At 51.4% G+C, this 142,444-nt stretch overlaps 1 protein-coding gene across 7 annotated transcripts; it reads left to right on the top strand.

Moving 5' to 3' along the window:
- The first annotated feature begins 37,118 nt into the window (after positions 1 to 37,118).
- On the top strand, positions 37,119 to 135,526 carry HIVEP3 (HIVEP zinc finger 3). Of its 7 annotated transcripts, none has more exons than XM_036448511.2 (10): positions 37,120 to 37,827; positions 68,370 to 68,563; positions 96,824 to 102,465; positions 105,894 to 106,039; positions 120,188 to 120,363; positions 125,735 to 125,821; positions 131,170 to 132,065; positions 132,316 to 132,481; positions 133,977 to 134,076; positions 134,529 to 134,839. In XM_036448511.2, exons 3-10 carry the CDS (start codon positions 97,363 to 97,365, stop codon positions 134,698 to 134,700), a joined length of 6,846 nt encoding a protein of 2,281 aa, XP_036304404.1. In that variant the 5' UTR covers positions 37,120 to 37,827; positions 68,370 to 68,563; positions 96,824 to 97,362; the 3' UTR covers positions 134,701 to 134,839. The 7 variants fall into 7 exon arrangements, with proteins under 7 accessions (XP_036304409.1, XP_036304408.1, XP_036304404.1 ...); XM_036448510.2 differs by having other exon boundaries at positions 134,526 to 134,839; XM_036448512.2 differs by lacking the exon at positions 133,977 to 134,076 and having other exon boundaries at positions 134,529 to 134,669.
- The last annotated feature ends 6,918 nt before the right edge of the window (positions 135,527 to 142,444 follow it).

Genomic DNA, 142,444 nt, shown 5'->3' with positions numbered 1-142,444 from the left:
ACAAGTCATACCCTTATAGAGAAATCCAAAGCCCACCTGAGGGGGAGTGGTGGGAACAACACTTAGCCTAGGATGAGCTGGCCCATAGGATAAGCTCCATCACAGAGAGCTGCTGTTGACCTTGACAAGTTAAGTATCACAATTGCTATGGACAAGAGGTTTTACCTCCCGATGATGTTTAACCCACACATCATTCCTCCAAGGTAATCGTGAGTTTCCCCTCACAACATAAGGAGGCAGGTATTGGGGCGGTAAGTACACAGCTAGTGAGTGACAGAGCAACAGATGGAAGACTTGAATGTATCTGACCCCTTTGCTAGCAGGAAGGGCTTTGGATCCTGGAATCACCAACCCCTTTCCTCTTGGACTTGGCTGTGACCCACGAACTGAGGATGCTATGTTCCTTGGGGCCAGAGCTCCACGACTCTTCTGGCTTGCTCATCCATTTTTGAGGCACAGCTATTGACCTCTTTCCCCAGAACATTTCATTCATTCATCCATCTAACAACTGCTTTTTAAGGATCATCCATGTACCAGGGCTTGTTTTAGGTTCAGGGAATGCATCATGAAAAATAATAATTACAACTAACGCTGACTGTATACCAGATACTATTCTAGACACTGTACACGGATTAGCTCATTTAATCCTCACAACAACCTACAGATAGCTAGTATAAGCCTTTCTTATAGCTGAAGAAAAGCAAGGCGCAGAGAGGTTATTAATTCAATGTACCTCATCTACTGAATGTCGGAGCCAGGATTTGAACCCAGGCAGTCTGCAATTGGCATCCACATGTCCACCTGCCTCTACCCTATTGGGGCTTCCATAGTTTCCTGCCCTCATGGAACTTATGGTCTTTCTTTTCCAACAGGCATGTGAAAACAGTACCAACAGTAATTTAACTTAGTTTTATTTGCTGGGAAGCAAACTGAGCAGGGAGTATCAATGATCCTAGATCATTTGTGAAAAATTTGTTGTTAGTAAGCCAGTGGGAAGGAGTCAAGGTCATAAACCTTGGTGCACTTTCCAATGGACTTGACTGCTGTGTGCCTTATGGCAAGTCTGGCCACCTCTCCATTTTTTAATTTATAAAGTGGATTGTCACTACCTATTCCACCTGCCTCCAAACATTTCTGTGAAGATTAATGATGTGGCAGATGCTTACAAGATTCCACAATAGAAGAAAAAAAAAAAAAAAAAAAAGCACTGGGAAAGGATTTGCTATTGGACCAAAGTGAAAATTTGATCAGTTTGGTGAATGAAAGTTCTGTAGATTGGTTCCCTGGGTAATAAATAACTCGCTTCAGGAAATTCATTGGGCTATTTTACAGTCTGATCAGGGCTCTATTCTTGGCCATGTCCCATGCTTCTATCCCTTGAGTTATTTTGCATCTGATTTTGTGTGAGCCTCCAAGACTGTCTTAGCAAACATGTATTAATGCCTGTTTGGAGACAGGCCTTATGATAGACTATGTAGGGAGACTGAGATGAATTTGGAGTGTTTTCTGCCCTTAGGGACTCAGAGGCTAAGAGGAGAAGTAATAATAATATTGTAATTAATAATAACAACAGCAATTACCATCAATTATTGAACATGTACCATATGCCTGACACTGTGTGGAGTTTTTATATACAATACTTTGTATAATCATTACAACAATTCCATGAGTAGCTAAAACCACTGTCCCATTTTACATTTGAGGAAACAGATTCATATGGGTTTAGTAACTTAATGTAAGTTCATACAACTCTGAAGTTATAGAGATGGGAATGAACCTGAGAAAGAAGATGTAAGTAAATACAAATAACTCCATTGTAAGGTAGAAACTACTGTGTATTCTACCAGAGGAATAAGGACAGGCTTCTTGGAGTTCAGAAAGAGAAGGGAAGGAAGCAGGATGACAGCAGTGATGGTAGTGGTGATGGTGATGGGCTGCTTTTGATAGTAACAATGATGGTGTAGGTGTTCTTGGTGGTGCTGATGTAACAATAATGGTATTTATGATGATGTGATGGTGGTGATAATGTTAAAATGGTGATGATGTTGATGTAACAATAATGGTACTTATTATGGTGGTGGTGATGATGATGATGCTCATAGTGCTGCTGCTGCTGTGAATAACAGTGATGATTACGATGATGGTGCTGGTGCTGCTGCTATTGATAATAACAATAAGACTATTTATGATGGTGGTGGTGGTTGTGATAATGGCAAGGATGGTGATGAGATGATGGCACTAGTCCTCTGGTGCCCATTTGTTGAGGCTCTGACATGAGTGCTTTGCACTGTCTTATTTCGTCCTCTTAGCAACTTTCCAATGTCAGGAACCTTACCTCCCCTTTATTCATTAGGACCTTAAGTTGGAAAAAGACCAAGTGACCTGCCCAAAGGCCCACATCAGTCTGAGCTGGGCTTGACCTTAAGCACGTCTCATTGTAGAACTACCGTTCTTCCAGTGTACCCTGTGGGCCTTGGGTTGGGCCTTTCAGAGGTGTGCCACAAATACCTACTGAATGAGATTGAATGAGTGGGTCCCTTAGGGCCAAAGCCTTAAGCCCAGAGACATAAATAACATGATTCAGATGACTATGTGTAACCATTATTTAAACATATGTGGTGGCACTTTGACCAGTTTGGCTCAGTGGATAGAGTGTCGGCCTGTGGACTGAAGGGTCCCAGGTTTGATTCCTGTCAAGGGCATGTACCTTGGTTGTGGGCACATCCCCAGTAGGGTGTGTGCAGGAGGCAGCTGATCGATGTTCCTCTCTCATCAATGTTTCTAACCCTCTCCCTTCCTCTCTGTAAAAAAATCAATAAATTATATATTTTTAAAAGAATGCCACTTATTTAAATATATGGCTCTGTGATTACTAAAATACAAGTTAATTATAAAGCATTATGTTCATTGTGGCTTTTGTGTTGTTTATTTTCCCAATGAAAAGATACTAAGTGTATAGTTACCGTCAGGAGGAGTTTTGAGAAATATTTTCACACAAAAAGGAGTTCTTATGCCGAAAATGGTGGGCAGCATCATGCCATCCTACACAGCCTATAGAAAATGCTTTTCCTGCTGTCTGGCACAGAGATCATTCAGAGGAGGGAGGAAACTACCAGGCTAGGTATTGAGAGCTGTGGCTTTGTCTTGGCTCTACAAGTGACTTTATTACTAGACCTGTGCTCTCCTTCTCAGTGACTTTATCTCTGTCAGACCTGACAGTAGCATCTAGTTGTTTTCCCAAATGGCTATTGAATGCTTGCAAAAATGAATAGATCAATGATGAATGAATGAATTCTGGTGAACGGTGATCAAGGAGCACCAAGGAGTGCTTGAAAGTGACCCTTCTGAGCCTGAGAGAATGAGAGAAGAACTAAATGTAGGAGATTCCGCAGGGGCTTTCAGCTCTGAGTGGGCTGATGAGGCTATGGTTGCACCGCTGCGGAGCCTGACCTTGGCCCTGTGATGACCGTGTTGTAGAAGAAGCGGTACTGGGGCTTGGCTGTAAGGCCACTCTCGCCAAGGCTATGCTCATCATTTTGGGGAGCATTTTTTAAACTCAAGTGAAGGTTGACAGATGGTGGTAGTATAATCCTCACTTTCTCTACTTCCCACAGGTCTCTCTCCAACGCAGACCTCCAAGCGCTTAGAAATCCCTGACACATCTGACCATGAGACCACGGCTGGCTTTTGGCAGGTAAGCTCCTACCATCTTTCCCTCGCACCAGGACACAGAGCAATTTCGGCACAGCCCAAAGGTTACTGAGCCGTGTTTATGGCCAGGAGGTAGGTGGGACTGACTTCATCCTCAGCAGGAGAATGGGTCCCCACACTTTCCGGAGACTTCAGAGAAAACCTGAATGTCCCGGTTGGCATTTCTGCAAATGCAGCACATGGCGATGGCACCTGTCCTGGAATGGAAGCCAGGGAATTGGGTCTGAACCTGGTCTGCCTTTACTGCCAGGGAAGATTTCAAGCAAGAACCCCCCTTTCCGTGTTTCTGTTTCCCTGAATGAACAGTGAGGGAGTGGCACTCAGTGAACTGGGAAGGCCTCAGCCAGCTGTCGCTGCTCTGGTCAAGGTCATGAGTTAGGGGACGGGTAGTGGGAAAAGAAACAGTCTCCCACTTCCTTAGGACTCATCTGTTTGATAGCTCCATGGACCTCTCATCCATGGGGAGCCTGAGCTGGGCTACGTATATGCCGTGAGCACACAGGCATGCATTCAGGGGCCTGTGTTCCTTCCAGCAAACTCTGTTCAAATTCAAACTCAGACATGGACAGTCACAGCTCCACACTTGCCTTCTCATGGTTGGGCAGCACACGGGAACTATGGGCTGCCAGTGCCCACGGGAAGGGCAAAGACTGCCTGCACACTGACAGGTGGGTAGGCCCACAGGAGAATGCAGGGTGATGATTGTGCTGGGTGAGGGGGAATGCAGGTGGGAGAACAGCCTAACTCAACAACGAGGTCCTCATTTATAAGCTCACATGGAGATCTGCAGGGCAGTTTGGGAGAGCTGCCTGGGAAGTGAGGCCTCGAGGGTGTGCAGGGGCCCTTTGTCCAGCAGTTGGATCTGTCTAGCAGACCGGAGGCTGCCCCACCACTGTGACACTCTCAGTCCTGAACAAGACTCAGGTGACACATGCCCGGAACTCCACACCCTGTCCCAAGCCTGCCTCCAGGCTTCTGCCTGAGTCTAGCCAGCTCAGTGCCTGCCCACCAGCCCACCAGCCCACCAGGCCTGGCCTCTATGGGAGGAAAAGGGCCACCCAGACTGCCTCAAGGTTGTTCGAGGTTGGATTGTGATTGCCCAGGAAGCTCCTAGTCACATAACATTGTGTGGCTAGCTCAGTTGCAAAGCATGCTGGGAACCTGGGGGGGATAGGGAAGAGGAGGGGCTAAAAGCATTTGAAAGAACTGAAAGGATCCTCTGTGGCCTAACCCGGTCTCTCAGCATCCTAACTCCCTCCAAGCCCAGCTCTCCACTACCTACACCCCTGCCTCCAGCCCCCTGAGGGCCCCTGAATGGAACCTCATTTCCCCCTCCTTGGTTTTGCCCACGCTCTTCTGTGGCCCCTCCACTGCCCTCCTCCAGACCAGTGGGCTCTTCTAGACCTGAAATCTCCATTCTCTGGGAGCCTCGCTGACCATCCAGCTGGCCTCAGGACAGAGCCTGCCCATGCACATCCCTCTCTCACCACTTACACCTCCCTGCGTTTACTCATGGGTTTCCATCTCTTAAAGGCAGAGGCAGCATTTTGACCATTTCCAGAGTGGGCCGTGGGAGTCCCCGGGAGTGGAATGCTATGTGGGGAAACTGAGGCAGGGCCCGGTCATCTAGACATACTTGTTGCCTGCTGTGTTCTAACCTCTGTGCTGGGCACTGAGGCACAAAGATGAGTGAAGCAGAGGAACTGGTCTGAGCCTCTGGATCTTCGTCTCTCAAATACCTGCCTCCTCAGATGGCTCCAGATCAAATGCCAGAGCACCTGTGAAAAGCCAGCTCAGTGCCCATCTCATCGTTGGCACTTGCATCCCACGCTCATCTGTCAATTTACATGCCTGCAGTGGGCAGTGGGAGCCTAGAAAGGCCTGTGAGTATTCTGGTTCAAAAGGCGGCGTGAGAAGTTGGTATATCTGCCTTAGCAGGAAGGAGGGCCAATTGACTTGACTTTCCTTTAAAGAGTTCATTCAGCAGAGCATTCTTGAAACCCATCTGTCCCAGACATGGTGGACAGTGGGGGCTGACAGTGGGGGCTGATGGTCCCTTCTGGAGCAGGGACACATAAACAAATGTGAAAGAGTCGCAGCAGAAGCACATACAAGATGTGAGAAGTGGAGAAGAGAGGGAGCACAAACTTTGTGGGGGCTGTGATTTGGAGGAGGGGTGTGTGAACTGCAACAGGAACGCCTGTGGGGGTTGTCAGAACATGAGGTCTGCGGGAAGGGAGAGGGGCATCTAGGCAGAGGGGCCGGCATGTGCAGAGGTGCAGCGTGGGGAGCATCCTGGTGTGATAGGGGAGGGGTGCGGGTGTTGAAAGCGCTCCCCATCCCAGAGGAGCGTTCAGGGAAGCCTAGCACCAGCGGCCTTGCCTGCGCGGACCAGGCTTAGCAGGAGCACCATGAGCTCTGTGATGAGGCCAGATGTGCAGTCCTGAGGGCCCGGGCAGCCAGCAGCTTCTAAGACTCTTCTTGGCTGGAGTTCAGGGTGCATGGCACCTGCAAACTCTGAAGTTGCCCTGGAGATGTGACTGCTGCGTTCACGCTGGGGCCTGGGATAGAGATGGCTAAAACTTGGTCCCTAGCCCAAGAACAGAGAGGGAGGTGGACAGGTCCTCTAATTCCCATACTCCGTAGCCACTGGTGCTTTACTGTGAAATCAAACAACGTGGTATGGGTCCGAAAAGGAGGGGGCAGCCTGAGGACAAGGGGCATCATAAGGAGGAAATCTGAGCCAGATGGTAATAAGAAGAATGACTATGATAGCTAATGATCATTCTGGACTTACACGTGCTCGCATTTAGATGGACTTCACTCTGCTTGCACAACTCGATGAAGCAGGTGCTGTTAACATCCTGCTTTAAAGATGAGGAGAACGGATGCACAGAGAGGCTGAGTAATTGTCCTAAGCACACACAGCAGGGAAGTGGCTTGGCCAGGTTGAACCCAGGCACTCTGGCCTCAGAGTTCATGTTTGAATAACCCAGGTAGCCAAGCACTGTGCCCTCTCTAAGAACTAGAGGCACGATGGGGTTGGGACTACATCCGTCTGGCTCTGGCACGTAGTAGGTACTCGTTAAAATGTGTTTGCTAACGAGAATGCACAGATGCATGGATAAATTGGGGCTGAAGGATGAATTGAGGCAGAAAATGGGGGGAGGGATAGACACTGCAGACAGAGGTTCAGCGGGAGCAAAGGCTTCTGGTCTGAGCAGCTGGGGTTGCCCCGAGGCATTGCCAGGCCTGGAGCCTAGTAAAGCTGGAGGGGACCAGATAGGGAGAGTTTCAATGTCAGCCTCTCTCGCCAACCCTCCCTGTCCCTGAGGCCTGGCCCTGCCTGCTTCTCCTGCAAGTCTTACCCGCCCATCCTGTCCAAATCAGTCTTGCTTGTAAGGGGTGGCCTTTTGGATGTTGGAGACTTCAGGGAGCGGGTGTGTTTCAAAGGTGCTTCCTTCCTTCAAGCTCAATGGGTGGAAAACTAGGCTTGAGACTGAGCTCTGTGACTTAGCTTCCTAGCAGGGCGCCCTCGGGCGAGTCAGCGCACTTTTCTGTATCTCAGTTTCCATCTCCATAGTGAGAATATAAACAGCTACTGAATGAAAGGGCACACAGTTTGGAGGAACTCCAGTAAGGACCAGGCTCAAGGAACAGTAATTTCTGGGCATATTGCTTTGCTGCTGGGGCCTCTTCCCACAGAATGGGGAGATGGAGAATGCTGATCTTCAACGCCAGCCAGCCTTGCCATTCTAGAACTCAAAGCTGCCACCACCAGCGGACTAGATAAATAAATATATCTGCACATACATATATAGACAATCTATGTCCATGAGCATATGCAATTTAATCATTTTAACAAATTTGAAATATATATTATATAAATATATTATTTACAACATTTTTAAATCATGTTTTCTGTATGATTACAAAAGTAATACATACTTATTGAGAAAGTTTTGGAAAGTCCAGGAAAAGAATTCACCCACTATTTCCACATTCAAAACCGAGCTATCCTCTTGGATATTCAGTGAAATCCCCTCCCACCCCTTTTCAACATTATACACAGATTTAAAAAAAAAAACCAAAAAGCATATATGCTGCCTTCTATTTTTTAACTCAGGCTGAGCTATGGAGCCAGGTCCCTGGGCAGGGCCGCCGTCCCTGTGCCCGAGAGGAACCGGAGGCAGCTGCTGCCACAGCTGTTGTGTGCCTGCTCCTCGTCCCTGCCCAGGCGGCTGGCTGCAGGCATCTGACCTTCGGATGTTCTGTGTCTCTGGCGGGTGCACATTCTCCACTAATTTTAGCTTAGCCGCCCCGGCCTGCTGGCCACGGAGCCCACGTATAATGGACGCCTTATGTAGACAGCTGCCAGCGGTGCAGGAAGAAGTGTCCCACCTTAAAATGTTCCTCGTCGCCCGCCAGTCCTCCGCTCCCCGAAACAAGCCAGCTCCCTGTTCCTTCTCCCACCAGGAAAGGGCTGTTGTTGATGTTCATGGCCCAGCAGGCTGGACCGGCGGGCAGGTGGCCCACCAAACACATGGGCAATTGCTTCTCTGGATGGGGCCGTGTTTTTACAGGACGGGCTCGGATTTGAGCTGGAACAGCTGAGAGAGGCTTCCTGAGAAATTGCTGGGTCGTGCGTTTCAGGTGAAATGGCCCCAGCTATGTACATAGAGCCTTCTGGAACCTCACCTTAACGCTTTACCTTTGTCCAATGTGTAGACATACGTTACAATGTCCTTGGACATCCCATTTTGCCCTGTTGACAGCTCTGTGTATGAGGTGACGGTTGCTCCCGCCTTACAAGCAAGGGGACCGAGGTTGAGAGGGAGAAGCAGTTGCTCAGGGTTGTCCAGAAGTCAGGGGCAGGGGCTTGAACATGAACACCGTCTCTCTCACTCCCCGTCCAGGTCAGCAGGTCCGTCTCCCTCTGCTCTGTGTTTCCTTGTTTGGTGCTGTTTTTCCAAAATGGAGATAATTCCATTTTCACTTTAAAAATCAATGTATTGAAAGTAAATATGCCTCGCTAATCTGTTTCTAAACCTCAAATCTGATCGTGGGCGACTCTTGTTTCAAAATGCAGGATGTCTCCTTTTGCCCACAGGGAAGTCCTCATGCTTTAATCTAACATCCAACCTCCACAGCTTGCTACCTGCTAGACAAAGCATGTCAAACTCAAAGGCAAACATAGGCCAAATACATGAGGCATGTGGCCATGAGTCTGACATGCTTGTGCTAGATGAACACCCCCCAAAAAATAAACAAACAAACAAAAACTAACACACACACACAGCCCCAGTCTAGACTCCCCAACACTTCGGTAGGGCTGGGAAATTTCCCTATGATCTTCTTCCTGACCAGATTAGAGTGTCACAAGGCAGGAGACCTGGGGGCAGCTCATCCCCATGTCCTTGGGGCCTGCAGTGATCCAGACACCGTGTCAAGGTCGGTAAATAAACTGATCCTCAACCCACGGCTCTTCATAAGAAATGGGAGCTTTAATCCAGGTTTAGAAATAAGCTGAGGCCTGCCCAGCAGCTGCCCGCCCAATAAGGAAGTGGCTGCTTGGCTGGACTCCCAAAAGGGGCCTGCAGGGCCAAGTCAAGAAACTCTGACCCTGGACAGGCCGGAGGAGGAAAAGGGAAGAAGGTCCCCAGATCTGTGCTGGAGACCAGCCCCTCCCCAATGGTACCTCTTCCCGCTCTGCCATCCCTCCCTCCCCAGTCCCATGATGACAATGCGACCTGTGTAACAAGCCCCCAGCCTGGACAGCTGCTCTTTGACCCAGGTCTGATGTTCTCCAGGAACGATCTGAAAGCATCCTATGCTGCTCTGGAGGGAGAACAGCTCTCCAAGAACTACTTTGGCTTCGTGAGGGCAGGCACTCCTCTCTGGGCCACAGCCCCTCAGCCTCCCAGACTCTGCTGCTCTGGGTGTTACTGGGGGAGAAGCGAGGCTTTTAGGGTCCCACAGCCTCAGTAAGAAACTGCGTCTCTTTGAGTCTCCGTTTCTTCATTGGCAAAACAGGACTAGTGATACCTATCTTTCAAGACGATTGTATCTTAAGGGAAAGTGCTTCTCTAAAAGTGGCAGGCAAACAGCGAGTGCCTGAATTCCTTCCTCTGAAGGGCTCTCAAGGCCTCAAGAGCCTCCCTGAGAAATGCGGGGATGTCTCCCGAGGGTGGCCGGGCTCTATGAAGAGGTTCTTTGGCACGTTGCACATGCGCGTTAGCCTAGCTCATGCACATTCATCTAGCTCCATGGTTGGCAAACTGCAGCTCGTGAGCCACATGCGGCTCTTTGGCCCCTTGAGTGTGGCTCTTCCACAAAATACCATGGCCTGGGCGAGTCTATTTTGAAGAAATGGCATTAGAAGAAGTTTAAGTTTAAAATATTTGGCTCTCAAAAGAAATTTCAATCGTTGTACTGTTGATATTTGGCTCTGTTAACGAATGAGTTTGCCGACCACTGGGCTAGCTCATGCCCATTCGTCTAGCAGTGACTCTGTGGATCAGAGTTTCTTGACTTGGTCCAGTAGGTGCCCTCATTCTGACATGTCTTAGGGGGTTAGCCAAGAGCAAAAGGGAGGAGAAATAAAACTCTTCTTACTGTCTAATGAAAGCCTGTGGAAACGTAGATTTTATAACAGAGTCAGTTCACTTCCTGTACAGCTTCTGAGGAGGGAAAAAAAACTTTTGTCCATTTGCTCATTCATTTATGCATTCACCCTACAAATATCTCCATGGCCCCGACCACCTACCGGATGTGGCAAGAGACACACAAACAGGCCCTGCAGGGACCTGCCTCTAAAGGGCCCCCCCATTCCACCAATAATTGTAATTCAGGGTCCAAAAGTAAGAAGGGGCATGGGCAAGGCAAGGTGTTGGGGAGGGAGTGATCTTTTCCTGCAGGGTTTGTTGGAAAAGGCTCCATAAAGAAGGCAGCGCCAACGTGAGCCAGTCATAGAGCAGAGCAGGAAAAGGCTCTCAATGTCAAAGAAATAGAAGCATAACGTATCCAAGAATAAGCTTAAGAGGGTATTGCGAACTGATCTATTAATTAAATGAAATCGCAACAAATTTTTCATAAAATAATTATAAAACACACCTTGAAAAAGAAACGGGGATGAATAGCCTAGAAAAACTCCGTGTTGGTGAAGGCATAAGCCCGTAGCCCAATGGACTTGAACAGAGCACCCAACTGGATGGGAGCGTGGCTGTGGTGAAGGCTGCCAAGGCCTTTTTCTGGAGGACCCTGGAGGGCTGAGCTGTCTGGCCAGGAGCCACTGTGACCGCGGGATCGGGAGGCAGAGCCGACAGGGCTGCAGGACCGACATTAGCTGGGGTGTAGTTTCTGTGGCTTCTGAAAACCCCCACCCCAGTGGGAAAGACTAAGAAAGGTCCCATTCAGCTCCTCTTGGCATTTCCAAGGAAAAGGATGGGGTTTGGATTGGCTGGGCCGGGGACATCTCTTCTAAAATAGCCTCATGCATATTCAACTGCTCCCTGAAATAGCCGGATGGCTATTTTAAGCAGCTTCTACTCTGATGCCCACACATAATGGCATCTACCTTAAGCGTGTAAACCAGCAAGAGGCAAAGAAAGGCGACGGGAGGACAATGTGAGGAAGCCTTTGATGGATTCCTGCCACTCCTCCCCCTCCCCTTGGTGTGCTTTCCTCTCAGGGACTCTCTTGCATGAAATTGAAAGTCCTGGTTACTATGACAACTCACTGGAGGAGTTTTCCCATCCAATGACCTCACCTACCCGGATCTCGGGAAGCACAGCTACACCAGAGCAGCCAGAACTTGATACAGGATAACGTGTCTATAACGTAAGTCAGTCGGCTAGGCTGCACCCAGGGGCGTTCCTTGGGGCCCATTTCCTCCTGGTTTACACCCAATTCTAACAGGTTAGAAGTGGGGGGGGTGGGAAGGCAGTGAGCGGTGGGACCCTAACAGCCGGGGATTGAGGTTACAACAGACAATCCAGCTGTCAGGATAAAGAGAGAGCAGCTCTACAAAGGGAACGTTTATCAACAATTAAGAACTAAAACATCTGTATGTATCCTGCCATGCTGTCTGCTGGGGAAATAAAGATAAATAGACACAGGTCAGAAAATGACATGTAAGTGAACAACCATGAGGGTATTTATCTAAGCTCTAGCTTTATTCCCCCCAAAAAAAGAGTAAAAAAAAAAAAAAAGAAGAAGAAGAAGAAGTTGGGCCCTAGCTGGTTTGGCTCAATGGATAGAACATTAGCTTGCAGACTGAAGGGTCTCAGATTCTATTCTGACCAAGGGCACATGATGCCCAGGTTGTGGGCTCGATCCCAGTAGGGGGTGTGCAGGAGGCAACTGATCAATGATTCTCATCACTGGTGTTTCTATCTCTCTCTCTCTCTCCCTTCCTCTCTGAAATCAATAAAAATATATTTTAAAAGAAGAAGTTGGAAAGGGAATGTAGTGTGTGCCACGTTGAGGCAAGGATGCAGGAATCAAAGAGGAAGGGAATAGGTCTGTCTGAGGAGGTGGGGAGGTGTTACTGGTGGTGGCCTCTGTTGCAGGTGGCAGACGTGGCACATGCATAGGAGTGGAGGTGGGAAACAGCAGGTCCCTTTGGGAAACTGCCGGGGTTGGGGGAGAGAAGGTGGAGCTGGAGCGCGATGTCCAGAAGGAGGCAGAATGAAGAGAGAAGAGGCTGAGAGGCCTCAGAGCCACGGCTCTAGGGCCTCAGAGGCTCCTCAATCAGGAGACCTCTCTGGGGCTATTTTGAGGTTTGCTTGTTGTTGTTGTTTGTTTTGTTTGTTTGTTTTTTTTATTGCAAAGGCAGGAATTTATTGAAGAACAAGTACAGTCTCCCACAGGGAGAGGGGAAAAGAGTCCCTTATTTTGAGTTTTGGTAGAGATCCCTACCCACCCATCACACCTAAAGGTCTCCCTGTGTTAGAATATAGGACAGTAATCGGGGAAAACTGAGATTAGTCAAAAGCTTCACAGTGAGAGGGTGATTCTAAGAATGAGTTGAAAATGCATCTCAGCTTCTTAGTAGATGTATCAGAAAAATAAAGTGACAAGGAGACTGGAAGCTTGAAGGACTGATGGGAGCCCTGGGCTTCCGCTGGCTCAGCTAGATGTCATGAAAAACAGACCGGTTACTTTTATGTGCCTAAGTTTACATTCACACCACTGCCCAGCAGTCACCCAGAGAAGGTTCTGCTTTGTTTAGCTCAGGGCACCCAGAGAAAGGCAGGAGAGTGTGTGAGATCATTTATTTTATGTTTTAAAATATGTTTTTATTGATTTCAGAGAGGAAGGGAGAGGGAGAGAGATAGAAACATCAATGATGAGAGAGAATCATTGATTGGCTGCCTCCTGCATGCCCCCTACGGGGGATCAAGCTCGCAACCTGCGTATGTGCCCTTGACTGGAATCAAACCTGTGACCCTTCAGTCCACAGGCCGATGCTCTATCCACTGAGCCAAACCAGCTAAGGCCATAATACCTTTTAGAAAGATGGTCACTCAGAGAAATTGGACTAGATAAAGCTTAAGGAGCTGAGCTCCACCTCTCTGCAGGACATGTGTCAAACAAGACCTAACCATATCTTCCTCCTTAGTCTTAATGGCTTCTTTCAAAGTGTCATCAAGAATCCTGGTGCCTAGCCCAGCTGGTGTGGTTCAATGGCTGAACACTGATCTATGAACCAGAAGGTTACTGTTCGATTGCAGGTCAGAGCACATGCCTGGGTTGTGGGCTTGATCCACAGTGTAGGGCATGCAAGAGGCAGCCAATCAATGATTCTCTCTCATTATTGAGGTTTCTCTCTCTCCCTCTCTGAAATAAATGAAAATATATTTAAAAAAAAAAAAAAAAAGAATCCTGGTGTCCAGAGGAGGCTGCATCTGTCTGTCCTGCTCATCCCTTGCCATTCCTCCATCTGCATGCGACTTCATTATTCTTTGTATATTTCTTCATTCATTCATTGATTCATTCATTCATTCAGTTGGAGCTACAGAAGGGGAAATCATTAGCATAGATGACCATTCTTCACTGAGTTTTCAGGGATCTGTAAAACCCCTGAAGTTACAAGAGAGGGAGTGCATATCCCGTGTTCCTTTTCTGAAGAGATAGCACATAGCTTACAGCAGATTCTCAAGGGGCAGGTGACCCAAAAAAGGTTAAGAAGTGCTGATAAGGATGGGAATTGTTTTATTTTAGAGCAGATGATTTCACCTTTTGGTAGACAAGCAGAGTGAGGGAATGCAAAAGGAAATTCCCAGTTCTGCATGGAGCTGCCTCAGGTGATGCAGTAGCACCGGGGACTGTTAGTGTCGCCAGCATCACTGTGCAACTTGCACGTATATATGTGTGTATATGTGTATACATGTGTGTGCACTGAAGCTGAGCCAGGACCAGAGGTCTTCTGACCATCAAGAGAGGGCAATATCTCCACCCTAAGACTCTTGTGTTTCTCTCTCTTCCCAACCAGGCTCCACAAGGCGCCCTTCCAGCCTGTACTTGGCAGAAAGAGAGGAGCCCCCACCCCAGCTGGGAGAGACTGAGAGAGTTGGAAGGAATATTAGCCAGGAGAAAGCATGTGAGGTACAATTGTAGAGGTCTGGGTACTGAATAGGCTTGGAAGGAAAGGGGTAGCTGAAGTTTACTGATCAGTTATGAAAGCCAGGTTGTGTCAGCCCATGTCCAGAAAGCTGCCAGGGGATCCTGTCTCTGAGTAAAAGCCAGAGGTCTTATAAGTGCCTTCACAGCCCTCATGATGTGGCCACAGATGACTTCTTACACCCCATATCCTCTATCACTTTGGCCTCAGGGCCTTTGAACGTGCTGTTTCTTCTGCTGGAAAAACATACATAGTTCACTTCCACTTCCTCCAGGTCTCTACTTGAATGTCCCCTTCTTGGTGACACCTTCTCTGGTCCCTATTTAAAATGGCTAAACATCCTCCTCCACCCTCCCCATTCCCTGCCTTGCTTCTCTTAATAGCACTCACCACTATCTAATACGCCATTGTCTGTGCATTGTTCCCACTGCCTGGAACAGGGCCTGGCCAATGGCAGACGCTAAGTTCGTCGCTGTGGAATGAATAGATTCTGACCATGCTCTGAGGTAGTCGTTTTAACATGCTATCATCTCACGCTGATCCTGTAGTAACTCTGCAGGGCGGGTGTTACTCTCCCTTTTCACAGATGAAAACCAGAGCCTCATAGCAGCTGGAACCACTTCCTGTGTTCTTGGGGCTCAGAAACTCCTGCTCTCTGTTCCCCACCCCCACTGCGGGAAGGCTTTGACGCTGCCTTCCCAGGGCTCCTTGGGCCAGACGAGAGGCTGGGTTTACACATGGTCCAGTCAGCAGTTAGAAGTCACAGCAAACTCCCACGATCCAGCTGTGTCTAGGTCAGATGGCGTCTGCAGTGCCCTGGAAGTGGCCTGTCACATGCACTCATCAGGAGAAAAGAAGACAATTTTATGGGGCTTCTGATGGATTCCTACTCCTGATCACCACCCCATATTGTATCTTGATCAGCTCACTTTTCTGGAAGAGATTATACCAATGAGGACTTTGCTCTTTGAAAAGATGGCCCAGAACCCAGAAGTGAGTAAAGAGTGCATCAAGGTAGCCATGTCAGGCAACTTCCATGTACGTGAGCCAGTTCCCTCGGTTGTAATGGGCTCCTCGGTGCCTATGTCCTTCACTGTTATGCACAATTCTGACACGAGCCCTGTGACAGGAGTGGGGTGGAAAGGCTATGAGATGGATGTGGGCTGCATAGACAAAGAACCAGACCTCAGATCCACCCAGGTGCCCTTGCTGGTTGTTGAGAATTACAGATGATGACACAGAATGTGTTTTTACAGAACTCACTGTCCAGCAAGAGATACTTAACTGTTTAATGGAAAAACAGTTCAGTTCCAGTGTCTTTATTCAAACCCTCACCTTGTTCCAATAAGGATCCAGGTAGAAACAGGAAATATGATAGAGTCATATGCTGTAGTGAGGGGCTAATTCATGGTTACAAGGGAGGGAATGGTCTCTTCTCCCTGAGAGTCGGGGGCTCTCGAGGAGGCACTGCAGGAGCTGGGCGTGGGGAGGCAGCCTGGCTAGCTCGGGGACTCCACAGGAGGCCCATGACTGCCCATCCGTGGTGCTTGCTGTGAGCCAGTCAGGCCCCTTAAGGAACTTCTAGTCAATATGGAGCCAAGACTAACATGTCTGCAGCCCCCCTCCTTGTCCCAAAGGCTGTGCTCAGCCATTGGAAAGCCCCTGCTAAAGGGGCCGGTGGCATTTCCTGTGGTGGCTGAGGCAGCCGCTTCTACAGGCCTAGATCTCCTGGATCCCTGGCTGCAGGCTGCACCTGGCCTTTAGGCCGCGCCGAGCAGCCCAGGGCTCCACCTCGCACATCATCTCAGTGGTTCCACCGAGCAGAAGGCCGACGGGGCCAGTGTCGAGTGTATGGATAAGACCACAGCGGCTCAGAGACTCCAAGTCTCACTCCCAGGAAGTGGTAGAGCCAGGATAGGAATCGGGGAGAAGGGACAGAGACCCTGCCACAAAGCGTGCAGCTGGCAGGGCAAGCACCAGCATAGGCCCACCCAAGGTGCTGTTGGAGAACACGTGGAATCAGATCGAAGCAGGTTCACATCCTCTCTCCACCAGTTGTGAGCTGTGTGCCCTCACCTCCCCGAGTTTCAGGTGTCTCACCAGTGTAATGAGAATATCATGACTTCTTCTCAGGCTTATGGTGAGAATTAAAGGAGATAATGCATGTATGTCTACCTAGCAAAGTCCTCAAAGACCAGAGCCAGCGTGTATGGCTTAGTTTGTGGCTGGCTTTACAGGTATTATGTCATCTAATCCTCCAACCAACCCAGAAAGTAGGTAGTATCCCCTCCTTTTACAGTAATCTACAAGGAAACCGAGTTAACCAGGGCACCCCTGGCCGGCAGATGATGGAACTGAGCACTGGCTGCCAAGCCGCAGTCACTAACTATGAGGCTGTAATTACACCTCATCTCATTTCACTTATAAACCTTTGGCCCCCATAGGCCCGGCCACTTGCCAAGGCCCTGGAGGTGACCCCCTGACCCCCGCAGGGGGGAAGCACCATGGGATTGTGCAGCAGAGAGTCCCTGGAGACCCCGGGGAGGCCAAGTGAGCTCGACCCTGGAGGAAACAGTCCGCAGCTGTGGCCTTGGAAAGGAAGGGCTGCAAGGTCACGGGCACCAGACAGAGCCTCGGGCTGAGGTGGGTGGTGGCTTTGAACTAACCAAGTGGTGACCTGGAATCCAGCGGGCTGGGCTTTCCTTTCCCACTTCCTTCCTGTGCCGACTGTCTCTCTGAGTCACCTCCAGGAAGTCGGGGCAGTGAGGTGGAGAGTGAGGAGCGCTGGGTCCTCCCTCGTTCTTGCTCTGCCTCGCTGTGTGACCCTCAGGCAACCACTTCCCCTCGCCGGGCCAGTTTCCACATCTGCCACACCAGAGCCTGACTAAATCGCCAGAGTCAGGCCACGGGGTCTTTCAGAGGTCAGTGCCTCCTGGGAGAGAGGCTGGAACACAGGGCTGGTCCGCTGGTAACCAGTGAGACCTTGCATGCTCCAGAGAAGCAGCCCTGTGCTCCCACACAATCTGCGGGGCTATTCTGTGGGTCCCATCAGGTAGGGGGGTGGGGGTCATGGGGGCAGGAGAGGCCAGACCCTCTAGTGCTGGAATGGAGATGGCCACAGGCAGCTGCCTCCTCCTGCCTCCCTGTCCTAAGCCTCTTCTAACCCTGCTCCATCCTCTGCGGCCTCCTGTGGTTGAATTTTTACTAAGTCGTGGGCCCTGAAGGGGGTCTGAGTAGATGCCCCAGGCTTCTCTGTGCAGGTACAATCTCGTGGGAAAATGCAGAAACAACATCTACCTTCTCTCTCAGCTCCCAGCAGGGTCCATGGAATCACCCTTTCATTCATTCAGACCCAAAAGGAGCTGCTTTGGCCATACAAGGTTCCAGTTCTGTTTATAAGACTTATCCCAGGAATGCCGCATTCTGAAGTCCACGTGAACTCATTTCTGCAAGATCAATTCTTAGTGTATCGCAGCTCCAGCTCCAAGATGCAAAGATGCCTGTGACTAAGAGGAGTGCCTGTGAGTTGAGAAGAGCTTGTTCCAGGGTGTGGGGGATTATGGATAGATGACAGAGTGGGGTTATGGCGTCATCCGTGCTTCCTGCCACTCTGGAGGTGGTGGGAGCACAAAGGAGGCGATTAGAAGGCTTTGGGCTCCACATAAAAGGTTCTTTGCCTACAGGCTGGAGTCCAGCTGGGTCAGTGTGGCTCTCGAACCCCTCCTGATGTGGCCTCGCTCCCTGGGCCAACCTCAGAGCGCAGGTTCCCCTGTGCTTGAGGCTCTAGCTTCACCACTTGGCTTGCGCAGTTCCCCATCTAGTTGTATCGTTTCGTGTTTCTGTATCTCTGCACATTTCTCTTTAACTGCACCACCACTTCCTCTCCTCGCCCTTCTCCAACTTGGTCCTCCTCAGAAACTCTCATCAAGACCCAGTTTGGATGTCACTTCTCCCAAGGTCTTTCCTGACACTTCCTATCTCCCTTGGTGGCACCTCTGTAGATGTTTTAGCTACTTCCTTCACCCCACTTCACAGCTCTTTAGGCCCATGTCTGCCCAGCTCCTTAAGCACCAGGACTGTGTCTTATTGGCATTTGTGTCCCAGGCTGGTGGGTTCATCTCTGAGGAATGAGTACCCCAGAACCTGTTGCCAAGATCCAGAGACAGTGTGATGCCAGGGAGAGGCCTGGGAGCAGGGGGTTAGGGGGGCGGGGGAGCACTCGGCTCTGCCACCAACAAGTGGTGCATCCTTCAGGGCGACCTTGGGATTCCCCTCCGGAAAGTGGACTGATTCCTCAGGTCCGTCTAGAGCTGACATTCTGGGACGTCCGTGAGGCTGCTTTTGCAGAGTGCCCAGGTCACCAACCGAAGGGCATTCCGTGGGATCCCTTCTTTCACTCACTGACCTTCCACTCAGTGCCTGGCCAATTTAGGTGCTGGGGGCACGGGAAGGTATCAGACTGGGTCCCTTCCCTAGAGGAGTCATAGTCTAGTTAGCACACCCACAGCAGCACAGTGAGCACACAGTGCTGTGGGCGCCAGGAGAAGCCAGCCTTAAGGCGGCCCATGGTGGTGGCCAGAGAGGACTTCCTGGTAGGGCTGAGCCTGGAAGACCTGGGGCCACATACTTTACAGTGAGTGCAAGGTGTGTGAGCCCCTGGGTGTGGCCAATGGCATGGACAGAGATGGGGCCTCGCTGCTGCAGTGTGCTGGGGTATATTCATCTGGGTGCCTGTGTGTGTGTGTGTGTGTGTGTGTGTGTGTGTGTGTGTGTATGAGAGAGACCGCAGAGGGGCTTGAGTGGTAGGAAGGCCTAGGCTGGCCCTTGGGAAAGGCTTTCCAATGAAAGGCCTGGCCAGTGGGGGCTGGGCTCCCTGGATTATGTAATAGCTGGGGAAATGTCCTCTGGGGGAGCATTTGAGGGAGGCCGGATGTGTCTAAGCAGGGCTCCACCATTCCCAGAGGTGAGCTGAGAGTGGATTGGCAAATGGACCAGATCCACAGATAGAAAGAACATGAACGCTGGGCAGGCAGCCCACATTAGGAGGAGCAGACACATCAGTCGCAATGTTGTGGCAATTAGATGTGCACGCAGGCAGACACTGGTCTCTCTCCTGCCTCCTCCCTCCTTCAGGTAGCACCAGGCAGCTGGAGCACCTGCCCATCCAGTTAGGATAGTCCCTGGGGATGGCTGAATGGGTGGGGACAGGCCAGCTCTGCACAGAGCTGGCCCAGGGGACGTTCTGGGTGGACTGTGACCATGAAAGAATGCGGTACAAAGATGTGTTGTCTCCTGTGGCTCATAACCTGGTCCCAAGGTCAGGGGCAGGAGGCCTGAAACCATGTGAGCGCAGGCCATGCACTTTCATATCGCTTGCCGGGGAGAGAGCATGTCACGTTTTCGTTCAACTGTGTGTCGCTCCTGAGCCCCCACGGAACAGCTCTCAAAGCCCATTGATAAAACACACAGATCAGTCTCAGCCTGGGGATGAGAGGGCTTTAGAGTAAGAAGGATTTGGAGCTCCATTTTTCTCATCTGTAAAGTAGGGGTTCTGTTAGTACCACCTCCTAGGATTGTTGTTGTGAGGATTAAATATCTGCAAAATGTTTAGCCTGGAGCTTGGCACATGGTAAACGTTCAATAATTGGTAGCTGTGATTATCTGCATAGAAGGCAAGCTTCCACAAGGGGTGTCCTTTTTGACTTACACTCCATACACCCTTGGAAAAGATTTGGGGTGTCTCCAGGGGGTAAGTAAGTGGCAAGAGAATTGGGTGGCACAAAGCAGTTTCTGGGCAGAAGGGTGGGTGGTGCTGAGGTAGAAAAGCTGACCCTTCCCCCCAGGCTAGGACTGAGACAGCCCTGTGGTCAGTTTAGGAAGGAGCAGGGTAGAACATGGCCTTGGGTCTATAGGCAGAGTCAGACCAAACTGTACTCTGGGGTGAGACATGGAACTTGTAAATTACATGCCTGGGGGTAGCCTCGTGCCCCAAATCCCTCCCACTGTTTGGGCACTCTGAGTGACACCCTCTGGGGTGGAAATTTGGGGAAAGAGAATGAGAGTGTATGGCCAAAGCCACAGGGACTCCTTTGTCAACACTGAGGGGAACTGGCAAGGGCCAGGGGCATGGGTCTCAGCAGCTCAGCCGGAGAGGACGGCCTGCTCCCCTCAGAGAAATGCCATTGTCCCAGCTGTGGCTGCGTTCCCTTGTGTGTGCTCTGAGTGTAACAGCTAGTGTCTCTTGGAAGGGGACACAGCAGTCCTGGTCCGTCTCCCTTCATAACAGGTTTGAGGCATGGTGGCCATGACCATGAAGCCCAGGGCCCCGCCCACAGAGGAAATGGCTGTGAGGTCAGGCAGATACCAGACTCAGCAAAATGGCTGGGTCTGAAGGTCTGATGAGGGCATCAGGGCTGGCCTCAGGTCAGACCCACAGAGCAATGCCCTGCCCTGAAGGGCACTAGAACAAGACCGTGGCAGGTGAGGAGAGGCAAGCCCAGGGCACCCACAAGACATGTGGCTTATGGTGAGAAAATTAATTCAAGCCCTCGATGGAACTGGGTTTCCCACATCCTCCCAGGCCTGGGCAGGATGAGCTCAGTGATGGGTGGGGCTGCACCTTCAGCTGCTGAGCCCTGGGGCTGAGTGGAGCTGGGGAGGAGGGGTGGCACTCCTGGTTTGCACAGTGGCAGTAGAGCCAGAGTTGGACATCGCTACCAGCCCCCTTCCCAAATGCATGCAGCTTAGCTCTGGGCCACTCAGAGAGGGTGGGAGAGAGCAGCAGCTCCCAGTGCAGGCAGAGACAAAAGAGAGTTCCAGCACCAGCTGGGGAGATAAGCTCTGTCCCTTCAACCTTCAACAGCAGCCATGGCACTGTGGAGTGAGTCTGGGGCTTGCGTTCCAACCAGTGAGTCCAAGTCCAGGCTCTACTTCACTTCGCTCTGTGACCTCGGCCTTTGGCGGCTTTAACTCACCCATAAAATGGGTTGAGATTCCAGAAGGTCACCCTGTGGTAACTCTAGGACCCACCAGAATTAGATGTATGTCAAAGGAGTTAAGGAGTGGCTTTAGGAAAAGGAAAAAAGAAAAAAGAAAAAAAAAAAAAGGAGAAATATTCACCCAACCTCAAGGTGTCTCCACAACAAGGTTCTTTAACCTTCTAAATGCCCAGTCATGATGCGCTCCACTACCCAGGATCCTTGCGGACTACCCTAGTAGAGCATCCTCTCCGTGGGCCATGGCTACCATACTGCAAGCACCTAACTCCATGCCTGGAAACATCACTCCCCCATTCTTGTTGCTTACCTGTCTTTATTGCCAGACCCTGATCCCAGGAACCTATCCCTGCCTGAAGATCTGGCCATGTCAGTGCAGAGTATGGAGCAGACCCTAAGATGAGCTGGCTCAGAGCATGCCTGCTGCCTCTCTTCTGTCACCTTCTCTTTGAGGTTAGGGATGGCCTCTTGGCTGGAGGGTTGTCCTGCTCTGAGCAGAGCCTTGGCAAGTCTAGGCTCCTGGCCTCAAGGGGTGGGGCAATAGTCACAGTCACCATAACCAGGAGGCCTAGCCCCATGGGCTGGGGGTTGGGCAGGAGACAGTGGTCTTGCAGTCTGCACAGCCCTGTTGTGGCTCCGAGGAAGAGGTGAGTGGGTGGAGAGGAGCAGAGCAGGAGGCCACCCTGGGAAGAGGAAATGGATGAGGCCACATCTCTAGGCCCACAGGAATTCCAAGCCCTGGCCTAGAGCAGCTCAGCTAATTACAATTTCCCCCAAGTCGGTGGGAATGAGGCTCCTAGGAGAGCACAGCCTCAGCCAGGACTGCCTAAGGAGGGCAAGGTTGAGCTGAGGAGTGGGGCGTGCCTGGTAGCCAGCTGCCTTGTATGTTGTCACAATCAGGCCCCATGGGGGGCCAGTGGCCCGGCCTCCCTTTGGACGGGAAGGTCCCAGTCCCAGCGGCCCAGGAGTGCAGCAGACACAGAGGCCTGCCGGGAACAGGCTGTGGGGATGACAGGGAGTAAACAACAGAGGAGAATGGCCCTGTAAACCACACTCAGTGGAAATCTTCCTCACAGCCACATCGCAAAGAGCAGCCAAAATATTGATCCTGAGCAGCAGTCTGCAGAATTGCTCTTTGGAAGATGACACAGACTGTCCAATTTCCCAGACAGCATGGCACAGAGGGGCACACCCTGCCCTCACCCCAGTAAAGCCAGCGATCCATTAGATGGGGGTTGGGAGTCAAGTTCAGCCTTTGTGGAGTCCTGGCCCCTCCTTTCAACATTGTCCAGAGGAGACTAGAAGCAGCTTAGACTTATCTGGAGACTGGAAACAGGATTGTTGCCTTCGTGACCCATCAGCATTCAGCTAGAGCTGCCATCCCTGGGGACACATCTGCTGCCCAGCCTGTGGGGAAGTTGACCCATCAGCCAAACTGCAGAGTGGGCATCCAGTGGCCAATATTGGGTGTTAACTGGACATTGAACTCTAGCCGGGAAGTTCTCACACGTTCCTCTTCATTTTACCTGGGGCCAACACTAATCCTTAGAAACATGATGCAGAGAATTATTCTAGAAAGGACTTCTAGATTTGATAGGCTCAGCTAATGTTTATTAAGGCCCTCTTCACCAGGAACACTGCCAAGCTCTTTTGTTGGTGTTGTCTCATCATTCCTCATGCCAGCCTTTGAGGTAGGCATCACTCCCTCATTTTATAGAGGAAGATAAGCCCAGAGAAGTTTAGAAACCAACTCAACATCACACAGCCAGTGTGTGGCAGAGCCAACATGAGAGCCCTGGTGTTTAACACCTTCTTCTAGTGTTCCTTATCTTCCATCACACCATTGCATTTCCCTGTTGTTGTGTGTGCTGGTCATGAGGATTAAGATAGTAGGACACATGTGGCACATGGTAGAATGGTATGGGGCTCTCCATGCACACTCATGTTCATTGCTACTGTCCTTCATTATTTAGTGCTTTGGGTTGACTTTGGACCTGAGGGTATTAGGCAGCATTCTTTCAAATACGATTCAAATATGATTTCATATTGGATCCTATCTGGCTTAGGAAAAGAGAGAGTGGGGAAGGGGAAGACAGAGATTGAGTTTTGTCTTGTGGTCTCATTTCACTGGGATGGATGAGTGAGTGAACAGCAGGCATGGCTAGATCCAGGAAGTGACACAATGTCAACAGGTCATCAGACTTCTATTTGCCTCACACTTGTCATCGTTACTCTTTTTTGTTTTGACCTCAGTTTCATATGTTGCATTTGGGCTTCCCTTTCCACAGCAGGACAGATGCATTTGCCGTAGGGAATGGAGAAGAGCCATAGGCCCCTGGTGGCTCCTGGCCTTCACCATCTCAGCTAGTGACTCCAGATAGCAAAGCCTTTTCCTCCCAGTTGTTATTGTGAGAAGTCTCTCAGGGAGATACTCTGATGGAGCCCTGCTTGGATCACATGACTACACCTGGCCCAGTGGACTGTAGTATTTGACCAAATGGGTAGCCTGCCCACTGACATGGACGGGGTGGTGGGACCCAGCCAGGATCACAGTTGAGGGAAGACAGCTGCCTGAGTCACTCTTACCAGAAGAAAGGGAAGAGAGAATACTGGACAGACAAAAGCAATGCTGCCCATTACCCTAGGATGGGAAGAATGAGGTGAGTCAGTGATGTGGTATAAAAATGTAAGCCATTCCATATTGGCACATCCGTTCAATCTTATAGATTAGGAAACTGAGACTCAGACGCATTATGCGACCTTGTCATGCCCTCACGATGAAGTTCTGAGACTCCCAAGGCTGGAGTCTGAGTCCCCTATTTCCTCCACCTCACCCACTCAGGGAGGAACGTGAGGTCCCAGAGACCTTTTCTGACACCTTCAGTCTCACTCTGAGCCTCTCAGAGAGGGAAAACCAGTGGACCAGCAGCCATGGCGGCAAGTTCTGGGGATTCAGTGGCGAGCAAAGCTTACATAGCACCCTGGTCATGGAGCCGGTATTTCAGTGAGAGAGCTAGTCACCAGACCAGAATTTACACACAATGAAAGAAGTTATCAGTGTTGAGCCTTGAGCTCTAAATACAAAGTATATGATGCTGAGAAAGTATACAGGTACACCCAGGGTATACGGAGAGTATATAGAGGTCCCACCGGGGGTCAGGGAGAGCTTTTTTGAGGAGGTGAGGTGAAAGGTGAAATTCAAGTTTGGAGGGAAGTTAAGTGGGTAACGAAGAGCATTCAGGGCAAAGGACGCTACTCATACCAGAATTGCCAGAATTCTGTGTGCTTGGAAGTTGGATACAGAGAATGGAACCACTGGTATGGAGGAAAAGAGGCCGTTGTGCTTTTCCAATGAGTGTGGGTTAAAGATGAGCCATTTTCTTTCATCTGGGAGTGTCTGATGGGAATCTCCAAGGCAGTAATCAGTGTTGTCGCCATGTATTTGACCATGAGAAAGGCTGTTGAAAGTGACTTGGTCTGATCTCTATATGAGGACACTATCTGGAGGCCTGGAATAAGACTGGACACAGGACACTCTGTTAATGGGCCATTACTAGAAGTCCATCAGTGATCGGATCTGCTTTCAGGTGAAGTCCTGGGTACAGACAGGAGGAAGCTCCAGAGCTGGTTTCACCCTCTGTCCCTACCCCCGTGCCTTTTTACCTTTTCTCCCTGGTTCCTGCCTGGAGAATTCCATGTCCTTGGAATATCTCACGCTCAAAATCAGCACCCTGAGAGCTCTGGACAGGGGCTGAGCATGCACGCCATGGAACAGGGCAGTGTCTCCAGGATAAAGACACCAGTGTGAAAGCCTTCACTTGTGTCCTCAAAACAATGGACTAGTGAGGGATAGGAAAGAGAGAAGGGGAGGGAATGCCTGCTTCCCCTCCACCTATTGATTTAATTTAATGATCACTTAACAAATATCAGACGTTGGACTAGACATAGGGAACCTGGCTATGCAGGAAAGCCTCAGTGCTAGCCCTCCTGGTGCTGGGCTGGGTGTATTTCTGTGTGGCATTAACTCTCCTGAAGACTTGCTTCTGACTGACTGTGACCACCTTTGGGGAGGGTTGGCTCCAGCCAGCGGGTTTAGGAGAAGTGCACTGGCCTGGTGAGGAGGGTCCCGGGTTAGAAAAGCAGCTTCAGGCTCTTGAGAAAGTGACTGAGGCTCTCTGCACCCGTGTTGCCTTCTCAGGAAGTCAAGTCCACCTTCCGCATAGGCTGGGCTGAGTGTTCAGGGAGGTACCTCATTTCTGGCACCTAAAAGACACCTTCCCACCAGGACTTCGCCATGCATTTTTTTGGTCTAAGTTTTCCCACGTTGAGCATCATATGCCCTCTCCCCTGGCTCAGCGATATGTGCAATTCAGACACACAACCAAATCTGACATTTTTTTTTTTTGTATTTAGGGAGCCCTCAGAAACAGCCTGCCAGATAAGCCTTCAGCTTTGAGGAGCTAACAGTTGCTTTTTAATGCTCACGGTTAAACTGCACAAAGGCTCGTTTTCAGTGTGCTTCCAGCAGGGTGGGAGAGTAGGAGAGGCCCTGGGTGTGTTGACAAGGAAATCCAGGCTGTGGTCTGGTTCCCGGCCTGCTAGCTGAGCAGGGCTCCCAGCCCACGTGTGCCTCAGTTTCCCCCTCCTGTGAAGGTGGGGGTGGTAACTCTTTCCTCCCAGGTTGCTAGGAGCGTTGAGTGAGGTATTATACATGGACGTTCCTGCACCTGAAAGCGTCTGGCCTCCCCTTGAAGCTCTGAAGACGCAGACACTCTTAGGAAATGAGCATTCCCACCGACTTCTCCCACCTGCGACCACACATCTGGCCTCTGGGAGCCCCCAGCTGTTTGGCTCCAACTGTCCTGTGGTTAGAGCAGCTGGCTGGCTGTTCTGGGAAGTCTCTTTCTCAGGCTGGGTCCCCAGGGAGGGAGCTGAGCCCCATTTGGTGGGGAGAAGTCAGGGGGTGGAGTAGGGTGGGAGGGCCAGCCCTGGAGAAGTCGGGTGAATGCTGTGTTTTCAAATAACTCCATGCTCACAAAGATTAAACTGTGGTCTGGCCATACATATTCCGTGTGTGTGTGTGTGTGTGTGTGTGTGTGTGTGTGTGTGTTCCCGGTACACTTCCTTTTAATTTTTATAACCATACGTAACGTCAGGGACATTTAATCCATATGGTTCTGATTCCTTAACACTGAAATCATCCAAATGTTGTTTTGGAGGATCTATTTGCAAATCTCTTTACATAAGCTTTTAACTCCTTCTTTCTCAAGAGCATCAAGGTAGGGTCTCCGGGAGAGGCGTCCTCATCTTCCAGTGTCTCCCCACGCGACTGGCCAGGGCTCTTGACGCCCTGTGCTCTGGGCAGGAGCTGCCCAGGCCCCGGACTCAGGGTGGGGGACTGGTGGGAGAGGAAGAGAGACACACTGGGGTCCATAACCCAGCTTCGTCCCATCCTGACTGTGTGACCAGCCTCTAGTTCACCTCATCCAACCCTTTTCTCTCCCCTGTAAAAGGGGATACCAAGTGTCTTCCGGGGTTGTTAGAGGAATTAAACAAGGAGATGAAGCCTGTAGCCCAGAGAACAGCTTGCCTGCTGAGAACGGAGCCTTCCTATGAGCCAGAGGGCAGCGCTGAGAGGTGGGAAGTGACAAAATACAAGGTCATTCTTGGGGAATCTGGAGACAGCGGCACCAGGTGGAAAATCCAAGTGCAGGGAAGCAAAGGGGACTCTGCCCGTGGGACGCGGGATTGAGGCGAGGACAGAGCAGGGACCACAGTGGCCAGGGGGTTGGAGGTGAAGGCCTGCTGTCAGGAGATGCATGGTCCCACCCGCGGGTGAAACTCTGTCTGTGGTGTCCACCCCATGTGTGCAAGGAGGTTGGGGAGGCCCAATAGGACCAGACAGGGCATGGAGGGGGGTACAGGAAGGCAGCCCTCCCGATTCCAGGGGCCGCTTGCACATCAGAAGCCACCCCGCTCCCCTGACCCTTCACAGGCTTTCCCACTGGCAGGCACAGCCCAGCCCAACTCCTCGAGTCAGAGCCCAGTGAAACAATCTAGCTCCATAACAGATATATAGCTTTCTATCTAGATGGAGCGATAGCTCTCTATCTCTCTCCTCTCTCTCTATCTCTCTCTCTCGCTATATCTCACTCCTTCGATCTCGCTCTCTCTCTCTCTCTCTCTCTCTCTCTCTCTCTCTCTCTCTCTCTCTCTCTCTCTCTCTCTCTCTCTCTCTCTCCATCTCTCTCCATCTCTCTTAATTCCCATGCCTCCTCCCTCTCTTCTCAGCCCATTCTCAAACAGTTAATGCTCCTTGAAGCTTTTGTTCTTCACCGGTTTCCCCCTTTCCCTTGTCAGGGTGATCTTTTCTTGCCTTCTCCATTAACAAACACCTTCCCACTCTGCAAAGTCCAACCCAGAAGTCACCTCCTCCGAGAATCTGAGAAGCCTTTCTGGGGAGATTTGTCAACTTCCTGTGTGCTTCCTCGTCTTGGTCTTACTGGACTGTACTGATCTGGGATGACATCTTCAGGATTGCTGGGAGCCCGGGTGTGGGGGTGGAAAGAGGTAGACTTCCCATTGAGGCAGAACACTGTGCGCCCCCCCTCCCCCCTTCCTCCTTACACACACACACACACACACACTTTCTGGAAAGGCAGAATGAAATTTAAGGAAGGCCCCGAGGGACTCCATGGCTGTAAATGTGAGACCGGGGGGGTGGGGGGGAGGCACAGGTGTCCTGTGTGGCACAGCTCCGGGGCCTCCCCATGACAGGCTCTCTCCTGGCCAGCTCTGATCTGGACATCACCGGCGTCTGTGCCCAGAGAACAGGATTTGTTTCCCTGGCGATTCCAGACGGAGCGAATCCCAGACAGAGCTGCATCTCTGGGACGGAAGAGCAGATGCTCAATCTAAAATTAGTCTGCTGACTGTGACTTCATCCAGGCTGCGGGAACTGATCTGCTTCTTGCATCTGTCACTGTGTAGTGGAGGAGCCCTGCCTCCCTGCGAGGCTGCATGGCAATAGCCAGCCAGCGGGTCCAGCACCCCACCATCCACCTGCTGTGCTGCCAGCTCTCTGCCTGGTCCACTCCTCACAAATGCTCAGAGAGCCTCGCCCACCACCCCCCCTCAGGAGTGGAATCTACCTGACTTGGGCATTGAAGGCTTCCCTGGGTGGTTAAATGACCCATCCAGCACTGTCCCCACCTGTAAGGGTCCAAGGTCTGGGGTACAATTCTAGATTCAGGATTCAAGAAGATGGCCTATAGAATGACGCAGGTAGGAGCTAGAGGGTGCCTGGCCGAGCTGAGGAGAATGGTAGTCAAGGAAAATATTTCCCCACCTCTTTTTTTGTCTGCTGCTCCCTCCTCCATTCAGGCTTTTCCTAACTCTCCCACTGCCTGCTTCAGTGGCATTCTGCTCTTTGGGAAGAGTGGTACCCATTGGAGGCCTCCTGTTGGGGCCAAGGTTCCAGCCATAGCCTTCATTTATTTCTCCTAAAACTACATTTCTCACTGTAGCCTAGCAGGCCCCACGTAATGGAGCTGACACACTCTCATCTGTGGGCCTTTGCATTGGCTCTTCTCTGAATGTCAAGATCTTTCTCAAACACCTACTTTACTCAGTTCTTCCCCTGCTTCAAGTCATTGCTCAAGTGCCACTTTCTCAATGAGGCTGGCTCCAGCTACCTTATTTAAATTCATAACCCACCTCCCAGCCCCGCATCCCTTATCTTACTCTCTTCTGCCTTGTACTTTCTAGCATATATATGTCCTTCTAACATGTTATATAATTCACTTATTTGTTGTTTCTCATTTATTCTTTGTCTCTTCCCTCCAGAATGCAAGCTCCCACAAGGGCAGGGCAGTTTGCCCATTTTGTTCACTGGTGTCCTTACTCTAAGTCCCCAGAATGGGGCCTGGACTGGAGCAGGTGCTCGCTGACGGTTTGTTAGAGAATGTCTTTGTGCAGGGGAGGCAGAGGCACCTGGATCCAGGGAAGCACCCTTTCTTGGCCTTTCCAGAAGAGGGTGCCTGCTGTTGGGGCCACGTCTAGGTCCTCTTTGAGCCTCCATGTGTCCATCTGGTAACTGGTGCCAATGGTCCCTGTCCTGCCTCTCGTAGAGCCTTGGAGCTAACATGAGGGCACATGTGTGATTGTGCACCAAACCGTAAAGGGCTATCCAAATAGGTGTGAGGTATTGTTTGTTTAGGCAGCATCACTGAGCACCTACTGGGTGCTAGGCTCCATGCTGAGTGCTAGGGGTCCGTCGGCAAAGAGCCTCTCCCCAGCTGAGTGGGGCTGATGCTAGATGTGAGGAGGTAGGAAATTCCCACTCATTTTGTAGAGTTGTTGGACAAATGGGATTCTGAATAAGGAATGTGGGCTCCTCCTGAGATCTGGGGAATTCATACCTTAGCCCTCTGTATTAGTCAGGATTCCCCAGAAAAATAGAACCAAAAGGATGGATGGATAGATAGATAGATAGATAGATAGATAGATATGGATGATAGATAGAAGGATCTATATGTATATGTGTGTGTGTGTGTGTGTGTGTGTGTATAGTGTGTGTGTGTGTGTGTGTGTGTGTGTGCATGCATATGTACAGAAAAGAGAAAGAGAGAGGGAGACTCATTTTCTTATCACAAGGAAATGGCTCACGTGATCCTGGAGGCTGAGAAGCCCCTAGATCTACAGCTGGCAGGCTCAGGCCCAGGGGAGTCGGAGGTGCAGTTCTGCTCTAAGTCCAGCTGCTGCGACCAGGAGCGCTGATGGTCCAAGTTCCAGGCTGACAGCCAGCTTGAGATTCGGAAGGAGCTGATGTTTCTGTCCGAGTGCAAAGGCTGGAAACAAACCGGTGCCCCAGCCTAGCAGTGGGCTGAGCTCCTCTTGCTCTGCCTGGTTGTTGGCTCAGGTCCTCAGGAGCTGGGGAGGCCACCACAGTAGGGAGGGCATTCTGCCCTACGAGGTCTACTGATTTGAACACTGATCTGGTCCAGAAGCGCCCTCTCAGACACCCTCAGAATAGTGTCTGACGAAATACCCAGGCACCCTGTGACCCAGTCAATATGACACATAAAATTAGTCATCAGACCCTCCTCCCCACCGAACTGCTATTGATCCTCAAAGCCCAGACCCAGCCACCAAATCCGTGTGCCCGCATTTCCCACTCCAGGTCCCTGGCTCTTCCAGTCCGCTACCCTTAGGGACATTGCCTCTGCTCCCCACCTCCTCTGACCCAGCCCTTTCTAAGTGGTACCCACTAGTTGCCCCAGGTAGCTCGCTGGGATTTTCATCCAATCAGAGTCAGGGGGAACTGAGGGGAGAGTGAAGACCGGCGGGGGGTAGGGGGTGGGGGGGAGACTGAGGGCTGGTTTTCAGGGTGACTGTGTTAAGTGAGAAAGGCTGCATGGGAGGGACCCTGAGCAGGGTGGAGCCAGACCATTTCTAGATTTTCTTGTTAGATTGAGGCTCCAAAGGATAGCCTTCAAACCATGCCCCACTCTTTCCCATATCCATCCCCTTTTCAGTATCTTCTGCTCCATTCATTTCTTTTATTCGCCGTTATCATAGTTATTTCCCAAGTGTGCAGGGCCTCCCCAGAACCAGACTGTCAGGTGCACAGGCCTCAAGATGCCTCATTGGTCTAGCTTCCAGACTCCTTCCCTTGCCCATCCCTGGCCTCTTGCCACAGGGATGGTAGCAATTACTGTTGGATAAAAGTCACACAAGGGGGAAAGGTTTAAAGGTCATCCCAGAATCTCCCTCTCCTTCTTGCTGCTCCCCAAACTCCTTTTTATCATACCTATAACTGTTTCCCTTGTCTTAATGTTTATGGGCTATGATTGAATTCTCATTCCTCGCTTCCCGCATTCTGAGTTATTGTCAAGGACCACGTCTTATGCATCAGAGTCGCCCACAAGAGCTTGAGTGGAGTTGGAGGGCTTTCTTGATTGAGCATCTACTGTGCATGCCAGCTTTTGTTCGTGATACTTAAATGCATTTTCTCCTTTAATTTTATTAACTCTCACTTAATCTTCACAATCCTTCGCTGAGATGTGTTATCCTCCCCATTTTACAGCTGTAAAAACTGAGGCTCAGAGAAGTTAGGCAGCTAATAAGAGTCAGAGCCGGGACTTGCACCCACACTGTGTCAGTACAAGCCTTGGAAGTTGACGCTGTCTGCCGCACCTCCCATTGGCAAGCACAAAGCCATGTGCAGAGTAAATATTTGTTGCTATTGATGATCTTGCAAGCCGGTCCCTTGGCTTGGAGGAAACCTGTTCTCACAGCTGCCAGGGCTTGATTAAGCTTCTGATTTCCTAGAACCAAGGGCCCCACCCTCCCCGCCTGGGGCCCCCTGGACTCTGTGGGAGTCCCCAGAAATTCTGGCAAAAAGCCAGAATGAGGCAGACGCAGGGCTCAGGCTGAGCCAAAGCCTCAGACTAAAGTGTAGGAATAGAGAATGCTTTTGCCATTTGGGGGAAACTAGTCACCGGACTTGAGGCTGACTGGCCTCTTTTTAAAAAAATTTTTTATTTTGCCGAAACCGGTTTGGCTCAATGGATGGAGCATCGGCTTGGGGACTGAAAGGTCCTGGGTTCGATTCTGGTCGGGGGCACGTACCTTGGTTGCAGGCATATCCCCAGTAGGGGGTGTGCAAGAGGCAGTTGATCGATGACTCTCTCTCATCGATGTTTCTAACTCTCTATCTCTCTCCCTTTCTCTCTGTACAAAATCAATAAAATATATTTAAAAAAATAAAAAATAAATAAAAAATAAATTTATTTTTATTTTTATTGATTATGGTATCACATAATTGTCCTCATCCCCCCAATCCCATCCCAAACCCCTCCCTACATATGCCTGCACACCACCACCCCCCCCCATTGTCCATGGCCACTGGCCAGGCCCATATGCATGCACACAAGTCCTTTGGTTGATCTCTTCCCCTTTACCCCCACCCTCCCCTACTTTCCCTCTGAGGTTTGTTCGCTGCTTCTCTTTCTCTAGGTCTGTTTTTGTTCATCAGTCTATGTTGTTCATCATTTCCTCTAGATGTGTGAGATCATGTGACCTAAGAAATACCCTTGTAAGAACCTAAACTGAGATAAGCCATAATGGTTATGCTGAGAGGCAAATGAATCAGTCTGTAGTGAGTTCCTTTCTGGGCCAACAGTTCTTTTGAGTCCCAATTTCAATGTCAAACAGTTCCTTATGTGTACATGTCAGCCATGCTATTTCAGATCTGGTTGGTGGACAAACGGTGGTGATGCAGGCCCAACCTTCTCTGGTTTGGTCCTGGGCATCCTTCAGCAACACGTAGCTGCTGTCTGCTGGTATGGCGAGGTGTCGTCAGCATTTTCCATCTCTGAATTGTTTCTCTTCTGTCTTCATGGCTGGAGCTGACTGGCCTCTTGAAGTTGTTTACTGCACAGAATGGCCCAAGAGGCAGAAGCCTCTTTACCATGCTCTGAATACCTGTGAAGTCCCAGCACTGAGGATGGCCTGGTTGTGTGTAGAGCTACAGGATCTAAAGGGGCAACAGATATATGACTAAAATGACTACACACATTTGGGACACAAGCCAGGACAGTCTGCACCAGGGGCTGGAGGTCCATGAAGAAGAAGGAGACCAGGGAGGCCTTCCTAAGGGAAGTAGCCTCGGAGCTGACATGGAAAGCTGAATGGAAGCCAGCCAAGCAGATAGGAGTCAAGGGAACAGAACAGGGAACTGCATGTGCAAAAATGCACGTGGCAGGCTCAGAAACAGTGAGGTATTCTGTATGGTGGGAACATAGGGTGGGTAGGGCATGTGCAGAAAGAGGGAGGCTCTGTGACAAGACTCTAATGGACAGGGCAGTTTAGTTGGGCAAGGAGTAAGTTAAATTTGTCTTGTAGAGTTCTACCTTTTTAGACTAGAGGGGAATGTGAACATGGGGACCAAGGAGAAAGCTTGTAACTGGCTTCAGTCTTGGGATGATGGGTGCTGCCATTAATGAAGACAAACAGTATGGGAAGAGCGGGATTCTGGGTCATAATAGGGAGCAACATAACAATAGTTGTTGAGTACCTGCTCGATGCTGGACACTCTATCAAAAGCTCTATGGCAGTATCTTGTCAAATCCTCATAGAAGCCCTTTGAGGTAAAGAAGTCAAGGTCAGTGACATCATGGAGTATGCCCAAGGTCACACAGTGAGTGTGAGGCTGGGATCTGAGCCCAGGTCCATGGGGCTCCTAGACACATACTGTTACCCACAGCATCAGGCTGAAATGAGTTAAAGGTTAAGTGAGGAAGTCAGGAAGCTGAGGAACACAGTCCTCAACCCGGGGAGAGAGGTTGGGGCTGAGTTTACTAGGACTTCCACCCAGAGGTAAGTTCCATTCACTGCAAGAATCCCAGGTCTCTGTCCCAGGAGCGAAATGGCTGCCTCTGTGAGAAGTGAGGACTCAAGGTGCATGTGTGCAACGGATGTATTGCGAGAGTACCCACCATACACACACACACACACACACACACACACACACACACACACATACACACGTACACATACACACATGCACAACTGCATACACACAAATAGTAAAATGGCGCAATGCATCTGAGTCCAGGAAATCATAGCCACAGGAGCCTGGGAGACAGGGTGGAGGTGGGCTGCTGCTGAGTAAGCACAAGATTTACACAAGTAACCTGGAGTGCCTACAGGGTGGGTTGTTAAGCCCCCTCCTGAAAGCACTCCCAAGAACGCTGTGGCAGTCCCCAGTTCCTTCAGAATGCCAGTACGTTCCAAAACTAGATCTGTAATTTGGTTGTTAGGAGCTAGGAACAAATTTTTAGAATGATAACCTCTTAGATGATAGATCAGATGCCAGCCCTGCCCTCTGCTCTAATCTTTATTAGGCTATGCCATCTCCACTGTGGGATGTTGGCTTTAGAGCAAAACCAAGCCGTGTGTGTGTGTGTGTGTGTGTGTGTGTGTGTGTGTGTAGCACTTCCATGGAAACAAGCATTTAGCAATTACCCAATTAGCCTGGGACACCTGGGCCACAGGTCTCCCTGAATTGGAGTGGCAGAAGTAGAATGGATCTTATCTCCCATCTGTGTACGTGCCCTGCGCCCTGCCCCGTGCCTGGTTAAGAGCAGTGTAGCATTCAGCTATTGATAGTTGCGCTGGGATGGTCTATTTACCTACCAGTCTCCATCCGTGGATGGAGTTCCCAAAGCACAGGTTTGTGTGCTGCATGTTCCCAGAACAGGGAAGGGGCCTGATTCATGAATGAGGAATGAAGGAATGTAGGAAGGCCCCCAGGGCTAAGCTCTGGGAATTTCTCAAGACCTGGCCCAGTTATATGCAGAGGATGGGCAGATAGGAAGAAACTGGCACCTGGCACCACCTGCTTTCTAACCTGGGGCCCATCCAGCTACTGGGTGGAAAAGGTGTCCTGAGCCCAGGGTGGGGGGGATGGCTCATGAAGCAGAATCTGGCTCATACTGTTTGTCTTGAAGTAGAGCTGACTGCTTCCATGCTGCGTCTCTGAGCTCTGAGACTTTCTGGCATAATGTATGTGCTTGATAAATTTCACTTTATTTCATCCCTTCCACCTGGCTATGCCAGCTCTGGACTGTGTGTTTGGAAGTTGGAATAGGGATGTGCCAGACTGCCAGGATGAGAATGCACATGACTTTGCTCAAAGACTAGGGAGACAATCCCAAGCCACAGAAAGTTGGGATAAAGGAATAGTCCAAGGAAAGAGCGTCAGCAGGGCAGCCACCCAGGGAGTACGCCTTGACCCAGGTTCTTACACTTTCACTAAATCCTGTCTGTTGGAAATGCCACTGTCCACCCCAACCCCTAGCCGGGCTTTGGGAACCTCAGCCCCAGCTCTGCGTTGGTCCATTCTGTCCCTCCTGGGATTAGTATGTCTTCCTGCCCTGCAGGATCATTCATTCACTTACCAACATTTCTGAGCAGATCAGTCCTGGCAGAGAGAAGAACCAAGAAAGTTCCTTGAAACGCCCAATCTGAGGGATGGGAGGTCTCTCCCAGCTGATTGCAGTTTGGGCTAATAGATCCATCTCTAGAGGCAGGAACCACCGCGCTGACCGCGATGCTTCTGGCAGCACAAGAAGGTGACTAAATCCACTGGGAAGTTCCATGACCACCTCGCAAAGCCCGGGGAGGAAACTCATCCTGAGCTGTCATCTGAACCTTTGTACAAATGACAAAAAGTCACCCCTCGGGGCATAGGAATTGTGACTCACCCACTTTCTCCCGCCCAGAGCTGCTCCCAGCCAGGCACAGTAAGTGGAGCAGTAGGGGGCAGGGCAGGAGTGGAATGAGGGGCAAGAACCTGTCCCAAGTTTCACCCTGTCCCGCAAATCAAGGGAAGGGCCTGTATGAAGGGCAGGCCTCATTTGGGGTATGAAGGACAGCAGGAGTAGAGAGGGCATTTCAAACCGAGGGAAAGTCTGTGCAGAGATCCCCACGAAGTAAAAGCTGGCGCAAGCTGTGTTGGGGGTCAAAGGGACTGGGTAGAAGGCACAGAGGGCTGAGCAGCAAGAGATGAAGCTGTCAGGGGGACCTTGCATGCCAGATGAGGGAGTGTGGCCCTTCTCCTCGGGGCTTTGTCAGAAAGAGGGTGACCCAATCGGATCTGAGATTGGGCTCTAGGAGCTGATGGGAGATGGGGGAGAGTGGGGTGGTGGTGACCAACAGAACTGGAGGATTGGCAACTGGGCAGAATGAGCAACTGGGCACATGAACCTGCAGCTCCCATCCAGCCACACCTCCCTTATTCCTTGCAATCTCAGGAGCTATGGCTTCCTCCCCCAGCACCTGGGAGTGCGGTGCCCCTTTGGAACTTGAGATTCCTTCCATCAAAGCTGTGAGGGCGTAGTTTGCTTTCACCTGGTTTTGGAAGGAGTGGGAGGCTCTGCTGGAAGCTGTTGTATGGGGAAGGCCCAGAAATCTCCAGGGTACCAGCCCTGGGCCCTGGGCCCTGGGGCCTCGGCTCAGAGGGAACCCAATTCCTGAGCCATGTAGGGCCATGAATTTGAATCCATCACTTTGGAGCCAGAGGAAACCTGGGGTCTCCAAGGAGCCTTCTTGGAAGCCCTGGTCAGCATAGGGGTCAGTCACCCTGTGGGTCTGGGCACTCAGGTTGGAGTAGCATCTGGGCACTCAGGTTGCCTAAGTCTAGGCCTGCCTTTGGCCCTAGGCCCCATAATCTCTGAGGCTGTTCCAGGCAGGCAGGCGCCGGGTCTGGATTCAGGGTCAGCCCTGGTTCTGCAGAGTTGACCTCAGACCAATCACCTGACATGCCTGAGCATGTCAAACTCACAACCCACGGGCTGCATGCCTTGCTTATTTGACCTGTGCTAGCCTTTGAGTTTGACACGCTTGATGTGCAGAATCTTTAAAATACAGCTCCTTATGGGGTCTGGAGGCCTTGGAGGGCCATTCCTTTCTCTGAAGAGGCAGGCAGATGGGGGGCCTGAGTGGGGGCTGGGCAAAGCATGTGGCTCTGGTCCCAAGACCTGGGATCCAGCTGCTTCTGGTAAGGGCCATTTGGGAAGCCCCAGGCTGCACCCCACCCCCCACCCCGCCCCCAGGCTGGAGCCTACGGAGGCCCTGGTCAGGCCGCCCCGCCCAGGCAGGGCTCATGAAGGCAAATTCCCGCCTTGGGAGGTGCGGGCTTCCCGAAGGAGCAGAACTGGCACCCCAGAGCCAGGCGGGGAGCGCGCACTTTGGGGATGAGGATGGATGCCTGCCGGGCAGGGTGCGACCCAAGCGGGTCCCCCAGAGGCAGGGCCCCCGGCGGCAGCAGCCACCAGGGCTTCCCTGACTGGCCTCCCCGAGGGCCGGGGAGGAAATGACAGCGCGGGAGCCAGGGCGGGCGCGCAGGGCGGGGCGGCGCCCGGAGTGACAGGGCCTGTCAAGGCGGAGGCCGCCGCGCAGAACCTCCCAGCTTCCCGGCCAGAGCGGGGATTCCCCAGACGCGGACCCTTCCCGGCTGCTGCCCGCCGCGCCCTGGCCCCTCGTGACCTCCCAGCGCGGCGCCCCCGGCGTGGCCGACGGCGAGGCGGGAGGGCAGAGGCCGAGCCAGAGGAGAGGCTCCGGGGGCGCGCGGGCGCGGGGACCCCGGGCCGGGCGACAGGAAACTCTGGGGTGTGAATGGAAAGAAGTGGGTGGTCCGGCCCCTGCGACTTCCCCTGACATCACTGCCCAAATAAGGAGCTTCCCAGCGGCTGCGGGGCGGCCCGGAGCCGCACGGCCACCGGCGCCAGCCCGCCAGCCCGCCCCGCGCCCACCCCGCGCCGCGTGGGCCGCCCGCGAGCGCTCGGGGCACCGCCGGGCGGAGCCGAGCCGGGCGGAGCCAAGCGGGGAGCGGGCGCGGGCGAGACGCGCAGAGGCTGGGCGCACAGCCCAGCGCAGCCCAGCGGAGCCCAGCGCAGCCCAGCCCGGAGCGCGGAGCCCGACCGCCCGCAGGTAAGCGGGGAGCCTGACAGTCCGGGAGCCGGGCACCGCCGAGCGGGCGGGCGGGCAGCCCCGGCCGGGGTGGCAGCGGAGGGATCTGCGGGAGCCAGGCGGGAGGGAACTGGCTGGCTAGAGGCGCGTGTGCGGGCACGGAGGTTCGCACCCCTGTGACCTACGGGACTCCTCCGTGGCCTGGGGTTGCCTGGTGCACGCGCTCTCCGCCTGCGTTTCCCCAGCGCTACTCGTGTCGCTGTCCTGGGTTGACACGAGCGTTCCCGGTGGTTCACACTTGTCTTGCACGCTCACGCCTGGCACAGCCTCACTCGCCATGGGTGTGCATGGCCTCTGGTGCCTGCAGTAGACCCTCCCCAGCATGCCGCTCAGGCCCCGCACTCTCAGAAGCGGTGGGTGGGGGAAGCACACGGTGGGTCGGAACTGCTGAATGGCTTTGGCAGCCCTGACCGTGCTTCCCCCTGGAGGCAGTGGCAGTTTCAGACTGTCAGGGCCAGCAACCTCAGGCTCCTTGGGCTTCTTGGAAGGGAGTTACACTAGCATTGCTCTGGATCCACGTCCCTCCTCTCCCACAGAATGGCACCTGGCACTGGGAGGGGGAGGGGGGCGGCTGTACCTGGCTGCTGGCTGCCATGGCTGGGAGGGTGTGGTGACTGGCAGAGAGCTACTCCCAGCCTTACAGCCTGGGTGTTACCAGAGTGGCTGTTACTCCATGGGCATTTCTCCGGGCACCCTCCCCTTCTCCTATCCAGTGCAGGGGGCCTGGCTCCCCCCCCCCCCCGGGGGAGGGGGGCGGCTGGAGTGCGAGTGCAGGTGTTGTCAGCCTCGGCATCTTTCAGGGGCTCTCCGCACAGCGGCTAGGATTGCTTGTATCTATAAAATACTTGGTGTCTTCACTGATGATTTAATCAAGGCCACGGGAAACTGATAAAACCAAGTTATGCGCTCATCACTTAGTGGCTCTGGGCAGATCCCTTCATTTCTTCAGGCTGCGTTTTGTCCTCTGAATGTGGGGATGAGGCTCTTCCAAGGAACGTTGTCAGGGAGACTTGCGATCCTATAAGTGAAACTGTTTTTGTAAACACAAAGCCCTGAGCACATGCCAGTTCCTGTGGTTGAGGAGCTCCTGGGCTGGTATTTTCCATGGCTCTGCTCTGTGACTTTGGGAGGCTGAACACCATTTCTGTCCAGTCATCTGCAAGAGAGGGGCCTTAATGCGTCCTGTATGCCTGCGAGCAGAGTCCCCGGAGTGAGTTCTGTGGAACATTCGTTCTGAGAGCTGTGCCTCTCGTTAAGGTCTCCCTAAGTCTAGCAAATTCTGCAAGCTCACTATTGCGATCGATGTTGGCAAAGGCTCTGAGAAGTACTGCAATCAAAGGACACATTGGACTCTGTCAAACCCAACATTTCCCTGGTTAACTCTGCGCCCTTGTCAAGTTACACACACTTGCTCTCCCAGGAAACAGTGCTCCAGGGGCTACCAAGGATAGGGTGTTGTAGGGTTGCGATCAAACTTTGAGAGCTGTGTTGTAATTGCCTTCTTTAATGAAGAGCAAACAGAAGCCTCGAGAAGTGGAGTAGCCCACGTGACCCAAGGCCACCCAGTCGTTAGTAGTAAAACAGGGACCAGCACCCAGTCATCCACGGCTCTCACCACAGCCAGTTGTATCCAGAGGTTGAGAATTCTCTTCTAGGAACCAACCAGTGTTGCTGCTTTATGTGGACACTCTGCAGAATGAAGTTGACGAACGTAAGAATTTACGATAGATGATTTCTTATTGAATGAATGAAATAAGCATTTAGAGAATGCGTGAATTAATTGAATGAATGAAACGCCACTTGTGGGGACTTCAGCTTGTCAAGGTCAACCAGATGTAGAATCTGTAGTGAAAAGTAATAGTACTAGAGTCATCACAGACACATACATGCACAGGTGGACTCCTATATGCTCACGCATCCACCTCTTCACGCAAACCCCTCTCTCCCTACTCTCTCACACATGCCCACACAGTCGATCCTGTGTACTCATTCACACACATGCTCCTACGTATGCACTCACACTCGCTCACCTGCTCCTATACACATCCACATCTCTCCTGTTCACGCCCTCTCACACACACATCTCTCCTGTCATGCTCTAGGCTGCAGCCAGGAGACACTCCTGGCAAAGGGCATGTCCCCTTATCCCCAGGTCCACAGGGCTTGTGCCTGGGATCAGCTCCGGAGATGAGTAGTGAGCATGTGAGAAACCCTTGCATTTCCTCAGGGTTTCCCCATTTCTCCCATTACGTGCCATACTTACCCCCTGTCTTTTTCGGTCAGCTATTGTTTGGTCACACATGATGCTACAGCTCTGGCTTCTACTGTTTGTTTGAATCAACCATCGGAGCTCTGTCAGGGCAAGGCCTTGGTCTCATTTGCTTGTTTGGAATCCCCAGTGCCTAACAGAGTGCCTGGTACAGAGGAGGTTCAATAAGCATTGAGTGAGTGAGTGACTGCTGGTGTCTAGGATGGCTGTGACCCTGAAGATGTTTGCGGCGTATCTGCTGAGTCCTGGGCTCCTTTCTGGGAATTCTAGAAATGAAAGCTATTTAATCCTCTGTTCGTGGAGCTTGCATTCCAATGGGAAGAGAGGGCATGAATCACAATGGACAAGATAATGCTAGTGTCACCAGCTCTGAAGAAACTCAAGCAAGGCAGCGTGGACGTTAGAGAGGAATATGGGAGCTGAGCATGGGGCCTAGGGACTCCTCTCTGAGGAGATGGTATTTATCCTGAAGTCCGAATAATGAAAAAGTGCTAAAATTTGGCGAAAGATTATTCCAGCAAAAGAACAACAGGTACGAAAGGCCCTGGGCTGAGGGCACATGGAGAGGCAGACTTGCAGTTCACTGCTGATTCCCTTGCCAGTGCCCTTTGGGCGATGGGGGGAAGGCCCACACAATTGCTGATGTCTGATCTGGGACCTAATTATCTTTGCGGTTCAATCACTAAAGCCAAACTCAGTGCCTCTGGGCTTGGGGAGTGGGGCTGCTGTTGCTATCTCAGAAGGCTGCCCTCCCTATCTTGTCTCCCCCCTCCCCCACTCCTCCCCCCACTGCTGCCCCCTCTAAACAAGGAAAGGGTTGGACTCCTCAGGCCCCTCCCGGTTCCACCACCCAGAATTGGATGCTCTGATTGCAGGCGTTTGCGACAATTCAGGTGGTCCATCTGGAGGGGTCGTGAATTAGTTGTGCTGCTTCCATTATTAATAACCATGATGTCATGCATCTGTGCAGTTCCTGGTCGGCTGCAGAGCACTTTCTCCTATTATCCAGTTCACTCTGTGGACTCATCTGCCAAGTGGGGGAGGGGGAGGGAAGAGGGGGATGGTGGAGGTGGAGAGAGCTCAGACACTGCCACACGTGGCTGCAGGCTCACCCGGGCTGCCTCTCCCGAATTCCTACTTCCTCTGCCGCAAAGCAGGGTTCCAGAGACCCTGTCCCCTGGGGCTGTGAGGTGAAGACCTGCACATCAGGGGCCTGGCATGTCCAGGCACTTAGTGGCTATTGGTTCACATTTGACAGGTGAGAAACTCAGAGCTAGGAAGAACATGGCTTTTACTTTTCTCTTTTCTTTTCTTTCTTTTCTTTTCTTTTCTTTTCTTTTCTTTTCTTTCCTTTCCTTTCCTTTCCTTTCCTTTCCTTTCCTTTCCTTTCCTTTCCTTTCCTTTCCTTTCCTTTCCTCTTCTCTTCTCTTCTTTTCTTTTCTTTTCTTTTCTTTTCTTTTCTTTTCTTTTCTTTTCTTTTCTTTTCTTTTCTTTTCTTTTCTTTTCTCTCTTCTTTCCTCTCCTCTCTTCTCCTCTCCTCTCCTTTCCTTTCCTTTTCCTTTTTTTGTTTTGGTCCACTTTTGAATCTTCAGTGTTCCCAGCCCTGGGCTTGTGGGTACATAGTAGGCCTTGAATAACTATTTTGTTGAATTGACTTGCCTTAAGGTTGCAGTTAGTAAAGGGCAGATCTAAGACTCAAACCCAAGACATTGTGCTCCCAAGTCTTTTTCATAAACAGCGTACTATTTGGGAATAATTGTCATGGTTAATAAAGACAGAGCTTCAGACCTCATTTGTAGATGAACAGAGTTATTGTTGTTTTGTTGGGAATCCCAGAATTATAAGGTCTTGGGTTCTGATGCATGGTATTCTTTACAAACCAATGAATGAATTTCTTAAGAAACATTTTGGAACCTTCTAGAAGAGGGTGTAGATGTGAGAAAATGGCCTCCTGAGATTTGAAAGCAGTGATTCTTAACCAAGGGGCGTCCTTTCCTGTCACCTGAGGGCTTTTAACGGAAGAGTTATAAGTTCCACCCCAACTGTCTGATTCAGAGCCTCCGGGGATGGCATCTGGGCGTGTGGAAACACACCTGGTGCTAGAAGGTCAGCTGGGGAGGAGAAGCCAGCCAGCTGGATGCCCAGGAATTCTGGCAGGCCCTCCATCTGCCTCCAGTTTCCATGCAGCCTTAGCTGTGCTACCCGCCTTGCCCCAGGCTCACACCAGCCACATGGTAGGAACACAAGTTATGGAGCCCCACAGACCTGAGTTTGCACCTCCTGCTTCCTAGCATGTGCCTGGGACCACATTTCTTTACCTCTCCTCAGCCTCAACTTTCTTGCCTGGACTATGGGAACACTCACGCTTACCTACAGGATGGCTCTATGGATTACAGGTGGCTGTATCTATGTCAGATAGCTTATGAAATATCTGTGCCTTGCACATAGCAGGTGAACAGTAAACAACAGATTCCACTGTTATTGTGAAAAATGAATGATAGTAAAAACTACTGCAGCATTTGTGAGTTGGCTACTACACATAAAAGTGAACCAGTTTCCTCTAAACGCCAGACTTTTAAGAAGAGGAAACACTCTTGTTGTAAATGCTCATCCTTGGGCCAGAGAATAACAGCTCTGCCATCTTCCCACATCTCTTCATTACATTGCTCTGGCTCTCCTGGAGGGCAGAGGGCCGAATAGGGACCAGAGCCAACACCACTTTCCAAACCTCAGACAGACACGGGGGCTCAGAGAGGGGAGTGTGAGGTGTGGAGGACAGGTTTGTGTTCACCTACACCAGCCTGGCCTCCCATTCTGAAGGCCAATGTACAGTATAGGACAGTTACAGGGGGAACAGCCGGCTTGTGGGAGTCCCAGGAGATTGCACGTCTAACCTACTCTGTCATTCATTCATTATTCACCAGCAGTGGATTAAGTCCCTCCCTGGGCTCAGCTCTGGGTCAAGCTCAGAGTCTAGCAGATCCAGCCACTCGGGAGCTACGTGGTCATGGACAAGCTGCATTTCCTCTCCAGGTCTCAGTTTTCTCACCTCCAGCGTGGATCGTTGTGGCTACTTCCGCAGAGGAATATTTTGTGGTTTTAAGGACCCACTCATCTCTGGGTGCTGCCTAGGGGTGAGGGTTTCTCTGCCAGAGGGGTCAGGCAGAGAACAGGGGCTTTGGAGCCCAAAGGAGCTCCACTCGGCTGCTGGCTCTGCCACAGACCTGCTGTGTGATTTGCTGCATCTCTTAACTTCTCTGTTTCCTTTTCCTCACTTCGATAATGTGGTTATGACACCTCCATTGCAGGGCCCTGTGAGTGTGAGGTGAGATGATAGAGAAGACCTGGCTCTCAACGAATGTGACCCCCATTTCCTTTCTGCTGGCCTCGTGGCCCTTCTGTCCAGTGTGCTGCTGCTTTTGGAGCAAAGTTTCTCAAGCACCTGGAATGGGCCAGAAGGGCAGACAGCCAGATTGGCGCTCAAAGGAGTAAGCACAGGCCCTGGCTGAAGGTGGGCCTGGGGAAGTGGCAGTCAGGACCAGGGTGCGGGGCCAGGAGCCCCGGGTTCTGTCCTGGGCCTGCCAGCAGGTCACTGCATGCATTCGCCAGTTCCCTCCCTCTCTGAATCTGTGTCCTCACTGAGGCCAGTGTGCAGGGTTCCTGGCTTTCTTCCTGCCCTGAGAAGCCTACAGGCCTTTGATGTGCAAGTGCTGAGTGGCCCCGCTGGGGGAGAGGGCCAGCTGGGCGTGGAGATTTCTCCAGCTTCTCCCAGCCCAGGAATTGACTGTGGGGAGAGGCCAGCAGACAGACGGGACAAGGCAGAGACTGTGGTTTCCAATTGGCAGAGACGCTCATTGGAGAAGAGGCAGGTGAAGGGATACTAATGGCAGGAAATTAAATTAAAAGAAGGGCATTTTTCCTGTCATTCATTTTTCTTCAAGAAGACCAGAAGGCCCTTGCAGTTTGGCTCAGTGGATAGAACGTCAGCCTGCAGACTGAAAGGTTCCAGGTTTGATTCCGGACAAGGACACGTACCTGGTTGCAGGCTCTCCTTCCTGGCCTGGGCCCTGTCAGGGTCTGTGCAGGAGGAAATCAATCGATGTGATTCTCTCGCATCGATGTTTCTCTCTGTCTTTCCCTCTTCCTTCCACTCTCCCTAAAAACCAACAGAAAAATATCCTCAGGTGAGGATTTAAAAAAAGAAGACCAGATAGTTCAAAGCCACGTGTTTCTCAAATGGCTCCCCTCTTGTTTGAATGTAACAGTACGTTTGACTATGAAGGGTTTGTTTTTAGGTCATTGGAATGGAGGCAAGAGGTTGTGGAGTAAAACTCAGGGTCCAGTCATTCGTTTCCCGGATATCTGTGGAACACTCACCAAATGCCAGGCACTGTTCCTGGCAAAGGGATACAGCAGTGACCTAAACAGACAGCAGTCAGTCCTCTCCTGGAGCTTGTACGCTAGTGGGGGGGAGGGGCCGGGGAGCAGAGGACATGCTGTGAACAAAGGAGCGGGTGTATGTGTGACATGTTAGGTGAGGCAAGTGCCATGGGAGAGGCTGAAGGCGGGTAAGAAGTTGGAGGATGCTGGGAGGGGTTCAGGGGGCTCTGTGTGTAGGATGGTTGGAGAAAGTGAGGAAGTGACTGCTTGAGCAGAGACATGAAGGAAGTATAGAACTGAGACTAATTAAAGCAGACATTTCTTCCTCTGTGGGGTCCATGGGGGTCTATGGGAAGGTCTCCTTTGAAACTGAAATGGACAGCTCACCAGACAGCTCAGACCCTGGTTTAGATACAGAAAAAGATCCTAATTCATGATTGTGGTTACCACTACATGAATAACAATGAGAGCAAGCTCCAAAGGGCTCTCAGTGGATTTGGTTTTAAGCCTTCAAAATGCCTGTCCGTGCAGACTGTCTTATTTAGCCCTCTAACAAGGTAGATGGTGTCATCTCCATGTCACAGGTGTGGAATTTGAGAATCTGGTACATGGAATGGCAGCCCAGAACTGCATCCCAAGGGAGGAGCAGAGGAGACACTCAAACCCGGACTCAGCTGCCATCAGCTGCTGGGTTTCTCCTCACCGGGTAGCCAGGCACTCTGCATGCCACGTTGCAGCAGCCAAGGAAACGATTTACTTACTGAGAACAAAAATAAATTCATAGACTATGGAGATATGATGTTGAAATGCAATATGGGACTCTGGATTAGATCTTGGATAAGAAAAAAGTATCAGTGGGAAAACCAGTGAAATGCTAATAAAGTCTGTAGTTTAGTTAATGGGACATACCAGCTTCCATTTCTTAGTTTTGACAAAGTGATGTAAGATGTTAACACTAAAGGAAGCTGGGTGAAGGGTATCTGAGAACTCTTACTTATCTTTGCAACTCTCCTGTCAATATAAGATTATTTCAAAGTGAAAAGTTTATTTTAAAATAAACGAATAAATCCACATACACTCAGACTAGCTGGCCTCCTCAGGATTATTTGGGAAAGCCATAAAGGGTCATGAAGTGATGGAATCCCTGCTGCTCCTAGCCATCCCAAGCTGGCACCTGTGTGAGAAGGAGCAAAATTAGCCCCAAAGTGAGTTTCCATAGAACCTATGCTTTTGCTATTCCATATGATGGAAGTTTATTAACTCATTTCACTTGGTGCCCTGGCAGACAGATGTTCGGAATTAAGCTTTATCGGTAGAGCCACATCATGTGGCGAATGAATTATAGTGACTAATGTCTGTGAAGGAATGGTACGAGGTGGTGAGAATAGAATAAGAGAACTGGGAAGGCATTAACAGTAATCTGGTTTTCTTTTATGGTAGAAAATATTGAGAACCAGGAAGGGGTATTTCCTGAAATGAAGGAAATAGGCCAAGGTCAAGGGATTGCAGTATTTGATCCCTCCATGCAGTGATTCCCATTCACAAAACAAAAGAGCTAGCTTAGGTAAGCCTCCGGGGGCCCTCTGCTGGAAACCCCTGGACCCAGAGCAAGAGATTGGCCCAGGTTCACCAGGAAGAAAGCTGCTGAGAGACACAGCTGAGCCTGTGTAGGTGACCTGGCCTCCTAATGGTTTCTAAGGACTTAGCATATGGGCATTGGGTGTCCCCTTGAAATATGGGAGAGACAAAGATGCTCAAGTGGGCAAGAAACCACTATCATGGTCTATTAGAAACTTTTAATTTTTAGTGTAGGATAGCCACTCCAAGATGGGCTCTTTATTTTTAGCAGGTTCTGTTCTTGCTAGTATTTCTCAGGGTGTGTTCCATAGAACACAAGTACACAGGGTGGAAAAATGTGTTATTATAGAGAGAAAATAGAAGTGCTACCACCAAGTAAATGTGAGAAAGTTTAAAAGGCCCTAATACTGTAGGACTTCTAAGTCTTTAATATATGAAAGTCCATTGGAAGACTCCAAAAAGTGTGTGTGTGTGTGTGTGTGTGTGTGTGTGTAGATATGGATCTTGTGTGCCACTTCTGATCTTGATTAGAGAATATATACACATATATAAATGAAAGAATATATACATGCTAACAATATATATGATTCACATATATGGGCATGTATGTATATAAAAAGTATAGCTGGAATGGAAATCTATATAAAATCATTTGGGGAAACACTAAAGCTACCTGAGGTCAAAGCTGAAACAAACAAAATGAATGCTAAATTGTGACTCTAAAATTTATTCCTGCAAGTCCGTTTCAGCATGTCAGTTTCTCACATATTTCCTATTGTGTTCACTTAATTTCTTTTTTCTCAGAAGAGAAATGTCAAATGGCATGCAAATGATCCGTCCCCCACCCCCTGCGCTGTGCTCATGGGAGACAGGAGTATTAGCAAGCTCATGTGACAGCTCAGTGGTGGGTCTCCAACCCAGAAACCCACATGTGACATTGGTGTTTTCAGAGCTAAAAAAGAACCTCATTGAAAAATACCACTTAAGGCCAACGTTCTGCTTTGTCAAGTGTGGCTTCACATGAGGTCTCTCCCAGCACTTCCATCTGCAAGGTGTGCTCATCACCCTGAAAGGTGAGCATCTTTCCTGGTCTGGGTGCATGGTCAGGGCACATGCTCAGTTAGGTGAGAACACACTTTGATTTGGTGACAATTTCTAAATAGGCTGACCTTTGCCCCAGTCCCTGGTCCTGGCCTGTTCCCACCCCGCATTGTCCCTGGGGAGAGTCCTGTAAATCGCCTGCCTGCCCTTGGAATCCCTTCACAGACTGGGTCACCTCAACCTCCATCAAACCCTGCTCCTCGCTCCTGGAGGCATGTCCCCAAGCATGTGGCTGTCCCATCTAAGGTGCTGGGTCCATTCCGTTTTACGATTGCCAGTCAGAGACTGAGCTTTGGTTCCCGTATCTGGCACATGAGAACAATGTGTTCATGAAGACTCCACAAATAAAGAGGAAGAAACAGGAAGAGGGGAAACTTAAGAGGGATTTTCTTTCTCTTTGGGTTAGCTGGGGGGGGGGCGGGGGGGTAGGCAGGAAGCTTCACAAACATCTCGTTTGAGGATGACATGGTTGGCTCAGTTAGGCCCTCAGATTCTGGCCTGTCATCTGACCTGTGTGACCTCAGGCAAGCTATTTGAAGTCTTCAAGTCTCCCTTTCCGCAGCTGTGAATATGGGCTGATGCCACCCTCTCAGGGTTTTGATTCAGTGCCATGAAGTGTGTGGGGAGCCTACCACTGTGCCTGGTGCTTCGTATTAGTTATTATTATGAGATACTAAAGCCTAACACAACAGCCAGGTTTTGGTTTTGGTTTTTAAGTGTGCAAAATATGTGAACAGGTAGTTCACAGAAGTGGAAAGGCCCATAATCCTATGACCAATGCTCTTGCTACTAAGAAGCAAAGGATTGTAAGTTAAAATGCTTATAGATGGCAAGAACGTAAAAACGATGGAGAAGATCTGGTGCGGGTGAGGGCCCAGAGGCCCAGTTGGAATCAATGGAAATTACAAGCGCACATGCCTCCTTTGAGCCAGCAATCCCCCAGCTCTGGAAAAACACACGTACACAAAACTAAGTACGTAAAAGGGTGTTCCCTTGCAAAAGGGTGTTCCCTTGCAGCATTGTTTGCAGCAGAGAGAAATTAGAAATGACCTCAATGTCCAACCGTGGCAGGGCTTAAATAGCGCGCAGTACCTGTCTGCCATGGAGTACTTACTGCGCAGCCATTTAAAAAGAAAGAGGTGAATCAGCAGGTCCTGGCCTGGGAGGGCCTTTGTAACTTATTCTCAACTGGAAAAGGGTCTGCGTGTGATATGTTTTATACAGTCCCGTTTTTATGCAGAGCAAGACACAATGACATATGTGTGTGCACATGCAGATATGTTTCCGTGTTCACGGCAACCGAACTGTTAGCGTCGGCTTCCTCTGGGCGAGAAGGGGGTTTGTCCACTTTTCACTTTAATACCTCCGTATTCAAAAAAATGTATTTTTTAAACAAAGGAAACAAAAAAGAAAGCCCAGACAATGAAAAGTAAAGACTAAGCTCTACAGTGCAGGGTTATTGGGAAGATTAAATGAGATAATGTTTGACAAACACCTAACCCAGTGCCTGGTGCCTAGTAAGCGCCCAAGAAATGCTTTCATCCTCTTCTTCCTCTCTCCTTAGACTCTGACGCCCCCGCCCCCACCCCCGCCCCCTTCCATGTCCACCTCAGTGTTCCTCCTCACCCCCACTCCCCAATTTCAGTCAACATGCCTTGGTGCTTACAGCCCTGCCAGCACACCAACTGCTTGCCCGGTCTGGAGAAGCCCCCCTGCCTCCTTTCCCTGCACTTCACTGGGTCCTTTCTTCTTGATGCCCCTTTATTTATTTTATTTTTTAATACATTTTTATTGATTTCAGAGAGGAAGGGAGAGGGAGAGAGAGAGAGAGAGAAACATCAATGTTGAATCATTCATAGGCTGCCTCCTGCACGCCCCCTACTGGGGATGGAGCCCGCAACCCTGGGCATGTGCCCTGACTGGGAATTGAACCAAGACCTCCTGGTTCATAGCTTGTCACTCAACCCCTGAGCCACACCAGCCGGGTGGTGCCCCTTTATATGGCTGCTGTCTGTCGCTGGTTGCTGTCAGCCGTGCCTCCTGTCTCCCCAAGGAGCCTCTAGCCACCTCTCAGCGTGGGGCTGGCTTTTTCACCAGCACATTCCCAGGGTGAATCGCATCCTTTGGGTCGGGTCTGCTCGCTGATTTGTTTCTCTTCCGCTTCGGCTCAGGGCCCCGCTTTCCCACCCTCGGGCGTGTGGGCTCTCCGGGCACCCCCTCCCACCCGCCTCCACCTGGCCCTGATGAATTCCATCATGTCTGCTTAAAATCATTTTACTTCCAATTTGCTAATTTAATTCTAGTCTTACAGAATTTTGGCAACCCTGCCAAATGGGGTGCCAGATGCAGATTTAATGAGCATATTTTCAGCTCTTTCTTTCCTGTCTGCATGAAGACGCTGAAGAGAACAGGATCTGGAACTCATTTCTAGGGAGCCCCCTGAACATCCCTCTCTACGCTTGATCTTGAGTCACTGGGCACGACCTCCGGCAGGTCTCTAAGTGACTAGCGGGAAGAGCTCAGGCGCTGCTCCTCGGGGGAGGAAGCTGTGATTGCATCACCCTCCCAGTCCTAGAAGCCCCAACCCAATTCCCATCACTTGGACTTCACAGGAAATGTATTTGGAGAAAATTACTTATTTCCTCTGGCCTGTGTCTTCCCGAGCCACGTGCAACTCAACAGATGTTCAGGGATTCGTCTGTTTAACAAACACACATTGAGCACTTTCTAGAGTGATTTCTTAAAGTGTGGTCCATTGACTGCCTGCCACGGAATTATGGTGAGGGGTGGGACCTCTGGGAGAATGCGGATTCTTGGACCCTGCCCCTTGGCGGGACAGGGCGGAGCCTGGGATTCCACCGCCCCGGGAACGCCTGTGCCTGCAGAATTTCTATGGGTTCCCTCATGTCAGGTGCATGCCAACTCCTTCCGGAGACATTTTTATCTCAAAGAGTAAGACTCAGAGTCAGTCAGGTGGGTGGCTCGAGGCTCGGAGTGGGAGTGGTGAATCAAAGCCAGTACTTTGCTGGAGGCTTTTGATTTTAAGTGAAGGGCTCTTTCCATCTCTGCCGCAGCAGCTCAGGGTGAGCACTGCTCTCCGTGCTCACCGCCCACCCTCATGACTGGCTCGCAGACGTCTGCTCCTCGCGCCCACACGGGCCCACTCTGCGGGCGAGGGAGCGGAGACTGGTGTTTGCCCCGCCAGGCCGGCCCAGAGGCCGCTCTGAGGAAGCAGCAGCAGCCAGGACCCACACCACACTGATTCCAAACCCTGTGCCAGGCAGCGCAGAGGGCGGAGTGGAGAATAAATGGAAGTTCCCTGGAGCAGCAGGGGAACAAGTGGAGTTCTCTGGCTCCAGCCCCTGCGGGTGGGGCACATCTGCATTTGAGCCTTGGGGTTGTTATCGGTCTAGTGCACGTGTGTCAAACACAAGGCCCGCGGGCCAAATTCGTCCCGCCAGGCCTTGCAATGTGGCCCGCACCGCGCTGTCATCACTGCACTCCGCTGCGTTTCCATCACAATGACAGTTTATGACTGTTCAGTAAATCATTCGGCCCGCGATTTAGGCTGGATTTTAGATTTTGGCCCCTTCTCTGATTGAGTTCGACACCCCTAGTCTAGTGATTCCCAAACTTTTTAAATGGCAGAGTATCCCCCAACCCTCACTTTTCAGCCCAAATAAAATCTTCCACTGAATTGTGACATGTACAAAGAGACAAAAATGGAGACACCTTGCCCTAACTGATTTGGCTCAGTGGATAGAGATCCACCTGCAGACCAATGGGTCCCAGGTTCGATTCTGGTCAAGGGCACGTACCTGGGTTGCAGGCTCTGCCCTGGCCTGGGCCCTGGTCGGGGTTCATGAAGAAAGCAACCAATCAATGTGCTTCTTTCACATCGATGTTTCTCTCTGTCTTTCCTTCTCTCTTCCACTCTCCCTAGAAATCAATGGAAAAATATCCTCGGGTGAGGATTTAAAAAAAAAAAAAAAGTGGAGACATCTAGCATGCCTCAGTGCTTTCTAGAAGGCACTTTGGAAACATGTCATTTAGCAAAGATCATCCTTCCATGTACCTCCCTCTCTCCAGCCCCCCAACATGACACAGTGGCTATAGCCTCAGCTTTGGAGTCTGGCATATGGGGTGCAGTCTGGGTTCGACCACTTTCTGGCTGTGTGACCTTGAGCAAGATGTTTGCCTTCTCCGAGTCCCAGTTTTTGCTCTGTAAATGGGGATGGTTACGTTGAGGTGAGGGTTAAATAATGATGTGAAATATTCAGCACTAATGATGTGAAATATTCAGCACGGTGCCCAGCGAGTAGAAGGTGCGGTACCTCTTGTTGTCCTTTGACAGGATAGGATATAACACGTGAGAAACTGTGGCAGAGATTTCCCAGGCCCTAAAGACGCCATGCCATCCGAGTGCGTGGTATGGACTGTGAGGCCCAGACATTTGCTGGTCTATACCTTTCAGCAAACGTTTGAGCCCCTACACGGGGCAAGACCTAGTTCTGTGAGGAAAACTCCCCGGGGGGTGAGGGGGCTTAGGGAAGGGGCAGGGTTTGGACCGAGCTTCCCTGGTGGGACTCCCAGAGCAGGAGCACAGATCAGGCTGGGAGGGCTCCAGTGGGGAAAAGGCAGGGCGGGGACAGCAGCTGGGCTCCGGAGAGTGGGCCCTGGCCACCTCCCTCTGTGGGCTCAGCTGACACAGGGCAGGGCCAGTCACATCCCGGAGGCCCGAGGAGGGGATGAGTGAGGACATTACGGCTTCCGGCCTAAGGGGGTGCCCTGTGGATCCCCGTGCTTGGTGGCAAGAGGTCAAAGAGGAAAGGATTAGGACACTGGAAGAGCCTGCAGCTCACGGTGGTGAGGCTAAGGGGAGAGGAGACTCCCAGCTCACCATCACGGAGGGTGGGAAGCAAGGGTGCCCAGCCCAGCCTGGCAGTCAGACCCCTGGGGGCAAACCCATGCACCTGTGTTCTCCCACCCGGAGCCAAGCTGCATCAGCGAGCCCTGGGAGGCCGCCCGAGCCTCCAGTGCCCACAGCGCGTGGTGGCGGGGATTGTGTGTGCGAGAGCAAGTGGGGCACCGAGGAAGCGACGTTTTCCATCTCAGCGGGGTTATTTCTGGCTCTGCTCCTGCAGTCACTGTGGAAACTGCACGTGCCCGGTGCAGTGTGGAAACATGACGAGTTTTCCAAGGGAGGGGTACAGTAAGCGGGCAGCCAGGAAGCTGCCAGCAGGGGGTGAGTGTGTCTGCCTGCCTCTCTCCCCACCTGCACCCACACCACCCACCACCCCGTCTCCTCTCTCTCTGCCTTTGTCCTGAAGCTGTCTGTGGGGGAGATGTGTTCCTTGCTGCATGATACACAGAATAGTGGCCTCCAAAAGATGTCCCCACGGTTTTTCCCTAGAACCTGAGAATACATTACTGTGCATGGCCAAGGAATTGAGGTGGCAGGTGGAATTATGGTTGCTCATCAGCTGACTGTAGCATAGAGAGACCACCCTGGATTACCATAGCCCAGCACTGGCACAAGGGCCGCTGGACTTGGAAGGGGACTCGGTGTCGGTGGCGCAGAGTGAGGATGGCTCCCCCCTGGCTGGCTTTGAAGGTGGAGGAAGGGGCCATGCCCCAAGGGATGCGGGCAGCCGCTGGAAGCTGGAGAAGGCGAGGAAACAGGCTCTACCTAGAGTAGGGGTGTCGAACTCAATCAGAGAAGGGGCCAAAATCTAAAATCCAGCCTAAATCGCGGGCCGAATGGTTTACTGAACAGTCATAAACTGTCATTGTGATGGAAACGCAGTGGAGTGCAGTGATGACAGCGCGGTGCGGGCCACATTGCAAGGCCTGGCGGGACGGATTTGGCCCGCGGGCCTTGTGTTTGACACATGTGACCTAGAGCTTCCAGAAGAAGCGGGGCCCGCCGCCACCTTGAGACCCATTTCAGACTTCGTGCATTTGTGTTGTTCTGAGCCACTAAGCTGGATGGGAATGTGGTATGGCAGCAGCAGGCAGTACGCTAATGGGGAGAGGTCCTCGGAGAGCAGAGTTGCAGGCGTGCTCCTTATTTTCCTGAGATCTGGGCACAGCCCCCCTCCCTCGCCCCCCAGCCAGCTCCCTGGCTGCGGGGGAGGGTGGCCTCCCCTCAGTAAGCACCCCGTTCTGCAGAGCCCTGAGCAGGTTCTCCTTGCAGATGCCATCTTCTCAGCCTGGAATGCTGCCCCCATCTCCCTCCGTAAGCCCTTTGGAGATACCGGTCCGCTGCCCATCCACCCTAAGTAAGAGCTTTTTCCCCTGAGACACTGTGCCCCTCCTGAGGCATTGGTGGCTCTGAGGACCCTGTATTGTCTGAGTTTTAACCACCAGCATGCTGCTGCCCCTCCCCTGCCCATCCACCCAGCAGCTCCCTGAGAAGAAGAATAGGACCACACAGCAGGCATTGCCAGAATCTCCATGAGGAATGAGTGACTTCTGCCAGTTGGAACTAGTTGTGCCCCAGGCATATGGGAGCTGAAAGGCCTGGACTTGTGCAGGGGGCCCAGGGTGGCTGTGGCACCTGGTAACTCTGACCTTGGGCAGGTCACTTGGCTCCTCCCTCACATACAGGCCGGAGATAAAGAGGTTGATGTGAAAGCCCACTGAGCATACTGCTGTCCAGGCTGAGCGTCACTCTCAGTGTCACTCTTCTCTCCAGAGACGCAGTTAGGAATAACAACACCTCTCCTCCTGTGACTGTCACCCCCCTGCCAGGGAGTCCTTCTCCCCTTGCCTCACTGCCTCTGCCCATGTGCCTAGACCTGGGCGAAACCTAGAGGAAACGTGGACAGCCAGGCTCAGGACATGGGTGAGGTGAAGGAGGTGCCCAGGCTGCAAAATGTAAGGAGGACCTCCCCCTCAGCATCATGCAGACATGATGCAGGAAATCTAACCCCGCGCTCCTCTATACAGATAAGGAAACTGGGGCCTAGAGTGTGGAGGTGCCTTGACTCAGGGAGCTAGGGGTGAGCTGGGACCAGAACCCAGCTCTCTCACCTTCAGCCCTGGGGCTGGCCCACTTCCCTCCCAACTAAATGCACGAGTGAGAGGCTGAATGAGTTTATTTCTCCAAAACATGGTTATGATGCTGTTAGCGGCTGGGCTACAGCTTGGTTACAAGACAGAAGGGCCTGGTCCTCTGCTGAGAATTCATAGAGAGAGAGACTAAGGGATGAGGTACTAGTTCTTTAACTGCAGTGGCGACAGATGCGATGCAGGGCATGGTCAGAAGTCGTGGGCTGCAGATGGTGGTTCAGGTTGTACACTGCACGGGTGCCTGTGGAGGTCCTACTGTGGGGCCTCCGGTTAAGAGTTTACAGTAGAACCTGGAAGACAGGACCAGTTCTCAAAGTAACAACACAAGACCACAGGTAAATAGCTGGGGAGAGCCAGGGTGGAGAGGCCCAGAACTACAGCCATAGCTCCTCTCCTAGTGCTCTGGGACCTCCCTGCTCTCCCTCCAGATCAGACATAGTCAGTCCTTATGGGGAGTCTCAGAGGAGGGGCCCTGAGGTCCGAATGGCCTGGGAGACCAGGAGTGAGGCATGGCCCTGTCTCAGGAGGCAGAGCTTCTGTTATCCAGACAAGGAGGCCTGGGCAGCAGAAGGGCTGGAGCCTTCAGAAATAAGGAAGCTTGTCTGCCTGCACAGAGCCCAGCTCATGGCATTGCCTCTCTCTGGAATGTTGGGCCTGGGAGGAACCTGGCTTCTAGGAACCAGGCATCTCCCTCCCACCAGTGCACCATGTGGTTCTGTGCCTCCTACCTGTCTGGGTGCTTCCCTGTGCGTGAAGGAAGCACGTGGAAGGGCTCAGGGAGATGTGGTGCTGTTGTTTGACGAGCGTGTCCTGCCTGCCGGGTGAGGCCAGCTCCTGGGAGCTGGGGTGTGACCTCAGAGGGCCAGCGCCACCCTCCCACACACTAGCTGCGGACTTGAACAAGCCACTCACCTCCCTGAGTCTCACTTTGTCAAAAATGAAATGAGCCTAGCCAGTTTGGCTCAGTGGATAGAGCGTCAGCCTGTGGATTGAAGGGACCCAGGTTCGATTCTGGTCAGGGGCATGTACCTTGGTTGCAGGCACATCCCAAGGAGGAGTGTGCAGGAAGCAGCTGATCGATGTTTCTCTCTCTTCAATGTTTCTCTCTATCCCTCTTCCTTCCTTTCTGTAAAAAATCAATAATATATATATATATATATATATTTAAAATGAGAATGAGAAAGGCTCAGTGTTAAAATCGACAGAAAGAAATGGGTGTGCAAGGGTGTTTTGAGTTCTTGGCTAATAGGATGTAAAAATTGCCACCAAATGAAGGCATTCCTTCAAGGATTGAAAGAGCATCTAATAAATTTCCAGAGCTAGAGATCCATGCTGGCTTTCTGAAGGAGCTGACAAAGACACATGGTTCTCTGTGTTTACTTTTCTTTAATTGGGAAGAATTATTCTGGCTGGTAAGTAAATCAACTCCTCAGCAGGGAGTTTGAACAGAAGGAGTCCCTAGAGATGGGCATATTCTGGTCTTCGGTTTGACAGAAAGGGGAACTGAGGCCTGTAAGGGAACATGATTTATTCTCAGTCACATGACCAGAGCTGGGTCAGACCCCACGTCCTGCCCACCTCCTGCCATCCCACATCCTGCCTGCCCCATAGTTCTGGGAGGTTAGCTATTTAAAGGACAGTAGGCAGAGACAGCCTGGTAAAAGAAGCAGGAGTGTAGCCCCGGCAACGGTAAAAAGATAGGAAGGTGGACACGGTTTGGGCCAGGAGTGGGCAGAGTGCCCAGGAGGGTGGCAACGGCATGAAATGCCCTCCTCTTGGAAATGCCCCAAATCCTTGGCCAATCTCCTGATTCCCGGGCCACTTAGCATCAGGCTGTTCAGGGTCCTGGGACTGCAGCTCAGAGAGAGAACGCAGTTCCCCTGGGAAAACCCTTTGGTCTGGGCGGACTGGGGACCTGCCAGTTTGGCACATTCACCTGTTGCTTGTCCTGGAAAGTGAGTTCCTGAGAGTGGTGATGTCAGGGACCACACCCTGGCAGGCAGGCCCGTGGTGGTATGCTTATTCACTGTTGTTCATCACTCATTCCACATGCCAGGCGCTGTGCTAATAGGCACTGGAGGTACACAGACAGTACATGTTGTTCTTGCCCTGAAGCGCTCCGATCTGCAGGGAGGATGGACACGAGGAGGCTCCTGTCATAGTGCAGTGTGGTCGGCGTTCCAGCAAGGCTCTGGGTGGAGGGTCTGGGAGGAAGGAGTGTGATCCAGGTCCCTGAGTGACGGAGAAGCGCGGGGGGGGGGGGGGGGGGGCGCTGAGTTGGGTGAGGCTGGAAGGTCACGTGGTCACATGAGCAGAGACTAAGGAGTCTGGGTTTCTGATGGCAGTCAGCGAGCATGGGAATTGGCGAAGTACAGCACGCTAAGTGCTGCAGAAATACCACTCTGTGCAGCATGGAGAGAGGACCCCAAGACATGGAAGGGAGAGGGAATTAGTCTTGAGAGACACTGACAGAGCCAATTCACTGAGAACTTGGTGCCAAAAGAAACGTGGGGCTGAGGAGAAGGGAGGTCAGCGATGGCTTTGGACTTCTCAGGGTTCCTGGGATGACTTTCAGGGCCCTGTGCTGAGATGCAGAGTCTTCCCCTCTGCTGTGGGCTGCTCATCTGGGATTCAGTCGTGGATGGGACTGTGAGCCCATCGGCTGACACCCCGGCCTGCTGGTTCCACAAGAAGAACCAATCAGAGGGTATGGACGCTGTTGGGCTGTTGATTCATCTTCACCGACACACCTACAGATATTTTCCCCTGTCACCCAGGGCTAGTGAATCGAGAGAACTCAGTGTTTACTCACTTATTGTCGTCAACTATGTTCGAGGCCCTGTGAGTGATGCAGAGATGAATCACACACATCCGTGTCCTGTCCTCAAAGACCGTGTGGTTTGCCTGTGATGCCAACAAGCACCCGTGTGTGTGATATTCCACACACGGGGGAAGAGCAGGTAGATGCCACAATAAAGAGACCAAATGCTGTAAAGTAAAGGAGAGATCATTTCTGGCCTGAGAACACAGGGCCCGGAGGGCTTTGTGGAGGAGGTGGCCGGTGAGCTGGCTCATGTGGCGGATGTGGTTGGATTTGGCCACAGGGACGTGGAGACAAGCTTTCCAGGCAGCACCAAAACGCTGAGCAGGGGCGTCGGACACACGCGGGCTTTGTAGGGGAGCACTGCCATCGGAAGCAGCCTGGCATATTGGTGAAGGACATCCCAAGTGTGAGAGGACTTTCCAGGAAGAACCACTGAAGGATCTGGGACAGGGAGGGCCATGGTGGGAGCTGAGTGCCAGGACAGGTTATCTGGCCTTATGGAGAGAGTGAGCACAGACTCTGTATGTACTGGTCCAGAGAAGGGGTGGACCACGGAGGTCTTGGCAAAGGTGATAGAAAGAGAGGATTCCATCCATGTTGATCAACATTTACAGAGGCTTTAGGCCAGGCCCTGTTCCAAGCACTTTGTATGATTAAACTGATTGAGCGCCTCCCACTCCATCCAGGCCGATGCTACTGTAATTCTCACTTTACAAATCAGTTCACTGAGGCCCAGAGATATAAGGGGAGCCACCTGCCCCTGGTTACACAGCTAAGAAGTGGAACAGTCAAAATTCGAACCCGGAAGCCCCTGCTCTTAAATCCCATTTAAAACAGGTGGCTCCTAACGGGACTGGGCGGTTGAAAGGTGGCCCTGGTCGGTTGGGTCACTCCTCCCACCTGTGGGACAACCCAGAAGGTAGGACTGCCCGCCTGAGGCTGGCCAAGGTGCTCCTCACCCCTGCACACCGTGAGGGGCCCCACAGGGCCCGTTTTGGTTCACTGGTTCCAAACAGCCTACGTTTAGGTGGTGACAATGTAAATAACTGATGCAATGGAAACTTCCTATGGAAAAAGGTACCCGCTCGACAGCCACAAAGTCCAAAAAAAGGAACAGCAGAGCAGACCCGGAGGGCTCGGCAGCGAGGAGTTTCCTCTGGCACAGCCCTTTCTGTCTCCCTGAGGCTGAGCTGGCTGGGGGAAGGGCGGCACTGGCCATGAGTGGGGCAGGTGGGAATCCAGACCAGAAGCCACCCCTGGGCCACCAGCCTCCCCTGTGAGCTAAGGAAGCAGCCATGTTGGGGCCGAAAGCAATTCTCCCTCCAAACACACACCCGGTTTCACAGTCTCCTCAGAAGGATGGATCCCTGTGTCCATCCCCAAGGTGGGCCGTGGTGGAGGTTCGGCAGTCCTGGGGTACCCAGGTCTCGACCCACTTTCATTAGTGTCCTCCCTGTGAATCAGTTGTGACAGTCTTGTTATGGGTCTGGAATCTTCTTATTCTAGAAGACAAAATCATTGAACATAGAAGTAAAGCTAAAAGGTCAGAAGTAGCCAAAAGAGGGAGAAAGTCATTGTTTTGGAAAGTTGGCTCTATTATTAATTCTTGCACTGACCCGGGGTATGTATTGGACTGCTGCAAGAATTAAATAACAGAGTCAACTTTTGTTTCCATTTCAGGGATGAGAAACAGAGACTTGAAGGGTTAAAGGACTTAGCTGAGCCGAAACCGGTTTGGCTCAATGGTAGAGTGTTGGTCTGCGGACTGAAAGGTCCCAGGTTCGATTCCGGTCAAGGACACGTACATTGGTTGCGGGCAGATATGCAAGAGGCAGCTGGTCGATGTTTCTCTCTCATCGACGTTTCTAACTCTCTCTCCCTCTCCCTTCCTCTCTGTAAAAAATCAATAAAATGTATTTTAAAAAATAAATGAAGGACTTAGCTGAGGCCACACAGCAGCAGAAACTAATAGTTTTGTCTAACGCCAAGGCCTGGGCTGTCCTGCTCAGCAACGCTGTCCGTATCTGTCCTCTAAGCCTGCATGGTCTCAGCTGTCAGATGGTGAGGGGTCTGCTCACCTGCCCATCCCAGCAGTGTGACCATGAGATGACATAGGGTCAGCCCTGGCGAATGGTAGGCAGCAGCAAATGTTGATTTCCTTCCTTAGGCCTGCCTCTCCCTACAAACTGGGGAGATGTTATGAGCCCTCCTGGGGGGAAGTAGCACACGTTTGGGGCTTCTAGGGAGAAAGGGCCATAACCAGGGATTTTCTGACCCATCTTTCCTTCTAGATCTGTAGCTCCCTGAGGTGGGAGCCAGGTCTACTTTGCCTTTGCACCCAGGGGTCTAGCCTGGGGCAGGGAGTGTCTTGTTCAAGGAGGCAGCTGGGCCTCAGGTGTGTTGCCAGAAAGACTTCCGGTGAGAGAGGGCCGCCGTGAGGCGTGGCCTGGTATAGCAGGAAACCACTCCTTCAGCCCTGTCTGAGCCCCAGCAGTTCTCAGCACCTCAACCTCTCACACAATCCCTGAGGTTTGGCCTGCACCTCCTCTTCCTGCTGCTCTTCATTCTCTAGACTCCTGGGCTGGTGCCCTCCTCACGTCGTTCAGTGCCTCTCGTGCCTTCCCTGCAGGGCCTGAAAACCAGGACTGTTTTCTGTCCAATCCCAGTACAGAGTGGATGGACTGGATATTTCTGCCTCTCACTAAATGGAACCCATTACCCTGCACTTGAAGTTCCTCTTTCTCAATTCTCAATACAAATGGAAATGCGTCACCAGCCTCTGTTTTAAAAACTCTGCTTTTCCTGGAAAACATTTCCCGGGTATTCGCAGAGCATGTCCTGTCCACAGCGAGGCTCTGAGCTCTGTTGTCTTCTTCTCGCTCTGCTCACTTGCCTCGTTAGAACACCCTACTGCATGGGAGGGACATGGCCAGGAACCAGGAAAGATCCAGAGGCAGCTTCCAGGCTGCCCAGAGTCTGTGCAGCATTCTCAGCCCTAAGTGCAGGCATTTGATGCGAACACAAGCTCCCCAGGAAAGTGAGGCCCTGAGCCTGAACCCTGGGGAAAGGAGGCAGGAAAACTCTTAGGGCCAACCTCAAAACAGGAGTCAGACAGAGGAGAGACAGTCAGAGAGAGCGTGACTTGGAAGGTCTCCCATCCTAACTGAAGAAGGCGTGGGCATGTACTGAGTGCCTCCGGTATGCTGGGTCCACGCAGGCTCTCTCACACACTTCGTCTCCTCCAGTCCACACGACAGACCCAGGGAGGGGTGGAATGCTTCACTTTCTACGCATGAGGAGAGAGAAGCTCAGAGAGGTGAAGTAATGGAGCTGAGGCCACACAGCTATGAGTGGTTGAAACCGGCATCTGAACCCAAGTCCTCTGATGTCAGGGCTGACTCTGTGCTGTCCATGCTGCTTCCCTGGTGCAGGGTCCAGGAGGGATGCCAGTAATCCTCTGCACGACCCCTCCCACTGCTGGGTAGCCCAGCGTGACCCACGGAGATTACTCCATGTGATTCTGCCATATGTGTTTAGTGTCTCGGGTTGTTGTTTTTGTTTGTGTGTGTTTTTATTGATCCATAGGCCACAATAGCAGGAATAAAAATTAAAATAGAAAGACTCACCCCACAATTTCCTCCCCTAAGCAGATCGGATTCAGCTTCTCCATGTGCTGGTCCATCTGCAGATGTCCCATTCACAGCCGAGGGGCAGGCTACTGTCAGGAGAGCAGCCAGGGCCTTGGAGCCGGCCTCACCCACCTTCTCTCCATCAAGGTGTGAGACCCACCAGCCTCCTAGGCAGCCCTGGGAATGTGCTGTGACCCGGGGAGGCGAGCCCCTGAGGGCATCTGGGTTTTTCTTTAAGCCCTCATCAGCTGAACTTCCCCTGCAGTGATGACAGCCTAGTGCCCAGCAGGATGTGGGGCCCTGACCCGAGGCCAGCAGAGGACATGCTGGGATGCTTTGGTTTCACGGGGAGCTTGGGGGTGGGGGGGGAGGAGGGCGGGAAGGAACGGGCCTCCCTGTTGTGGTTTTGGGTGGGGCCGGCAGAGGAGCTGGCCCTGGTGCTTCCTGCTCTGGGGGGGGGGGGGGGGCAACTTGGAGATGGGCCCCTCTAGCCCTAGTTCAGCTGTTTTCAAAACATAAGACATTTTTATATTGTTTTTTTTATATATAATAAAAGTAATGCATGCATATTGTAAAAGAGGCAATAGCAAACAGCACTACAGAAACATGTAAGAAGAAAAGGCAGGCTCCAAACCCCACCCACTCCGCAGCCCTGCCCCTGGGCGAGCTGACAGCTTGGTGTTTATCCTCCGGGTCCTTGGTAGCACTCACAGCTGCACAGAGATGTGTGTGTGCCTGTGGTGTTGCTTTCCCCTTTCTTCACACGGTCCCATTGAGAGAAGCTGTGTACAACCGCGAAACGTGCTGGCTCTGGAGTCAGACCCACGTCCGCCACCTGTCAGGTCTCTTAGCGGAATCCGGTGTGGGAAATGGGGCTGCCTTCACCCAGCAGGGAGCTCACCCATGAGAAGCATTGAACCCCGTGTTCAATACATAAAGTCATAATGAACCTCTATTATTGATGGTCTATATTTATTTTTAACTCAGAAAAGTTACTATTCCATTACTGTCCCATTTGGTGGATTTATCATAACCTACTTATTAAACCTAATTCTTGCTAATGAATATCATGTAGTTTCCCTGTTCACTGTTAACAGTGACTGCAGGGGTCGTGTGTACTAGTATGTGCACATCTGTGTGTAGGTTTGTCTAAAATGTTGTGTGTGGGCACTTGTAAAGCTGCTGGGTCCACATAAATTTTGGCTACTCCTCTGGAACACTGGATGGTAGCAGTCATTTTTCCTCCTTGTCAACCAAATGAAGGAAGGGTGATATTGATTTTCAACATATGTCATTTCATTATTAATGAGGCCAAGCATCTTTGCATATTTATTATATATTTTCATTTCTTAAATACTGATCTGTTCGTTTTCTTTCTTCATTTCATTAGCTGTGTGTTTTATTGTTTTATGAGTGCTTATTATATACTAGAGGCTCAGAGCACAGATTTGTGCACAGGTGGGGTCCCTTGGCCTGGATGGGGATCGGGGCTGATTAGGGCCGGCTGGTGGGGGACAAAGGAGGGGGCGAGGAGGACAGACCGTGGGAGGTTGGCCAGCTGTGGGGAGGGACTGCGGGAGGTTGGCTGTGAGAGTGCACTAACCATCAGTGGGCAGCTCCCGCGTTGGGCATCTGCCCCCTGGTGGTCAGTGTGCGTCATAGCTACCGGCTGGTCATCAGGTTGTAAAAGTCGCTTAGGCTTTTATATATATAGATTATGGTTACAGACCCTATTTAATATATGTTGCAAATATCTTTATATGGTTTGTCATTTGCTTTGGAACTGTTGACGGGACCTTTTGATATAGATATGTAGCGCTGAACATCTTCATGTAGTGAAATGTTTTAGCCTTTTTCTGTAAGAACAATGAGGTCCAGTTCAGGCTTTGAAAGTTACTTTCCAACATTAAATCTTAATAATATTCTAATAGTTCTGGCATTTTTGTGGATTTTCTTCTATGTCTTATTTATATCTTTAACCCAAATAAATTTCTGTTTGAATGTGGTGCTTGTACTATATTTAAAATAGGGTCCTCCACCCTCTCACTGTGTATCCCATTTTGTCAAACCTGCTTGTTTGTCTGCTGCTCATCTCCCCTTGCTAGACCCTCCGCTCCACCAGGCCCTTGGACCTTTTCTGTTCTGTTTACTGCTGTGCCCAGAACAGTGTCTTATACATAGTAGGTACTTAACAAATATTTGTTGAAAGAATAGACAGAGACTGGTCACAGCTCTACTATTGAAATAATCCATTCTTTCTCTGGTAATTTGGAATTTCTTCTTTGGCAGCCTTTTCTGTGTCTTCTATCATTATGGGTCTATTTAGGTTTTTTCCCTCTTCTTCAGTTTTTACGATTTACAATTTTCTAGAAAATCATCACATTTCAAATTCTTTGATATCGGGTATGTATCAAATTCTCTTAAATTTTAAAAAATGTTCATAGGCACGTTTCCATTACCTTTGTTAATGGTTATTTGTGATTTTGCGCTCTGCTGCTAATCAGATCAGCCAGAGGTTTGTTCATTGTGTTGGTCACAGAGAACTAGTTTGCAGCTTAATATATATATATATATATATATATATATATATATATATATATATATTAACACAGGAACTCTTTCTTTTTTTTTTCTTTTTTTTTAAATATATTTTATTGATTTTATACAGAGAGGAAGGGAGAGAGATAGAGAGTTAGAAACATCGATGAGAGAGAGTCATCGATCAGCTGCCTCTTGCACACCCCTACTGGGGATATGCCCGCAACCAAGGTACATGCCCTTGACCGGAATCGAACCCGGGACCCTTCAGTCCCCAAGCCGACGCTCTATCCATTGAGCCAAACCGGTCCTGGCGCAGCTTAATATTTCTATTAGTGCAGCTGCCGGACTTTCCTCATTATCGTGTGTTTTTGTTTTCAACTTTATTCATTTCTTCCTTCTAGGTCATTTTTGTTTAATTTATTCGTTTTCAACTTCTCGGTTTAGATGCTTAATTCACTGAGTTTCCACCGTATTTTATCATAAAACCATTTAAGGTGGTGTTGTTTTTTTCCTCCTCTAAATGAAGCTTTGGTTGTATTCCACAGATTTTTAAAAGTAGGGTTCTTACTGTTGGGCATTTACACATAATCTACAATCTCAGTCTTGCTGTCCTATTTGATGCAAGGGTTACTTAAAAAAACATTTTTAAGTTGTCATGGACACAGGTTACTTTTTTAAAAATTTTTACTTCTTGGTCATTCCTAATTCTACTGCACTGAGAACTGAAGACTGTGGTGTATGTATAGGAATTTGAGATTTTCTTGGCATCCAGTACAAGGACGTTTGAGAAAAGGGCGTTTTCTCTGTTCTTGAATGCATATGAAGTTAGGCTTCCTAATTACCTTAAATTTCTCCACAGTTCTCACTGGAGGTTACTTGTACCATCAAATCTTGAGTAACATGGTCGGCCTGCACTGTTGTTTTGCCATCTTCTTGTTTTGAGAAGGTATTTTTTCATATGTTTTTATGGGTCTGTTGTCCAGGGTGAAAGTAAAGGTTCATGATATTTGTATCTTCCTGGAAAAAATAGACCTAGCAATGTCAAATGCCCCCTTTTATTTTATCTGACATTTTTGCATTTTGGCTGATATTGACTTTCCTGCCTTCTTATTGTCACCATTTTGCCAATTCTGCACTTTGCCATGTCTTTGCTTTGAATCTTCCTGTGTTAATTTGCTTTAACTGCGTCACTTCCAAACAGCATGTGGCTGGGGGTGTAGAGTGATTTAATTTATTCACATTCTTTATCTTTTTTTAAAATATATATTTTATTGATTTTTCACAGAGAGGAAAAGAGAGGGATAGAGAGTCAGAAACATTGATGAGAGAGAATCATCAATCAGTTGCCTCTTGCACACTCCCCACTGGGGATGTGCCCGCAACCAAGGTACATGCCCTTGACCGGAATTGGACCTGGGACCTTTCAGTCCGCAGGCCGACGCTCTATCCACTGAGCCAAACCGGTTTCGGCTAATTTATTCACATTCTTGTGTTTATTCATGTATGTGGACTTTCTTTATCTTATTTCATGTCTTCTTTTTTTTTTAATGATACTGTCTTCATTCCTGTCTAGTTTTCCCTTTCCTAACTCTTACTGAATTACTTGAATTTTCTTTGTTTCTCCCCTCCTTCCTGCACACACAGTAGTTGAAAAGGCCTATAACTTACTTTTCTTCTAGAAATGGTTACTCTTAAATGAAAAATAAAAGCCCATGCATCTCTATTACTGTTAAGAATTAAATGGTGTCTATTTCCCAACAAGATGAGACCATTATTATCAACATTTGTTTAGATCTGACTATACGTGTTTCTGCTTTTATTGTTCATCATTGCTTCCTGTGTATCCTGTCTTGCCCTTTCTTGAATGACTTATTCTGATACAGCTTTTATTTGGTTGGAGTAATTCCTTGAGTAATCTTGCTCAGATAAGTGGGTGGCATGCTATTTTTAGTACTTCTCTCTTTGGCTTTGAGACTTGGCTGAGTAACGGATCTCGGGGTTTAACTCTTTCCTCAGAGCTCTGTAGTCTTTGCTCTGTTGCCCTCCAGCAGTAGGTGATACGATGTCAAGTCCAATGTCAACTTGATTCTCAAAGTTTCTGTAGAGACTGTCAGAGATGAAGCTAAGTTCATTGCTCTCCATGGAGCCGGAGCCTTATGTCTGGAGGAACAGGGTGAGGTGGGGGATTTGCTGATTGGAAGTCCCTAAAATGGGGTACGTGGAAGCGTTAGAAAAAAGGAGGGGGAATTTTTTGAGGCAAAGCAAAGGAATTCAATTAATTCACACTTTTAAAAAATTCTCACTAGAAGATATGTTTATTGATTCTTGGAGAGAGAGGCGGGAAGAGAGAGAGACATCAATGTGAGAAACACTGATTGGTTGCCTCCTGTACAAACCTTGAACGGGGATTAAACTCACAACCTCGGTAGGTGCCCTGACTTGTAATCGAACCCACAACCTTTGGTGTGCAGGACCATGCTCCAACCAGCTGAGCCACGCAGCTGAGGCAGGGCACAAACTACTAATTGAAGAGCTGATGGGTCTTCACAAGGTTTCTGTAACATACAATCAAGCCCTTTGCTGGGGCTAGTCACCTGGAAGAGGAAAGGCATGCTAATGAAGACAGTGTGAGGTCAGGTGATGACTGCTCTCCCTCCCCACCCCACTTTAGTTTCTTTGGAAACTTGAAGGATTCACTCATTATCCTTGGATTCCAGGGGTTCCATCAGCCTGCCCTGCCCTGGCTCCTGCTGCCTCTGAGGGAGCCTCCTGGGTATTGGCAGCTGGGCCTTGCCCTGCCCTTGTTGGGCGAGGCTGGCTCAGCTCTGATTAGATTTTCTGTCACTGCCACCCGTCTGCTTTTCCTCAGGCTTGCTGATCAGCTGGCGCTATGATGGGTCTGTTCTTATTCTACATTTCTCTCTATTTCAGCAGGGTTTGGAGGAGAGGTAAACAAACGGGCTTAGTTTCCGGGGTGGAGCCTCAGATGTGTGTAACTGTTCAGGGTGGTGGAGATACAGGCGTGTCCACAGCCTCTCCCACCGGCCACGGGAGGCCAGGCGTGGCATTCAGGTGATCGTGGCCTCCCTGGTGGGTGGGAGAGCGGTGGCTCCCTCCTTCCACCTCATCCCATCTTCTCTGTGAGCCACGCCCCTGGTCTGTCTGCATTACCTCACTGACCAAAACAATTCAGTGACCTCACTGCAGTAGATCAAGTCCAGGCTATCTCATATATCAAGTTCTTCCCTGGCCCAACTCACCCCTTGTGAGCTATCACTGCCCCTCACCTCCTGCCGGTGGACAGCAGGCAATTCTTACACATTTGGCCAATTTGGGGGTCTCCTGTCTCCTTACACGGCTCCCTTCAGTTGAAATAGCCTCTTCTCTTTCTGTCACATGCTCAGGCGCCATCTTAATGGACTACTCTCTTCTTTCTGTCTTCGCCATGGGGTAGCTTAGAGCCAGGGACACTGGCATGCACCTCGTGACCACTGACCCCTAATGTGATCCCCTTGAAGGCAGAATCTTTGCTGTCTTGTCTTCTCAGCAGCTGTCGCCAGGCCTGACCCAAATAAGCTGTTACATGAATAACCGAATTAGCTTCTAGAGAGAAGTGCTCTACCCTGACTGTGTTCGAGGCCTCATACCAGGCTCTAGGGGTAGGGGGGTGAGTCAGACTGACCCCGCCAAGCTGTGTGCATCTGCACGAGATGCCAGACTCCTGGGGCCACTGTCCTTGATCTCGAAATGCACAGCAGCTGTGTTCTGGGTGCTCCGGGGAGGCGAGACCTGTGTCCAGTTTGGGGGAGCTGAGTGCGTCTTGAGGGAGGAAGGGCAGGATCTGACCGGGTGGTTATAGACATGGCCATGGGGGGAGGGAGTAGCATTCTATCAAAGCCTCGAAGGTGGGAAATTGTGGGCAGATGGCTTATAGAATGGCATGTTCTGAGAAGTCAGTGTTTCTCTCCCAGGAGGGATCGAGCATAGACATTTTTAGTAAGAATTAAGACAGAGTGGAGAGTGTGAGGTCGGATCTGGGGAGGGTGGGAGACTGTGGGTGTGAAGAGCTTGGACAGCAGGATGAGGCGGTGATCAGGAGCCGCTGAGCAAGTGCAGCCGCACTCCGTGGTGGCCTGCTGCTATCCTGGTGTGTGGGTGGGACACGGCCGGCTGTGTGTGAGAGCAGCAAGTGTGGGGCTGGCGGCAGAGGACTTCGATTACCCATCCGTCCGTAGCGATCTGTAGGCTGTGCCAGTGAGGAGTGTGGTGCCCTGGAGAAGGAAGGTGGCAAGGCCGAGGCCTGGATGCATGCTACTCCGGAAATAGATTGCCGGCCCACTCTGGGGCAGTGATAGTATCCATAGCAATTACACGGGCCAGTCCACGGGCCAGGCTTGGGCCAGGCCTTCTACAGCAAGCATGTCAAACTCGAGGCTGGGGGGCCGCATGACTCTTTTATTTGGCCCATGTTAGCCTCTGAGTTTGTCATGCTTGCTCTACAGGGGCTGAATCATTTAAACCTTGGAGGTACTTGCCATTCTTAGCCCCTCTTTTTCAGACACAGCAAAGCTACGCCATATCCCAGAACCGCAGAGGTAATGAATAGAAGGGCTAGGGCTTGAACCCATGTATCCCGGCCCCATAAGCCACATCGTCATCGTCACAACACTCTGCCTCCAGCAGGCAGACCAGAGTGCAGTCCCGCGTGAGCAATGTGGATGTGACACACCACCCCATACTCCACTGAGACAACTCAGGTTTCTCTCCAATTTCTTATTCAGTCTGACAACAACCTGGCAAGTTGATTACTGAAAACTGATGCTCACTCATTCATCCATTCATCCAGTAACTGTCCAGCTCCTGCCCTGAACCTGCCTACTCTACCGGTGAAGAGGTATGGCTCAGGGATGTCAGGAGGAGCTGGTATAAGGTGGCCGCCAGGCTACACCGTCTTCCCTGGAGAACCGGGGGTCTAGCCCTGCACCAAGACAAGCAGCCTGGGAGGAGCTGGGGGGCTGGGCCCCCTGGGACCAGGTAGAGATTGCTCTGTATCTAAAGACGTTGACCAAGCAAACTCCTTGACCCTGTGTTTCAACTGCCCCTGCAGGATTCGAGACACAAACCAGGCAGCCTCGAACTAGTTCATGGAGGAGCCACAAGAAATACTGTCCAGGCAAGCTCTCCCGTGGAGAGGGAAGGGCAGAGCGTGAGCGAGGGAGGCACAGGAGTGGACATGAATGCTGGTTTTCAACGAGAACGGCGTTTCAGTTTTGGTCATCGAAAGTGGTGCCTGCAGCACAGGTAAGAAACGGGTGGGTGCTGAAAACACTCGCTGGGGAGCCATTGGGTTTTTCTTGCATAAGCTTTCTAGGGTTCATCCGCTTTGTAATGTATTATTTTTGTTGTTGCTATTGCCTTCAGCCTCTATGATAGCCAGATGTTCTGGGGACTTCCTTGGCCAGGAGTAGAGACCTTGAGTGCAGGCACTCTTGCACTGCCTCATGCTGTGTCCCCCAAGTGTAGTCCTGGGTCCCCAGTTCCTCAGTTTCCATTCTGTCCCTGGCAACCCTCTTCTCCTAGGAGCACAGCTTCCCCACCCGCCAGCCCCATTGTGTCCTGCTCTCCAGAGTTCCATCACCTCTTTGCCTCACCCCATCCCCATCCATGTCACCCACTCTCTGGTCAGAGGAGCCCAGTGGGTGCTGAAGACTGATACCCTCTCTTCTCACCCCTTTGTTAAGAGTTGAAAGGATGTCAGGTCCAGGGCCATGGCTGCACGTTGGAATCACCTGGAGAATTCCTTTAAGTTCCAGTAGCTGGGCCCCAGCTCCAAAGATACTGACTGAGCTGGCCTGGGAAGCGCCCCAGCATTAGGATGTGTGTGTGAGTGTGAGTGTGATTTCCTTTTTGTTCTTTAGGTATGTGATGGGTTCAGGTTAGAAGTTCCGGTTAGGTGTGCGCTGTAGAAGCTCACTGGGTTGGAAATATGTCTTGGATGTTTTGTCTGGCTGTGGGTGCATCAGAATTGCCAAAGATAGAGGAGTGCGTGTGTGTGTGTGTGTGTGTGTGTGTGTGTGTGTGTGTTGGGGGAGGGGGGAGAGGGGGAAGAGTGCCTGGTTAAAAAAAAAAAAAAAAGTTGACTCCTGGTCCACCAATGCTCTTTGAATCAGACTGTCTGAGGGGTGAGGGTACAGAGACCTGTATTTTGATCCTGATACAGCCAAGATTTGGCCTCTGGGCCTCCTACGGGGTCTCTGGAATGCTAGTCCTGTGGACATGGCTCTGAGCCCCAGGGGTTGCTTCCCAGCCCAGTACGTGGTCAGCATCCCCTTTCCTCCAAGCAAAAGTTTTCTGGTGGAGAGGAGAGTAGGCTTAGGCAACGCTCAGAGATGGCATCGCTGTAGCCTGAACTGCGGGTGCCAGGCCCAGGCCTCTGCCCACTGGACGAGGCCATGAGCACGGTTCCCAGCGGAGGGGAAGGAATCATCCCCTGGACTCAGAGGAAGGCCCGGGCATTGAGCCTCATTTTGAGAGGGCTGTTTGACATGGTGCTTAATAATTAAGGCTCTGGGTCTCCCCAAGCTCCAGTCCCAGCCCCAGCCGCTGCTCAGTCTCTCTGCCTCATCTTTCTCGCTTATAAAATAGGCAAGTTGTGGTGCCTACCTCACAGGACTGCTGTGAAATACAGGTGAGAACAATGCAGACATACAGCAAGGGCTCCCCAGACATGAGCGGTCCCTCTGACTCACAGGCCACTGGGCCGCCACCCCATCCTGCCAGGAGCAGTGCTGTGAGGTGTCTATCAGACTCTGGCCTTGGATCCCAGTGCCTGAGTTGCTGAGAGTCAGGGTGAAGGAAGGCCTGGCACAGCATGTAGGCCCTGACACTCTACATTTTACAGACAAGCCTAGGTCCTGCAGAAAACCCAGCGCAGCTGGTTCCATTGCCCCTTTCATGGGAATGAGGAAAAGCACAAGGAGGTGCAGTAACTTACAGATAGTCACACCGCTAACAAGGAACAGAGCCTCCGGTTACAAAAGACCCAGCGCTTCTTCTCCACCAAGTTGTTTCCTGAGGGGCTGTGCCGGCTTCAAGGATGCCCCCCACCCCCACAGGAATGTCTACATGTCATAGGCATCAGTAGAGCTGGAATAAATGGGCCCTGCTTCCTCGGCATCCTGGCATGACTTCTCCTGGGGTCCCAATTTAGCATTTATTTCCTCTTATTTCCTCTGCACATATCACGGTTAGATCATGGGTCTCCCCTATGGCCAGTCTCAGGGCAGAGCTGGGCTTATCAGCTAGGGGTGCAGTGGGTACCTGAGAAACCGCTGAGTGAAGCAGGCAGAGCATGGGGCAGCTGTCCTGGGCAGTGCCAAGGAGGAATCCTCCCCAGACCTGGCATGTGCCCTCCCCACGTCATCTCCAAACTGTCCTTTTGTCCCCGCATGGCTCTGCCAGCTGCAGGGAAGAGTCTGTGGAGGATGGGACTGGCTCAGAGGGAAGTGAGCTGTCAGTTCCAGCAAGAAGTCTGGTCCCCACCCCTTCCTGTGCTCTCCCGAGGGAATGAAAGCATCTGTGATTAATGGGATGCTGACTCAGTGCTTCTGGAGTGCCCGGCATGCATGGCCCACTGCTGGCCCAGCTTCCCTGGCCACCAGGAAGGGGCTGGAATCCACGGTGTCTGAATGAGTGGAAGGCTCAGGCCGGGCAGGTGTGCCAGGCAGGTGTGCCAGGCAGGAGCCTGCCGCGTGCCAGCCTTCCATGGCCTCGTGGACCCCCTGTGCTGAGAGACCCTTTGACACCATCTGAAATGTGGCGTCAGAGCCCCTCCTCTAGTAAGGACCTCGTTTCGGAATGAATGTGATTTCCGAATAAGTGACTAGAGAGCGAACCTAATTTGAAAATGGACATGAAAGCATTTTCTCAGCAGCAAAGCTCCGTGCTAGTCGTTTGCAAACTTTTGTAGTCTTAGGAGCCATTTTTCACACGTCAAATCCTGCATGGAATGCCAATAACACAAAACGGGTTAAAGTGGTCGTTTATTAATACACATTTATTTATAAAGTAGAAATTTTAGCACCTGTTTATTACCACAGTCCATCAGTAGAACAATGACTCCGATGCATGAACGCATTGGAAGCTTGGGTCCAGATGGGGCTGAGCAAACTACAGCCCGATCATGGTAAATTAAATGTTATTGGAGCACAGCCATGCCACTCATTCACATATTGGCTGCTCTTCAGCAGAGTGGAGTGGTTGGGACTGACTGTCCCACAAAGACAGAAATACTATTTGGCCCTTTCTGGAAGTTTGCTGGCCTGTGTTCTAGATGCTATAGCAGCTGTAACATCCAGGACCGCCTTTTCGTCTTTGTTTTGGCTGGATTGCACAGGGCCGGGAAAACTTGATAAGTTGATAAGTCCTATCAGCAAGAGGCAGTGAATGGCAGCCGGTTCTAACAACTCACCTGCAGCCCAGGACAGTCTTCAGTTCACAGTTGTGTGGACGTTCGGGAAGGGGAAGGGAATTCTGGTTTGCATCACTGACAGTTTCAGACAACTGCTTGAATTCCTTCTTATTACAACACTCAGACAGGAAGCACGCAGTCATTTATTGCATTTTTGTGATAATTCGTGTAATACGTTTGCATATTGCTGAGAGCCTTAGAGAGATCTTGTTTGTGTGGTTTGTGGAAGCATGTAGAGTCCTGAATTTAAACAACAATGGAAAGAAGCCCAGGAAAGAGCTTCAACTTTCCAGCTGAAGACGTATTTCAAGACTGGAGTTCAAGATCTGCCCAGGCTTAGCCCGGAGCACACACCACGCTGAGCGGCACCCCTCGGCTGCACTCGGCGGGCACCCTGTGCCATGGACCATGATTTCAGGTGCAGGTCCATTTTTCTTAGAGGCTTTACTAGGAGTCAAATGTATTTTGGAATAAAATCTCATGGGACACTTGAGGGGGACCCCTGACACGTGTCCATAGAACACAACTTAAAAACTGCCCCTTTGGCAGATTTTGGTGGTTCTTGTTGCTGTGCTTACGGATAACGGAGGAGCCACGGATCCGAAGGTGGAGAGGAGGCAGTCAAAGATGGAGGAGAGAAGTGAGGTGACCGGGAAGGGGGTGCGGGAAGCATGGAGAAGCCTCCTCATGAGCTTTTGCCAAAGTCAAGGTGTCTCCTAACCATTGTTGATGACGTCAACGCAGCTCTCTGAGGCTCCTCTAATGAGTTCCAGCCGTCTGCTTGGAAGACGAGTCCAGAAGAACGTGGGGGAAGTTTAAAATATTGGAAGAGGAGTAAGTGGGGTGGGATGAGCATGTAGCCAGCTTTTCATCAGTATGCAAAGGGCCTCTGCGCCCACTCAGCAGATCAAGGTGGGGGAAGGGGCAGGGGAGAGGAGAAGGAAGGCAGAGGTCAGCTGGATCAGCATGCCAAGCCAGCTTGGGGCAGGAAGAGGGCACATGAGCATGGGCAACGCTTGTGTGTAACCCGGTGGGGCCCCGGGCAGGTGGTGACTGGGTTGGGCAATGGAGGCAAAGCCAGGAATAAAAGCCAGGAGTCCCTCCTCCCAGGCCTCCTGCCTGCCCTCGCTGGGTGAAGGAGGGAAGGGCGAGCCCGCTGGCTTGGAGAGGCTGTGGGCTGGAGAAGGCCTCTTGGGGATAAAAAAGCACCAGTTCTCTCTGAGGTTTTGCTACTCCCCCCATAGAAGAAGCACATTTTTAGATTTTAAAGGGATGACCTCATTTTTTTTTCTTATTTACATAGCCCTGTTTGTTTATCTAGTCCTTTAAAAATAGCAAGCGTGTGCTAAGCTTAGTGCTCGCTCCCACCACCACCAGCAGAGCCGCTGTGTGGGGAGAGACACGTTTTTATCTAAGAGAGGGGCAGCCTTGTTTCCCAGGACAGATGGGAGCAAAACGGGACAGGTAGGAAGTTTCATGGTTTCTCATGTCGCTTTTCCAAAATAGCCACACGCCTGCCTCCCACTTCCTGCCTGACTCAACTCGGGGTAGATTTTTCTCCTGTGGACGACTGTGTTCTGTGAATTCTCAGGGAGTCTGGTAGGGATCCGCCAACAAGCAAAACATGCTTGACCTCAAAGACCTTGAGCTTGACACTGGGTCTGCATCCCGGCTCGGCTGCATACCAGCTGTGTGACCTTAGGTAAGCTGCCTCACCTCTCTGTGCCTCCTCGCCTGTAAGATGGGGATAACAGCAGTACCTACAGTTGCGGCTCAGATTGAATGATGGAATATGTGTAAAGGGCTTCCTTAGCCCAGTGAGGGCACACAACAACTCTTAATATATCTCTTAATAAATAACTAATAGCCATATCCCACATGGACAGTATACCTGCCTCCCTACCACCTTCCTTTCCCACTGGCTTGTCTGCTCCAGCCCACCCCTACCTTGTCCCAGAGTGACAGGAAGATAAAACACAAATCTGACTTCCATCGCCCATGACAGGGATCAGCAGAACTTTTCCTCTCAGTGGCCAGCAAGTAAGTATGTTAAGCATTGCTGGACGCACACCTCTGCTGTTGTTATGTGAAAGCAGCCACGGACAGGGTGGGAGAGAATGGCGTGGCTGTGTTCCAGTAAAACTTTATGGACAAAAACAGGCAGCGGGCTGGATTGCCAACCCTTGACCTACAGGATGAGTCCAACTCCTTAGCTCAGTGTTCCCAATCCAGCCGTTCCCGTCTCCATCCCTCTTCCTCCTCCTCCCCCTGCTCCTGTGGAACTCCTCACACTTTCATCCTTCGCTCATGCTGTTCCTTCTTCTAGGATTTTCCTTATCGGCCTCTTGTGTGCCCCTCCCCTATGGCTTTGGGAACCTTTGCTCTGGGATTCTGTGGTTCCATATCTTTGTTTCTCCTCTGGTCAGTTATGGGAGCACCCTCTGCCTTTGCCGTTAGAGAGGGCGCCCCTCCAGGCAGAAATTCTGCCTTCCTCCTTTGGGTACCCCTGGGCTAGGTGCTCCATAAGCCTTTGTTCTTGAACACAAGAGCTGCCTGAGGGATGGTGGCCCTCAGGGAGCTCTCAGTCTAGTTAGGAAGCTAGAAGGAGAGCCAGCAGGGACTTGGGTGGATACCACTGTGCATGTGACTGGTGGGACCAATGACAGGTGGTGCTTCTGACCTGTGTAGAGGAAGGAGAAGGCATTTGGATTGGATCTTACTTGGTGGGAAAGGAACTTTCAGAGAGAGGAGGGAGGCCAGGAAGGCCTTCTGTGCTGGGGAACTAACTGGAGGGCAGAATTGGTTCTGGGGTTCAGGGCGGTGAGTGGACAGACCAGCCTGGTGAGCGCTGAGGGCCCTCCTGAGGGACCCACGAGTGGAAAGCAGGCTAAGGTCTGACCAGGGACTGGGGAGTATTGAGGGAATTTGGACTTTATCCTGTGAGCCAGAATTTCTCGAAGTGTGGTACACACACACACACACACACACAGAATTGTCTAGGGTGTTTCTTTAAAACGCAGATTCTGGGGCCCTGTCTCTGCCTGGAGGTTAGGGGGCTGCAGGGTTAGAGCCATGGTCCATAGGGATAAAGAAGGCTGCAGCAGGCTTGAGGATGATGAGCATACGCATGCTTCAGATTGACATCCCCTATGGGCAGCACAGCCAGGCTGGGCAGAGGTGTGGCAGGGATGAATAATCTTCTCAATAGACTTGCCCAGGGCCACATGTGGGTTTCCCGCAGATGCGGAACTGCCTGGTTTGGAACCGGCTTCCTCACAGCCCCAGGGCCTGGGTTGTCCTGGGGGACCCGCCCAGGGAAGAGGCCCAGAGCCAAGCACAGCCTGGTACCCAGGGTGCTTGGTCAATAAGTGTGTAAAGGAGGGGATGGGTGGCATGGATGGACAGATGGGTGATATGGGGGCAGAAGAGCAGGGTTCTCAGGTGGTTCTGATGTTGCGGTCCTGGGGGTGAGGAGAATAGTGGTACCAGAGGCATAGGAGGAGAAAAGATGAGTTTGATGCCAGGCATATTGAATTTGAGAGGCCGTGGGACCACTGGGCCAAGATGCTGGCAGCTGGAGATGCAGGACTGGGAGCCCCAGGGCTGGGCAGGTGACGCATGCAGCTATGGAAGCTGCTAATAAGACAAGGTGAGAAATGCAGAGAGACAAGCAGGGGATTAGGAACCAAAGCCTGAGGAATGAGCACAAGCACGAGGAAGAAAGGGCTCAGGTGAGAGAGAGGATGCGCAGAGTCACGAGCAGAGTCAGGATGGGCCAGAGCAGAACAGGAAAAGAGAAATGTGAACAGTCAGTCACCCGGGAACTCAGTAGGGCCCCTCTTTAGAACAAACCCAACCAACCTCAAAGAAAGTGTGCCCGGGATAAAGAAAAATGTCAATCCCGATGACAAACAGAATCACACGTTTTTGTTTGATTGAGATCTGTGCTCCCGCCAGCGCCAGCGTAGCTGCAGGTGTGGGAGAGACAGAGCGACCTGGATCCTCCCGCCCGCCCACCCGCCTGCCTGTCAGGACAAGCCCTGCCATTCTGTGTGTGCTTGTGCTGGTTGGCAGGCGTCCTGGGATCCTTTGGTTGCTCAGAACCTTCCTCTTCCTCTCATATGACTATCTTTTAGCTCCTTCCCCCCTTCCCACCCATCTCTCTTTCATCATTCAACAGATATGCATTATTGGGGCTTAAGTTCTGTGCAGAGGACTTGACTGAGGTCCTCAAGCCCAGCAGGGCCTACCAGTCACCCACTGAGAGCTTTTAAATTTATGCACATCCCAGGGCCTGCAGACTCAAGGTGCCTAAACGCGGGGAGGGGCCAGCCAGGCCTGAGTTCTGGGAGCCCCATCAGAGAGCCTCTGTGGCCACCTTCGTGAATTTGCTATTGTGGCGCAGCTCCGCCTGGGCTGGACCAGGAGGCTCTGAGGCCCAGGTCTAGGTGTTTCCCCCATAAGGGCCCTAAAAATACAGATCTGGGCAGCCTCCTAGTGGCCTCCCTGGAGCCTTCGGAGCCCATCCTTCCACTGGTCCTACATGTGCTACCGAACTCGTCCCCTTCCACACACACGCACTGTGCCACTCTCGTCACCATCACTTGTCCTCAAAGAGGTGGGTCCCTAAAGTCAGCCTAAACCCAGGCACCAGGCACCATCGCTGGAGACAAAGCGCAAGAAGGCCTGCCTCCTGGAGGTGCATTCTATTAGAAAAAACAACACACATACCGGGTGGGGCAAAAGTAGGTTTGCAGTTGTTAGTCTGTGGAACACAGAGTGTATTCTTGAGTCGTTACATATTACTTATGTAGTATTTATTTGTATGACAACTGTAAAGCTGCTTTTGCTCACTCCTGTCACCTACTGTATACTTTGGGAGAGAGTAAAGATATGTCTATATTATCAGTAAAAGGCATATGAAGATGTTACCTTTTGTTATGTAAAGTGTATAGTATGTGTCTAGATGACAATCAGGAGGACCTGACTGAGAAGGTGGCATCTAAGCAGACCTGGGGTGAAGCACTGTGCTATCTGGGGAAGTGTGGGTAAGAGGTAGGATCATACCGGCGGGGGGTGGGGGGTGGGGGTGGGGGGAGTGTGGAGGGGAGTTAAGAGTCTGGAGAAGTGACAGGCAGAGGATACACAGACAATTGAGAAGCCACTGGAGGTCTGAGCACAGTCCTGCCAAGGGCCTCTGTCTCAGGAAGGCACGTGTGTGACTGGAGTGGAGCTGAAGATAAGAACTCTAAGCCCCGCCTCCTTGGATTTCTCCTGCTGCACCACTGACATCAGAATAGATTCTGCATGTGTTCTTAAAGGGCCCCCTGGCTGTGTGGAGACCGCTCTGTGGGAGGCCAAAACAGCTCCGAGACCAGCTGGAGGCTGTGCCATTCTAAGGGGGGGGGGGGGGGGGGGGAGTGTTGCACACCAGGCTGGAGGCTGTGCAGGTGGTGGGAGGTGGTTGGATTCTGGGTACATTGACAGCAAAGCTGATCTGACCCCCTGATGGATGGGATCTAGGTGTCAGAGAGCAGTTTAAGAGGAGAGCCTATTGATACAATTACTCACTCTGCTCTTAGCCTAGTCAACTTGTCTCAGCCTCAGTTTTTTCATCTGGAAAACGGGGCAGTCGGATAGATCACTTCCAAGATTTCTTTTGCCTTGGAAACTCATTACTTCAGCTTGGTCACTGGTGGCTGTGGGGGAAAGCTTTGAGGATGTCAGGTGGGACTTGTGCTTAAGAAAGGGGTGCCTTAGACTAGACACACTGACAGAGGAAGGGGGCGGGAGGAATGTTCCAGGCAGAGGGGATGGCAGAGCACAGGGTGGGAGGCAGGACTGAGAGGCTTGTGAGTGTGATACCCAAGGAGCAATAGGCAAACACCATGGCTGGAGCCTCCTAGGAGGGTGCCAGGAGCTACAGGGATGGGCATGCTACGCCCTTTGGAATAAACCAGCAGGTTCGAGGCCAGAGCATTTTTTTTTTTTTTGCAAACACTGAGGCCCTCAATTTTGAGCATTTTCAGATGGACATGCTCAGGCAGGAAGGAACAAGGCTTGGCTCCTGTCTGGGGAGAGTTAACCTCCTGGCCTGGTATTGCATAACCACAGAGTCTGCCGAGCGCAAGGAGGATCTTCTGTGTGGCAGCCAGAGTGGCAAGCCTGGTGGCTCCGGGCTCTGGCACTGACCCGCAGCGGAACAAACAGCCCTCCCTTCCTAGATAATGGCCCTCATTGAGCATTGTGTCCGTGGCCAGTGCCCAGCACAGGGCAGCTCAGCCTGGGTAAGTTTCCTCTCTTGGCTGCTTAGCAAAATATTTACACTATGCCTTTCTAGTAAGACAGTTTCTAGGAACCAGCAGGCAGAGGGAACTGGAGGAGAGCATCTCTCCCTCCTGTGACCCTACTCTGAGCTCACATAAATGCTGCCCATACCCGGGGCATGAGTGGGGTTAGTTGTTGAGCTAGAAGATGCGTGAAGACCTGAAAGGTTCCCAAACCCTGGGCATCCTCTCTCAGTGAATAATGTGTTTCATTTTATTGTGTGAGAGTAGAATTTGGTTAGTCTTTACTATACTGCCAAGCACCTCCATCTCAGGAAGGCATGTGTGTGATTAGGGTGGAGTTGAAGATAAGAACGCTGAGCCCCACCTGCTTGGGTCTCTCCTGCTGCACCACTGACATCTGCATAGAAACTGCCCCTCTCTGCACGTGTCTTTCAGTGGGAAGGTCACCCTAGAGGCTCTGAGCTTTATGAGGTGTCTGGATCAGCTATTGGGAATACCCAACCATGTTGTCAGAGGACCATTTGAAGAAACTGGAAAAGAAAACACTGTCCCCAACAGAGATTGGTCTGGAGAAGAGGGGTCAGAGGTATTTCCCAGGACAGAAGCAAAACTAGTGTGTGAAAACCACATGACCCATCCTTAGGAAGGTGCCACAAACGATGTCTTTGCTTTCCCCTGCAAAACATTCTAGCCTTCAGCCCAAAACACACACACCCTTTGACCCGTGGTCACACTTCTGATCACCTGACCTATAGAACAATAGCACAGACTGTAAAGATGGATCTTTACAGCCTGGTGCTATTCTAGAAAATAATAATAATAATAATAATAATAATAATAATAATAATATCTGAGAATTTAACAGTAGGGAACATTTGTAAGTGTTATATCCATACCAGAGTCCCATCATTCAGTTTCAAAAAGAATAAGACAGCTCTGTCTCTGTTCAGAAACACAGTAAGATGCAGTGGTTAGGAACACAGGGGGTGGGGACAGACTGCGGGTTTCAATCTGGATCCCAGTACTTACAAGCTGTGTTATAAGCATTTTCTGACTATCAGTCTTTTTTTTAAAAGTAGGGATTTTAATAGTCCCTGCCCTATAGCATTGGTGTATGTGACGTGCTTATAACTGTGCCTGGTGTATTCAAATTGCTCAAAAAATGTTGACCTTTGACTTAGAAAGACTCTCCATGAGAAAAGCAAGGCGTAGAGAAATGTACAGGGGTGGTTCCATTTTTATAAAAACAAAGAATGCTGCCCCACCTTCTTGCAAACTAAGAAGAGTGGTTGCTACCGCCCCGGACATGAGTGGCTCCTGGGAGCAGCCCCTAGGCAGACCTGAGGCATGTGTAGGAATATGTGACAGTGAGCACAGAGGTCCCTTCCATACCTGGGACTGTGTGACTTTGTGGATCTGTCCTGGCAATCTCAAAGTGCACCCTAGGCTGGCATTGGATCCAATAAGATAGTATGTTGTTTACAAAAATCTATATGCCAAGATGAGACTGTTCTGCAGGTGGGGGCAAAGACATTGGTTGGTGGCATGGTTTTACGGAAACACTCAAGGCCTTGACATGGTGCTCTGCCCACTCGGGTCCAGCTGGGCTTCTCCACGTGTCTTCTCTCAGACCAGGTGGGTTTAGTGAGCCACCCCAGCAATGTCACGGCCTGGTTTGAGATGGCCCCAGTTATGTTCAGATTTACCACCCAAGTGCCATAGGCGTTGGGAGTAGAGGAGAGGTGAGGAGCTGAGAAGACCCCATGGGGTATACCTGCCATGGAAACCAGAGCCATTTCTCCCATGTCAGTTAGAGCTACTAGTACTTGAAATGGGCACAGGTGCCATATTGGCAGAGAGAAAATACACTTGTTTGTGATACTAGATTTATTCATGTATTTAACAAATATGTTTACATTTTATAAAATATTTCAAACAGCAACATCAAAATAGACAATAATATAACAAACAGCAGTAAACCAACCACCTCACTTAAAGAAGATTTCAACACACAGAGATGTAAGTTACAGCACAGGGAATATAGTAAATACTATTGCAATTACTATGTATGGTGCTAGGCGAGTACTAGACTTTCCGGGAGATCACTTTGTAAATTATAATAATGTCTAATCACTATGCTGTACACCTGACACCAATATAAAATAATATTGAATGTCAATTGTCATTGACAAATTTAAAAAAGACTTCAACAAATACAATGGAAACCTGCATAGCCCTCCACAATCAAAAGCCCCTCCCCCACTTCTAAGGAGACCATCATCCTGAACTTGGTGTTAACATTCTACAGTTATCTGAGCACCTACTATGTGTCAGACAGAGCTAGATTTGCCTGGGTGAGCAAATCAGATGAGGTTCCTGCCCTCACAGAGCTTACTGCGGAGTTAGGTGAGAACCAGCCCCTCTCTTACACTCCTTCAGTGAGTTCCAGTCTTTGGTTATAGAGATCCTCACAGTCCATCTGGGGCAGTGATGAAGGCAGAGGGAGAACTCTTGACAGCTGCCTTGTCATTAGCTTTGTGATTTGGGATGAGTTCCTTCTGCTCCCTGAGCTCTAGCCTCTTTGTCTGTCGCAAGAGGGCTTTGAACTGGATGCTGCTCAAGGACCCTCTAGCTCCATGAGCAAGGGGAGTGATGGGGAGCCTTAACCAGAGTCACCCAGGTCGCCACCATCACTCCCTCAGGAGAAAGTGAGGTGGAGCTTTGCCTTCCATACGGGGAGGCTTCCCCCAGTGCATGGGGTGAGGGGTGGGGCTTATGTCAAGTGCTGGGACACAAATCACTAGTGAAACATGAGGTGATTTTAGATTAAAACATGGGTGAAATTCTTTCTTTTATTAGTAATTTATTTAATTCAATAAACCTTGGAGTAGGCAGTTACTCCAGTGATCCTTATTGCTTAGGATGAGATGACCTTTTAACAAGCCAATGCAAATGAAAACACTCCATAAATAACAGTACAGATGGTATGTGTTTCTGGCAAAACTTGGCATGGTGGTCACCAAATGGCACAGTGTTTCCCAAACAAGAGCTAATGATGGAAAGGGTGGGGCCCACCTGGCATCTAAAAAGCCAGCAGAGCCAGCCCAGGGCTGGCACGCTAGAGGCCAAGACACACTGGAGGAATAATGAATGGCTCCCTATTGAAAACAGTATGGGAGAAATTCCCTTCAGATCTTAGTGCCAAGGAGAGCTTTGCTCTTCCTGAGAACAGGTGTGTTTATCATCAGGACCCTGAGAATGTGCGATTAACTACGTTCCCCTTCTTTCTTTGGCTGCTAGGAAGCTGCACCCTGATCCCAGGGCCCAGAGTCACATGTAGGACCCCCTAAACTACCCACCCTTGCTCATCTAGCCTTCTGGTCTGCACTTCTGTCTTCCATCTCTCCTGGGTTGACTTGTCATTTTTTAACTTGTGTGCTTATTTTGTTTTTATAAACCATATCAGATCCTTCACGGAATAAAGCAAGTTAAAATTGTTAAAAATCAAAACAGGAATTAACTAATTAATGACGTAATCAGTTCATGCACACACTGCCCAAGACCAAAGCGTCTTTTCTTGGCTCAGCTCAGCCTGTGGGACTTCCTGCAGCTTCCCAGCTAGAAGGATGCCTGGGTTAAATGGAGAGGAGGGCAAAGAGTTTTGGTGGCTGTTGCTGCTCTGCACCCCCAGATCTGATCCAGTCCAGCCCTGAGGACCTGTACCTTCTGTTGAGGCCACCTCAGAAATGGGATTGTTCCCTCAGACTCAGAATGGCAGGCCCAGCTGGTGACTTTGGCACTCACTCCTCTTTCCCACCAGAGAATCAGGTTTGAGATCTCTCTTCCCCCGAGGACTATGCAAGTGCAGTCCCCATGTGTGACTGGTTCCACCTCTAGTTTTGTGACTGGCTTCTGATGGTCCTTGCTGTGACCAGGCTTTCGCATCTGACTCCCACACTGCCAGACCCCATGCTGTCCTGATGGCTCCTGGCTGCCCATGACCTACTGGCAATGCAGCCTCAGATCCCCTGAGGCCAGGGTGCTTGAGATACTTCCTGAAATGCTGATTTTCTCAAAGCAAATGACTAAGACATTGCACCAAGTAAAAGAAGCCAGACACACAAAAAAACACATATTGTATGATTCCATTTATATAAAACTAGAGGCCCAGTGCATGGATTCATGCACAGGTGGTGTCCCTCGGCCTGGCCTGAGGAGATTGGGCCAAAACTGGCTCTCCAACATCCCCCAAGGGGTCCCAGATTGCGAGAGGGCGTTTCTCGGGTGATGCACCCCGTAATCAGGCTCCCTCCTCTCTGGTTCCATGTGCGTTACCGGAGAACTGCAGCTGCCAAGTCACCACAACTCGGCAGCTCCTGTGTTGATCATCTGGCCCCTGGTTGACATTGTGCGTCATAGCTACTGGTCAGACGGTTGAATGGTTGGACAGTCGCTTAGGCTTTTATATATATAGATGTCTAGAATAGGCAAATCCATAGAGACAGAAAATACATAAGTTTGTTGTTGCCAGGGGCTGGGGACAGGGAATCTGCATGTCTGCTAATGGACACTGGGTTTCTTTTCAGAGTGATGAAATATTCTGGAATCAGAGGATGATGATGGTTGCACAACTTTGTCAAAATTCTGAAATCCACTCCATTATACATTTAGAGGAGTAAATTTTATGGTGTGAATTATACTAGACACCATCTAATATAGCATGTTCCATAAGTTAGGCTTATGAGAAAGACACTCAGATTTTAGAAAATCCTATTCATTTACAGATTCTCTAGTTTTGGAAATTAATATATCCCCTTTCCCAGGAAGGAATTTAAGTAGCTTTTGTAAACTGTCCACTAACTAAGGTTTTTCATAATTAAAACTTTATTCATTCACTCACAAACACTGATGATGCTATAGTGGGGCAGGCAAAGAAAATGTGAAATGGTAAAAGCCTCTGCTGTCTAACATCTGAGGTGGAGACACGGTGGGCGAAACCATCAGTACAGCGTCTGGAGCCCAGCCCTGAGCACACAGTAAGCAGCCAAGAACTGGCAGCTGTCATTGCCACTGAGAGGGGGGCTCTGAGCGACCTGGGCAGGAAAGCAGGGATGTGATCCCATTGGGAAAGAGAGATCATTCACTTGAGCTGGGGAACCCATTGGGAGAGGATTTAGAAGGTTAGACAGATTTAGAATTCTCAGGAAGGGAGTGGGAGTCTCGGGGTGAGTGAGCAGAGCTGTGCCTGGCCCGCCATCCAGGGAGGGGACTCAGCCAGCACCTGGCTGCTCTCCACCTCTCCCTCCACAGGACAGCCTGTATTCCCCACTTCTCTTCTCACTGCCCCAGAGACTCCAGGGACTGTATCCTGGGAGGAGGGGCTGGATTTACTCTGCTGGACTGGCAAGGACAACTAGCAGAGGCTGCCCCTGTCTTCAGGACAAAGAAAAAATGCCATTGGGTTTTCTGAGGTTCTGGGAGAAGGAAAAAGGCACCAGGATTTCAGGCTCTCAAGATCCCACCTCGGCCCATCTTCTTGAAGGCAAAGACGGAGGTGGGGGTGGGAGCAGGCATCGCATGCCCTGGAGGGAGGTGTTATAGGAGGGTGATTCTAGGTGTTGGCAAATTCTCTTTGTTATGTCAACATATCCCTCCTGAGTTCAGGACATCATATTTGCTGGGGCTAAGGATGGGGCATGAAGACAGAAATTACTCTGAGTTTACACCCAGGAAGTTTAAAGTTTACACCCAGGAAGCAAGGTCTCCTGGAGAAGCATGCCTGGTCATCATGGAATCAGCCCCTGGTGAATCAGCCCCACTCCTCTCTGACCATCTGTCTCCTCTTCTGCAAAATTAGATGATAAGGCCCTTCCCCGCGGACTGTGGTGAGGAACTGTTCAATGGTGAAGCGCTGTTCAGACATTGTGTTTACCGTCTGAGCGGGGAGATGGAGCATGAACAGTAGGTCCTCTCTGTAGGGAAGAACCTGGTCAATTAGATGAAAAGGTGACTGCGAAGGCCTTTAGTGAGCTGTAATCACGCACCCATGCCAGGTGCCATTAAGAGTATTAGTATTATCTGCATAAAGGTTTAACCAAATTCCAGGGTAAAGGTTCTATCTGGGTCCTTGGATGCCCCCGGGAGAAGTTGGCAGAGTGATAAGTAGGATTTGACTAGACAAAGAAGAGAAGGGGGACCAGGCATCAGGACCAAGGGAGGGGCTTGATCCATGGCTAAGAGGCAGGAAGGGAGGGGAGGAATTTGGGGCACAGGTGGGAGTGAGTGGGAAGAAGCAGGTTGGGAGGTTAGAGAGGGGGGTCACAGGGTGGGATATCCAGTCAGGCAGAAGGGTGAGGTCAGGTCAGTCCCCGAGAAAAAGCTCGGAATGTCAAAAAGCAAGAATCATAGCTACTTAGTCCTAGTAGGAAGGTTCAGTGAGGCCCAGCATCAAGTGTGGGGTGAGGGGGCCTGGGACAGCTGGTGGACTCAGGTTGGATAGCAAAGCTTCCAGAGTATCAGGGTGGATAAGGTTTTCAGAGCCCAACTGTGGTCAACGCCCTTTTTCAAATGTGGGAGCAGGTAGCAGACTGGGGTTGCAAAGTGGGTGTAAATGCTAAGTCTCCAGATTCCTACACCTGAAGCAAAGTTCCAGTGTTTCCTTGATCAATGATGCAGGTGCCACCCATGAAGGTCACATGGGGAGGTGGTTAGGAGCATACCCTCTGGACCACATGCCTTCCCTGACTCCCAGCCCCCCTTATTGAATGTGTGTCCCTGGGCAAGCCACGTGCTCTTTCTTCACTTGTCAATTGTGCCCTTAGTCACAATGCAGTGACTTCCTCACTGCAGAGCACTAGTGCCCACCACCACGTCTTCCCTGGGAATTCTTAGATGACAGAGAAAGCCCTTTGGAAGGATGACATCATAATCTTGGAAAACAAGACAGAATGCCATCTGTGGACCGAAAATGCTAGGAAGTCTTAGGAAGCAAGGAAGCCCGTGAAATCGCAGCAGCAGGGAAGTCAGAGCAGACCTCACTGCAGCCCAGGGTCTGACCCCAGAGTCCTAAGTGATTTCTATCCCAGAAATGCCAAGCATAGTTCAAGTGGAGAGCCAACAAAACAAAGGACAGGAAAGGGATGCTAGGGTTACCGCCTCTCTTAAAGAACTTTTCCAAAGAGCAAGTACAGTTCAACCCCTCTCACTTTCTATAGGCAGGCAGCCAGCGGCAGGCCAAATACCAGGAAACACTAAGGAAAGGAATGAGCCAGCGTCTGAGAGAGGAGCCCAGCTGAGGGAGATCCAGGCCTCCCAGCGACTTGGCATGGTGGCAGGGAGCCAGCAGGGAGACACGGGCAGTTCTGCCTCCCATGAAGTCTACCACTACGTCCACCAAGGAGGAAAGCCCTTCTTTTGGCAGTTGCAGGAGTCCCCTGGCCAGCTCCTTCTCCACAGCCTGGCAGGGAGCTCATAATGCTTTACCCTCGTGCACAGAACTCTCCCACAGGATGGGCTCATGATTTCACCATCATATCTAAGGGCAAACCTTTCAGAAAAATAGACCAAAGACTTCACAGAAAGCCCTATCCAGTTCATTGCTTCATGAGTATCTTTTTTCTCTTCTGTAGTGATGGATGTTAACTGAGTACCACCCAGCTCAGTACATCATGAGATCAGGGTGCAGCTTCCTGGGCTTCCTATCAGCTAGGTGTGGTCTGTGGCTGGTGTGAACCCAAATCATATATACAACTCCAGGTCTTGCCCTCCCCTGTCTCTTTCCTGTTGATCAGGATGTGGGTGTGATGGTGGGAGATGGAAGCCAAATGCTGTGGATGACAGAAGAGTAAGATCAAAGATACCCATGCTGTGAAGCCACCATATCAGCCCATGGCCACTTATGCTCAGACTGTTACACAAGACAAATAAAGGCTGTCTCGTCTAAGCCACTCTTGCAGTTGGGTCCTTGTTACAGGAGATAGAACCTGCATCCTAACGCATATACTAATTCCACAACATAGTCCTTCACCTTTAAATATGTATGGGCAACCAAACATTAGCAGAAAACCAACAGCAGAAAGAGAAGGACTAAGATAGGAACAAAGAAAAAGAGAGTTTACAAAAGGAAACAGTTCAAATATAAGAAAACCCTAAAATAAATTATCATTAATATCTTCAATAATAATTGATATTGTTTCATTTAATAAAGTGCAGTTCCTATGAAGAGAGAATAATCAGAGAAAAGAAAATAATTATTGAAATTTAAAAATATGACTCCTGAAAAAAAAATTAGTGGAGGAACCGAGTGATACAATGGATATGGATGAAGACAGATTGGTGATCTGGACATTAAAACTAAGAAAACATCCCAGACTATAGAGTAAAACGTCAAAGAGAAAAAAAAATAATTCCCATGGAGGATAGGTCCAGGAGCTTCAGTATCCATCAAATAGACATCTGGAAGCAGAGACCAGACAATGACCAAGGGAGAGGGAGGGGTAGACATAGGCAAAAGAAATTCTCCCTCAGTTAAAGAAAAACGCATGGATTGTAGAATTGAAAGAGCACACCAAATTAGGACAGAATTAGTGATAAGGAAATTTAGACCCATTTTGTTAAAATTTCGGAACATCAAAGATAAAAAATGAAAAGCTTCCAGAGAGAATCAAAATTTAACATCAGAATTTCTTATCAGTAACATAAGAAGCCCAGGATCATGGAGTGGTGCCTTCAAACATCTGGAGGACAATGATTTTGAAATAAGAATTCTAACCCCTCAAACTTTGAAAGCAAAATAAAGACTTTTTTATGTAAGAGTTCTTAAAGTTTTTCATTCAGTCATCTATATTTTCTGGAAGAAAAAACACACACAAAAAAACCCCTTAGAATTCTTTGTGTCAATAAAAAAAAAAAAAAAAAGATGATGACATGGGATTCAAAAAAAGAAGTAAAAGAAGCTATAAATTCTTTGTAGAAAAGTTGATTGGTTTACTTTTTCCTTGTAATAAAATTTCAGTCCTGTGGAATTCCTACTAAGTAGTCCCCCAGGGAATATTATCTTCACAAACATGTTGTTTATTAGTTTCAATTTTTAGAATTAAATTATAGACTATATGATTACAATATAGCAGAGAATATAGATGTTATGAAACCTGACATTGTAAGAGTAATAATATGTAAGTAACAAACTTTTGAAGATGGATGGGGAAAGGAGGTGGAAAGAAGGAAATGTGCACAAATTTATTCTTGTTCATAGCAGGAAGTGAACAGTTGACAGATCAGGGAAGAGCGATTTAAGTCTATTATTTGAAGATGCTAAAGGCAACTACCAGAATAACAAAAAACATTCATTTATCAAAGATGGTGAGATTGAGTGGAAGGAAGTTGGGGGAGATGGTAAATACAAAAAAAAAAAAAAAAATCCCTCAGCTTTATGGCAGAATCAGTACTGGAAAAGAATGAGGATGGTTTCAAATTCTGGGGCCTGGAAGACAGTAGACTTTGAGGAAATTAACAATTTTAAAAGAAACAGACTCCATGACCCCACCACTCCTGTATCTCATCAGGGCTGGTTGCCATGCAAATACACCTGTCTTGTGACTCCAGGCATCAGATGCCTCATGACTGAGGGAAGGCTCATTCATTCACTGACACATGTTTACGGGGAACTCATTTAAATAAGCAAATCTGAAACCTGATTTGATTCATGACCTCAGCCTCTGACCACTGTGCTCTAACACTCGACTCTCTAACCACAATGAATTACCTGCCTTCTTCCATATTCAGTGTCTCCCTCAGCATCGTCATGCCTTTGCCACATTAGTCCCCTTTTCTGCTCGGTGAAATGCCATTTGTCCTTAGGAGCCCAGTGCGCCATCGCTGAAGCCTTCCCCCTGAGCATTCTCCTCCCTCTCCCAACCTGTATTCGGACCCTGTTTCCATCATGGCGTCTACGATATCTTATTACCTGTTTTTGTTTGTGTCTCTCTCCTTATAGGCTTTGTATTTTTCAAAAGAAAACTTCCTGTCTTTTATTAAATGGAACATAACACACATACAATTATGTACACATATCATATGTATACACATAGTATGAAGTGCATACAACTCAAATACTTTTGACTTGTACACACCCATATAATATATATGTAACTAGATCAAGATGTAGAACATTTCTAGCACCCCAGAAAGCTCTTGCCTGCCCCTTCCTAGTCAATAGCCACCTGCCCCACCACAGCAAACCACGATTCTGATTTCTGTTACCATAAAATTAGTGTTGCCTGTTCTTATACTTCCCTTCAGTGGAATCGTAGTGAACAGTTTATAGTGTCTGAGTTCTATTATTTATTATGTCTGTGAGAGCCATCCATATTTTGTTTGTAACAGTACTTTGTTCTCTTTTATTACTATGTCATAATTCTTGTGTGAACGTCCCACAGTTTATTTATCCATTCTATTTGTTTTAGCATTTGGGCTGCTTCCAGTTTTTTTGCTGTCATGAATGAAGCTACTGTGAACATTCTTGTTTGTGCTTTTTGGAAGACATGTATGTGCATTTTTGTAGAACGTGTTCTTAGGAGTGGCATTTTTGGGGTCATAGGGTAGATGGGTGTTTAGCTTTGAAAATTTTTGCCAGTCAAATGTCCAAATGGTTGAGTCTACTGTCCCACTAACAATGGACAGGAAGTGTTCCAGTTGATCCACTCCTGTGCCAGCATTTGGTATAATCTTTTTTGGTTCATGTTGGCCATTCTGGTGAAAGTGTGATGGACTTAATTTATATTTTCCCAATAAGCAACAGTGTTGAGCACCTTTTCATATGCTTGTTGACCGTTTAGATAACATCTTTTTTAAAGTAATTATTCAAATTTTTTGCCATTTAAAAAAATCTGATAAAATATACATAACATAAAATTTGCATCCTAACCACTTTTTAGTTCAATGGTGTTAAGTATTTTCACACTACTGTGCAATGTGAATGAATCTCCAAAACTATTTTCATGTGCATTAAATAACTCTTTATTTCCCTTTCTCTTCTCCTAGCCCCTGGAACCACCATTCTTTCAGTCTCATGAATTTGACTATCATGTTATTGGAATCATATAGTATTTGTTTTTATGCAACTTTCTTATTTCACTTGGAATAATGCCCTCAAGGTTAACCCATGTTGTAGAATGTGTCTGAATATTTTTTTTCCTTTTAAGGCTGGATAACATTCCATTGCATGTGTATACCACATTTTGTTTATCCATCCATCTATCTATGAACATTTGGGTTGCTTTCACCATTTGGCTATTGTGAATAATATTGCTATGATCATGGGTGTACAAATATCTCTTTGAGATTCTGGTTTTAATTCTTTATCAGAGTATATACCCAGAAATGAAATTGCTGTATCATATGGTAATTCTATGATTAATTTTTTTGAGAAATCACCATACCGTTTTCTGTAGAGGCTGCACCATTTTGCATTCCCACCAGCAATATACAATAATTCCAATATCTCCAGATTCTCATCAACACTTATTTTCTGGGGTATTTGTTTGTTTGTTTTGTAGTAGCCATCTTATTACATATGAAGTGGTATCTCATGGTTTTGATTTTTATTTCCCTATTGAGTAACAATGTTGAGCATCTTTTCATGTGCTTGTTGGCCATTTGTATATCTTCTCTGGAGAAATGTCTATTCAATTTCTTGTTTTTAACCTGGTTGTTTGGTTTTTGTTTTAGAGTTGTAGGAGTTCTTTATATATTCTGGCTATTAACCTATTCTGGAGGTTGCCTTTTCCCTCTTTTGATTATATCATTTGAAGCACAATAGTTTTAAATTTTATGAAATTCAGTTTATCTGTTTTTACTGTGGTTGCCTGCTTTAGTGTCATATCTAAGAAATCACTGCTGAATCCATATCATGAAGCTTTTCTTCTTTGTTTTCTTCTAAGTTTTATAGTTTTAGCTCTTATCCATTTTGAGTTAAGTATATCTAAGTTAATTGGGTTGTCTCCCTTTTTAAAATTCATTTTTAAGAATATTTATACTCTTGATGAGTCCTTTGTCAAATATATATTGCAAATATCTTCTCCCAGTCTGTGGTTTGTTCTTGGATTCTATTATTGATACCTTCTGATAAGCATACTTTTATTTTAATGAAACCCAATTTATTTATTCTTTCTTTTATGAGTATATGATTATGCTTTTTGTGAACTGTGTAAAAGATCTTCACTGGATCCAAGTTCATGAAGCTATGATGTTTCTGTATTTTCTTCTACAAGTTTTATCATTTAACTTTTTGTGTTCAGGTCAAACATCCATTTCACATTAATATTTGTGTATGATGTGAGGTAGGGGCCTCATTCATTTTTTTCATATATATATTACTTCAGCACTATTTATTGAAAAGATTATCATTTCCCCATCAAATAAAATAACACCTTAATTATAAATTAGGTGACAATATATGTGGGAGTTTGTTTCCTTACTCTCTTGCTTCCATTGTTGATTCTTATTTCTCCTTGTTTTGCTACCACACAATCAACTTTGTAGTAAGGTCTATAATTTGTGTCTGTTTTCCTGTTATTGACATGACATTGAGAAGGTCCATGTAACGCTTGAAGACTGAGTGAATAAGTGGGATGAACTTCAAAGTGATCATTATAGCTGCTGTACCATTGCTACTACAGTTATAACCACCCTACTTTGTGGGCAAGAGAGGTGGAGACCAAGAGGTGGAGACATGTAATCCCTACTTTTGTCATTGTTTACTTTTGGGATATATTGTATATCTCACCTAATCTCCCTGGTCATTTGTCCTTATATAATTTATTCGTGTGTGTGTGTGTGTGTGTGTGTGTGTGTGTGTGTGTGTGTGTGTTTTATAGTGTATTCTGTGTATTGCCCTTCACAGGAAACTGAAGAACCTTAACTACTTAGGAAGCTTATAGGCAGGTGTGCCTTTTGTACCACAGTCATTTGTGTAGAAAAAATGCCATCAAAGGCACAGCAAGAGACCTGCTGGAAACTGGTCACGGCAACAAATGTGGAGTGCAGGTCTTTCATGGACAACATTGATGAGAGACTGGCAGAATGTAAATGGCCAGAAAACAAGTGGCCTGTCCCTGCCCAACTCTCATTTCAGGCATTGTTCTTTCTTTCTTTCTTAAGCTTTTTCACCCACAGGTACTTCCTGCACCACCTAAGATAAGCCTGTGGAGTTAAGTTCAAACATTTGCCACATTCTCAGGGGTGTCCAGGAGCTTCTTTGAATCTTTACTGGGACCAGGTGGATATAAATAAATGATGAGATAGGTAGATGTATAGGTAACTAGATTTATAACAATAGATAACAATAGATCAATGAACTACAAGTATCTGGGTTTCACCAGATCTTTGTTGAATCAAGATTATAGTCCCTGATCTCAGTTCATTTTCAGACTCAATGAGAATAAGACTTACACACTGTTGAAACATTTCTAGATGAAAGGGGGGGGGAAAGTTCTTAACAAAACCAGCCACGTGATGGGAAGGAAGGCTGCTAGTCCTGTCCAAGAGGTTGGTGTGACCCCCAGCTACCTTGAGGATATCTACTGCAGAGGTCATCTGATGGCCATAGCTCTGCCATTGCAGGCTTGGTGATTTTGTGCTTCCGTTTTCTCATCTGTAAAATGAGTATGATAATAGTCCCTGCCCCATAGTTAGTGTGTTAACACTAACAACAGCCCAATACATATTGAGTTCAGCTGTCCAGACTAGACACATGCATTGGTTTGGACCATCTTTGCCTGAGTTATCACAACCACAAATAATCAGGGCTGCATCTGGGCTTCCGAGGGTCTAGCAGAGTGGAGTTCTGGCTGTATTGTTGCTTGGTCTTGACTGTGAAATGTGGTCCTGCTTTCCTCAGGGATGTTGCTGGAAGCTTTGTCCCCCCAAGGGATCTCAAGTCCACCGTGGCCCCTGGGCTGTCTAACAGGAAGACAAAAACCAATCTCTTAAAACTTGCCTAGGACAGCCTAGCTTTCTCTTCGCTATGAATAGAATTTACTTTTCAACCAGTATGTAGAAATTTCAAGCCCTGGCTGAGTCTTAGGATTGAGAGGGAGGGGAAGGGGGGAAAGTGGGAATTCAGAAACCGCAGTCACCCCAGGGAAGTGATTCGGGAGCCTCCCAAACAGTGAATAATCCACCACTCATTATTGGTGGGGAAAACATTTATCAGGAAACCCAATTCTGAGCAGGGTCACATCGAGTGATTTGCACATGGGAGGAGGCTTTGGTGCGAGTGCAGATGGATGCAGTTAACTGGGAAGACTTCCTGGAGGAGCTGGGGTGCTGGGAAGAAAGGCAGAATCCATCTGGGCCCTTCTGACCAAGGCCAGCACTCTTGGGGGTTTTCTAGGCAGTGGCCTGCGCTCTGGGTTTGCATCATACCTCTGCCCTCTCTTGTATTACCTGAAGCAATTAGCCTCACCTCTTTGAGCCTCAGTCTTCTCATCTGCTTAAAGGGGATTGTGTGAGGGTTAATATGTGAATGTTTAGTATAGATTGGGCACATGGTAGATGGTCATTTAGGTATTTTTAAAATATTTTCAGTATTAGACTCAGTGCCAGGCACTGAAAATACGAAGATGAATAAGGCCTACTCTCTGCCCAGTCGAGAGGGAGACAAGTTTCCCGGGAAGACACTGATGATGATTAACCCGCAGACCTGACCCACAGCAGATATCTCAGGCTGGTCAGGGAAGCAGCACTATTTGATCTATGGCATTGGTGGACAACTGGCAGCAGTGGGAGGGAGGGTCAGCGAGTGGGCAGCGCCAATCCAGCTAAGGCGGGTGCTAGGGCACATCCCCCACCACCCACCCCACCCCCTCGGTTGCCCCACTGGTTGCCCCACAGATCAGCCCTGATCGCCGGCCAGGCCTAGGGACCCTACTCATGCACAAATTTCATGCACTAGGCCTCTAGTAATTCAAGAATTAACTCTTTCAGGTATTCATAACTCTAAACCTACTTTTGCCTCACCCTGTATAAAGGATAAATACCGCCAATATAAAAAAAGTTTACATAAACAGATAAGAAAAATATAATTCATTAGAAACATAAACAAATTCTTCTTATAAAATAATTCCCTGAAGGAAATAGTTAATTAATTTACGCAAAGTTCTAAGCCTCCCTGGAGATCAAGAAATACAAATTTTTTAAACATAAGAGGCTATTGTGGTCGGCAGAAAGTGACCCTCAAAGAGGTCCACATTCTAATTCCTGAAATCTGTAAATATATCTTGCCTTTCATGGCAAAGGTGACTCTGTAGGAGTGATTAAATTAAGGATCTGGAGATGGGGAGATCATCCTGGATTATCCAGGAGGGCCCCACATAATCACAAGAGTTTTTACAAGTGAAAGAAGGAGGCAGGGCAGTCCGAGTTAGCATCATTCATTGTGGGAAGAATGCAGCAAGCCATTGTTGGCCTTAAAGCTGGGGAGGGCCACGAGCCAAGGAATGCAGGTGACCCCTAGAAGTTGGAAAAGGTGAGGAAATGGATTTCCCCCTAGAGCTTCCAGAAAGAAAAATGGTCATGCCTTGTTTTTAGTCCAGTGAGACCCATTTCAGACTTCTGGCCTCTAGAACTGTGTGATAAATTGTATTGTTTTAGCCACTAAGTCTATGGCAATGTGTTCCAGCAGCAGTAGGAAACAAGTTCAATGATTGCATATTAGTAAATATTAAAGACATTGGTTGTATTCCTGGTAGAAAAAATTCAGAGAAACAGTCCTCACACACAATTGGCATGTAAACTGGTGCTTTGCGGGGAGCTATTTGTCAGTACCTATCAAAAGTTTAAGATGCATTCCCTTCTTGGAATTTATCCTTGCGTGAGTATGCAGAGGATATTCTTTGTAGTGTTTCTTGGAATAGAAAAAGCTGAAAACAACCATCATGGGCTTCAATACAGGACTGGCTGAATTTTAATACAGCCCCAAGTAGGTGAACCTCCATATCCTTGTGTACACTATATTTTCTTAATTTACATAAAATCCAGCATATGCACATTATTTATATATATATATATATATATATATATATATATATATATATGCCTTAGGATGTTGGAAAGAGCATATTAAATTAACTATAGGTTCTCTGAAGAAGGACATGTGGGGAACAAGGGGCTGCTACCCACCTTAGCTTGCATAATCAAGGCCTGGGATAATGCCACCAGGATGGACTCCCCAACATTAGCCGGGCTCCCCATTTCTCCTGTCCAGCAGCCAGAGCGAGGTTAGGACATACATTAAAAGGCCTCCTTTGCTGTTAAGCCCCTAGATACCTGAAGATACAGCAATATCCCTGGGCCAAGCCAGTGCTCCTATAGAACAGAGAGCCACCTACGGCAGTGCCCACAGACTAGACTGTCCTGTGTCATAGTGGGCATTGATTCCTTGGGGCAGGAGTTGAACCCCGGCGAGAGGTTGAGAGACACAGGACAGTCTAGCTCTGCCACCATCACTGTGCAAATTTTAGGAAAAATCACATCATCCTTCTGGGCCTCTGTTTTCTCATCTGTCAAGTAAGCAGATTGGCCTGGATCAGCAATCTCTAAAAATCCATTAGGAAGCAGTGTGATTTAAGTCCTCCTAACAAAGATGGAAAGTGTATATCAGGTACCCCAAGTCAGCACTTGTGCCTGGTTTGGGTCTCAAAGTAAAACCTGGTTGTAAGGGTAACCATTTGTCCCAGCTAGCCTGGGACAGGCCTGGTTTATTCCTATTGCTCCTCCCCAATCATTAGTAATGCCTCTTTCACTCTCAAATGTGCTCTTTCACTCATCCAAATGTGTTTGAATAACATCTTACATGGCCCCTCTGCTGAAGTGAGGTTTCCCTGCCATACCACAGTGGCCCTGCGACCAGAGGCTGCCTTCCCTGCCTGAGTCAGGTGAGGACTTTGACTGCTCAGAGAATAGCTTCCAACAGACGAAAGTCAATCACTGCATTTGTAGGAGGGACATCAATTGAAGACTCGGGTGATTTCATACATTCACTGCCCCTGTACCAAAAGAAATAACCAAAGGGTTATTTTCAAGCAACACTTTGCTTCCTGCAAGGAACTGAGATAGTTCTTCATCTCTGGCTTATAAGAACTCCATAATGGATCCCATCTCTCCTTTCTCCTTGGCTGCCGGGAAGCTCATATATTTGTCTGGCTGAACCCTAGAAACACTGTGAACCCTTAGGATCGGTATACCAGTCTTCTTTCCATCCCTCCAATCCCAACTTCCTGCCTTATTTACATGTTCCTTTGTTCTGATCTGTTATTTTATGTAAAGTTGCTTTTTTATTTCTAGTTTGTCATTCTTTTATACATTTTTATAAAATTTTGCTATAGTTCTCTTGAATTCTTTGTAGACCCAAGATGGAAAGGACACACAAAAGGGGTAAATTTATAGTGTGCATTTTTTAGCTAATAGATCAGTCCACCTGCTCCTCCATGTCACTGTGTCTGAGGGCCTGCCATCTGACAATTATTGGAGTCTCTCAGACTTGTTGAATTTCTGAGTGCCCCGTGAAAGTGCAAAGAGTGAACTCTTCAAGTCTACCCCAGAAAACACTGGTGAAAAACAGGGCAAGGGTGTGTGAAAGGAGCCCGCGGTCAGGATGCTGGGGGCAGAGCATGCTTACAGGAGGAGGTAGGCCAGGGAGACACTGGTCATTCCCCTAGGCCCTCACCCAGGGGATGGACCAGGAGATGGACACCTGTGGGTGTGTGGGAAATGGACTCCAACCACCGGGAATCCGGTTCAAGTGCCAGCCCTGCCTCTTAGGAACATGGGACCTGAGCAGGCCACTTCCCCTCTGTGGTCCCCAGTTCCCTCCACCGAAAAGAAAGGTTGGCTGAGAGGGAGTCCACAGTGACGTCCAGCTTTGAAATGCTGACCGTGCTGCTTGGAAGAAGGGCCTGAGATGCACTTTGGAGCCCAAGAAGCCTAGACTGCCCGATTTCCGGCTAGCCCTGAGAGGGTGCACCCACTCAGAATAACTTTGTCCCTTGGCTTGGCAAGCACTCCCTTCTGGGGCACTTTCTTTAAAAGCTGCAAAGCTGGAGGAACCTGCCAGGGTGATCCTCCAGCTATTGCTGGGCAGCTCAGGTAGCTGTGCTGTGTCAGACGATGAGCACCCACAGCGAGGGCAGTGGCTTTAGCTTCTCCATGAAATGCAGGCTGCAGAGGTGGGTTAGCAGAGGAGCAAAAGCCATGACTGATGCCCCTCCTGGACACCTTCAGAATCCAGAGCCAGAGAGAATAAAACCTGAGGACCGTCTGCCTCTTGGAAAGCTCATCCCTGAATACCCACCAGCACTTCCTCCCGTAACAACCAGCCTTTGTCCTGTGGCATCCATGTCCGTTACCGGGTTGGACCCTCTGCAGGCCCGAGGCATCGCTGAGGCATGAACTGTTATCCATTTCCTAGGTTAGACAGTTGATCCTTAGGGAGTTAAAACCCTCTAGGAGGCACTCACAGAGCAGACTAGAGCCCAGGCTTCTTGGTCCTCAAAGGCCTGAACACCAGCCCCAGAAGCACAGCTGACATTCGACTCAACCAACAACAGTGTGAATGGAGGTGAGGGATGGATGGGGAGGGCCTGGCCGTTCAGAGCCAGGGGGCGTGGGTTCTGTTTGAATCTCCCTGGTTAACCTTCTAGGGATCTCACTGAGCTTCACAGTCGGAGCTGCCCAGGCTGTGGACGAGTCGCAGTAACCCTCTCTTCTCTTGTGTTGTGTCCTGTGTGTGTGTTTGTCATGTAGAAGCGCGTGAATCCCCTCCACGGCTCTGGATCTCCCACACGGGACTCAAGGAGAAGAGGCTGGACGGAGCCACCCACGGCATCCAGCGCGGCTCCTCTCCGCCAGGACCAGGGATGACTGGGCCATGCACACCGCCGTCGCCGGCCGTCGGCACTTCACATAGCACACAGGGGACTCCTGGGGGACCCCTCGCCACTGCCAACTGAGACGACACGATGGCAGCACTGACGCCCCTCATGACATTTCCACGACAGACATTCAGGCAGAAGGTGCTGGCGCATTTTCTGTCTGCAAAGTAGAGGGCCATGCCTCACCCACGTGAATAGCTCAAGCCCCCATGACTTGCTCTGAGGCTGCTCACAACCAGTGACACTTGCAAAAAACAAAAAACAAAAAACCCGACACCGTCCTGGGCTTGGCTTCCTCCGCTCTTGACCAATGTGGTTGAAGCCGGACGTCTCACCGGGACACTTGGATTCTCCGTAAATGCAGCCTGCCCTGCCCCTCCCTGAGTAGCACCGGCAGTCTCTGTGGAGGTCATGGATCCTGAACAAAGTGTCAAGGGCACCAAGAAGGCTGAGGGAAGTCCCCGGAAGCGGCTGACTAAAGGAGAGGCTGTTCAGGCCAGTGTTTCGGCCAGTGCCCCGTTCCCAGGGGGCGGCACAGGCACTACCCCCGAGGGTTCCCTCCAAGATCGCCCAGCCCCGCAGCCCTTCCCGGGCCCCTCGCCGGTTCTTAGGGAAGGCTCTCAGGAGAAACCGGGCCAGCAGCAGAAGCCCCTGCCCACGAGGCCCTCCATCGAAGCCTCCGTCCACGTCTCCCAGCTTCCACAGCACCCTCTGGCACCAGCATTCATGTCGCCTGGCAAACCTGAGCACCTCCTGGAGGGGACCACGTGGCAGCTGGTGGACCCCATGAGACCTGGACCGTCGGGCGCCTTCATAAGCACCGTGCTCCCTCCTCAGAGCCAGCTCCTCCCTCCCCATGCTTCCATCATTCCCGCCGAAGACCTGTCCGGCATCCCCAAAATCTTATTGCCCCGTGCCTCCCAGGTCCCCTTGAAGCCCACAGAAGAGGCCCCCAAGAAGGAGAGGAAACCCCAGAAACCAGGCAAGTACATCTGCCAGTACTGCAGCCGGCCCTGCGCCAAGCCCAGCGTGCTCCAGAAGCACATCCGCTCGCACACCGGCGAGAGGCCCTACCCCTGCGGCCCCTGCGGCTTCTCCTTCAAGACCAAGAGCAACCTCTACAAGCACAGGAAGTCCCATGCCCACCGCATCAAGGCCGGCCTGGCCTCGGGAGCGGGCGGCGAGCTGTACCCCCCAGGGCTGGAGATGGAGAGGATCCCGGGGGAAGAGTTCGAGGAGCCCACCGAGGGAGAGAGCACCGACTCGGAAGAGGAAACAACGGGCACCGGTTCGGCTCCCCCCGCAGAGCTGTCCCCCAGGCCCAAGCACCCGCTCCTGTCCAGAGGCCTGTACAGCTCTGGGAGCCAGGGCTCCAGCCACGAGCGCAGCTCCTTGTCCCAGTCCAGCTCTGCCCCGTCGCTCGAGGACCCCGCTCCCTTCGCAGAACCCTCCTCCGAGCACCCCCTGAGCCATAAGCCCGAAGACACCCACACCATCAAACAGAAGCTGGCCCTCCGGCTGAGCGAGAGGAAGAAGGTGATCGACGAGCAGGCGTTCCTGAGCCCGGGCAGCAAGGGCAGCACCGAGTCCGGGTACTTCTCCCGCTCGGAGAGCGCCGAGCAGCAGGCCAGCCCGCCCAACACCAATGCCAGGTCCTACGCCGAGATCATCCTGGGCAAGTGCGGGCGCATCGGGCAGCGGCCCGCCATGTTGGCTGCCACCTCCACCCAGCCGCTCCTGCCCCTGGCCTCCGAGGACAAGCCCAGCCTGGCGCCTCTGTCTGTGCCCCGGACGCAGGTCATTGAGCACATTACCAAGCTCATCACCATCAACGAGGCCGTGGTGGACACCAGCGAGATAGACAGCGTGAAGCCCCGGAGGAGCTCGCTGTCCCGGCGCAGCAGCATGGAGTCGCCCAAGTCCAGCCTCTACCGGGAGCCCCTGCCGGCCCATGGCAGCGAGAAAGCGAAGCCCGAACCTTCGTCGCTGATGAGCCTCCAACACCCGCCCAGCACCGCCCCCGCTGTGCCTCTGCTGAGAAGCCACTCAATGCCTTCTGCCGCCTGCACCCTCGGGACCCCCCACCACCCCTTCCGCGGTAGCTACTCCTTCGACGACCACGTCGCCGACTCCGAAGCCCTGAGCCGCAGCAGCCACACGTTGACCTCCCACCCCCGGATGCTCAAGCGCCAGCCGGCCATCGAGCTACCTTTGGGAGGGGAGTATTCCGAGGAGGCTGGGCCAAGCAGCAAGGACACAGCAGCCCCCAAACCCGCGGACGAGCCAGAACCCAAGGAGAGCGAACTCACCAAAAAGACCAAGAAGGGCTTGAAAACGAAAGGGGTGACCTACGAGTGTAACGTATGCGGTGCTCGGTACAAGAAGCGGGACAACTACGAGGCCCACAAGAAGTACTACTGCTCAGAGCTTCAGATCCCTAAGCCGGCGGTCTCCGCAGGTGCTTGTCATGTGTCTCTGGAAGCCGAGAAGGGTCCGGCCGAGCAGGAGCCCTGGTCCCAGGTGATGCATTATAAACTGGGGGCCACCTTGGAGCTCACACCACTGAGGAAGAGGAGGAAAGAGAAGAGCCTTGGGGACGAGGAGGAGCCGCCTGCCTTTGAGGCGACCAAAGGTCAGTTTGGCAGCCCCAGGCCATCTGATGCGGCTCGGAGCCTTCCCCCTGAGGCCACCAAGCCACCAGCAGAACCAAGTAAGTCAGCGCCCTCCCTGGAGGGAACCTCAGGCTTCCAGCCGAGGACTCCCAAGCCAGCGTCTGGTTCCGAATCGGGAAAGGAGAGGAGGACGACGTCCAAAGAAATTTCTGTCATCCAGCACACCAGCTCCTTTGAGAAGTCAGACTCTCTGGAGCAACCCGGTGGCTCGGAAGGGGAAGACAAGCCTACGGCCCCAGCCCCGTTCTCCTCGCCCCCGCCCACCCCGCACGGACGCCCAGCTCACTCCCTGCAGCCCAGGCTGGTCCGCCAGCCCAACATTCAGGTTCCTGAGATCCTGGTGACCGAAGAGCCCGACCGGCAGGACACAGAGCCCGAGCCGCCCCCGAAGGAGCCCGAGAAGACAGAGGAGTTCCAGTGGCCCCAGCGCAGCCAGACCCTCGCCCAGCTCCCCGCAGAGAAGCTGCCACCCAAGAAGAAGAGACTGCGCCTGGCACAGATGGCCCAGTCCTCGGGGGAATCCAGCTTCGAGTCCTCCTTGCCTCTGTCCCGCAGCCCAAGCCAGGAGAGCAGTGTCTCTGTGAGTGGGTCTAGCCGCTCTGCCTCCTTCGAGAGGGACGACCACGGAAAAGCCGAGGCCCCCAGGCCATCGTCCGACACACGCTCCAAACCCTTGGGCACGCACATGCTGACCGTCCCCAGCCACCACGCACACACCCGAGAGATGCGGAGGTCGGCCTCGGAGCAGAGTCCTGACGTTTCCCATTCGGCCCACATGACCGAGAGGCGCAGCAAATCGTTTGACTGTGGCAGCTTGTCCTTGGCAGGCCCTTCTGCCCCGGCCCCGGTGGCTCCAGCTGCCCCCACAGCCCCTGCAGCCCCAGCGGCCCCTCCAGAGAGAAGGAAATGCTTTTTGGTGAGACAGGCCTCCCTGACCAGGTTTCCAGAAACAGAGCTGGAGGCCACCCCCATGGGAAGACAGGAGAGTGAGGAGCCAAAGCCCTCATCCAGTAAAACTGTGGCCAAAAGCTCACTGCCCCAGGTTTCCTCAGCGGCCATCTCACACTCTGGGCACCCGGGAGGCAAAGGCCAGGTGCAGGACAGACCCCCACTGGGGTCCACTCCGCCCTTCACAGAAGCACTGCAGGTGCTCCACCACCCCATTGCCCAGCTGCCCCTGCATGAGAAACCATGTCTGCCCCAGCCCGTCTCCCTTTTCTCCTTCCAGCACCTCTTGCAGCACGAGCCAGGACAGTCTTCAGAATTCTTCTCCTCCCATTCCATGTCCAGCCTCCTCTCCTCACCGTATTCCATGCCCCCAATTCCTCCCTCCTTACTTCAAGCCCCGCCATTTCCTCTCCAACCTACTGTTTTGCATCCAAGCCAGCTTCACCTCCCCCAGCTCATGCCTCACCCTACCAGCATCCCCTTCCGGCAGCCCCCTTCATTTCTCCCCATGCCATACCCGTCCTCCTCAGCACTCTCTTCTGGGTTTTTCCTGCCTCTCCAATCTCAGTTTGCCCTTCAGCTCCCTGGCGATGTGGAAAGTCATCTGCCACAGATTAAAACCAGCCTGGCCCCGCTGGCAACAGGAACAGCTGGCCTCTCCTCCAGCACAGAGTATGGCAGTAACATCCAGCTGCCCCCCTTGCCTCCCCCATCCAGCTCCTCAGTGCCCATATCAGCCTCTCCATTGGCCCTGCCTGCCTGTCCCAATAACATGGTGTCCCTGGTTGTACCCGTCCGAATTCAGACCAACATGCCATCCTATGGGAGTGCCATGTACACCACCCTCTCCCAGATCCTGGTCACCCAGTCCCAAGGCAGTTCATCAAGTATAGCTCTCCCTAAGTTTGAGGAGCCCTCATGTAAAAGGACGACAGTGTGTGGGGCAGATGTGTACGAGGTCGGGCCTGGGTCAGTTGGAATAAGTGAAGAGCAGAGCAGAGGTTTCCAGTCTCCATACCTGAGAGTGCCTGTGACATTACCTGAAAGAAAAGGCACTTCCCTGTCATCAGAGAGTGTCTTGAGCCTGGAGGGGAGTTCATCGACAGTGGGGGGAAGCAAACGTGTCCTTTCCCCAGCTGGCAGCCTTGAACTTACCATGGAAACCCAGCAGCAAAAACGGGTGAAGGAAGAGGAGGCTTCCAAGGCAGATGAAAAACTGGAACTGCTAAAACCATGCAGTGTGGTGCCTACCAGCACTGAGGATGGCAAGAGACCAGAGAAATCCCCCATGGGTAGCCAGAGCCAGGTCAGGAGGGAGCTAGAATTGCTGTCCAGCTTGCCCACAGATCCATCTGACCCAAAGGAAATTACTCCCCTTCCTCACCCTACACTGCCCCATGTGACAGCTCCAGGCTCAGAGGCTTTGAAGGAATATGTGCAACCATCTGGTAAACACCACCGAAGAGGATTGCCCACCCTGAGTGTGAAGAAAGAAGATTCCAAGGATCAACCTGACCTCCCTTCACTGGCACCTCCCAGCTCACTTCCTCTGTCAGAAACATCCCCCAGACCAGCCAAGTCTCAAGAAGGTACGGACTCAAAGAAGGTACTGCAGTTCCCCAGCCTCCACACAACCACTAATGTCAGTTGGTGCTATTTAAACTACATTAAGCCAAATCACATCCAGCATGCAGATAGGAGGTCCTCTGTTTACGCTGGTTGGTGCATAAGTTTGTACAACCCCAATCTACCAGGGGTTTCCACTAAAGCTGCTTTGTCCCTCCTGAGGTCTAAGCAGAAGGTGAGCAAAGAGACATACACCATGGCCATAGCTCCGCATCCTGAGACAGGAAGGCTCGTGCCATCCAGCTCCCACAAGCCCCGCATGACAGAGGTAAGCTCAATCTTATCTTTTTTCTCCCCACTGATTTTTAAAGTCTTTGATGAGCTTTTAAAGCCACATTTTACTCAGGTCCCATTTGCAGAGCTAGTGCCAGATGAGTGGGTAGATTTTGTCTCTGTCAGCTGGGTCTGGTCAACTTACCAGGAAACATTTATTGGGTTCCTTTGTCAGTGTGTCCCTCATGCAATCAGAATAGATACATTTCAGTGAAGTAAACTTTAAAGTGATACTGCTTTCCCATTGGCTGCTATTGTAAAATCACAAACACAATCTCAGCCAGGAAAAAAACAATTCTCCAAAAGACTGGAAAACTTGACTGATGGAAATGCCTACAATAATTATAGAACTTTATGTCAATCCATCGTATGTTTTTCCTGTCCTGTTAGTCTTCTCCTGCTTTTCTTATACTCTATATCTACTGTTTCTGTTCTCTGACACAACTTGAAATATTCTTATTTCCAGAGAGTCTAGAATTTGACACAAATCCTAATATAGTCTTTTCTCTAGGATAACAGCTAAACCTGGGATGCAATTTCCCTCTTTACCAATAGGTGGCAATGTCACTTAGAGCTTGACCCATCTACGCTGTGTGGTAGCACCTAGCCCCACTAAGGGTACAATTTACTTTCATTGCCTCTGACCTGAGGTTGCATCCATCAGGAAATATATAAAATGAATGAATCCCTACAAGCTCAGTAAGTTTGACATTTGATAGATGGCACCTTCAGACCCTGACAAGGCTGCCCAAGGACTCAGGCCATGATGTTTTATGCTGACTTGGCATTTGTGAAATATTATAATAATTGGTCTGTTGATTGAGCAGCCTCACTGTGCCAGGCACTGTGCTTGCCCTTGAATCCACTCAATGCTCATCTCCACTTCTGAGATAGCAGGATCATCTCCATTCTACAGATGAGAATTAGAGGGTGAGAAAGGGCAAGGTCACATGGCAAATATTTGGCAAGCCTAGAATTTGAACTCAGATCCATCTGACTCCAAAAAGTCTACTTTACTTTTTTCAATTATTTGAGGAAAGAAAACCTTAAAGTGTGTCCTCAGGTGCTTTAGCCAAATCAGGCAGAAATCTACTAAACTAAATTCATATTATAGACAAATGAACAAAATCATGTTCTATAACTTTCCTATATTCATACTCTCCTCTTTATCCTTGAGTAAATTTTGTGCATTTGAATTTGTTTTTAGATCAGCTGGATATTCTCACAAGACTGTTTCCCAAATTTATTCTCTAAATGCCCATGTCAATCTACAGACATCTCTAAATGAGATTTCTACTTTTGCAATAAACATCATTACTGACTTGCTCTCCAGTTTCTTTTAATAGCTACATGTACTCCCCTGACACTGTTGTAATTATGTTTATACTTATAACTATTGATACTTGTGCAATCAGGTACTGTGCTAAACTTTACTTTTATCCCCACAACCACCTTGTAAGTTAGGGTACTCTATGACCATGTTATGGATGAGGAGGCAAAGCACAGATAAGTTAGGCAACTTTCACAGGGCCACAGAGTGAACGGCAGAGCCTGGATTCAAAGCTAGATCTCATTCCAAAGCCCTCTCGGATGGTCTGGACTGCCTCTCTGTTTTAATGACCGGATATTAAAAGGCCATTCAATAAAAAGGAAGAGTTAATTTGGCTTAATTGGATTGGGCAGTCATCAGATTGAAATTTGAAATTCTTAAAATGAGGTGAATCCTGCAAAAAAAATTTGGAATATTTCACTTGGCTCGCTGGCATGTTTCCTGCCAGCATGCAGGGGCACTCAGCTTCCCTGGTTCTTAGCCAACTGCCTTTCTGCTCAGCCCCATCACATGCTGTTGGGGCAGGTGTGGTAGCTGGCATGGGGACTGCAATTCTTATATTTTCCCAGCACCAGGACATACAGTTGCTTCTCCCGCTGGCTGTAAGCAGTGCAATTTCTTTATGACAGTGGCATGAAGTAGCATGATAATCTCATTCTCGACACTGCAGGCTCCAGCTGCCAGCCCAGCATCAGGGCTCCGTATTCAAGGGTGGGCCACCCCCTGCTGCTATTCGGGGGGTCTAAACAATATATTCTCTTTTGACAAGGGCTTGGAAAGCCTGACCGTCTGTTTGTGAAATAAGCCACAGGGTCCCATGAAACACATTTTCACCATATACCACATTACTACAAAAATTGAGTTCATTTCATCAATTTATCAGAATACAAATGCTTCCCCCTTTGCAGAAAGCAACAAGTTAATATGAAATAATAATAGCATTTAACTCAGAAACAAATGACAGGCTCACCTGAGTTTCGTAAGCAAAACTAGGGTGCTCTGAGTCAGTCCCAGGTCAGATATAAACTGAGGAAACCCAGATATCAAAGGCAGTATGTGTGAGCAGGAGAGAGTGTCCATGTTGGTCATGAGGTCCTGAACCAATCGATTGTGCCTCGGGCACTGGAGGAAAACAGATCTTTCCTAATGGAATTGCCGGGTCTCACTTATCTAATTAAAGTGTTGCATGAGATAAAAATACAAATAAAAATATGTCCTCATCCAGCCAGCTCTCGCCACTAAGGCCTGTGGAAGAGAAAAGCTTCCCTCGATGAACAGCCCAGAGCCTGCCCACCCTCAGGTGCATGCCTTCAGTGCTCACACAGCCTCTCTAGCCCAGCTCTGGGAGGCCCTGTTGGTCAGGGCCTTCAGGAAACCTGCGTTCTGCTCCCAGCAGTGCCCTTCACCTGCTGGATGACCTTGACTGTCTGATCTGTAAAAGAGAATTAAACTAGTTCAGTGGTTGGCAAACCGCAGCTCGAAAGCCACTTGCAGCTCTTTGGCCTCTTGAGTGTGGCTCTTCCACAAAATACCACGGCGTGGGCGAGTCTATTTTGAAAAAGTGGCCCTAGAAGAAGTTTAAGTTTAAAAAAAAAAATTGGCTCTCAAAAGAAATTTCAATCATTGTACTGTTGATATTTGGCTCTGTTGACTAATGAGTTTGCCAACCACTAGACTAGTTCATCTCCACAAGCAGAGTCTTCATTTATTAGTGCAGCATTCCTTATGTGCCCTCACTGAGAGGCAGGCCCTGTTTTGGGTGCTGGCCTGACTGAAGGGGCCAAGATGAGCACCTGTCCCCAGCGCCTTTCTTGCCAGTGTAAAAGAAAGAGCGAACTGGTCTTCCCATGGAAAAGACCTGGCCAGAGTCCTCGTTGTGACACCGACTGACCCCATGGCCTTGAATAAGGGATGCCACCTCTCTGGGGTCAGCTTCTTTCTTTCTGTAAAGTGGGCTTACAGCACCTCTTCATGGGGCAGAGTGGAGATTAAGCCAACCCCGATTGAGTGTAAGCAAGCAATGCCATTGAAGACATCGTTCCCTTATTACCCATGTAACCGGCAATGGTTTTGTCCCTCCTGTGGTGGACCAGGTTCGCCTCCCTTCGCTGGTTTCCCTGGAAGGCCAGAAAGATGTAGCTAGAGTGGAGAAGGAAGAGGAGACAAGAGGGAAGCCCGAGGAGGATGCTCCCGCCTCCAAGAGAGGGGAGCCAGCGAGGGTCAAAATCTTCGAAGGAGGGTAAGAAGCACGTTTGGCTTGCAATGTCTGCTCCCTATGGAGTCAGAGGTCGCGCCCAGCTGGCCAGAGGGCTGGGGTGGACCCACCTGCATTCCGTCCGAGATGGTGAATGTCTCAGACGCAGGGCCGTGCCTCCCAGCAGATGCCACCACTGTGGGATGTGCAGGCCACCTCTGTTTGGGGACATCAGCTGCTCGGTGGGGGGTGGGCACACTGGGTGTTGCAGGCTGGTGGGCCTGAGTCTTTCTCCAGCCCCTCAGTGTGTCGGTGCCGGCAGGTTCCCAGTCCTGCACTGGGATTGATAGTGTGTCTCCCGGGTCTGCTCAGACTGCCTTTTTGGTATGTTCTCAAAAAGTCACCTGTCTGTCCAAACAGCCATCCTGGTACACCTGTGTCCCACAGGGCACTCACGCTCTGCCAACCAGGCGGTTTGCAGCGCCTTGTATGTGCCACATGTTTACACCAGCCTCTGTGCCAAGTGGCCAGGGTGTAAATAGTGGATGAGGGCTCATCAGTTGGTAAATATTTAGTATCTCATCCCTGGATTTCACCTTGGGAACCTAACGATGCAAACATCTCAGAACTCACAGTGGGCTCTGAAGGTGTGCCTTGTCTCAGATTGGCTTTGTGGGCGTTCTGTGCGAGCTGTGTTCTGTGTGGCCACATGTTTGCTCCCTGGGATGTGGGTGTCTGTAAGCGGGTCCCGTGGTGTCTGTCTTTAGGGTCCTGTGTCTGTGTCCCCAGTGTTCTCGATACGGCTCTCGTCTCTCCCAGTCCTAAAGGACAACGGCATGAGGAAAACTACCTCCCAAGGGTGGCAGCCCCCACCAGCACGCGGTCACCAGGGCCTGCAGTTCTCCAGCATCTGTAGGTGCCTAACTCACAAAGTCAGAGTGGGAGGTGCGGGTCCCCATGGGGCACCCTCCCGCGGCCCTGACCAGCAGGGAGTGTCCAGAGAAGGGGTGTTTGGAAATGAGACTTGGGGAGTTGGGTTGTCCCAGTGGCAGGGAGGGGGTCAGGGATGGCAAACACCCTGAAGTGTTGGGGCACCTCCCACTGGGGAGAAATGTCCTGGAGTTCTAGCAGCAGCTCCATTGAGAGCCACTAGTCCAAATGGCTTTAAACTCTGACTGGTGCTCCTTCCAAGGGAGGACCAGTGTCCTCCCTGCTATTTGGTTAGAGCGCCCTCGTGTGGCTCTGTGTCCTCACAGCATTGGGTCCTTGGAAGGCCATGTAGGAATTCATCCGATGGTACATCTGGACTTGCCTCCTTCCCTCTGTCCTTGCCTCCTTCCCTCTGTCCGTGGGGCCCAGGGCGGCTGGTGAGCGTGAAGAGCTGAGAGACAACAGCCTCCAAAATCCCGGTTCCCAGGAGGCTCCCTGTGCCTTGTCCCTCAGGGAGCCTGAGCTCTGGGAGGGCAGCTGGCAGGAGCCTCTCCCACCGCAGTTGGTTCATAGCTCCAGCTACTGGCTGAAGTCTTGGCCACAAAGTCTGCCTCCGGATGAAAGATGAAAGGTTACACCTGAGTGCCCTCTCCTCTTCCTACAGCCCGGGCATCGGTCCGCACTCCTCCCCACCCACCCTAGCCCCACCATCCCATTCAGGCTGTCAGTCCCAGCTCTGTTTCAGAGTCTGTCTCTCTTTCCAGGTTATCCGTGCCCCAGAGCAGCTCTCCCACTTACCTGTGTCCCACCCGTCAGTCCCCTTCTCCTCCCGCCGTTTCCTCCTCCGCAGAAGTGGGTAGTCACATAGTACTTTGTAGATGGTCAGAGGATGCTATGCCACCTGTGTAAAGGCCACATTTCTGGGCTCGGGGGATTTTATACTATTACGTCCATCTCTCCTGTCTCCCTCCAGGTTAATCTCACTCTGTTCTGTCACCTGTGAAAAATATCCTTATGCTCTCAACAGGTCACATCCAATTTTGCACTTTGGGGGATTAGGTGGTGTCACCGGTCAAACCCTCCTGCAACCCAGCTGTCCTCTCCGAGTCCCGCTGTGCCTCCCACCCCCACTGCATTCATGGTTCTCTTGGGGCTGGTATGACCCCAGGAGTGTTGGGGATGTGGGGTGAGCGTGTTTGGGTTATCACATAACGGGAGCACTTCTGGTATCTCATGGACAACCATCCATATAGCCAACCCGAGAACCACTGTCCCATCCCAATGTCTCAGGTGTCCCCCGCCCAAAACACCTAGTGAATCCTTCAGGCACACCCATCTGAGCTCCCAAGGTTTTGCCTCAGATTCATTTATTCCTTTTTTCTTTCTTTCTTTTCTTTTTATTTTTTAACACAGCAAGCATTGCGTTGCATTCCAGCACATTTGACAAGGGTGTGCATGGGGTTCTGCTCCTAGGAATCACTGAGTGATCTAGGCAGGGGGGTGGGAGGGGAGCGCCTGAGAGAGGAAGAGGGGGATGGCGACTTGTGTGCTGGCTCCTCAAGCTTCCCTCCCTCAGCTTCTGCTCCAGGCCAGGGGCCAGAGCAGCCCAGGGCCCCTCCTGCCTCGGACGCAGCGGGCAGTGCAGGCCTGCCATGTGCTGGTGAACCAGACAGACATGAGAGACAGCGCTGACGACTCCAGTGGGTTTAACCTAGAGCTGAACTTCTTTTCACTCAACAGTGTTTCTGAGATGTATCCCTGTTGATCCATAGAGATGTATGATGTCAATCCATGAAGATATAATTCATAGCGGTGAGATACAAAAGTGGACGCTGCATGAGCCCAACAATGACAAGTCTATTTATCGCTAGTCAGCTACTCACTAGTCACCTTATTCTCCTCCTTGACCTCCAACCCAGGAATTGATAGTTAGTTAACCCACCCATCAAGGAGGAGCTATTTATTCAGTGCTTTATGGGTGCTCTGTGCCAGAAGATATAGCCAGGCGGTAAGCTGCGATTCTGGCCTCCTGGTGCAGAGGACAGTACAAGTCTCGGTGCTGAGGTGTGGACTGCCAGTATTGGGAGGCTTACAGCAGGAAGGGACCCACCTGGGGCAGAAATAATCAGAGGGAGCTAGGCCTGGGAGGCTGGGTGAGATGGGGACAGGTAGGGAGGAAAGGTAGGTTGGTTGGCAGTCTGAGCGTAATGAGGACTCATGTACCTGGTCAGTTGGACTGATTTCTGCTGGCCTTGAGTGTTCTCTCTTGTCAATGTCATTCGTCTCCTTGATTTTAAACCTCATCACTGTCCCAAGGACACTAAATCTGGGTCTCCAGCTAGGACCTCACTCCTGAACCTAGACCCTTGCTTCTTCTGCCTCCTGGGCACCTTTGCCTGGGAGATCCAGGGCACCAAACTCAGCATGTGCCAACCTCACCCTCCCGATGTCACCAACAGCATCTTCTTCCACATCTAGATCTCAGACGATGCACCCCGCTCCTCATACTCAAAACCTAGTGTCATCTTGGATGCTTTCTTCTCCCCTGTCCTTCCTCTTCCTATTAGTCCCTAAATTCTGGTGTCTACACAAGGTGGTCCATGATTTGGATGTGGTTTCTTTTCATTCCATGTGCTGTGGCTCTGGTCTCCCTCTCTCCGGAGTCCCATGTTGGTACCCCTGAGTGTCTTTGATTGTGGTTCTGCCTGTGCCATGCCTCTGTTCCAGGGTCTCTGTGGCCGCCTCACCTATAGCATCTAGTGAGAGCTCAGCCTGCTCTTTCAGGCCCACCTCTGACCTGCCCCTGTGTGCTTCACCTCTGTGTCTGCTGGGGCTGCCCATTGCCAAACCCTATTCAGCCTTCAAAGGGCAGTACTCAACCTCTTTCCTAGCTAACCTCCTAGGTCCCTTCACACCCCTAGTTTTAATAATGTTGGTGCTAGAATCCATTCCTATCTTCCCCCGATCCCCTCCTGACTTGGATCCAAGGGCCATGCTTCGTGCACACCGTGTATGATTCCTATTTATTGCCTTGATTTCCCGGTGTACACACCCATCTCTTTCCCCGTCCACACCTGGGCAAAGCCTCCGTTTCCCAGGCAGCCTCTGGGAGGCCCCATCAGGAATGTGCTGGCTCTCTCGCCTTTGCCTTGGTCATTATAGAAGGGCTCCTTTGTCAGGAATGTTGTTTCCACATAGACAAAGTTATATTGTTCATTGAGGGCGGTGCCTATATTGTCCTAACTCAAGTTCACTTGTTGCAAGGAAAGATGGGAGCTCAGCCAAAAGGGCTGGTGTGGAAGAGGAACTTGATGGAAACTACCTGGATTCCAACAGTAGTCATCCAGGCCCAGCTGGGGGTGGGAGAAGGGGTGGGAGACATAGACCAGGCCAGCAGGGAGTGGGGGAGGATACCCATAAAGGAGGCCATGGACAGGGGCAGGGAAGGACTGCGTTTAGAGTGGCAGCCCATCCTTAACTTAGAATTGGAAAGCATAGCCGAAACCGGTTTGGCCCAGTGGTAGAGCATTGGTCTGCAGACTGAAGAGTCCCGGGTTCGATTCCAGTCAAGGGCATGTACGTTGGTTGCGGGCACATCCCCGATAGGGGGTGTGCAAGAGGCAGCTGGTCGATGTTTCTCTCTCATCGATGTTTCTAGCTATCTCTCTCCCTTCCTCTCTTTAAGAAATCAATAAAATATATTAAAAAAAAAAAAAAGAATTGGAAAGGAGGGCAATAGAACAGAAACCCAACAGTGGGCTGGGCCAGGGAGTGTGGGATAGGGTGACTCCTGGGCATGGGTTGCCTAGGACTGCCCCCAAGCCCTTCAGGCCTTTAGCAGAAAGATTCCATGCCAGACCCTGCCAACTTCATGACTCAGGTGCTGAGCTGAGGGAGGACCATCCTGTCAGAGGGCATGGATGCCATCCCTTCTCATGCATCCCAGCACACCCCAACACCTCACTCCAGCCACTGCCTCCCTGCTGATCATTCCACTCAGCATGTTCAGACTTAAACTATCCCGCCTTTAGACTATCCCCAAATAAAAATGTCCGATGTTAAACAGTCTAGTTAGGTTGACACTGCTGACCTAGCATCTTTCTCCTGGTGCTCAAAGGACTTCCCGGGGAACACTCGCTCCAGACGTTAGAGGAAGCTGGTTGTGTCACTAAGAAACCCAAGTCACTGACAGGGGAAGAAAAAAAAAGGGGGGAAAAAAAGAAAGACAATGTCAAAAGCGAAATGGGAAAGAAAGAAGACATATTGATTGCGGGGCAGACTGAGTGTCTGAGTAGCTGGGACCAGAGTCCCGGGAGCCTGAGGACTGTCAGGGAAGACCTAAATGCATCCCATTAAAATTTAAAGGAGGATCCATTCCTTCACCAGGCACTGCCTCCCCTTCCTGTAGGGGGTCTCAGGCAGCAGGGGCTCAATGCTGAGAGGAGGGATGCAGGAAGTGGAGTCCCCACCCCACACATGGTGGCCCAGAGGGCGGAGCTCAGCGGCAGCCAGGGTGTCCTCTGGGCTTGGACAGGACAGCGTGTGCCTGAGTCCCGCCTTCCATCCTACCCTGGAGTCAAATGGCAGCAGGAGGAAGCTGGCTTCTCCCCTTCTCTCCTGTAGGAGAAGCAGCCTTCTCTCTCTCTCTCTCTCTCTCTCTCTCTCTCTCTCTCTCTCTCTCTCTCTCTCTCTCTCTCTCTCTCTGTGTGTGTGTGTGTGTTTATTTTTATAAAAATTACACATGTGCAGAATTTGAGGATGCAAATCTTTCCACAACCTTTTTATGAAAAACAACAGCACCCTTTCTCTTCCCTGCATTTCCTCCCCCCCATGTCAGAAACCACCCCTTTCATCTCTTCTGGACTCACCTTGCCACCTCCACTTCTCTCAGCGATGTTTCTGGGTCACGGCTTTTCAGCTTTAGGCATTGAAAAGCCACACGAGAGCCTTTTCACCCTCCACATCCCCTCTCCCATCTTCTCGCCCTCTCATTAGAGTGGTACCCTGTGCAAGTCACAGCTAAGCCATGTCATGAACTCCGGCCACTTTCTCTATCCCATACAACTTTTCTATTTTCACTCTGGATACTAATTGTGTGTGTGTGTGTGTGTGTGTGTGTGTGTGTGTGTTTTCTTGGAAATTTTAGTTTGTAAAGATTGTCCCTCAAATAGCAATATCAGATGTTAACAGTCTAGTTAGGTGGACTCTCTGAACTGGCCTAGCATCTTTCTCTGAGTACTCAAAGGACTTTCCAAGTCTAAGTGAAGTTAGGACACTTCAGTGAAGCTAGTTTTCTAAGCTTCACTCAGTTCTCTAGCATCTATTACTGATTTGGCCCCCAAGTCCTCACCTCACCAGCACCTCCCTCGGGCATTCAGAAGCATCGGCTGCTCTGTGAATCCCATCTTGCTGACCCTCAGTCCCTTCCTGGTCAGCGGCTCCAGGCTCCACGGGCCTCGGCCTGGCACACAGCTACCCTCGCGGTCTCCCTGCGCCTCACCCTGAAATGCCCTTTCCTTGTGGGATCTCCTTTTTCTGGAAAGGATGTCCTCCCCTCCCTCAGTTTATTCCTCATTTTCACAAAGATTCCATGCCGCCCAGTCCCTCCACAGTGTGGTCTTTCTGAAAAAGGTCCAGGAGAGGTTAGTTTTCTGGCATTTACCGTGACTGACAATGCCGGGAAGGTCTTCACTGTCGCCATGGATTGAAGTGTAGGATTCACGTTGGGAATGACTTTTCATAGATTTTGAAGGCATTGCGCCCATGACATTGATCCATTCTCATTCCCATTTGATTGCAGGCTCGGGTGGAGGCTGTAAGCCAGGGGGGTCTTTGATGGCCGTGTGGACAGTAGTTCAGAAGGGAGAGAGGTGGACGTTAGTTCCAATTCTATAATGGGAGAAACAAGAGCAAAGAAGAAAAATGGCACGTGGGTTGTTGGGCAGATGGAGGGTCCGACTGAGGTTGAACATGAGCCCATTGGAGTTTATTAGCCGCAGATAACTGCAAATGTACCTTTGCCATCTTTGGGCATTGTTTGAAGTGGGGCCTCCAGGGAGGCACGGGGTGTGAGCATGGAGCTGGAGATGTGGGGAAGAAGCGTTTCCTCGTTCGCTTGGAGGAGGTGGGAAGGAGTTGGCCTTGGAGTTGGAGGCCTGACTCTGCCATTACTATGCCTGAGACCTGGGGCTCTTCCCGAACCTCAGTTTCTCATCCGCCGTGGGGTTTGGGTGAACCCTCTCTGACGTGACCTGTGGGATCCTTTCTGCTCCCATCATCAATGAGTTGTGTCAGCTCCGCGCTCAGCACTGGAGATGCTCTCGGAGACCAGAGACTGTCGGCAGGAAGGCCAGGGCGAGGCAGCCGTGGGGCTGCTATATGCCCCAGTCTCTCCCTGAGGAGAAGCTGGCCTTTCCTAAGGATCAGAGAACCCAACCCATGCTCACGGGCAGGGGCCCGCCTTGGGCAGGGGCCTTTGACGGGGTGCCCAGCCCAGAAGAGACAACTCGGGGGAGAGCTGGGGAGGATTTCCTTTTGTAGCACAGGGTTGGGTATTGCATATTGACTGGTCTGAACACACAGGTGAGGGGGTGAGATGCACAATTTATTCTAAAGTGGCCTCACAGCTTAGAATAAGGAGCAAATGGCTCTATCCCCAAGGTTTGGAGGAGGGGTCCCAGTGGGGGTCTGTTCCCCCAAGCATCAGCAGCTCCTTGCTGCCCAAGGCTGAAGGCCCAGCCCCAGGTGGCCTTCCAGCGACCGCATCTTGCCGCCTGGCATTTGCCAGGCCTGGCGCCTCCCATCGTGCTCCTTGAGGTCTCTGGGTGCCGTTCTTCCCTCTGGAGGTGCAGGTGCCTCTCGGGACCATGGTGAATGCCCAATAATACCAGGCATGTGGAAACACTTGCCCCGAGCTTGGCACATCCATCCCACCCACTGCTGGTCGGAGGGAATGAGTGGCATTGCTCACTGCCTGCCCTCCACAGGGAGCACCTCGCTCAGGTCAGCAGGAGAACCAGACCTGGGTTCAAATCCTGGCTCTTCTACAGATTAGAACATCACTTAACCTCTCTGTGGCTCAGTCTTCTGATCTGGACAATGAGAATAACAGTACCTAGGTGTTACAGTTGTTGAGAATGAAAGAAAGCCATGTTTGTGTAAGTACCTGACACAGTGCCTGGCTCCTAGTAAGGTGACCTCTTATTCGATCATGAATGATCCATATTTATGTGTATGATCACCTCTGCAAGGAAAGGGAACACTCCTGGCACCTCAGTGAGCGCTCTGTGGACGGGCACCGACTCTGAAGCCAGGTCCTCTGTGTGGGTCTGCCAGAGTGGCCGGCTGCTCTTGGTAGATCGTGTAACTGCTGTGTGCCTCCGTTTCTTCATCAGTAAGATGGAGACGATAACAGTAATTACATCTCAAAGGGTTTTCATGAGGACAAACTGAGATGCCACGTGTAAAAAACGTACAATGCTTGGCACATACTAATCACTTCCTAAAAGTCTAAAGTGGCTATTATTATGAAAGAGTCCCTAAAAATCGTTTGATCCAAACGCCTCACTTTGCTAATGAGGGAACTGGTCCAGAGAGGTATTAGCGCACCGCTTTACCCCTACACAAAACATACCAACAGGGGGAAGGGAGGAAGGGCTGTGTATGTGTGTGTGTGTGTGGGGGGGGGGGTTGCGCATGCGTGTGGTCCTTTGGCTCAAGAAGTCACACAGCGTGGACGGGTTGGGCGCCTCGGGTTGAGGAAGGTAGTCTCACACATGGTAGACCAGGCATGAGGAGTTGAGCCTGACCGGGCAGGGGAGCTTGGCTGTGGCCTGGGCTGGAAGAAACGCATTGAGGAGTTCAGAGGGGAGGGGATGTGGCATTGACAACTTGCTCTTAAACAGTCTCAGGGGGAAAAATAATTTGTTCCCTATATGTTCGATTTTGCTGTGTCTGTGATTGCGAAATAAGAACTAAAACAAACAAACAAACAAACAAAAACAAACAAACAAACAAAAAAAAACAGAGAGAGAACCAGTTTGGCTCAGAAGAAAGGAGTCCTGGGAGGCCAGGAACCAAGGGAGGTGTTTAACAGGCACAGATGCTGTCAGGGCCAAGAGAGGGAGCTAAGGGCGTCAGACCAAGGAAGGAGCGGGGCCGGAATTCGAAGCAGGATTTGGGGCCTGTGCAGTGGACCGGTGTCATCTGTCACCAGGGGTGGCCTGCAGACCACAGGATGGCCCAGCTGCCGGGATAGTTGGGGGAGTGTTTCCGGGGAAGAGCAGCCAGCAGAGGACAGATTGGGCTGGAGCAGGGCAGCAGGGCTGGTGTGCCAGGCAGGCAGGCTCCCAGGAACAGGGTGGCAGCAGACAGCACCCAGAACAGGAGCCAAAATGAGCCTCAGGCGGCCTGGGAGAAGCCAGGCTGTGAACGAGGCCTCATGACCTGCTGGTGCGTACGGCTGGCAGACGGAGGCCAGAAGGCGGCCAGCCAGGGATGGAGCAGGTCTGGGAGCTGGAGCCAGGAGCAGGCAGGGCATCTCCCCGGGGAAGGTGGCAAGGAGTGGAGGCAGCTGGCAGGGGCCGGAAGGGCCAAGGAGGCTTGTCCACGGGCTGTGTCGTTCAGCCGGGGCCAGAGAGGAAAGTGCAGTGGCCCAGTGGGGGCCAGGTGGGGTGCAGGCTGGCTCAGAAGGAAGGGGTCACCCCCTAGCAAAGAGGCGGAGACCAGTTCCCACGGACTCTCAGGGTGTCAGCAGATCCAGCAGCTGGACTGCCTCAGATCCATCTCTCGGAAGCTTCTGCGACTGCTTAGCTTGCAAGCTGGGGACCAGGCTCAGAGCCATGACCTCCTGCGGTTTGTAACCTGCTGGTGGTGGCGCTCTGTGGACTCTGGGTTTTCACCATCACGTGAGTGGTGAAGCCCTTCCAAGGGGGAGGGCTGGGGGTGTGCCTCCTCCTCCTGTCCAGTGGTGGGGAGGGGGGCTCTGTGGGGCTGAGGGGGGGGGGGGCTTGAATAAGACTGGGCCACAGGTTGAGCAGAAGCCCAGAAGCTCCCACTGGGGCTGGAAGGGACAGCAGTGGCATGGACTGGGGCCACCTGTCAGCCCACCAGCAGGAGGCCATTCCCTGCTCCGACTCCCCCAGGGTGTTTTCGGGGTCTGGTGCTGAAAAGAGCAATCATGGATGTCCCCATACTGGTCCAGGCTCTCTTCCTTCCCCCGTTTAGGGGCTAATGCCTTTCATCTGCCCCATTCTCCTGGAGGACCCAAAGGTTAAGGTCAGGGCAGGGGCTGCTGTGAAGGTAGTGGGGCTCTGTCTGGGGTCCAGCAGAACAGGACAGCATGCTCGTTCAGGCCTCATCGAAGGGGGAGCCCTCCCCTCTCTTCCTTGGGCTTCCTGTCCACAAGCCAGGGAGGCCCTCTCAGCTGGGGAGGCACACAGAGGCAGCAAGCTCGGCTGCCCCGGCTCCCTGGGTTCGGGGGGGGCTCTGGCAGGAGAAGCCCAGCCTCCTCATCTTTCTCTCCGGTCTGACAATGAGACAGATGTTGGGATGGGGCTCCAGCGCTGGGTCTCCACGGGAGGCCCCGAGTGAGGAAATAGAGGGTTCAGCAGGCTCCCAGGGGCCTGGGCAGGCTCTCAACACACCTGTTAACCAGGGGTTGGGGGACAGGCTCTCTCCTCTTGAAAAGTCATTGTGTGCAGACACTCACCATCTCACCGTGTTTCCTATGCTGAGTCATCCTTCCGGGAATTCCTCACGTCTCCCTCCCTCCGTCCCTTGGCTGTTAACCCCCGGCCTGCCTCACAGGTTCTCTGTGTCTGCAGCTCTCTGGGTGACAGCCTCCCACAGGCTGGGACGCAAATCATCGGGGTGATTTCAGTGGCGCCCGGACAAATGCTCCTTATTTCAATGTCATGGTTCCATTTTAATGTGTTAGGATAATGTAGCCTCCATGGGAGCTATGACTTCCTGACTGTGAGTCCTCAGGAGGAGGCTGTGTTAGGGCAGGAACCCAGGCGCACTCTCCGCCGGCCTGCCTCTGTGCTCAGGCCTTGTCCGTCCCCCCCCCCCCCCCCAACACACAGACACACCCAACACACACACACACACACACACACACACACACACACACACACACCCCTACTGCGCACCCTCCAGCCCATCTGTAGTAACTGCAGCCGTATCCTACGGAGGGTCAGCTGTGCCCAGGTACAGACTAGAAACTAAGCAGCTCTTAGCCACTGGCCCCCAGGCATGGATCGGCACCTGGTTTATACACGCATTTCATCGGCTGTGATGGTAAACAGCTCTGGGCAGCATCCCCTCTGGCTTCTGCGCACACAGCCCCAGAGGGCGCTCCCGAGCCCCGCTCTACCTGGGCACCTTCCTCTTCCCCCTCCACTGCCCGCAGGACACCCGCTAGGCTTTTGTGCCCGCGACTGAGGCATGCTTTCCTAAGTCACCTCAACCTGACCTTCAGCCTCAGCTCCTGCTACTTGTCATAGAGAATTGTGCCAAGGCTTCCACAACTACTTCCTGGGAAAAGGTTAAGGCAGGCGCCACAGGGAAGGCACTCGACAACTGACGGCGGTTTCTGTTTCCACAACAAAAGAGGGCACCTCGGACCCTCTGGCTTTCTTCTTAGTGGTTTTTAGTGAAGAAGACACGGATTCCCTCTCCAGGATCTGGTCCCTTTCCCCTCCTGGGTCTGGTTCCTGTCTGGGGATCAAGGAAGTGAGGCTGGAGAGAGGAGGCCGTAGTCCTGCTTCAGGCTGGGCTGGCTCCAGCCCCACCCGGGAGCCTCTGGCAGCTGTGGGCCCTTTGTCTTAAGAAAGACAACCTGGACGGGTGTGAGACAGGCTGGGGAGGAGTCTGGGTCCATCCCTGTGGAATTGTTCGAGGACATGGAAGGGTAAGGCCTGGAGGGAAGGAGTCTGGGGTAGCGTGGCATCCTCCGCAGAGGTCACGTGGGAGAGGACTTGCACGGGCCAGAGCTCAGACTGCGCTGGGAACACAGGTGGACAACTTCAGCTTAACTGTCAGAGGGCCGTCTCAAGGTGGCAGGAGCTCCCCGGGACCCTCTGAGACCCCAGATCCAGGATCTGCCTAAAAATGACCAAATCGGAGGATGCACGAGGCCCCTCCCACTCTGGAAATAAGAGGCTGTAGAAGCCCCCAAGCGCGACTGTTCTTTAGCAATAGTTTTCAAATTGTCTTTAAATTCACAGAACGCTCTTTTACAAAGTTCCGTTTCCATCAACGCATACTCCTAAAAGACAGCTCAGTGAGGGGGTGGGGTTGCGGAGGGGCCTCCCGCCTCTGCGTCCTGAGCCCAGTGTGAACATTATTGTTGGAGAACCCTGCAGGCCACGGCCTGCTGAAGGCTGGAGCAGCTCCAGGTACTGAGCGCATGTAAGGAGTCCACTCCTCTTTGGCAGTTTCCCTTCTCTGCACACAAGAGGCCCAGTCCCTCCCAGGTCACCCTGCCTGGTCCTAAGCGGGGCCTCGGCTGCACTCTTTTCTCCTGGGCTGGCTCCTTGGTGCCTGACTGGTGGTTCTCAGGCCTTGCACTTGGTCGTTCACCCCACAGCATCTCCCCTTGTCGAACCCTTTTCTTTCAAGTAAAAGGCACCTCCTATTTTTAGAGCTGTGCTGGGCATCGGACCACGGAGCCCTGCCATTCTCCTGTGATAAAAAATTACAGCAGGAAAAGCAAGAAAATGGCATGAACACGAGCCTGGAAAGAGGACAAGGGCTCGCCTTGGTGGGGGGTGGTGGGAATGGAGAGAAGGCTCCTTACCCGCTTTCTCCTCCTGCCCCAGCCTCGTGAATCTGGGTGCTCTTTCCTCCAGCCCGGCCTCTGCCCGCTTGGCTTCACACAGTTGTAACAGCTCTCTGACCCCAGGCCTCGGGGCCCACACCATCCCCCATGCTTGGCCAGAAGGGTCTCCCAAAATAGGAGTCTCACAAGTCAGACCCAACTCTGCCACAAAGAACTGCCTAAGAGAATTTATTCTGCAAAGGCCAGTTCAGACCCCCACTGGGCCTTTCTGGTCACCCACAGCACTCAGCATATTGTCCCTTCTCTCTCTCTCTCTCTCTCTCTCTCTCTCTCTCTCTCTCTCTCTCTCTCTCTCTCAGTACCTGTCACTCACCCTAGAGACCAAGGTGAGCACATTTGTTTTGTATTTCTGACCTTGGCCCAGCCCACTGTCCATGGTATGGAGGCTTCTCCCCCTTCTACCGCTCCCCCCCCCCCCCCCCCCGCCAAGTTGGGGCACTGCCAGCGTCTCTCTGAGTCCTTTCTCTGTGTGTGCGTCTCCCCCTGGGAGGACACTGTGATATCAGCCTGCTCTGGAGGAAGAAATGACAGCTGCAGTCGCTGGCCTGCCTTGAGTTGGGCTTGAGCCTAAAGCAAAGCCCAAATATGGCAGAAGTCAGGGTGGCTGTGGCCAGTGTGGGAGGGACCTCATGGTGCCCACTACGGCACTGCAGTGAAATAAAAGGGGGACACCGAGGATGCCATCGTGGCTGGATGTTGGAGGGGAGGGTTGTCATGGACCCGCCGAGCAGGGCCAATGGGGTTGTCCAGGTGGCTGAACCTACAGTGCAAAGAGGAGACCAAGCAGGGCTCCCGTTTCCACACGGTGAGGACAGAGAAATGATGGCCGTCCCTCATTCTCCCTCACCGAGCATGGTGGCTTCCTGGCAGACGTAGCATCACCATCTCAGGGAGGTGGATGGCAGGTCAGATCCCAGTTCCTCTCTCTCTGGCTGTGGAGCCTCGGCTCTGAGGGGTTCTTCCTGGTGATTGTGGTACAATTCCGGCCAAGTGCCCGGCACAGACTGAGCGATCGGACATGGTAGCTGCTAGAGCCGTGGCTGTCACCTTATTTTTTTTACTTTCTTGGTGTCGCTGGTGGGCCAGAGTGGCCGTTCTTGGTGGGCAGAAGCTGGTGCCCAGCTGGCTCTGGAACAGAGGTCCCTGTGTGGACCTGTGGCCTCACCTCCCGGCAGGAAGCGCCAGGGTTTGCTGGCTCTGGGAGGGGAGGAGGGGCTGCCCCCAGTCTGAGGGGCAGGGCAGGTGCAGGGGTCCATGCTGGATCCCCAGGGTGCCTTGTCCCCATCGCCCGGATGTTCCCCCGGGCTCTGCATCCTGCTCTCCGGCATCGGCACCCAGGCTGGGTGCAGCGCATCTTCTGAGGTGGGGACCGCCTCTGCTCCTCCTTTTGTTCCTTTTACCATGACGCCTGTTGCTCATAGGTACAAATCAAACGAAGAGTATGTATATGTGCGAGGCCGCGGCCGAGGGAAATATGTTTGTGAGGAGTGTGGAATTCGCTGCAAGAAGCCCAGCATGCTGAAGAAACACATCCGCACCCACACTGACGTCCGGCCCTATGTGTGCAAGCACTGTCACTTTGCTTTTAAAACCAAAGGTAAGCGACAGTCAGTTGGGGCGCCACAGCACAGAGCTCAGGGGCCCAGGCCTCTCTGCCTTGGCCTAGGGGCACCCCCACTTCCTGGGTTTCCCCGATGGCCGAGCAGCTGGCTCCAGATCGCCCTCCCCCCACCACCACCACCAGCCTGTCCTCTTGGATCCCACACGCCCTGCACCTGGCACTCCCCACCACCCGGCGGCCCTCCCGCACCCCCTGGTTTGGGTTGGCTCTCATCACCTACCCCTTCCTCTGCATGCGTCCTCAGCCCTTTGTCCACCCACCTGACAAACCCCAGCATCCACACCCGTCACGGCCACGCTTGCATTTGCAAATCCATTCCACTCCGAGCCACTGAATACATTCGAGGTCACTTCTAATGCCGGACTCTGCCCCTGCCTCCACCCGCCTCAGCACCCAGACCAAGCCCCCGCTCCGCCCAGCTTCTCTGCAGCTCCCGGCACAGGGCCCGGCCTCCCCCATCCAGACTGGCAGCCCTGCCATCCGGCCCAGCCACACTCCACAGCAGAGCCAGGCGGGCCCGGGCAGGCACCTGTGAAAGGAAGCAGGGCTGGCTGTTGAGGGCAGGCATCCCACCGCGGAGAGGGCAGGTGGCGGCGGTGGCCGCTGCGGGATGAGGGGGCTGTGTCCCCGACCCGGCTCTCTGCTCACCGCCCCGGTGGCTGTTCCTGCGGGACAGGAGGGCCGCTGCGCTTGCTCACGGCTCCCCAGGGGCTGAGCGGGCAGGGGGGACTGGGAGAAAGGCCTGGACCCTCGCCTCCCTGGCGGCTTCAGCCTCTTGCGCTTTGCAGGTTCTGGGGTCAGAGTTTGGGCACGAGGACCCCACTTTCCCCTTCCCGCCGGCCCCCCTGGAGCCACCCACTGTTCAGTGGTGGAGGCTCCAGAGCAGGTTGTCCTTTGCTTCTCCAGTTGTTGACCTTCCTTCTGTTGGTAAAGCAAGAGCTTGTAACCTCCCTCACTTCCTCCTCCTCGTGCAGCCTGTGCTAGTCCAGGGGGGGGGAGGGGGCGCAGTTTATCACAACATGGACACAGGGCTGAGGACACAGGCAGAGGAAGGGCTGGTCAGGGCCTCCTCTCAGTCTCCTCACAGAAGCAGGAAACCTCTGTGCCCGTCTCTGGTCTCTAACCCATGAACCCAGCCCCTCCTCTGTCCTCTCGCCCTCACCCTCAGCCCTGGCCCCCTCCCGCGGCCTGTCCTGGGAGGAAAGGCCCGGGCTGGGACAGGCCTGGGTCCCTGCAGGAGCCCCCTTTTCTGAGCAGCGCCCACACTGGAAGCCACGGAGCCTAGCTGCAGTGTCCGGGTCCCTGGGAGCCGGGCAAAGCCCTGGCCGGTCCCGAGCGCCCCTGGCGTGCCCTGGGGGTGGGTGTCAGGGTGCAGGCTGTGTCCCAAGTTGCCGTGAAGGCCCGGCCCAGGGGGGCTTTGCTCTAACCAGTGACCAGGGACCGTGCTAGCGTGCCTCAATGCTCACAGAGGCTTCCAGAAGGCAGCACCTGCCAGAGCCAAAGCGGCAAGAGGGTTCGCAATGGAGGCTTCTCGGGCTCTGAGAGCAGGGCGGGCTGGCGGGGGGTGGGTTGAAGCAGAGAACCTCACCCTTGGCTCTGCACACAGGGAAGGGAGGGGAGGGCAGGACATTCCTCCCTGGGCTGTCACTCAGAAACCACCCCCCCTCTCCCAGCTGCAGCCCCACCAGCGGCCTCCGTCTCTCCCTCCTCCCCCCGCTGGGGCTTTGGCCCAGCCAGGCCGTGGGAGAGCTGAGGCTGGTCCTGGTGGTCCTCAGGGCCCTCCTGTCCGTCTCTGTCTGCCTGTCTGTGTCTCCGTCTCTGTGTTAGATGTTGTGGCGGCAGTTCGGGCCCCTGGGGATGCCTCGGCAGGTGGGGTGGGGGAGGACCCCCAGGATGTCCCTATGGAGGCTTGGGGGTCCCTTTCCTCTTCTCAGGTGGCTCCCAGCAGCCAAGGGGGTGGCTTGCACCGATCGCCTCAGGGGACAGAGGTGACGGGGTGGGCGGGCCTCATGGCCCATGGGCTGCAGGGGCGGAGGGAGGACGGTGGTCAAAGCCGAAGGGGGCAGACGGCCACCGGCTATCGATCTCAGTGGAGGTTCTGCCTCTCGTTCAGACGCCACCATTTCCATCCACCTGCCTTTCCTCCCTCCTTCCAGGCCTGTGGGTTTTCTGGTGGGGATGGGGCGGGGTGAGGTGGGGATGGGGGATGGAACGGGGGTGGGATGGAGTGGTGGTGGCTGGGATGACTTGAAGAAGCTGAGGATTCCGCATGGCACCCACCGCTCTGCCCATGGACAGAGAAATGATGCCCAGGCCATTGGGGGCCCCTCCGCAGTTCACAGAGGATAAAGACCAGGAGGGCAGCCAGGGATGCTCTGATGGCACTTAGGGCCGCCCATCCAGATTCCCTCCCACACAGCCTGTCCAGGCATGGTCATCTCGGCAGCCCTGCCTCCTCCCTGCAGGCTCCAGGGCAGGGGAGGGGAAAGCAGACCCCTGGGGCTGTCTGGTACCTTCTCCTAAGAGCATCCGAGCCCAGACTCCAGGGCAAAGCCATTTGCACCACCAGCGTCATCGCAGCCTCTCTCTCCCCCACACCGAGGGGCACATGGTGGAGTCCCCTGGTGCTCAATGAGAGTGATTGTCTTGGGCCGGAGGTGGTACAAGGGACGGAAGGAAGAAGGTCCCACATGGTAGGTGTCTGCCCTCTGCCAGGCACTCTGCTGCCACTCTACCGGCTCTCTCAGCAGCAGAGCAGCGGCCCTGAGGGGGTTATTACTTTAGAGTTGCAGAAACTGAGGCTCAGATTAAGAAACTTGCCCAGGACGACAGAGCTAACAAGTGGCAGAGCCCAAACTCAAAGCCAAGGCCGCCAAGCTCCTAGACCACCCAGGCTTTATGCAGCCATGTGGAAAGGCAAGGCCCCTGGAGTGTTGAGACTCGGGTCTAGACAGGGCTCTGTGCTGACTGGCAGCCTGGCCTTGGCTGGCTGGGTCACTGTGCTGTTGGCAGGGCCCTCCCCTGGCAATCCCAGAGGCAGAGATAGTCAGTGGCGTCATCAGCACTGAGTCCAGAGCTAGGGCACAAGCAGGAAGCCTCTGGGCCCGGTGGGGGTGGGGTTACATGGTCTGTGAGGTTCCTTCCAAGACTTTGCTTCTGTGATGAAAGAGCGTGTCCCCACACATGGCTGGTGTGCACCATGGTGTGCTCAGCGTCTCACTCGGTTGAAAAGGGACCCAGTCCTTCCAGGCAGAACGTGTACCACAGATGATGTCATAGCCAGAATGAGCAGTGTCCACGGTGCTCTGTGGTCTGGGAAAGTCTGGGGCTGGGGTGTCCCAGAACCTCAGGAGACAGTTTGTGTCTCTGGCCCATGGAAGACCCCAGCTGCCTTGACCACCTCTGATGTCCCGTCCCATTCAGGGTCTGCCATTCGCGACAGGAGGGGAGCCCCTGACACTGGGGAGGGGCTGTGGGAAACCCTTTGGCCCCCGAGTTGGTTCTCTAGAAGCTCTGACTCTGCTCCCAATTGGGCAGCAGGAAGGGATCTGGGTTTCTGCCCAGTTATAGGAGGGAAATCGGAGGTGAGAAAGGCAGGCAGTCATGAACAACAATGGAGGGGAGGAAAGAAAAGAAACAGCTCCTCTTCCTCCCAGCTGCCCTTGACCTCCACACTTCAAGAAACCCCAGCCTGAGGTTCCCATTACCCTCCCCAGCAAAACTCTAAAGGCTCCTCCACATTCTCAGTGTGATTAAAGGCCACCCTTTGGTTCATCCAAGGGCTCTCTCCCTATTCACCTCCCCATCCATCGTTTACCCTCTCATTTATCCATTTCTCCCATCCTCACATATAATAGTTTGCCTTCCTACCCACATCTCCCCACTGGTTTTTCTCATCCTATATGTTCCTCCCCTTCTCACATTTGTCCTCCCACCAATCCATCCTTTCACACATTTCTGTATCCTCCTGCCTGTCTGGCCTCCCGTGCGTGTAAATGTTCATGCATCCACTCACCCATTCATTCATGTCTGTCCTCTATCCAGTTCTCCATCCTCCCATCTGCTTATTGACCCACTTTCTATCTACTCTCTCATTCATGTTTTTCATCTAATATTTTATCCCCCATCTATCTATCCAACTGCTTAGCTCATCATCCATCTGTCTATCTTCTTCCAGTCCTTCCTTTGCTCTGTATTTTCTCTTATCTGTCCATCCATCCACCCATCCATCCATCCACCAGTCTCCCTTATGCATCTGTTAAATATCCATTCTCCTTTCTTCCACTCATCCACCAGACTTACCAATTGTTAAGATCAGTGGGACAGAGCACCCAACTCAGGGAATGTATGGTTTATAGCATAAAGGACCATGTGGAAATATAGCAATCCACAGGGCGGCAATGCCATGTCACCGTGCCGAGGTGGCTTCTGGGCCCAAAGGATCATTGTGAGGCATCTGGCCTGCATCCTGTGGGGCAGGCTGGTGGTGCCCTGCCTCTGCTTCTCAGTGCACCCCTGCTGCCCAGCTTTGGGGCCTACATATACGAGCACACTTGTGTGTGTGTGTGTGTGTGTGTGTGTGTGTGTGTGTGTGTAGGTGGGGGAGGGGGGAGGGGGATGAAGATGTTCTATCTTTGTCTTGATTTCGCAGAGCAGCTGCCCTGCTCATCAGTTGGGGGGGGGGGGGTTTGTGAACTGACCACTTGGGGCAGAGTTAGCCACCCCAAGGACTCCGTGGGCATGGAGTGGGCAGGCCCTTTGCCCAGCCTTTCCTCCACTGCACAGTGACCTGGGGGAAACTGAGGCCCAGGACATGCCCTCTCTAAGGCAGCCAGGGCTCAGGCCCCAGCCTTGTGGCTCCCTGTGGGCTGCCCTGAAAGTGTCCTCAGCTGGAAGGGCATCCTCATAGCCAAGCCACCATGCTGGCGAGCGGGAGGCCTGCTGCTGCCCGGCGTGGGAGATGGCCAAGCCAACAATCTGCGTGATGTGATGAGGGCCACCAGCTCCTGGGCCCAGAGTCCAGTCGAAAGCAGGAAAAGCCTGGGCACAAGATGTCTTTTAATTTCTTTTTTGTTTGTTTTTCTTAACCAGCATCTCACTTTCTCATTATACCCTGTGCCCCTTCCCAGCCCTCCCCACACCCCAGCTCCTGGATGCTGCTGTGAAGGGTGGCTGTGGCTGTACATCCCAGCTTGAGTGCAGGCCCCTGTCCAGCCCCTGAAGCTGGCAGGGCCGCAGCCAGTCTGTGAGCCATAGCCTGCCAGCCGGGGGCTGCCTCTGCGTGCCCTGGGCCTGCCCTGGCCCCTGCCCTCCAGCCAAACCTGAGTCTGTTCTCGTTCCTTTCCAGGGAATCTGACTAAGCACATGAAGTCGAAGGCCCACAGCAAAAAGTGCCAAGAGATGGGGGTGCTGGAGGAGCTGGAAGCCGAAGAAGGTAACAAATAGCCAACTTGCCTTTCCCTCCTCTCCATCTCCCCCGCCTCCTCCTCCTCCTCCTCCTGCTGTCCCCCTCACCGTCCCCATCCCCTTCCTTTCTGTCCTCCTCTTCCCTGACCCCCTCCTCTGCCTCTCCTCCCTCTCTTCCAATTTTCCCAACTACTGGGAGGCGGGGGTTAAATTCCCAGAGTGACCGCCTCCCTCCCATACACTGAGAGCCGTGCTGTGCAGCTATAACTATTGTGCCTTATAGTCTACCACGCAGGGGGCGTGTCTTGCGCTTGAGGTGCTCAGTGAACATGTGTTGAATAAATTAACACATGAGTAACCCCAGTCAACATTGACAGCACCCACTACCTGTCGGGTCTGTTCTGAACACATGCCAGTGTATCAGCAACGTATCGCAGCAAATCCTCGCCTTGCCACTAAAAGGCGCCCTCTCCTACACTCACACCTACATGCTCTGGGCAGGGGGCAGACCCCTGGGCCTTGTAGAGCTGGAGTCTTCAAGAGAGCCAAAGCCAGACCTGTCACTCTCCTCCCATCCCACATGCCAGCACCACATCCGGTTGTAGTCCTTCCTCAGCAAGAGGCATAGTGTCAGCACCAGCTTCTGAGGACACACGCAGAGGAAGTGACTCTAAGGCAGTGAGTCTGCCAGGACACTGCCCAGCCTCAGCATCCAAAGAGGAGGCCACAGGGGTTTGGCAGGTGGACAGGCTGTGTGTGTGTGTGTGTGTGTGTGTGTGTGTATTTCTGCTTTTGTTGCTTTTTTTTTCTGATTTGGGGATGCATTTGCAGTCTTACAAAAGCGTTAGATCATATTTTTTTTCGGGTGAAATATCTCACCTTTATTGAATAGAATGCAAAGAACTTAGAGCTGTTCCCCCAACACAGTGGTCAGCAAGCTCATTAGTCAACAGAGCGGCAAACCACAGCTCGAGAGCTGCATGTGGCTAGTGAGCCGCAGTTTGCCGACCACTGCCCCAAAACAAGGAATGGGGTTATCATTGCTTATCAAGAATGCATGTCAGGCCATTTATGGATGTCTCACTGAGCCCTCGTGACCAGTGGTGGAAACCTGGGTGTCCCATTTTAAGCTGAGGAAGAGAAAGCTCAGACAGGCAAAAGCAATGCCCAAGGCCACAAATAAATGTTGACTCTACATCACCCCAATGCCTCATGGGATGGGTGGGAGCCTGAGCCCTCCCTGGGTGGGAATCGAGAGGTTGTGACTGGCATGACACCAGGGGTCAGCTGCAGGGCCCTGGTCTGGTCCCTGCCTCTCTCCCAGCCTCATTTTCCCAGTGAGGCCACAAGGACCTCTGTGCCCACCTTATCGGGGGATGAAATCAATGCATTCATTACGGAAATAGCATCTGAGCACCAGCCCTGTCCCAGGCCCTCTTGTAGGCGCTGGTGGTCAGTTCTGCAGTGGACAGAGCGTGGTTCCTGTCCTCAACAAGCTTGCATTTTTGAAGAAGGAGGGGAGCTGGCAATGAACATGTATACTGGGCAGGGCCAGTGAGAGGGTTGGGAAGTGTGGGGAGGGGCCTCTCTGTTAGGATGGTGTGGAGCCCTGTGGTGTCTGGAAAGGGCTCTCCCTGCAGAGGGATCAGCAGGTGCAGAGCCCCTAAGGACCAGAGCTGGGGGTGATGAGGTCAGAAAGAGCTGCGGTAGTGAAGGTCAAAGGACAGACATGGCTATCGGGTGAGGTGAGGAAGTGATGTCCTCTGACTTCCTGTGACTGGCTGTGTGCAGGGGGCAGCTAGTAGGGGGCCCGGCTGGAGGCAGTGATCCCCGCTGAGCACACATAGGCTAGAACAGAGTGGGGAGAGGTGGGGAGAGATGGTCGAATTCCCCATGCATTCTGCAGGTAGTCGACAGATTTTGTTAACACGTTGGAGGTGAGAGGTATGGGGATTTGGGGGAAAATGAGCCAAGGGTGAGTCTAAGATCTGTAACCTAAGACACTGGAAGGATGGAGTTGCTGCTTCCCAGGATGAGGAAGATTCTGGGAGGAGCATGTCGGACATTGAGTGGCCATCAACAGGCCTAGGAACCACTGCCTCCTGGTGGCGGGGCGCCGCAGCTCCGCCCCTGGTGGTGAGGAGGTTGAGCACCAGCGCCACCGCGTGGCCACAGCCCATGATCGCACCTCATCCCATCTCTGTGAAGCCTTGGCGGTGATCCCAGCAGTAACCCTGGCTTCCTGAGGGGCGCTAGGAGTGGGCCCCCAGGATAGGAGCATGCCATAGAGCCCTGCAGGAGCCCAGATGTGAGGGCCTGCCGAACCCTGTCCTGGGCAGAGGACCCCTGGCTTCCATCTCCCTGCAACAGGTGTCTAGGGCAGGCCACCAGCCTGCTCTGGGCCTCAACCTCCTCTTCCCCAGAGAGGGTCTCAGGAGCCTTTCCTGCTGGGTATCCGAACTCCCTGTCCTGACTCTCCCTCTGACCTCGGCTGTGAGGTGCTAGCAGTGCTGGCTGTCTGCTGAGGTCCTGGGCACCTGAGATAATCGCTAAGGTTTGTTAGGATCTTACTATCTGTTAGATCCGTTTACTCCTCCTAGCAGCTTCATGTGGTGGCTTTGATTACTCTCCCCCCACTTGACAGAGGAGAAAACTGAACACAGAGCAAAAGTGATTTATCCAACATCACACAGCAAGGAAGAGGCGGAGCTGAGATTCAGACCCAGACCATTTTCTGCTACTTGATGCATAAAACCATTTTTGAACTGGCAGTATAATATGCAAGAGTTATGAGCCTTAGTTCCGACTTGGCCACCCCTTGGGTGATCCTGGGCAGCTCCTCTTGCCCCCCTGTAGGCCTGTATTTCCCCTTATGTATTGTAAATGAGGGGAGGCCTGCCCGGGAACTTCTGGGGTTGAAGCCTGCCTCCTCTGAAGTTTGGCCTGGGGCAAAACTGCAAAGTGTATTTTGCACTCCCCCGTCCCTTCCATATTCCTTCTCCCTCCCACCCCCCTCTCTTCCACCCCTCTCCCTTCCACTTCCCTCCCTTCCTCCCCCCTCCTTCCACCTCTCTCCCTTCCATATCCCTTCTCCCTTCCACCCCCTTCCCTTCCACACCCCTTCCCTTCCCCACCTTCCTTTTCACCTCCCTCCCTTCCACAGCCCTGCTCCCTTCCATATCCCCTCCCTTCCACACCCCTCCCTTCCACAGTCCTCCCTTCCACACCCCTCCCTTCCACAGTCCTCCCTTCCACAGTCCTGCTCCCTTCCACAATCCCTCCCTTCCATCCCCTCCCTTCCACACCCCTTTCCTTCAATATCCAGGTCCCTTCCCTTCTCTCATCTTCAGCTCCCAGCTCCCAGGAGATGCCGTCCTTGACTCCTAGGCCCTGCTTTCACCTGCCAGCACCAGCCCCCCCCCCCCCCAGCCTTTTACCTACATCTTCTTAGATGTCACTGTCTTTCACTTCATGCATCTTACTGCTGTGTGTTAGCTATTTGGAAGCATGCGTGCTGTGCTTTCTGGCCCCTGGGCATCTTGGCATGGTGGTTCAGAAGCCTGCTTGCACTGGTGGCCTGGGTCAGCGTGTATGTCCAGTTCTCTTGGTCAGTAGCAGAATGGGTGCTGGTGTGTCTGAGTGAGGCAGTGGGACTGGCGATGAGCCTGGAGATGTGTGAGCAGGATCCAAACCCTCAGGAGCCGCCAGCTGGGCCAGATGTTAGCGGAGCTCTCCCTAGTCCTGATCGCTGCCCGTTTCAGAGATGCCCACATGAGACTGTTATGTTAGAGGTGACTCCGCTGGTGGGGGCTGCCCTGCCAGAAGCCAGACCAGGAGGCTGCTGTCTCAGAGCTCGGCTCTCCCCACCCACTCTGGGAGCAGCTCAGGTTTCTGCCAGGTCCTTGGACAGGAGCTGCTAGGACGGAGCCCTGCCCAACCCCCAACACCTCTACCTTCCAGACTGGGCCTGCCCTGCCCGATGGCACTGCAGCAGCCTCGCCATGGTGGCAGGTGTGTGCTCAGACCAGTGGTTCCCAACCTTTCTTTGGCCATGCCCCACCTAAGCATCTCTAAAATCCTGATGCTCCCTGTAACATATAATTTGTATCAGTCAAAAAGTGAACTCCTATTCATGTGGAGGAAGCCTAAAAGGCCATTAACTTGGTCTAACAAGCTTCCAAAGAACATGGCATCCACGAAAGAGAGAAATAAAAGAACCAAAGGACAGCTGAAGTACTGAGGAAGAAATCACTAAGAAATTGTTTAAAATGATAATATGAAGCGATATGAAAAGTAGCAAATAAAGTTTCAAAACATACAATAGAGAACTGTTATACATAAATATGTCACAGTATATATTTATACACTGTATAGGAGGCTCCTAGAACCATAAGAAATGCAAAAATTTCACTGTTAATAATTCATTCTCCAATTTCCCCCTCCCCCCCTTAGAAATGTAAGTGGTTCCATGTTGGGAACCACTGGTTTAGACTAAATGGGGCTCCATGCTGCTAGACTGGGAGCATGGCTGCTATGTCCCAGAATCATTGATTTCTTCTTAACTGTATTAAGGGGACTATCATTATGTGCTATGTGGTACATTTACTCTCAAGCCCTGTGAGGTTCCCTGGCCGGTTTGGCTCAGAGGATAGAGCATCCGCTGTGGACTGAGGGATCCCAGGTTCGGTTCCAGTCAAGGACCTATGCCAGGGTTGCAGGCTTGATCCCAGTAGGGGGCGTGCAGGAGGCAGTCAATCAATGATTCTCATCATTGATGTTTCTATCTCTTTCTCCCTCTCCCTTCCTCTCTGAAATCAATAAAAACACAAATAAATAAATAAATAAATAAATAAGAAAGAAAGAAAGAAAGAAACCCTGTGAGGTGAGACTATCACACTCATTTGACAAAAGAGGAGACTGAGGCACGGCAAGGTGTCAACTTGCTCATAGTGGAGCCAGCACTAAAATATTAAGGAAAACATCAAAACAACAAAGAGAGGGCTGTCTCATTTGCTGCGGGTTCAGCCCCAGCCCTACTATGTGCCTTCCTTGGGCAAGTTACTAAATCTCCCTTACCTCGGTTTCCTCATCTGTCACATGCAGGTGAGCCTGTGCTGACCCCACCGGATGAGTGGGAACTAAATGAATTAATGCACATGAAGCTCTTAGCACTGGACCCAGCACAAGGCAGATGCAAGGCGATTTGGTTCATTGGTTACTCACTAAGTGTTCCCGTGTTTGTCACGTCCTCGCCCTCCCAATGATCTTGTACCGTAGCCATGACTACACCAGGCTCAGTTTGCTGACGAGGACGCTGGGGCTAAGAGAGGCCCAGCTGTGCCCAGCTGTGACCGGGTCTGCTGTGTTCGCCCGCAGGAACCAGTGACGACCCGCTCCAGGACTCGGAAGGGCGAGAGGGCTCGGAGGCTGCGGCGGAGCACCAGTTTTCGGACCTGGAGGACTCGGACTCAGACTCAGACCTGGATGAGGACGAGGATGAGGATGAGGACGAGAGCCAGGATGAGCAGTTAGGACCGTCCCCGGAGGTGCCCCTGCCCCGCCCGCCAGCCACGCTGCCAGCAGACTCCTCACCCAGTCAGGGCCCGCAGCCCCCAGATGCCACCTCTGGCGACCAGGCCACGTGGGGCAGCTCCGTCTCGGAAGCAGGCAGTTGCTCCAGGTCCAGCCAAAGCATCCTGTGCCTCCCCCGGCTGGGGCCGGCCCTTCCGGGCCCCGGGGAGAAGGACACCAGCTCAGCCCTGAGCTCCCAGGCCTCGTCCCCGAGACGGCCATGGTCCCCCAGCAAGGAAGCAGGCGGCCGCTCACCCCTTGCCCACAAACACCCGCTAACCAAAAGCGACTCTCCCCGGCGACATTCACCCGCCCGAGAGCCACCGGCGTCGGCCCTGCGCCTGCCTGGCTCCCAGATTGGCCCTCTCCCTTGTGGGTCTCCAAGACTTGAGCTGACTCCTCTCACCCTCTGCCCCCTGGGAAGGGAACTGCCCCCTCGAGTGCATCTGTCCCCCGAACAAGAGGGTGCCAAAGACCCAGGCCCCCCCAGAGACTCGCCCACCAGGAGCCGGTCGCCAGGCCAGGCCTCGTCACCGCCTCGGTCAGTGCTGCCAGGGAAGTGGGCCTTGGCTGGGCCGGACAGCTCCTCAGCGGGCGAGTGCGGCCCACGCTCGGGGCTGGCCCCGTGGGCTCTCTACAGGCCCGCGCCTCTACCTCACAAGCTTCTCGGCAGAAGCCTCGAGCCCTGCGCCTCCACATGGGTGAGTTCCTGCCCCGAATGGCTGGGCCGCTCCTCCTTGGTGGGTGGGGGCTGCAAGGTCACACCTCCCTGAGGCACCAGGCCTGGAGGCGAAGAGCTCTGCCAGTCTCATGGTCACTGATAACTTGGCAAACGTTCATGGGCACCTTCTGTGAATGAAGCCTCAGAAGCAGCAGAGCACAGGCTCTGGAACTGACCTTATGCCATTCTCTCCCGCCCGCCCCGTCCCCATCCCCGTGTTTTTTGAGCAGATGGCAGAGCTTAACCAAAGTCATCAGCATCATTGTCACCAGCACCTCAGAGATATCACAGCCAGCACCATCCCTCTCCCACCCTCAGCACCATCACTGGCACCATTGCCCACAGTCTCCACATTATTACTCTGCAGCACACCATTACCACCACTGCACCAGCCTGGTCAGTGTTGTCACATCATCGTCAGCACAGTCACCACTGTGGTCACCACCATCCATCCCTGCCACCACCATCACCACCCTATACCGTCACTGTCACCACATCATCCTACAGTGTACACCATCACCACCCTATACCATCACTGTCACCACATCACCATCCTTCACCATCACTGTCACCACATTACCATCCTTCACCATCACTGTCACCACATCACCATCCTTCACCATAACTGTCACCACATCACCATCCTTCACCATCACTGACACCACATCACCACCCTTCACCATCACTGTCACCAAATAACTATCCTTCACCATCATTGTCACCATATCACCATCATTCACTATCACTGTCACCATATCACCATCCTTCACCATCACTGTCACCAAATAACTATCCTACACCACCATCATCATCCTACACCATCACTGTCACCACCATCACCCTACACCATCACTGTCACCACCATCACCCTACACCATCACTGTCACCACATCACTATCCTACACCACCATCATCATCCTACACCATCACTGTCACCACCATCACCCTACACCATCACTGTCACCACATCACCACCCTACACCATCACTGTCACCACCATCACCACCCTATACCATCACTGTCACCACATCACCATCCTTCACCGTCACTGACACCACATCACCATTCTTCACCGTCACTGTCACCACCATCACCATCCTACACCATCACTGTCACCAAATCACCATTCTTTACCATCACTGTCACCACATCACCATCCTTCACCATCACTGACACCACATCACCATCCTTCACCATCACTGTCACCAAATAACTATCCTTCACCATCATTGTCACCATATCACCATTCTTTACCATCAGTCACCATATCACCATCCTTCACCACCACTGTCACCACATCACCATCCTATACCACCACCATCATCCTACACCATCACTGTCACCAAATCACCATCCTACACCACCATCACCATTCTACACCGTCACTGTCACCACCATCACCACCCTACACCGTCAGTCACCACATCACCATCCTACACCATCACTGTCACCACATCACCATCCTACACCGTCACTGTCACCACATCACCATCCTACACCGTCACTGTCACCACATCACTATCCTACACCATCACTGTCACCATTATCACCACCCTACACCATCACTGTCACCACCATTACCATCCTACACCATCACTGTCACCACATCACTATCCTACACCATCACTGTCACCACATCACCCTACACCATCACCACCCTATACCATCACTGTCACCACCATCACCACCCTACACCATCACTGTCACCACATCACTATCCTACACCATCACTGTCACCATTATCACCACCCTACACCATCACTGTCACCACCATTACCATCCTACACCATCAGTGTCACCACATCATCATCCTAAACCATCACTGTCACCGATGCTGCCATGATCCCCAGCACTGATAACACCTTCCTGTTAACCTGCCTTTACCTTCCAGCATCTTTTCTGTCACAATATTGTCATGACCAAACACCACCCTCCACCACCAGCAGCATCAACACCATCACTCAGAGATTCCGCTTCTGGAGGACCATGATATAGGAGTTTCTCCTTGGTTATTAATTTTGGGGTCACGTTAAAATTCCTGGTGGTGGGTGAAGGTCAAGAGCCTTAAGTGGGAACTCATGTCCAGGGTAAAGTTGGGTCAAGACCATTTTAGGAACAGAAGGTTCAGCGGAACCAAGATCGAGGACCAAGCACAGGGGGTCAGTGGCACTCGTCTTGAGCACCCCTTTCCCCTACAGACAAGCATGCTGGCCAGAGGCATGACGGGCGAGGGCCTGAGCATGCTCCTGGTCAGTGCTGTCTGGGACAGCACTGAGGGCCCGGCACAGGCCATGTTGTGAGCAGGGCTGGAGTGTTCAGGCCCCAGCTCATTGGGTCTTGCTCTGTAAGCTCAGGCATGCCTCCACCTCTTCTAGGCCTTGGGGTGTCCATGTGCCTCGCATGTAATCTGGCCTTACCTTGTCCTGTTTTCTCACCCCAGCAGAAGGCTGAGTCCCGAAGTCCCTCCTGCTCACCTGGCCCTGCTCATCCGGTCTCCTCCCGACCCTTCTCCGCCCCCCATGACTTCCACAGCCACACGCCAGCCCGGACAGAGAACATCTTCAGCCACCTCCCTCTGCACTCACAGCACTTGGCTCGCCCCCCGTGCCCCCTGATTCCCATCGGTGGGATCCAGATGGTGCAGGCCCGGCCCGGGGCCCACCCCACCCTGCTGCCAGGGCCCACCAAGGCCTGGGTCAGCGGCTTCTCCTGGGGCGGCAGCGACCTGACGGGGGCCCGGGAGGCCCAGGAGCGAGGCCGCTGGAGTCCTACTGGGAGCTCCTCAGCCTCCGTGTCCCCCGTGGCCAAGGTCTCCAAGTTCACACTGTCCTCGGAGCTGGAGGGCAGGGACTGCCCCAAGGAGACGGAGAGGACGAGCGGAGGAGGAGGTCTGGGCAGACCTCCCGACTGGGAGTCCCGTGTGGCTGTGTCTGCAGAGTCCGCGCCCACGCACAGCCCCCGCACCCCGCCCGAGGCCTCGCCCCGGCCCCCCCAGCACACGCCGGCCAACCCCCCGGCCTCTGCCCCTTCGCCACTGGACTGCAGCGGCTCCGAGGGCTGCCCGGCAGAGGCCTCCACCCGCTTCCCAGCCCGGAGGAGGAACTTGTCTGGGGAACCCAGGACCCGTCAGGGCTCCCCCGAGCCCTCAGGAAGTGGGGGCCCCGGGGCACCTCCACAGCAGCCCGCCGACAGGGGTCCTCCGAGCACTTAGCCTCTCTCCGACAGCTTCAGCCTCTGGCCTTCGGTTGGGCAACAGACGCTTCCAGCAGCTTCCTCGAATCATCTTGCTCAGCTGGGCTCCCTCCCCCACCTGTCCGTGTGTCCGTGCAGCTCCGGCTCAGCCCCCTCGGTTGTATCTTCCCACGTGTGCAGTGACCTGTGCCTTTTTCTATTCCTTTTGTTGTTGCTTGAAAAGAAACAAACAAAACATACACACACATACATAAGCCACACGAGGAGTCTGAGGCTGGGACTACTTTGTGCTTTTTTGAGAAAAGGGTCAGCAGGCACCCCCCAAGGCTGGCAAGAGGCAGCCATTTGCCGAGGTAAAGGGGATGCACTGAGGGGGTGGGGGGGGAGACTTTAAAAAAATATATAATTAAATGTAAAAGCAAGCACTCCTATGTACAGATGTGTATGTCCTATTTATTGCCACTTCACCCCACCCCAGCCAGTGGCCCAGGCAAGCGGGGCACAGACACGGGCTGGGAGACCCCAAGCAGCCTCCACGGCCATGCCCAGAAAATACCCACTTTCTTGTCCTGGGATTTCAACCCAAAATAACCACAGGTAGAAGGTAGGAAGGGGCTGGCTGGTTCCCCCAGGGCTCCCAGGGTCTGACGAGGCCCTGGGTGGGAAGGAGCTCCATCCATTCCTGGTCCCCAGCACCTGACCTAGGCCCCACCACGGGCTGCCTCCCTTGTTCTAGAAAGCACCAGCAAGGCTGGAGTGGCAGGGCCCAGCCTCTCGGGGTCAAGATCCAAGGTGCGGAGCCTTGCCATTCCAGAGTCTGGGGCTTGTGTTTCCTTTCACATTTGGTCCCTGGAATACAAAGAGGCCCTTTTCCTCCCTGGCTGGCTTTACGGGCAGGCGCTGGGGACTGGAAGTTTGTAGGACTGGTTCCCCGCCCAGTCTCCCTCCCGTCTCCCCCACCCCCCCCCCCCCACCCCCCGCCCGCCACACACACACACACACACACACACACACACTCTCTCTCTCTCTCTCTCTCTCTCTCTCTCTCTCTCTCTCTCTCCCTCTCTCTCTCTGTCAGACTCCACTCCCCTCAGGAAGTACACAAACCAAGGCTGGGGGGAACTGCCCAGTCCTGTTTTGTTGGCTTAAATCCCTTTTTTGAAAAATGCTGTATAAATGCACATCTATAATAGAAAGAGAGGCTGCTGTTGGATATTTCCCACAGATCCCCAGATTCTCCTGATCTGGGTGGGGAAGGGGGTCCGTTGCCCTAAGTCGTTTGAATTCTTCTCCAAAACCATGGGTTCTGGCCAGCGACTCCATCCCCATCCCCAGCTCCCCCTGCCAGAAGCTGCCCTGCATCTGCTGGGGCAGAAACCTGCTTTGTAAGGAAAAGAACATGACTGGAAGTTAAATCCCAGGTTGAAATATGGAATTGGAACTCTAACATGCTTAGCCCACTCTGGGAGAGGTGACTTTCCCCAAAAACCCTCCAAAATTACTCCCTTGTTTCTACAAGGGGGAGAGCACGTGGCCCCGGGCTGGATGCTGGGGGCCTGCCCTGCCAGTCCCATCTGCAGCCAGGCGGTAGGAGTTCTGTCCCCGCCCCCCCCCCGCCCCCCCATAGAGGCTCCTGGGCTGTTCAGGGGAACGCCATGCGATGGGGAGGGTCCAGGCTCCTCTGTGAGCTCCCCAAACTCAGCTGTAACTCCTCAACCTCTGGTTCAGGGCCCTTCCTTGCTGAGTGGACAGGCCAGTCACTGGCCCAGCTGCCATCCACACCAACCAGGTCATTTTCCTTTGACCTCAGAGCAAAGACAAAAAGGGGCACAGAGGGAAAGGGTCTCCCGAGGGGCTGCTGGGCTCCCAGGGCCTGGGGGTAGGTGAGCAAGCAGTTCTCGGCTGCCTGACCCCCAGTTCGGGACTCTCACCCGCCCTGGGAGAAGCCAGCAAGCTGGGCTCTGACCACATTGGCACTGGTATATGCTGGCAGGAAGTGGGAAGGAACCCAGGCCCAACCCAGGCCAGGGCTTTCCTCACCCTCGCCTTCCAGTCCTCTCCCTGGGGCTGCCCAGAGACTAGAGACTTCAAGTGCAGAGGCCTGGGAGCTGGGTAACAGGCACTGCTTCAGCCCAGACGGAAAGCTCCCTGGGCACGGTCTTCCAGCCCCAGCCCCGCAGAGCAGCAGACTGAGTGCTCTGCAGGACTCACCCCTCACCTTGGGGCTGGCCACACTCCTCCACCCGCTCTGCTCGCCCAGCTCTCCTGGTCATCATTCCTCCCTGTCCTCCACCCACCGAGGTTTCCCTCCAAGGAGGTACAGTGGAGGCAGGGACAGTGTGGCCAGCAGGAGAGGGTCCTTATGGTCACTTGGGCCACAGACACAGGCAGGGGGACCAAGACCAGGAGTCACTGGAGGCCCGTTTCTCAATGCCAGGGACACAGTAGCACACACAGAGTCTGGCCAAGGGGCTGCTGCCCCACACGGGTGCTCCAAGGGGCGGTATCGATGCTACCTGTCGGGGTCCGGTGTCTGGGCAGAGCGCTAAGCCCTCTGCCTGACTCCACTTCCCAAGCACAGAGCCCCAGCCCACACGCACACCTTCATCATTTGGTAAAAGACTCGCTCCGAGCTGTTCCCAGCCCCCGGCCCTGCTTCCAACCACTTCTGAGTCTCCTGTTCCCCTGTGACACCACGGCCCAGGGTGAGAAGGCGGTGGAGAAAGCAGTGCTGACTGGTCGGCACGGACCCCTATTGTGTGCTCTGTTAAATGTGCGGGTGGCCCCTCCTTGGCCCAGGCCTGCTCCGGTCCCGGGGGGTTGGCAGGAGAGAGGAACAGCCTGCTGAGTTTCAGAGACAACCCGTGCTCCCAGGCCCGCCCTTCAGGACACCCTTCACCCTCAGCAAGCTCCAGGCCATTCTGGATGCTAACCCTGTTCCTCTCGGAGCATCCTTCCCCAGGTGCCCCACCTGCTGCTGGCACTCTGGTCCCACCCACTGAGACCCTCCTGGAGCCCGACGGTGGTGGACTGCCCACTCTCCCACCTCCCTCACCCCCAGCTTCCAGACCCACAAGTCCCCCTGCCTCCCTCTGTGGGAAAAAGAACGAGAGAACTCAATTCAGATCCCTTGTGCCCCTACTCCATTCCCACCCGGCCCTTTGGAAGGGGAATCAGCAATATATCTGAGCCGAGTTGCTCTCTAGTCCCTTCTTCAGACAAATCCTTCTTTAGTGAAAGTCCTGCCTGGGCGGCCATCTGCAGCCTTGTCCGAGGGGAGGGAGTTCCGAGGGGGCCCGTGCCACAAATCTGCTTCTGTGTCGTGAATCCCGTCCGTTTTCCATTAAAAAACTGCTTGGGCACTTACGATCACTTTACTAAATTTAGTGTTAAAAAAAAGAAAGAAAGAAAGAAAAGAAAAAAGAAACAGAAAAGGGAAACGTAGGCAAATGTAAGATACACACTCTCTGTAAGATAAATATTTGCCTTTTTTCCCCCCTAAAAGGTGTGTGTATTCTGTCTGTGAAATTGTCTGTAGAGAATTTCTATGTTCTTAAATGGCAATACATTCCAAAAATCGTACTGTAGATATGTACAGCGGCCACACCGGGATGGGGTAGTTTTGCCTGTAATTTTATTTAATCTCCAGTTTCTATACTTGCATCTTGCAATGTTGGTATGGTATATATCAGTGCAAAAGAAAAGAAAAAAACTCAACAAAAAAAAATCCACGCAGGTCTAAAGCACAGAGTCTGATGTACAAAAGGGGGAAAAATGCTCAGTATTGATATGTGTGACCTTTGTTGTAAATTACATCTGTACTGTGAATGAAAAGTTTTTACAAGTATAATATAATTGCCTTTATTACAGCTCTGGCTGGGTGTTCAGCCTGAGGATATTTTTTACAAAAAACACACAGCATGTTGGAATAAATTTGAAAATCCCAACATAGCCCTGCTTGCCTGGCTCCTGGTTTTGCTCGAGAGCTGTGGAATGCCGGAGTGGGCGGGACATTGGTGTTTCCAGTGCTTGCTATACTGCAGAGCAATCAGGCCCGGAGAAGGGAAGTGGCCAGGCCACGGTCACACAGCTGGGGACCCTGGGGACCCCTGGCTTCCAGACCTGGCGAGCAGGCACCAGACCAGTGGCCACATGGTCTGGGATCTGTATTTGTTTTCTAGATCTGCCAAAGCAAATTGCCATAAACTAGGTGGCCTCACACAACCAAAATTCATTCCCACAGGGTCCCAGAGGCCGGAAGTCTGAAGTCAGGTGTGGGCAGGGCTGGTTCCAGCGGGAGGTGGAGGGAGAATCCGCCTCATGCCTCCCTCCTAGCGGCTAGGGGCTGCGACCAGTCCTTGACGCTCTCTGGTCTGTCGCTGCATCACTCAGATCTCAGCCTCAGCCTTCACAACTCTGCCTTCTCCGTGTGGCTCTTCTCCCCTCTCTTCCAAGAACGCTCCTCATAGGATTGCAGCCACGCTAATCTACGATGACCTGATTTTGAGATCCTTGATTACATCTGCAAAGACCCTTTTCCCCAATAAATTCTCACTCATATGGTCTGCGGATTAGGACATGGACTACATGTTGAGGGATCACCATTCAACTCACTGTGGACATGGAACCAGATGATGGCATGGCCACTCTGCCTGTGTGACCTTGGGTGAGTTAAACAAGCTCTGCGGGCCTCAGTTTCCTCATCTGTAAAGTGGAGGGTAATCATGAGGATTAAATGAGACTGTGTATATAGGGTCTAAAGGACCTTGAACATAGTAGTAAGCCTTCAGCACATGTCCTCTGAGCAGGCCTTGCATTTGGTCCTGGGTGACAGGATGAAAAAGATAGGTGTAGGTCCCACCTTTGGCACTCACAGTGATTTTCTGAACACCAGTGAGGAGCCATCCATTGACTACAACAGATGGTCCCGCCCTCAAAGAGCCTACATTCTAACAGGAGAGGCCGTCCTTAAGCAAATAATGACATCATTAATTACTCAATCACAGGGACCAGAATTGCTGTGGCAGCGAGAACAAAAGCTGTCCTCCAGAGAGAGTGAGTCACCCCAGAAACCTTCCCTGGAAAACTCCTGAATATGGGTGGAGGAGGGGAAGGCAAGAACCACTGAAAAGGTTGATGAGCCACCAGGAGGGGTCCTCCAAAGCCTATTTATCAATATTTCCCACACCCCCAAGCAATTAATTCCATTTTGATACTCCCTAGGATAGCACCAGATCCCACAGGTTAATGCCAACTGTAAACCCAAGTTGCCACCTGTGCTTCTGACGTATCAGAGGCTCCCACCAACCCTTCCTTGAGTTCAACTAATTTGCTAGAATGGCTCACAGAACTCAGAGAAACCTTTGCTTACATTTGCCAGTTTGCTGTGTAAGGATAGAAGGATTTCTTGCTTTCTCTGAGCATACCACTCTCCCAGCCCTCCACACATTCACCAGCCCAGAAGCTCTCAGAACCCTGTCTTTTGGGTTCTTACAAAGACTTCATTTCACAGGTATGATTGGCTAAATTGTTGGCCATGAGTGACCATTCCACCTAGAGAAAGTCAGGAGGGTGGGACTAGTTCCCTTTTTAATTATGCAACCTGTAATGGGCACGTACTCTTTCACTAGGACATGTCAGTACGTCATGCCCGGAGGACGTAATTTCATATTATTTTTTTTTAATTTATACTTAATTAAAATAAGTGATTTTTTTTTCATTTATTTATATATAAAGCACAAAGGAAAATGCAAAATTACAAAAAAATAGAAAAGAATACCAACAAAAAAATGGAAACATTGAATTAAAAAATTATAAATTTTACAAACAATTATAAAGATTACAAAAAATATATACCGTCCCTCTCAGGGCACAACATATATTTCCAGGACGTATTCATACGTCCTACCCGTTCCCGATATTGTTTATGTTTGACGTATTTATACGTTCCGCTCGGTTAACAGGTTAACCTTCTAACCACGTGCTTGGTTCTTCTGGCAGCCAGACCCCTTCTCAGGTTACCTAGGGCCACGGTCAGCAAAGTGCAGCTCTCGAGCCACATGCGGCTCTTTGGTCCCTTGAGTGTGGCTCTTCAACAAAATACCACGGCCTGGATGAGTCAATTTTGAAGAAATGGTGTTAGAAGAAATTTAAGTTTAAAAAATTTGGCTCTCAAAAGAAATTTCAATAGTCGTACTATGATATTTGGCTCTGTTGACTCATGAGTTTGCCGACCATTGATCCTAGGGGCTTTCCAAAAGCCACATTATTAACATAACAAAAGATATATTTATAGCTTGGGTGATTTCAAAATTTTTAGGAGCTGCCCTGTGCCAGAAACAGGGAAGAAGACTACATATATATTTCTTATTATTAATCACAACACCAAGACCTTCTGTTAATGGTGAATGGCACCAGATATTACTGGCAAAGTTAGACCTCAGTCCTTGAGTTTAGCTAAGCAAGAACTCTAATTATAAGACAAAGTTTATTTAGAAAGTTGCAGAGGTAGAAGTGAGCCAGCTGGGCTGAGTGGACTCAGGAAAAAGTTACAGAGGAAATAAAATAAAATAAAAAAGGGGGGGAGTGGGCTTGGAGCTTAGGAGCAGGAAGCAAGGTTATGCATCTTGAGGGAAGAAAGGAGGAAGGAAAGGCATTCGTGTGTGTGTGTGTGTGTGTGTGTGTGTGTGTGTGTGTGAGAGAGAGAGAGAGAGAGAGGAGAGAGAGAGAGAGAGAGAGAGAGAGAGAAGAGAGAGGAGAGAGGTGGGGACATGAGAGAGGGGAAGGGAGAGAGAGAGGAAGAGATAGAGCATTGAGTCCTTCATCTTGAGGGTTTTTATCTGGTTTCCAAATGTAGGGATTTTAGGGGGGTCTCAGGAGAAGATCTCAACAGAACATTCATCAGCTTTTTCAGGTGTCTCCTCTTAGGTCATGGTCTCTATTGATCGGTTAGCATTGTGAAAGAAAAAAGCCACATGCTAATCTGACAAGCTCAGGGAAGGCCTGCGTGGCAGTCTTGCAAACCCAGAGACCTAAGATAACCACAAAAGATGGTTTGAAAATTAAATATCTAACAGGTTATAGTAGGTAGTCATGTCCCAGATATTTTCCCAGACAAAGATCAACTTTGATCTTTTTACTGAGCCCATTTGCCTTTTTGCCTCTAAG

Source organism: Pipistrellus kuhlii, unplaced genomic scaffold (assembly GCF_014108245.1).
Source record: "Pipistrellus kuhlii isolate mPipKuh1 unplaced genomic scaffold, mPipKuh1.p scaffold_m20_p_2, whole genome shotgun sequence".
NCBI classification, from domain to species: Eukaryota; Metazoa; Chordata; class Mammalia; order Chiroptera; family Vespertilionidae; genus Pipistrellus; species Pipistrellus kuhlii.
Note: the sequence above shows the minus strand (reverse complement) of the source record. Positions and strands in the feature narration are given on the sequence as shown.

Bases quoted from the DNA above. Each gene is read 5' to 3' on its own strand.
- HIVEP3 (XM_036448508.2), top strand. From the start codon at position 97,363: ATGGATCCTGAACAAAGTGTCAAGGGCACCAAGAAGGCTGAGGGAAGT. The intron at 102,466-105,893 runs GTAAGCTCAATC...GTGGTGGACCAG, and splicing joins ACAAGCCCCGCATGACAGAG to GTTCGCCTCCCTTCGCTGGT. The intron at 106,040-120,187 runs GTAAGAAGCACG...TGTTGCTCATAG, and splicing joins GTCAAAATCTTCGAAGGAGG to GTACAAATCAAACGAAGAGT.